At 32.9% G+C, this 132886-nt stretch overlaps 2 protein-coding genes and 5 pseudogenes across 4 annotated transcripts; 6 read left to right on the forward strand and 1 right to left on the reverse strand.

The window, feature by feature from the left end:
* Positions 1-18123: 18123 nt before the first annotated feature.
* On the forward strand, positions 18124-97325 carry LOC143205848 (translation elongation factor 2-like; annotated as a pseudogene).
* LOC143205834 (translation elongation factor 2-like) lies at positions 27076-29299 on the forward strand (annotated as a pseudogene).
* On the forward strand, positions 37208-55956 carry LOC143205835 (eukaryotic translation elongation factor 2-like; annotated as a pseudogene).
* LOC143205783 (uncharacterized) lies at positions 69499-76463 on the forward strand. Of its 3 annotated transcripts, XM_076418816.1 has the most exons (4): positions 70971-71091; positions 71274-71874; positions 72018-72061; positions 72290-76463. In XM_076418816.1, exons 1-3 carry the CDS (start codon positions 71085-71087, stop codon positions 72034-72036), a joined length of 627 nt encoding a protein of 208 aa, XP_076274931.1. In that variant the 5' UTR covers positions 70971-71084; the 3' UTR covers positions 72037-72061; positions 72290-76463. The 3 variants fall into 3 exon arrangements, 1 of the variants encoding a protein (XP_076274931.1); XR_013007906.1 differs by lacking the exon at positions 72018-72061 and having other exon boundaries at positions 69499-71123; positions 71274-71960; positions 72262-76463; XR_013007905.1 differs by lacking the exon at positions 72018-72061 and having other exon boundaries at positions 70830-71214; positions 71274-71960; positions 72262-76463.
* LOC143205791 (uncharacterized) lies at positions 69510-71177 on the reverse strand. Its single transcript, XM_076418828.1, has 2 exons — positions 70811-71177; positions 69510-70719 (listed from the first exon to the last, which is right to left on the reverse strand). Exon 1 carries the CDS (start codon positions 71175-71177, stop codon positions 70842-70844), a length of 336 nt encoding a protein of 111 aa, XP_076274943.1. The 3' UTR covers positions 69510-70719; positions 70811-70841.
* LOC143205836 (eukaryotic translation elongation factor 2-like) lies at positions 76079-95285 on the forward strand (annotated as a pseudogene).
* Positions 97326-102962: 5637 nt separating the features above from the next.
* On the forward strand, positions 102963-107994 carry LOC143205849 (translation elongation factor 2-like; annotated as a pseudogene).
* Positions 107995-132886: the final 24892 nt, after the last annotated feature.

Genomic DNA, 132886 nt, shown 5'->3' on the forward strand with positions numbered 1-132886 from the left:
GAGATGCTACCCCAATAGCAAGAGACAAATCAGAATATGAAGTAATTTACCCCCTCGAAATTAGAATTGATAAAAGAAATGCGAAAAGTTAGAAGAATATGGCACAGAACCAGAAATGCTGCAGACAAAACTACTTTTAATAGAGTTAGTAATCAGACGAATCAAAAGATCAAAGAATATAAACAGAATTGCTTTCAAAAGTATGTAAGTTAATTAAGCCCACAAGCAGACAAAGATTATTCGTTATGGAAAGCAACTCGAAGATTTAAAAGAGCAATTATTGGAGTACCGCCAATTAAAAATGATGGAAAATGAATGGGCTCGACGCGACAATGAAAAAGCTGAATTGTTCTCATAGCTTGAATTATGCTCAAAAAACCTGAAAAACCTGCAAAAGAAGTCGAATCTTACAGGCCTATTTCGCTACTACATGCGATATTAAAGTTATTTGAGAGACTAATATTTAAACGTGCTTAAAAACATTTGGTAATAATAGCAGATTTCCAGATTGGTTTTCGAAATCACTATTCAACATTCGATCAAGTGCGCATTAGTAACTGAGGTTTGAGAAAAAGAAAAAACTGCCCTGCAATATTTCTGGATGTCTCACAAGCTTTTGATCGGGTTTGGCATTTGGGATTAATCTGTAAGATGAGAAAATTATTACCGCGTAACTATTGTTAATTGCTGGAGTCATATTTATTCGGAAGAAAATTTAGAGTATCACACGAAATGGCGTTCTCGGCCTTTACAGCTATTTCGGCTGGAGTTTCACAAATTAGCGTCTTAGGACTTCTCCTGTATCTGCTCTACACTGCTGACATTCCATCAACAAAAGAAACACTAATTGAAATCTTTGCTGACGACACAATTATTATGGCAAAAGGTATATCTCTGCCTAGAGCAATAGAAAAAGTGTAAGTGGCTGTCAACAAAATCTACATATTTACGAAAGATTGGAAAAATCAACTTAATAGCTCCAAAGCTGTCCACTTTAATTTTGTATTGCGGCGAAATAATAAAATCTTCATTATATCACTCAGTGGATATCCGACTCCTCAAGCACAATGAGCTAAATACCTTGGAATCCTCCTTGACGGTAGATTAAATTGGAAATATCACGTTAGACAAAAAGCAAAGCATATTTCAACCAAAATAAAACAGCTATACTGGTTAGTCGGAAGATGCTCCCAACTCGATCTAAAATCAAAGAGGTTGATTACAATACAATAATAAAGCCAATTTGGGCCTATGGGGTGCAAATATGGGGTTGCACTAAAAATTCAAATCAACTAGTCATACAACTCTGTCAAAACAAGTTTCTTTGATTGATTACCAATGTCTATCGCTATGTAACCAACGAAGAACTGCACAATGACCTGGAAATCAAATGGATTTGCGAAGTTATCCAAGATTTTGCCTTAAAACACGAAAGAATATTACTAAATTATACTATCGTGGAAGCAATATAACTTTTGGACAGAGCGCAGGATGTCAGGAGATTGAAGCGAATAAAACCATTCGAACTTATATAAAGTGTATACATTTAGTATAAACTATAGTTATAAGTTATAATTTTATAACTGTGGAATACATATTGATGTATTTTCTCGCACTCGTCTGGCTTGTTAATTAGTCCAAGTACATATGAAAAGTAGTAATAAATTAACTGTAAAATAAGATTGTACTAAGCCTATCTAATAAAGATGTTATAAAAAATTTGTTTTGCATTATATTGTTCATTTTTTTAAATAATTTCTATGATTTAAAACTCCCCGAACTCGTCAGTAAATTGTATAAGGTCACGATCTTATTGTCGGAAATATTATGTGATAAATTTGTGGTTTGTAGATTATATGAGGTTATTTATTTAAATTCAACTATTATCGTTTTTAATATAACTTAGATTGTTTTAACAATATTAAAAAAATAGATATAAGTATCATCTAGTTTTGATATCGAATCTTTTATTGTTTTAAAACATTCAGATAGCTAATCTGATAATTTTCTCTTTTACCATTTGATTTAAATAGTTTAAAATTTGAATGATAAATAGTATTCAGTATTTCCGAACATGCATCAGCTTGATCTATAAAAACAAAAGCTGTTTGTTAAAAACTAATAATATTCAAAATTCTATTTCAATCGCTCTGTATTCTCTTATTACGAATTTTATCACTGATAAGATTATCAAAGCGGTCAGCGACATCCATAAAGTATAATCCGATGCCTTCTTAGATTGTTTTTCTTACTACAAACAAAACATCGATTGAGTGGCGGCCAATTTGCCTCATCAGATGAAATCTCCATCTAAACGGTTTTCTTAGTATCTTCAAATCTTTTGTCAAATTTGTTGGATATATAAATAATTGGGTGAATGCGCCTACATCTGACGTCCTCTCACGATGTACATATGGTTGCATAGTCGATATTAATGCAGTTTCCTGTAAATTATAATAAAGGCTACGGCGCATGCTCAGCCAGCCGCCTATTTGAAGGGTCCCGTCCCGCCAGCCCGGGTGACCACAACAAGTCTGCCATCCACTTGCGGAATCCATGAAAGAGTCCAACCTATTTGGGGAGTTCGCTATATGCGTACCACCAATCTGAGGGTCCACGACATGCATGACGCCAACCAGACGAGCGTGCCGACTACCTGGGACTCTACAATCAGCGTGCAGCCTCTTAGAGGGTCCTACCTGACGGGCGTGCAACCAGCGCGCCGTCTACCTGGGGTCCGCAATTACCGCGCAGGCTATTCAAGGGCCCTGCAACCTGCTGGCCGCCGAATTGACAGGTGTGAAGTCAAACGGAAAAATCTACAACTAGCCGCCCACCAACCTGGGGGCCACAACGAGCGATTATTTTACCGAGAAGGTCCACAATGAGCGTTCCTTCAACCTAGAAGGTCTACAACGAGCTGTCCACCAACCTGGAGGCGACAACGAGCGTTCTTTCAACCTAAAAGATCCACAACGAGCTGCCCATAAACCTGGGGGGCCCACAACGAGCTGGCCATCAACTTGAGGGCGCCACAATGAACGATCCATCAACCAGGAAGGTCCACAATGAGCGTCCCACCAATCTGGGGGGAACAACGGGTAGTCCATTAAACAGGGGCCACGCAGCAGACCTGCAGCCAACCAAAGGGGCCACACGCACGAATCACCTACCTTGTGGAGCCATCGCAGACCAGCGGCCCATCCAAGAAACCACTACAGAATTACCTAGCGCGGTGACACAGCGAGAAAGCTTGCAGCAGGTACATACCTATGTGGGGTACGCCAACGAGATGAACAACAGCTAGGGTCACCAATGCGAGCGACAACAAAAGAGACGTTTCTACGAACGCCTTCAACAAGGCTGCCTGCAAGCGGGGGACAAGCAACTGGTGGCTATTGCGAATGACGTTTCTATGAATATCTACCACCAGGCTGCTAGCAAGAGGGGCTAACTAACCAGTGGCCGTCACGAGCGACGTTTCTATGAATGTCTACAACCAGACTACCAGCGCAAGAAGGGCCAAACAACTAGTGGCCATTGCAAGCGACGTTTTTATGAAGGTCTACAACCAGGCTGCTAGCAAAAGGGGACAAATCAACTGGTAGAAACCGCAAGCGACGTTTCTATGAACGTCTACAACCAGGCTGCTAGCAAAAGGGGGCCAACCAACCGGTGATCACCACGAGAGACGTTGAACGTCTACAGCCAGGTCTCCATTACGGACGACATTGCCAGTCACGACATTCACATGAATGTCGGCAGCAAGTACTCCATATACAGTCAGATTAACAAGTAGTTTGTTCACCATGAGGCCATCGATATGGTCGACAGCAGCAGTTAGAGCAATCAGGTAGACGTCTACAGTCAGGCCACCATCACAAAGGCATTAATACAGTTAGTATTAACATCTAGGTTGGATATCGCCATGGCCGACAGCAGCTGTTATAGCAATCTAATAGAGGTTTACAGTCAGGTCACCATCACAGAGACATCCGCAACCAACATAGTCGATCAGATCACAATTACAGTGAGTATTAACATCTAGGTTGACAAGACAAACACCTGCAGAACTGTCAAGCACACACTCCAGAGAACATACACACAGCCAAGCGAACCAATTGAATATCTGCAGCCAGGCCACCAACATTCATTAAAACCAGATGAATATCTGCAGTTAGGCTACCAGCACATGGCCAACAGCATGCACGGCAATCAGATAGACTTTTGAAATCAGGGCATTATTAGAGTGAGTATTAACTTCCAGGCCGACAAGATAGACGTCTCCAATTAGACTATTAACATTAAACAGCAGCAACAACCATGCCAAACCAATGGGCGTCTGCAGTCAGACTACCATCATTAGGGGGAAACCAGTAGCTGTCGCCAACTAGACAACTGGCCACAAACAGGCACAAACAGGTGCAGGACAAATAAGCTGTCTAAAAAGAGTACACCAAAAATGTATGCTAACAACGAGGTGGTAACAAGGTAAAGGTCAACAAACCAGCCATCAAGATTATGAAGAATAGTAGACAAGCCGCTAGCAAGGTGGATGTCAACAAATGAGCCATCAAGATGAAGAATTATTAACAAAATTTCATCAAATATACAGCCAATAAGGTTTATATCAAAGTAGTGATGAAAGTAGTAATTAAGCAGTATCAAAATTAGTAAATAAAACCTCAATAAATACACATGCTTCCAATATAGTGGATGTCATCAAACAGCCAAACATAATAAAAGTGGTAATCATAGGAAATCAAACAGTAACAAAAATAGTAATAGATGCCAATAGATAGATGCCAATATTTCGAATGTCAACACACAGGCTATAAATAAGAAAAACTTCAACAAACGAAATAATGAAAATGAAATAACAAAAATAATGATGTTGCTATAAATTATTATTGCAAGTTAAATATCAGAAATTTCCGAAAAATAGGCGAACGAGAATTGTCAAAGGTTGTTTTTTTGGTTAATATCAACGCATTTGGAATTAGTATGACACACTCTAAGAATTTTAAAATAAACCTTCAAAGAGCAGATTTTTAACCCTCAGACGAAAGAAATGTTATAACAAGCAAGATTACAAAATTCTCAGTAAACATTGTACCGCTGTAATAACATTCTTGACAAAATTTTGGAGTTCATAAATTTTAATTCTAAGTTAGGGCTGACAACACACCATGTCAGTGTGTGAATAGTTTGAATAAATGAATACAAATAAAGACTTCAAATGGATGGTTTAGTTCAGTAAATTTAAAATATTTTGGGAGTAAATCAAAATGGTATTCTAATTTAATAATAATCTTGACGATAGTATTATTGATATTGAAAATACAGTAATTGTATAGTTTATATTTTGTTACAAATATATAAAATAGCAAATGATTAAAATCAAACATTTTCTTTAAAAACATCATTTCTTTTATCAAATTATCTATGATTTAATTTATAAGTTCAATCATTTGAGCATTAAACTAAACAAAAATTTTTATATCTTAGGTTTCATCTAATGTCATATAATCCAAATTCTTTTAATTTTGGTGATTTCCTGGAATGGAATATTATATAATTATCATAAAAAAGATAGCAGAACAACCTTCTTAAAATATATTGAATGTGTCAACTGTAGGTGCACGACTTTTGTATTTAAATATGGCTTGAGAATATTATCAGTTTAAAGGTTGTATCTTTGAAAGAATTATAGAATTAAAGATAAACGCTTACACTAAGGAAATAAGTAAAAAATTTTGAGTTGTAAATTTAAAAATTATAGTATATATTGTAAAATTTATGATCAAAATGAAGGTAACCTAACAATAAATCACAAAACTTTTGTTAAAAGACAGCAACTAATCAGAAAATAAATTTACTTTTAAACGCAAATACAAGAACGTTGAACATATTTTAATGAATACATGGAATATAAAATAAATCTATTAAGGACATAGTGATGAAGACCAATAGTCATATAGGTAGATATATACAATCTAGTTAAAATGCAAAAATGATCAAAATAGAAACCAAGTAATGAGATGTATAATTGACTTCACATAAGTTATAAAGTATGGCAGTAAATGTAATTAAAATAATATTTACTTGGAGAATATAAAGATGCGATTAAACAGTGTGAACATTGGCATAGTAATTATTTCAAGTAAATAGTTTAGACTATTGTTGGATGTAAATTTCTAAATATAAAATGCAAAAGGATATAAATTATAATAATCGTTAGAAAAATAGCAGAAGCACATAACGCCCCAGGCCATTCAGAGAAGTTAAAATGGAGTATAGCAGTTGAACCTCACCGAAGGTATTGACTGCAGTTCAGCCAAAAAGTATAAAATTGACTTCATAGAAGTTATAAAACAAACTGCATGGAAGGTATAAAATGAAACGATGAAGGAAGAAATCATCAAGGTAAGACATTTTAAAAAATCATGTAGTAAAGACTATGTTTCCATTATGGAAAAGCCAAAACCACCAACTACAATGTTCCAAGAGCAGCTGGAGTGAAGTCTTGCGAGTCAGGATAGCCGAATGTTGGATATATAAATATTTGGGTGGATGCGCCTACATGCAACGTTACCATGTATATAGGGTTATATAGGTCGATATTAAATTAGTTTCCTCTAATTTATAATGAACGCTACGGCGCATGCTCGTGTTAAAGCCATCCCGACAGGATGAAGATCCCGCCATCTTGATTCATTCTGTGTTGCGGCTTTGACCGAGCTGTTTATAGAAATAAATAGAGAGCGACTCAATTGACTCCAGTGTTTCAATTGCCCAAACACCTTCACCAAATCGATTCTACAAAATCGGTTCTAACAATTAATTAAATCTAAACGAAAATGAAATTTATATATAATTTTAAATATAGCAACATCATTATTTAACCTAATTTATCATTGATACTTAATCTTGCTGAAATTATTTAGCGACTAATCAGATTTTCCTATTAATTATGTATTTTCATGAATTACGTTTGTTTTTAAATTAAATCATCATAATTGGTACGATTGTTGATTGCAAAGTATTAGGTAGTAGATCTTGTATAAAATTACTAAAGTCCATTCTTTCTAATTTTAACATGGAATTTAAAATAGTAATCTTGGATGTTAAATATATATTGATTCCTAATTTTTGTGATATTTTATACTAATTTTTTTAGACTGATTTCATAACAATGGTTACTTTACGCCTATCTGCATATTACAACGTTAACTGTGGATTAATTTGCTGTTTTTCCTGAGATTTTCAAAAATATTCCAATAGGTCTGTCTTCTTTTCTTGTGTCCATGTAAATTTTGCATAACAGACGATGTGTTTTTTCTTAACATCTATATGCTTTTCTATAATAATTTATTCGAAACAATATACTAATTAGTTTTAATCTCAACTCATGTGGATTCATTAATTATACTACCAAACCAATGTTTTCTCGGTTTCTCTCACCTTACAAATTTTTGTACATCAACATGGATGTCGATCTTACTTATGTCGATCATAGGTAATGATATTGTTGACGTCTTTTACCGACTACATGATTGACTTTGTAACTACTTGATATTGTTTATGAACAGCCTGTTCACCTTGTGTTGTTTCGTTTGTTGAAGTTTTGCTTAATGATAGCCTTTGTGTTGACATTCGCCATACTGACAACATGTGTAATTCTAGGAGTTTTTTTACTATTTTTGTTATTGCCTAATTACTTCTTTTATTGTGCTTGACTGTTCGATGACATCCACTATATTGGCGGCATTTGTATTTATTGAAGTTTTGTTTATAATTTCGATACTGTTTGATTAATAATTTTATCACTACTTTGATATATACCTTATTGGCTGTGTATTTGCTGAAATTTTGTTAATAGTTCTTCATCCTGACGGCTCGTTTGTTGATAACCACCTTGCTAGCGGCTTGTCCGCTACTCTTTATAATCTTGATAGCTTGTAATCTAAGTTTGTTGACCTTCACCTTATTACCACCAGGTTGTTAACATCCATTTTTGTGTACCCCTTTAAGACAGCTTACTTGTCAACTTGGCAACTGTTTGTGGCCAGTTGTCTAGTTGGCTACAGCTACTGGTTATCCCGTAGCGGTGGCAGTCTGATTGCAGACGTCTATTTGGTTGGCATGGCTGTTGCAGCTCTTCTCTATGTTAATTGTCTAATTGCAGACATCCATCTTGTCGGCCAGGAAGTTAATACTCACTCTAATAATGACTTGGTTTCAAAAGTCCATCTGGTTGCCGTGCGTGCTGTTGGCCCCGCGTTGCCTGACTGCAGACATTCAACTGGTTGGCTCAGCTGTGTGTGATCTCTGAGGTATCTGCTTGACGGTTCTGCAAATGATCGTCTTGTCAACCTAGATGTTAATACTCACTGTATTAATGCCTCTGTGATGGTGGCCTGACTGTAGACCTCTATCTGATTGGTCTAGCTGCTGCTGTCGACCATATCGATGGCCTCATGGCGAACAAACTACTTGTTAATTTGACTGCATATGGAGTACTGGCTGCCGACATTCATAGGAATGTCGTGACTGCTACTGTCATCCGTAGTGGAGATCTGGCTGTAGACGTTCAACGTCTCTCGTGGTTATCACCGGTTGGTTGGCTCCCTTTTGCTGACTGCCGAGTTTTAGGCATTTATAGAAACGTCGATCATGATTACCACCGATTGGTTGGCCCTTCTTACGCTTGTAGGCCGATTGTAGACGTTCACAGAAATGTGGCTCTTAATGGCCACTGGTTGGTTGGCCCCTCTTGATAGCAGCCTGGTTGTACACGTTCATTGAACGTCTCTCGTGGTGGCAACAGGTTAGTTGACCACCTTCTTGCAGGCAGAATTGTTGTGGACGTTCATAGAAACGTCTCTGATCATGGTGGCCGATTGGTTGACCCCTATTTGGTCTTACCCTTCATATTGGCGGCAAATTTGTTGTCGCTTGAACTGGTGACTCTAGTTGTTCATCTCGTTGGCGTACCCCACATAGCATACCTGATGCAAGCGTTCACGCTGGGTCACCGTCTCTGGGATTCTGTAGTGGTCTACTGAATGGGCAGCTTGTCTGCGATGGCTCCACAAGGTTGGCGGCTCGTATGTTTGGCCCCCTTGATTGGCTGCACGTCTGCTGCTTTCCCCCTATTTAGTGGAATGAATCTTGTGGCACCAGATTAGGAGGACGCTCATTGTGGATCTTCCCGGTGGATGGAACGCTCGTTGTGGCCCCCTTGGGTTGATGGCCAGCTTGTTGTGGACCTTCCAGATTGGTTGGCAGCTCGTTATAAACCTTCTAGGTTGGTGCGCAGCTATTAGTGGACCTTCTAGGTTAAAAGAACCCTTGCTGTCGCCGCCAGGTTGATGGATAGCTCGTTGTGGACCTTCTCGGTTGAATGAACTCTCGATGTGGCCCCCAGGTTGGTGGGCTGCTCATTGAGGAACTTCTAATTTAAAAATACGTTTGTAGCGGTCCCCAGAAATTGGCGGCAGGGTCGTTGCACACTCCTCGGATGGACGGCAGGCGTCTTGCGCTCCCCCAGGCACGCTGGTGTGCGCTGGTCAAATGGGCGGCATTCTTGATATGCACCTTTAGATTGGCGAGACTTATGTTGTGCATTTCTCGGGTTGACGTCACACCTGCTGGGCGACCGTCAGGTAGGCGTCAAGCATGATGCGGTCCCCTTGAAGAGGCTGCACGGTGATTGCAGACCCTCAGATAGGCGGCACGCTCGTCTTATATGCATCATACATGTCGTGGACCCTTGGATTTTTGCTACGCATATAGCGAACTCCCCAAGTTGCAGGGATTCTTGTATGAATTCCCCAAGTACGCGGCAGACTTTTTGTGTTTCCCCAGGTTGGCGGGGCGGGACCTTTCAAATAGGCGGCTCGGGTGTTGCGAACGCTAATTTAGCGAGGCTCGTGTCGTAGAACACCCAGGTTGGTGGATCGTTTGTCATGGCTCTCCATATTGACGTCGATCTTATTTACATACCTGACACTGAATCTACGAACTCGTGGTGAACAGCCAGTGGCACACTCTCGTTGATGTACCTGCTGGCCTAATTGGCGCCGGTCCTGTTGACGTACCCCTTGCTGTCTCTCATCATGGATCATCAGGATAGCACCATGTCTGTGGCCTGCTCGTTGCGAGCTGTTGTATCACAGGTTATTGCTCTCTATGTAGACAGCTAATTCGCTGTTCTACATCATGTCGACTTGCTGGTGTACCTCATTGTCATGTCTATCAATTCGAATAAGAACATTTGTGGAAAAACTGTTGAATCAGAAAAAATATAATTTTCAAATGTATCCACTCCCTATAATAAATGGAAAGTACGTCTGTTGAACTAAAGAACGCACTGTTGTTGCTTGTAAAAAGAAATAACAAAATTAAATTACCAGATCCAGTCCTGTGCTATTGTCCTCAGGGGTGTACAATGAATTTGCGTCGACTGTTACATAGAACTAATTCACTACGCCGAATATTTATTACCATTTCTTTTTCAGAATTTATGAAAATCTCCCTTTTCATGCTGCAGTTTAATTGAAATGTTTTAAATTCATACCTGCATCCTTTGTTTACCTTTCATCTATTTCGGCGCCATTTTGTGGCTTAGGTATGTGCCGACGTTTGTTTGTTTACATTATTTATTTTCAAATTTATGGCTAATTACTAATTAATAATCAAAACTGCCTTTGTGGCGATTGATTTAAAACGATAGTGTTTTCTGTGACGACGAGACATTGGCAATTCTGGTACCTCGGCGAACACATGACGAGTCCACAGTGAGTGCAATCGGTACCTAGCTTCTGGAGCTGCTCTGTGACTAATCCGTGATCATATACGTTAAGGTAATTGAGAAAAATTATTGTGAAAAATAAAATTTAGACTAAAAATTAAAAAAATATGAAATGGAAATAATGAAATGAAATTTAATGTTCATTGTTTCAGCACTAAAATAAAATTGAATGAGGAACAAATGTTTAAAATAATGTGATTCTGACCGAACAAAAGTAAAATCGAAGAGGAATCGTATTAAAAATATTGAAAATGTTGAAATAAAAAATAAAACAGTCACATAAAATACATCATGTTGCACGTACCCTTCATTCACGACTCCAAACCCAATTTTGTGAAAGATTTCGTCGGGATCACCACTTTAGGTTAAATTAAGATGGCTCGGTGAATGGAGGTAAAACGAGATGAAACAGTGGTGTTTACATTATGTGACCGCTATTTATTGAAGTAATATAAAAATGCGGAAAATACAAAATAGGTAAAACGGATGGCAGTGGTGTTACCTGGTGACGAGGCTTGAGCAGTCAATGGTGGCACGTCTAAACCGAACAGGGCCAGATACTGAATGATTGGAAATACCCTTCAATAACATACCAGATAACCTCTCGGTGTTGCCAGCTATTCATTATTGAGTTCTAGTTGGCGCTGCTGGCTCCCCGCCCGTGTTCAACATCTGGTATTATATTTCTGGGTATTTTGTAGACCGTTATTCCACTACGTAAATCAAATTAAAGAACTCCGTGGCGATATTCTACGATTCCTTAATTAAATAACTTTTCATTTTGATATTTAACTTCTTGTTTTTGAGCATAACAATACCCATAGATTTAGTAATTATGGGATATTCTGAATTTGTTTACATGTGAAATTTTATTTTACAACAGAAAGACAAAGGTTCATCTTTATCCAAATCAATGTCAAAACATACATACTTACATATTTAATTTTATTTTGTAAATCAAAATTTACATATTTTGTTAAAAATTTGTTTCACATAATTTGCTTCTTTGCCTCTTTTAAATTGGATGAATATTTGGATAAGGATTATCTTTGATTGAAAATAGTTGATAGCTTTCTCCGTTCATAAGCCATAAGAATTCAAAACCTGAAAAACATTCATTCAATTCTAAGAAAAACTAAATCCAAAATACCATAGGAAGAAGATTTTTGAAAACATAATAAGAGATTTATTCTGTGAGAGAGTGTAATAGAGGTTGCGTTTATTCAAAATATATTAAAATTTTATTTAGTCAGTTTACAATAAAAAAATAATAATTTAAAATAAAGAAGATCCCTAATTTATTAAATAATATTTCATATTATTTTACTAATTTGATGTATTATTCACTTTTATTTAATAATAGATTTTGATAAAACTTACAATTGAGCTATTGTCCAGGACTTGCAGACGTTTCTTCGTCATAACAACGATTTAATCAAAACAATCAATATATCAGATCTGACAAAAGGCCTGCCGGTGATAACGCCAAGTTGTCGTTATTCCGGAATATTTGTAATTATTATTCTATATGTAGGAAACGACACCTGATCCATCTGTCTGATGGAGACGCATCTAAGTTTCAAGATTACGCTCTGAATGGTTCCTTGTTTGTGAACCAGTTTAAGGGAAGTTAACATCGTCAGCACCTAGATACAAGTTTAATTTATAATCTTCTTTTGATGCTTTGATCATCGCCGCGACCTAAAGATCGCCGCCGTACGTTCGGGTGGCATAAAATATTGATTAGTTTGCAATTTATTTTTATATTTATTTTGGTTACAACTTCAATTAACAGAGGCAACCATGCAATTATTGTTATTGACTTACCGTACATACATACATTAATATAGACTGATACACACATGCTAAACAAGTTCCTGCGGTTTGGTTCGCTTCGTTCTACTGATTTCCTGCGTGTTGTCCAATAGCAGTATAGCTTCCACGTTAGTGTGATTTAGCAGCCGTATTTCAAGGCGAAATCTTGGATCACTTCATGTATCCATGTGATTTCGAGGTCATTGGTAATTATTTGAAAAACTGTTTGCCAAAGATGCGTATTGTGAATATATGGCGTTTGTCAACCCCATATTTGCGCACCATGGATCCAAATTGGCTATATAATACTGATAAACCAATCTCTTTGATTTTAGGTCAAGTGGAGAGTATATTCCAACTAACCAATACAACAATTGTTTGACTTTGAGTCTAATCTCTTTTTGTCTAACATAAAGTTTTTAGTTTAACCTACCATCGAGAATTGGGCTGTGTGAATCAAGGAAGTGATATAATTATGTTTTTGTCATTTTGCCTCAATGCAAAATTAACATGGACGTATTTGGAGCTATTAAGCCGTATTTCTCAGTCTCTAGTCCATTTATAGAATTTTTTGACTGCTACTTGTACGTTATCTACAGTCTTAGACAACTTAGACATTTCTTAATATGAAAACAGTGTCGTCGGTAAATGTTCCAAGTATTGTTTCTTCTGTTGTAGCGATACGTGGACTTCCAGCTGAAACAAGGTTGAGTGTAGAGATTGCTCGTTCATCTAAAACCCTAAATTTTTTTCGAAATGTTATGATTTCAGGAGTTAATAGTAATTTTCCGGCATCAATCTGCTCATTTTGTAAATTAATCAGCAAAATACGCCTATAAGATCTAACGAGGTCTGCCGGTTTATCAGGTTTTTTAAAGCAAATTAATTCGCGCAACATTAAATAATTCCGAAACATGCTTCAGTCTCAAGCAGGCATTGAATATTTATGTCAACACGATTATTGCTTTTCGTGGAAATTCCTTTGATAACCAGGTGAAATATTATCAATTCTTGAGCCTTTTTAGGATTGATGTTAGTATTAATTTATGTAGCATATTTCATTGGAGAAATCTGATTTATAGTTAAATATAGAAATAGATTTACAGTATTGTAGATTTTAAAACTCTCTGTTGGAAAACATTATACGTTCTTTCATTATAAGACTAAACGGGTCCCTGTTAGTAAATGTGTTAGTAAGATTGGGTTTCTTTGTTTTTTTTCGATTTGTTGCACCTAGAACAATACTGGAACGAGTTCAAATAATGATTCGCACAAGCCCTCGATCTGTATTTGATTTGAAGATATGCCTTTCGAAATATAAAAGTCCAGTAGGTCTGATACTTTTTTACTGCCGGTGGGCCAGTAAGTGGGTTTGCGGCCAGAATAATAATTACCTTTAGTAATATTCATTGCTGCGAATAATTCGTTTCCTTTTCCAGTTGTTACTAATCGTGGACCAGAGGCTCTATATTTAACATTAAAACCCCTCCAATAATATATCTTGGGCCTAATTTCAAAAATTAATCTCTATAACATAAACATAATAAATGAGGATTTAATAAATAATAAAGGGATATTAGAAAGAGAATACTGGAACACTCTATGCAGAATATATCCTTTGATGAAAGCCTACTAGGGTGGCACAATAGACATTAGAATAAACTGCTTAGAATATAACTGACCCAAAATGAGACGATTTCTTGAATGGTATATGTCTTCCTCTGTGTTTTGGAAAATAATATTCGCAATTAAACTCGCTTGTATACTATTATGTAATATATAGAGGTATAATACCAAAATTATGGATTTTTAAATACATTAGGATTGATAACCAATTTATCATAAACATATAAGTTGCATTTAATATATCTTAAATATTAAACTTGAAAATTCGTTCCATATCCTTCAGGTCACTCCTAAAACCTACATCAATAACAACAATCAAAATTCCCAAATTTAAATAAAAGCTACCTACCTAAATATATATTTATTTATCTTAAATAATTTTAAGGCTTATTGGTATTTATGTTTTTTGTAAATGCTCTAATATGCATCAGTGATTCTGATGTTATAACAAAATGATATTTAAGCTCAAAATAACTATCCATTTTAAAAGTATACGAAATATCTAATACCTGCATAACTAGACGTTCAAAACACTTTTGATTTATGTGTAATATAAATATTAAAAGATCAATATCGTATTAAAATGGTACTGATAAAATTATTTGATTATGGCTAAAAGCATACCCTTAATCTAGTACTATTTTAACAACCACCATACAATACGCTAATATTAACTACAAAAATATTACAATAAACATAATTTATTTAAATATAAAGGACAGTAGTTGAATGTTATGTTATTATGATTGTATAATTATATTTAAATGGACTCTTTAGCAAATCACCTATGAGGAATAGCTCTAGGCGCATTTCTTAACGTGGTATCCCCTTTGTAGGTCTAATCCACCAGTATGTGCAAATGTATATGTATAATGTGTAATGTATAACTGCAAATATATCAGATAACACACTGTTAGTATCATAGTCATGATTATATTCAATTTTTGTACTTACTCTGTTTTATGTTATATCCTCTTCATCGATTTTCTCTGAGCTATTCCTTAAAAGTCTAGTTATATGGACTCATTAAGATTCAGATTAACATTGGAAAATTACTGCTATCTTCTTTAAAATTGATGTAGATGTCCAATTATTCACATTGTGGGTTATATAACAGTATGCATACTCTATGTTTCATCTCATTTGCCCATACTTCTACACGTATAGCATCATTTACATCTCTAACAGCTCTGAATTTAAAATTATAGATGCCTTTATGTTTTGTAAATTTTTATGAGTATCTAAATCTATTTTTACGTTAGTAATATTCACATCATCTCTCATATCATCCATTATCACAATAAATGGTATTTTAGCTGCTAATTTAGTTGAAATTTATCTCTATTTGTTTTCGGGAGATGTAGGTGTAAAGTATTTTCATGTCCAAAATATGTTTAGGTGAATTCAACTTCATATTCTTCACCTCGTTGTTCTAATTTAGTAGCAGCTAGACAATATATATTTATCTTGTTACTTCCTTGAACCTTCATATCCCTTTAAGCTGTTGATTTGCAGACATAAAACCAGATCGATTACACTGAAATATTATGCTAGCCGAATATAAAGATTTAGAGCTTCTTTTCTTGACACATGAAGATGTGGGAGTTGTTCCATGTAATTTTTCCATATTTCAAATTCTTTAAAGGTATTAAATCTCAATAACTCCTCAACATTTATGTTATGAGATGACTGTAAATGATTTATTAGAAGATTTGCTTTCATGTTTACATAACTTACACGTGTACAGTGTTTTTGTAACTTTGGTATCTTCATTAATAGCAGGATAATTTGTTTTGGATTCATGCTGTTTCAATATTTGTTTGCTGCTATATTCATTTTCACAAGTAACACATTTAAAAATGAATACACAATTCAGATTTGATGCAGATATTTTTGCTAAATGTAAGATTGTTGCAAGATTCAGCAGGAAAGTCAAAAATTAAAAATTTTTGCAAAAATCTGGAAATTCTCTTGTTATGGACATTCAAATTAGAGCAGGTATATGACTTCGTGCAGTTTTCAAAATAGAAAAGCTTTTTTTGTCCCATATTTTGTCCTTCCATAGCAATTTGATTTGCCTATATAATTATTTAATTCTACTATTATAATTTAAACAAAACAATATATATAGAAATAAATTAGTGTATACAATAATGTAAACTAAATATTTCAATCAAAAACTAATTAAACTATATATCAATACAATTAAAAATTAAAGAATCAAAAATTATTTAAAAATATAAAGACTAATTAAGTAATAATTTGGTTATCAAAATTTTGCCCTCGAAGAAGCGTACCATTTCCTACTAAGACCTTAAAGCAAAATCCACAGTATATTCGCAAAATATTACCAAAACCCCCACCTACGAAAGTTCCTACCCTACTCATATTTATCATAATAGTTTGGAGAGCATATTGGAGACGCCGCACGGCCTGGATAGTTATAATTTGGTGATATTAGTTAATTCAGAACGTGACACTAGAGTTTTGAAATACCATTGAACTTCTTCCATTCAAGATCAAAATTATATTTTAGATTTTATTATATATTAGGCCGACTGCACGTTGTCGATATGTTCCCATGCCACACAACCGAATGGTTCCAGATTACCTCGCCTCGGAGGAGGATTATGTTATAATTCAGGTTACTTAATCCGATCTAGTAGTGCCCTTCGTAGAACTGCTGGTGATCTTGTTGTAGTAGATTGTATTACGGGTAAGTAAATTCCTAAATAATTATTTGTATAATAAATTAAATAATTATGTATGTATTATTGGTGTTACTTCACTTTGTATTAATTTTACTAAAGATAAATAAAAATTGTAAATAATGCATATATAAATACATTTCTGTGGTAAAGACAAGTTATTAAAAACTTCCGAATTAAAGTAGGAAACATTGAAGAAAGAATCTTGTAGTGTCCTTACAATATTTTAATTAATCTTGATGTCATCTCCAACCGCCCCAGGTCGACATTGGTTAACGATTGGTGCCACTGATGCTGTTAATACGCTGTAAATTATGAATAAAATTAGAAACAATTTTGTAAGAATGAATTGTTTGCAGGTGTGTGTGTAGAAACGGAAACTGTCTTACGTCAGGCCGTCGAGGAACCTATACCATTCTTGTTCATGAAGAAGATGGACCGTACCCTTTAGGGAATTGGAGTTCTAGTTAGATGCTGAAGAACTTGACCAAATATTCTGACATTGAATAGTCTATGGATTTAGGAATATTTCAACCAAAACCTGCATGTACATCTTGAATCCAATCTACAAAATTTTTGACTTCATTATGCACTGCAAGTAAGCATAGTATTTTTTTGTTTAAAAATTTTTTAATTATTCCAGCACAAGCCTAGGCACTTAAAGACCTCTATCTTTATGTCCTATGGTGAAATGCTATGATATCGAAGATGCATTATATATTTATAGTTCTTGGGTGTAACTGAAATTTCTATTTTAGGAAAGAAGAATGTGAAGCCCTTCTCTACACACCGCGCATTAACTCGAAATATGAAGAAAGGATAAGGACGGAAAAACATTTAGGCGTACATGGTTATCTGCTGGTGAAACTTTGCTTAAGATGATTGCCGCTCAGTTACTATCAATTTTTATTCGAACTTCCACATGATGATGAAGCCGCTCTTGGTATATATTACCTTTATGGATTTTCAAAACGCGTTAAATTTTGGTATTTATTTGTACATCATGATATAGAGTTTACAACTCTAGACTGATTCACTGTGAACGATTGGTATAAATTGAACAGGAATTACCAATTTTTTTTTAGTATATACAAATTACTATACTTCGGTTTTTTATTTTTATGCATTAAGAACAGTGATACTAACGGTCTTCTGACGATGTGTGTGTCTAAAATGGTACCCACTTCACATAAAAGTAGTTTCTACGCTTTTGGTCCTGTCTTTTCCGGTAAAGTAGCCATCGGCGTGAAGGCTTCTATCCTGTGACCTAACTATATGGCCTCAAGAAAGAGAATTTACACAAGAAGCCATCCTCATGATGTACCTCATTTGCCATCCTCATTTGCAGTTTGTTCGGTCTGGATCAATTTTTGGTTAAACCCAATACCATCACCATATTCTCAAACATGCAGAACTTGAATGTCATGAAGTTCAGCGTATCTGCCATAGTACGTGTAGCTGTGGAACCCACGAAATTCGGCCGATTCACCAAAACCTGTAGAATGTACGCAAATGAAGAACTTTACAAAAAATGGCAACAACACAAATTTATTTTCTCAAGTCATATCTAATGGAGTGAGATTTATTCTTAATTCTATTTACAGGATTCCAATGGGCAACAAAGGAATCCATCGTGGTGGCGATTAGATCATTCCAACCACCCGTCGTTGTGTGTATGCTTGCTTATTAGTCATTATATTATCAATAGGTCAATAGTCTGGGCAGACCTACAGCCCAGACTCATCGAATATGTTTATCAGTGTGAAATTCAGGTAATTTTTTGTACAATTAAACCTTGACACCATCTTTATTTGGTATTGAATGTTAGAAATGTGTTCAATATAACAGAAAACGTCACCAGATGATATAGCTTTATATAAATAGGAATTTTAAATTGCAGTTTTATGTGTTTTGGCAATTAAAGTGCTGGATACAACTAAACCCATCTGTATTTATTCTTTACAAACAACTCGGTTAAAGCCACAACACGGAAATGAATCAAGATGGCGGGATCTGCATCTTGTGTGGGTGGCTTTATCACGGGCACGCCGTAGCGTTTTTACAATTTTATATTCCGGGCAACTACTCTAACACTTAGTTATTCAACAATATATATAAGCCCATTTAGTATATAGGCACATCCAGCCAATTATTTATATGTCCAACAATATGTATTGTAACAAAAAAACTTCGAACAATCATAGAAATAGTCGCCAAAACACTATCCAATTTAACATCAATTATATAGTTTGTTTTTGGGCTGCCAAACATACACATGTATTTCTCTTCGAATGAATTTCTTCCATGCCTCTGGGTTGTTTTCATCAAATGGTATGGAATCCATTAAAACTTGCTAATTGGTTACCATACCAGTCTTCATAACTTGCTCCATCAAGTCCACTTCCGCCTTACATTAGTCCATGGTCTTCTGGTATCACTGAGGTATCATAATTAATTGGTCATTACTATCCCCATGTTCTGATTCTAATATTGTACTTAATTTTGTTGATTTTGTTTTCCCATTTTCTTCTTAAGTTTTCTAACTTTGTCACCTTTACCTATTACCTTCAACTCATTCATATATCTCTTTCAAACCAATATTCTGCTTTATGAGCTTGCTTCTATTATCCATCTCTATATAATCTAAATGACTTATTAATTTTTGTTCAGTTTTGTTTTTTTTTTCTTTTAACATTCTTCACAGCTGATATTCTTCTATTCTTATTTTCGTAGACCAGATTCATCAGAATCAAATCGCAATATGTTTGTAATCTCCATTACCATCAGATTCATTATCACTCGATTTCCGATTCGAAAACAAAATCTTCTTAATATAATCCAGAACTGTCTAAGTGCTGTTTGTCTTTATCATATCTTAAATATTTTTGCTTAGGGCTCTCTTCTTCGTCTTCGGATAACGCTAAATAATCAGGTTCTTGATCCACTACTTAATTTAACTTTCTCTTATCATTGACTTGTTTTAATGAAAATCACCTTCAACTTATTTTCACTAATCTTAATCATCATCAGACAGTCTTTCTTCTAGAATTGATTTCCAATTTAGACAAGATAGGTTCATTTTCATCAGGTTCGTCATCACTGTCTGCTATCTGCTCTTGAATATTTTCTTCATCTTCACACACATTCTTGTTTTCTTCTTCCTTTTGTAAAACTGTCTGCATGGAGTTACTCACAGATTCTTCTTTAAAATTTTCTATGGATGCCTTATATTGGTTTATCCTTTAAATTATAACTAAATTATTTTCTACTTTTGCTGGTATTGATTTTAATTTCAATTTGTGTAACAATCTTCTACGTAGAATTCCTCAAGCATTCGTTAGATTATATGTTTTTGAGTAAACTTAATCTCTTTTACCTCCGCTTTTTCTATTCCAATAAATTGTTTAACTTCATAAAGGCTTTCCATTAAATCCACTATTTATTCTTCGTGTCCATTTAAAAATAAGCCATCAATGAACATAACGAGATGAACATTATCTCATTTCATGTACCAACCTTTGGTGAATTTTTCAATCCATACAATGCTCAATTTAATTTATAGTATCTTGATTCAGAATTAAATCCCCCGATTTCCTGATATAGATATCTAGATCGATCTTTCCATTTGTAATATGATCGAGCGTCAATTTGATTTTTCTTTCACTTTGGATCCAGTTGTGTTGAATTGATATTTATATCAAATTATAATGATTTGTAACTGAACTCTTCTTCATTGGATTCAATAGCTTTTCATTCTACATGTAATTGTGTTAGACCCCTTGTTTTTAGTTTTCAATACTTCCCTGGTCCTTGCAACTTACACATGGTTCATTGTCTGAACTCTTCTCCATTTCTAATTACCACATTGATTACAAAGTTTCTTTATCCTACCGATAATAATATTGGACTCCATGTTACTCGTTTACTAGTGTTTTAGTGATCGTTGTAAATTATACACATGGTTGATTTTCTAAACTGCTGATTATTTCATTACTAATTACTACATTGATTACAATGTTTCCTTCTATCCTACTGATATTTCTGTTGGATCGCATCTTACTAGTTTATTCGTGCTGTACTGATCCTTGTATATTACACACGTGATTAATTTTCTAAACTCTTAATTATTCTATTACCATTTGTTACATTGATTATAACGTTTCCTTCCATCTTACTGATAACTCAAGATCAGATGTATCTAGTTTTCTGGTGTTCATTGATTTGGTGATGGTCATTAATCTTGAAGTGCTCTAGTTCTCCGAAATTAATTTCCGCCTGTTGCATACAGCCACTTTTCTTCTTTTCGTGTATATATAATTATATATATATATATATATATATATATATATATATATATATTATAGGGAACTAAAAATGTACCTAATCTCCATTGCCCTGCTCTCTCCGTCGTCAGCCTACTATTTCTTTTCATTTACATCGAGAATTCTGAGCCCATTACATTTTACGAATCAGTTATGATTCGGGACGGGATGGAATTGCTACACCACTTATGGCCTTGAAAAAAAGATATAAAGATTTATCTTAACCCAGGTATCGAGCTGGCTCTTGTATCGAGACAAGTCATATATTTAACAGGTTTGTCTAAAAAGAATCCAATCAAAGCAAGTAAATTTTGAAGAAAAACTCAAAAATTTATTTTATATTTTTACGATCCTATCAACTGGATTTAGCTCAATTTGGATTTATTGGATAGGGCAGTGTCCGTAAGTTGTCCAATCCTCTGTCTTTCAGAATTCCGAAAATTCCGTCTCTTTAAAGCAGACTCTGTGTCTAAACGTCTCAATACTTGATGTTCGAGACAATATTGCTCTGCAATATAAGTTGGGCCCTCACACTAAAAATACAAAAAAATTATAATATTTATAGATTATTAGGATATTCTAAAATCATAAATTACATTATCCCAACTATCATCAACTGGTACAAGTTTAATAGGTTCTAGAGGTTTTACCACCTTTTCAACTTCACTGCCTTCTTTTATTAGCTGCAATTACATATACATTTTTATATACACTTTTTATCCAGGCAGATACTATGGTGTAACTAGTATAAAAAAAGTACTGTATTGGTTTTCTTTAATAAATAATACACCTTACATTTAATTCTTCTGGTGGTACACGGTGACATGTATTATAATCACAAGGGACTAGTACAATATTCCCGCTGTTAGCAGCTTTGCATTTCTTCAAATGTAATTCCATCCTTGATACTCTTATGTGATGTGAGTTATTGTAAGGACAAATAACTTTTTCATTGGGACTGTAAAATATCGGTTAAGTATTATCTTTAAATTCTTTGGTCATACTTTACTTCCTTAATATCTCCATTGTATAAATTTCTGTATTATATGTTTTTAAGGATACATATATCTTAAAAAATACACCAATATATATTTTTAGTAGTTAAATTATAAATATTTATATGTGAATAAACGCACTTAAACTTTCAAATATTTCAACGTAGCAAATATTTTTTATCAGATTCTTTTGCCAAAATATTGTAGGTTTTCTTATTGACTACATATATGGAAGATCAAAGAAAAAACTAGAGATGACGAGAGAAAATCGATTGTAATCTCCGATATATCAATAATTACGTCAACCGATTTTTTCTTAATTTTTAATAGTATTCCATAAATATTATAAAACCTTTAAATTATTTTTAATAAATTATTGAAATTGTTACTTAATTTTAAAAGATTACGTTCACTTCAATACTTAATATAAAAGCTAATATAAACTTAATACTTAATACATTTTACAATATTTAAATAATATCGATATTTTTTTGGTCCGTGCGCTGTGTGTATGTTAAATCGCAATTTAAAATACTGACTTTATTTCTAACAAGATCTGAAAAAAAATTTACATTCCTAGGTGGTATAAAACATAATTGAACAATACTTACAACAATAAAATATGCAGCATTTTTAAGAGAGTTTAGAAGATATTAGAGTTAAATCATAAGCTATTCACACAAAAATAAACGCAATAAAACTTTAAAATATTTCAAGGGAGCAATTTTGATTCGAATGAAAATCGATATCCTCGACTGATAAACCGATTTCCTTCAAAAATATTTAAAGATATTCATTCTCTAAACATAATAAAACCCCTTAAATTATTTTTAATATACTTTAAAAATTAGATGCACCTCGCTACTTATATTATTTTAATATACTTTTTACAGTATTTACAGAACATCGATATTTTTTTGTGCCTCTATGTCAATATTTTTATATCTTCTTAAAAATATCTAAATATTTTTTGTGTAATATCGAAGTTCTTTCCAGTAGCAGTTGCTGTTAAAAAATATCAATATTTTACTCATCCCTTATATCCATATACTTTTTTTTTAAGTTGACCTTGAAAGTGAAAAGGAATACCTAAAATTAACCAAATTAACTCTGCGGGAACGAGATACCGGGGGTGTGCAACTCCAATGGTAAGTAGTGGGGTAATGTTACGCTTAGTTCAATCATTGGCGGCGCTAACAACGTGAATTTGATTGGTTAGTTTAAAATAGTTATGCAGAATCCTGTAAGAAAAATATTTTGCTTTGATTGGTCTGCTATTTCGCCTGATTACTTTGTGCCTCCTATTTACTGGTCAATAGTATTAAAATGAAAATCAAATTTAATGTTTAAAATTGATTTATTAAAATAAATATATATATATATATATATATATATATATATATATATATATATATATATATATATATATATATATATATATATATATATAAACAAAAAGCAAAAAAAAACTATATGAGTGTAAATAAAAAACAATTATGAACTCTATTCTAGGCAAAATATCTATAATTCTTCTATAACGCCTTATCATATTTGTTTAGTGGCAGCAGTTTTATGGGATCTATTATATTAGAGTTCTAACTAAACTTGATATATTGTATGTAAACTTTAAATACTTCCGTGTTAATATTGTATTAACTTCATTAAATCAAAAGTACAATCACACCTCATAATAACTTTTAAAATTTGGTCTCAAAAATCATTATGGATTAAAAAACACTAAAAATGTTTGTGTTTTTTAAAGATATTTAGATTTTAGATAGACAAATATTGCATGTTGTCTCTTTTTCAGAAGTTTTGTTAAATTTCCTGAAATAATTCTAAAATACAATATTAGACTCCGTTTTTCTCCGAGCAAAATTCTCTGGAACTGAAAATATAGACTCAATTTGTGATTGAACCTCAAATAGTACTAGATCTCCCGTTAAAAAAGAATATAAATTATCTAACAAGTTCATCTTCTTCACAATTTTCTCCGGGAGAATGATGTGAAAAAATTGAAGTGATGATCGAGCATATTAGATGAAGGATGCTGTTTCTACCTCGATGACCTCTAATAGATCCAACAAAATCTTTAAACAATCTTGGTTAAGGTTTGTTAAACAAATGTAGTTATTTGTAAATTAGGACAAAATAGATTTCTTTAATGTAATAAATCCCCTAAAAGTAGCAATTAAATTTGTAAATGATAGCACCGTAACAAATATTTTCTTAACAAGGCAATCAATTTTAAATATACAATAGCTCAACTATAAATATGTGCTTTTAATTAACATTTGTAACGTAATAGAGTTTCCGTTTGTACACACACCTGCAAATAATTTATTATTATAAAATTGTTTCTAACTTTATTCATAATTTATAACGAATTAACAGCATCAGTAGCACCAATCGTTAACCAATGTAGGCCTATGGCGGCTGGGGATGACATCACGATTAAAGATGCTACAATGTTTCCTACTTTAATTCGGAAGTTCTTAATAAATTGTCTTTACCACAGAAATATATTTAGATATGCGTTATTGCATTTGCGTTGAATTGCTTTATGGATGTTTCTTTAGTAAAATTAATACAAGGTAAAGTAACACTAAAAATACATACATAATTATTTAATTTATTAAACAAATAATTATTTAGGAATTTACTTACCCGAAACACAATCTACTACAAGAGCACCATCAGTTACACGAAGGGCAGCAGTTACTTCAGAACGGAACTCTATGTGTCCAGAGGAGTCAATCAAATTAACCAAGAAAACTTTTTATTCTTTTTCGCGTTAATCAAGGATATTTATGAAAACATCCCTATCTTCGAGTTCAAAATACATACATATGACCCTAAAAATAGATTAGTTAATATTTTTGTTAAAACAAATATCCAGCTTTATTTTTAAGAGATAAAGCTTCAGAACGACTAATCAAAATTATCACATATGTTCAGTAGTTTGTAAATTTCATCGTTCAATATTTCAAAAGACTACATATTCTTAATATGCTTATCTACGTGAGCTATGACGGATATATTACGAATGTTTCGTTTCTTGACTATCATGGCACAAATTTCATCTTCTGTAAAATTCACCTATATCAAAAATAAATGTTAAGAAATCGTAATGATTCGAAACATAAAAGTGTGTGCATATGTATAATATATGCACAACATAAAACCTTCAAACAAAAATACAAACCAAAACCTTCAAACAACAAACTTAAAAATGGACCATGTTAGTGGCGGCACCAGGAATTTAAACTAGCCAATCACAATTTGCGATCGCAGCGCTGTCGTTGATTGAACTAAACAAAACATTTCTATTTTTTCTATGCGTGACACTAGCGATTGGAAATATCATTTAACTTCTTTCATTCGAGATCAAAATGATGTTAGGCCGACTGCACGTTGTCGATATGTTCCCATGCCACACAACCGAATGGTTCCAGAATAGTCTCCGTCAGTTCGTTGATCGAACACATTGCCTTATCTTACCTGTTGGACTAATCAACTAGCATTTTTGTCGAATAAAGACCTTTTATTTAAACAAATATGGTTTTTACTTTAATTACTAACATCAAAAGTGGGATTCTTATCCAGCCAAGTGTGTGGTTAGAATATAATGAACATTTGAAAAACTAGAACATTTATGCTGAGGTTGTAATAGTGAGTTAAATAATTAATAATTAATTAATAAAGAATTACTCTATTAATATAAGTGGTGACAGTGATAAAATAGCCGATGGCAAAAATGGTAAAATCAGACTTTGTAGAAGCTTTGCTTGTCGTCTTATCGAAACCGAAGCTAGAAATAACTGAATTAGCGTAAAAATGCTGTATGGCGTGGTAAACTTCCTCATCTGATGCTTCTAGTGCACAAGCTGTGCCGTCAATCATGCTGTCAAAAATTGATCCCTATAATAGCAGCTATTTTATGGGGAATGTTTGGATATGCAATTAATCTAAACTACAAATTAGGGGTAGGTGATAGCATTATAAAAGTTAAGGCAAGTCAATCTATTAAAGTCCGGTATATTTAAATGTCAAGCTACATATAATAGTACAGGGAAAGAATGTAATATACCTTATTCTTGGGTTTGCTAACAAATAATCTCCGAGTTAACTTGCCTATAATGCAACAACTCTCTGAAATGGTGTCAATATCCTATAAGAAATTATAATGGCCACTATTTCGATAATATACTAGGTGTCGCAACAGATGATAACAATCGTATATCAACTACGTCAGCAAGATACTCTTCGAGAGACTCTAAGAAACTATATAATTTCTGATCAAAGCGTTGGCCTTTGTATCCTAAAAGTGTACATCGCCATATTCCCATTGCTCGGTCTCCATTCCACGTCCGCCTCGAATAGCGAATGAGTTATCAAGTGCTCTCTATGTAATTGGTCAGCAATGCCGATATATATTTTCTTACGGTATCCCTTAGTGATTATGGAAAATTTCACTTGATTCATTTACCACAATGACCTACTTTGACGCACTGTATTAAGTATAATTGAATACGAACTATGTCTTTTTAGTCTGAAGCGGCGTGAACTGAATCTGAACGAAAGTTAATTTAAATTAAGAAAGAAAAAGATTTTAAGCAAGTTCAAAGCACCGTCCCGCCTTTTTCCCGTTCTGTCATCATTGTAGACTCATCTGTTGTACTCAATCATTGCAAAAGGCCCATGCTGAAATTAATTGTCGGTTAATATATTTAAAACCAAATAATTCTAATTGTTCTACTATACAACAAAAGACATAACAATTCATTATAATGATGACTGTGGTGCAGAAACATCCTACAAACAACAAATTTCCGAAAAATCGACAGACATATAAAGCCGATGATACAGATCTCTTCAAGTCGGAGAACACATACGGTATTCAACGTCGCCACCTGTGAAATTACAAGAGTTTTACGGGCGGCATAATTGATATGTTTATATATTAGTTCTAAATGATAAGGCTTTGCTTCAGGAATTAGATGTCGTCATAGACTGGAACGTAATCAATAAAACCAATTTAAAAATATATAAATCTACTGATGGATTGGAAATAAAGTATGGCCTATTTATATTCCAAAAAATATGATAGGTCCAAAGTATATTAATATAGACAGTTTGTTATATGATGGCGAAAAAACACAAAAAATGTTTTTAAAAAGTCAAAATGTTCCTTTATTTCGTTTTCCTAAAATGTATTCATAGCAGCAGTTGTGTATTTGTTGCGTATAGGGAATATTCAGTGAAGAATGAAAAATATGTTGATAGGCTTGAGATATCGATTATGAGAGTGCTTCGATCAAAAGACAAGGTTTATACTCAAATTCTGACCATGACGGATGCATTTTTAAAAATTCTTTTGGCGTTATCTTATTATAAACAAAAATACAGACGTACTACTACACATACATGACTACAGATAGACAATTTTCTACAAAATACTAGGAGGAATACAATGCACCAAGAAGACAGAGCAGCAGATAGAGCAGCACAATTTACATCTCCAACTTCTCGATTTTGATCTGCACTGTTTCCAGTTTACTGCACACCTGCATAAGAAATTAAGAAAGAAAGATAAAAATTTGAATTCAAATATCTACCGGGTGTTGTCTTGTTTTGTTTTGATTTGGATTAAATTGGATTGTTAGTTAGACTGTTTCGATTTTCAACATTACACGACAGTATGAAATGCAGACTATGTAGAGCAAAATGTTTACATATTTCTGAATTAGTTAACAATAAGGTATTTTGAATTAATTTATGTTATAAAATTGCGAATTATATTATTTTATTACCCCAGTTATTTCAAATATGTACCAGATGCTTAAACTTTATTTTAGTATACAAACAATATTTGTAGTTACTTTTATTTATTATGAGATTTCCTCTGTTATTAAAGAAATTTGATTTATGCTTCCAAATATAACGAATTTTTAACATTTATTTTTGATTTAGGTGAATTTTATAGCAGGTCAAAAATTACATGATAGTCAAAAAACGAAACATCCGTAATATATCTGTCATAGCTCACGTAGATAACGGAAAATCATCTTTATATAACAGACTCTTTAGTACCAAAAGCTGGTATTATCGCTGGTGCCAAATTTACAGAAACACGTTTTACAGATAATAGAAAAAATTAACTAGACAGATCTATCACCATTAAATCAACGTAAGCTTATTAAGAATATATAGTCCTTTGAAATACTTAACGATGAAATTTACAAACCACTGAACCTATGTGATCATTTTAATTAGTCATCCTGAAGCTTTCTGTCTATAAAATAAAGCTGGGTATTTGTTTTAACAAAAATACTTAATAATCTATTTTTAGCGCCATATCTATGTATGTTCAGCTCGAAGATTTTTTCATAAATATTCTTGATTAACGCGAAAAAAAATCGAATGTTGTCTTGATTAATTTAATTGACTCCTCTGGGCAAGTAGATTTCTGTTCTGAAATAACTGCTGCCCTTCGTGTAACTGATGGTGCTCTTGTTGTAGTAGATTGTGTTACAGGTAACTAAATTCCTAAATAATTATTTGTATAATATATTAAATAATTATGTATGTATTTTTGGTGTTACTTCACTTTCTATAAATTTTACTAAAAAAAATAAAAATTATAAATAATACATATATAAATATATGTCTGTGGTAAAGACAACTTATTAAGAACTTCCGAATTAAAGTAGGAAACATCAAAGAAAGAATCTTATAGTGTCCTTATAATATTTTAATTAATCGTGATGTCATCTCCAACCGTCCCAGGTCAACATTGGTTAACGATTGGTGCCATTGATGCGGTTAATACGCTATAAATTATAAATAAAGTTAGAAACAATTTTGTAATAATGAATTATTCGCAGGTGTGTGTGTACAAACGGAAACTGTTTTACGTCAGGCTATCGACGAACGTATTAAGCCAATCTTGTTCATGAACAACCAACCCTTTTTCAATTGCAGTTGGTGGCTGAACAACTTTACCAAACTTTCTGACGTTGAACAGTCTATGGAGTATTTAGGAATATTTCAACCCAAAAACAGGATAATGACAACAATAGATCGTTCTGCATATACATCTTGAATCCAATCTACAGAATTTTTGATATGATTATGAACTGCAAGTAAGCATTGTATTATGCACGCACTATATAATTTACAAAATAACTTTTATGAAGTTATTAGGAAATAAAGATATTGTTGGTAGTGCATTGGAAAATTATAAGCCTGGATCGAGAATGTATTATATATTTGTAGTTCTTGGGTGTAACTAAAATATTTATTTTAGAAAAGAAGAATATGAATCCCTTCTCTCCACACTGCGCACTAACTTGAAATATAAAGGCAAGGATAAGGATGGAAAACAATTTAGGCGGACCTAAAAATTACCTGCTGGTGAGACTTTGCTTCAGATGATTACCGTTCACTTACCATCCCCAGTAACTGCTCAGAAATACAGAATGGAAATGTTACACGAAGGTCCACATGTATGGATTTTTAAAACGCGTGAAATTTTGGTATTTATTTGTACTTGATAATTTACAACTCTAGGCTGATTCAATGTGAATGATTGATATGTAGCGACCTTGATGCATGTGGAATTTTATATCGTGGAATAAGGGTCTACAAAATACCGAGAAATATAATCCCAGATGTTGAACACGAGCGGGGTGCCCACAGCGCCAACAAGAACCCGACAACGAATAGTTGGCGGCAACCCAGAGACGTTTATCTGGGATGTTATTGAAGGGTATTTCGGTCATTCAGTGCTCAACCCTCGTTTGGTTTAGACGTGCCACCATCGACTGCCCAAGCCTCGTCTTCAGGTAACTCCGCTGCCATCCGTTTTATTATTTGTATTTTTCACATTTTTTTTATATTGGCAATAAATAACGGTCACATAATGTAAACACCACTGTTTCATTTCGTTTTACCTCCATTCACCGAGCCACATCATTTACCCTAAAGATATAAACTAAATAACAATTAACAATTTTTTTTAGTATTTATATATTACTATACTTCGATTCTTTGTTTTGTTTTTGTTTGGTTTATTTAACGGTCCTCTGACTTAATTTATACCTGATCGATTAGACGAAGATATTGATGACGGCAAAATCAATCCCAATGACCAATTCAAAGCTCGTTCTAGGCATGTAGGATAAAAATACGATTACTGCGTTACCGATGCCCCTACCACACAATGCCATACCATAGAGTCTGTTATTTCATTCCTGACGGCACTGGTCCCAACATTTTGGTCGACTTTATTAATGGTGTACAGTACTGGAATGAAATCAAAGACTCTGTTGTGGCTGTTGAGTATGGTTTAATTTCTGTGGTAGGTATACACAAGGAAGCCGAGTATTAAAATTGGCTTAAGATATATTTGTTAACTTTTTACATAATTCCTTTAGACATATAAATCACATCTCGCTGCCTAATCATTGATCACTATTCTTCACACCTCATATACTGTTGAGCTACTATTTTTTAAACCATTTTCTATGGTCTTGACGAATAACTTTTGGATTACTCACTGAAGGGTCATTTAATATACATGCTCAATCTGCGTCATCGTTCGTGCATGGGTAAAATAGTGGACCTTGATCACTATTGCAATATTTAGTCCGAACAAATACGGAGATTCCGCAGCGAATTCGCTTTTTTAAAGCGCTTTTTACATCAGACCACATTGATAGAATAAATTCTAAATATGATCTTTTAGGAAATTGGCTTGTATTTCCATCGTGGGTGTCATATTCTTTCTTTATTCTTGGCCCAAGTACTTTATTTTCGGGCTTTTAAATATATGCCGTTTAGATTTCTATTAACATGTAGTCTATAAGTTGTACTTTATAAGGCCTTGCAAAAAAGATCGACGTCTCATCAGTGAATATAACATTGATTAAAAAGGATAGGAACGACATGCTAGTCAGCTAGTGGAATCCTCATAAAGTATTTAAGTAAATATATAATTAGAGAATGATATATATTAGGAGAGTTAGTGTACAGTTCTTTTGGTTTCAATTTTAAATATTTCTTCCGTACACTAGAAAAAATAAAACACGACACTATATAGAGTATTGAACGAAAAGTTGCACGTGTCATAAAATGTCGAAACAAATGTGCTGTCTGGTACCTGGAACACTAAAAACGACGTTACGAATTATGTCTCTGCTTTTGTCTAAATTAATCTTCCACTGGCTTTTGTTTTATAGATCATACCCACTATTAAGCCAAAAAATAGCAACGCCCTCTTAATTTTTTTTTTCAAATCATATTTAATGGAGTGAGTTTTATTCTTAATTCTATTTACAGGATTCCAATGGGCAACAAAGGAATCCATCGTGGTGGCGGTTAAATATTCCTACCACCCGTCGTTGTGTGTAAGCTTGCTTATTAGTCATTATATTATCAATAGGTCAATAGTCTGGGCAGACTTCCAGCCCAGACTCATTGAACCTATTTATCAGTGTGAAATTCAGGTAATTTTTTGTACAATTAAATTTTGATACCATCTTTATTTGGTATTGAATATCAAAAATGCGTTCGATATCACAGAAAGCAGCACCAGATGATAAAGCGTTGTATAGGTAGGAATTTTGAATTGTTTAAATCATTATATCATGGTTGATTTAGGGATTCTATCCATATTTATACTTTACAAACAACTCGGTTAAAGCCACAACACCGAAATGAATCAAGAGGGCGGGATTTTTATATTGTTCGGGTGGCTTTATTACGAGCATGCGCCGTAACATTTTACGATTTTATTCAAAGCAACAACTTTAACATTTAATTATTCAACAATATATAAGCCCATTCAGTATATAGGTGCATTCACCCAATTATTATATTTCCAACTATATGTCTTGTAACATTCGCAAGATATGTTAGATTAATGGTATATTACTTTCGGTTCTTAAGAATTCTTACTTTTTGTACATTTGAAATAGGGGCACTAATAAAACATTAACAATCGTTAACAAATTATTATATTAAGAAATGTTTCATTAAAATTTATCCAAAAATACCTGATTTCTTCTACAGATTTAATTGGCTGGTTTTCACAATGTGCAAACATGTTTGTTAAAAAAATATGCCTTATAATATTTCGTATTTATAATTTAATTTTTACAGATATATATTCAAGTTTAATATGTCTAAAAATATATCAAAAACCATACCATAAGTCATGTATATAATATTTGACAGAACTGCTTTATTATTGAATTTTCCGTTTTAATATTATTATTTTTATGGAATCATAATTATTTATCAGATTATTATTTATTATAAAAGCTAATCTATACTAATATATGACATTATTTTTTAACATATCTAATATTTTATTTTGTTGTTCAACATAAATGAAAGGATCGTAAAAAAGTTTCCCAGATCTTAGTCAATACTTGGACAAAATGTATACGCTTTGTCAATGACAATCCATTTTTTCTACAGTACAAATAAAAAGGACGTGATCCATGTTATCGTCAGAGAGTAGACGGCAGACTGCATTTTCATTTGGCATCTGCTTTTTAATTCACAAATATAACAACTTTAGGGGTCCACACTTGCTGGGGAAAGCGAATTATAGGAGAATTGGGAAATTGGACAGTAGGGATTGACAGTACTTTGGTTGAAGGCAGCAATCCGACGAACTGTAGCAGTTAAAAAGTATGAGCAATTTAATGTATATTTGGGTATACACATATTCTAGAGCTTACTTAAGAGTTCATGTTATCAATGTTTTTAGTATTTAAATTTCAAACGTTAATTCATCAATAAACTATTATATTTCCTCTTATAGATTTTAGAATTAATTAATAAACTTTTTGGAAAAATGACTTGTTTTAATGGTTGACCATAAAAAAAGAAACAAAGTAGAAAATCACTTTCCAGGCGATGTGCATCCATTATTATATTTTTTGAACCGATTTGATGAAGGTAATTGGGCAATTAAAATACTGAATTGAGCTGAGTTGCTCTGTATTTATACTTTATAAACAAGTCAGTTAAGGCCACATCACAAAATTAATCAAGATGCCGGAATCTTCGTCCTGTTTGTGTGGCTTTAACACGAGCATGCGCCGTAGCCTTTATACATATTTATGTTTCAAGGCAGCAAAACATTTATTATGCAATCGTGTATAAAAACACATTTACCATATAGGCGTCTCCAACAATTATTTATGTGTCCAAAGTTCGGCCACACTGACCTCGCAAGACTTCACTCCGGCCTGCTCCTGGAATATGTTAGTTATTGTTCTGGTTTTTCTATAATGGAAACATACACTTAACTACTTGATCTTTTAAAATGTCTTACCTTGATAATATTTTCTTTAGAGTAAAATTTTATACTTTACATGCTGTGTATTTTATAACTTCTGTGAAGTTAATTTTTTACTTTTTGTTGGGGACCTGCAGTTTATTCCTTCGGTGAGATCCAACTGCTAAACACCATTTTAAATTCTCTTAATTGCCTGGTATATTCAATGCTTCTTTTTCTGTTTTCTTTTTTATTTTTCTTATTATCCTTATAATATACATCTAGTTCGGACAGGAGTTCGGTGGTACTATGAACTTAACTTAAACATTCTCTATATATTTTGATCAAACGATGATGTCTCGATTCCTAATTTTTTAATTATTCTATACTGATGGCGGAAAAACTTCCTGATCGTATGACTGCATATATCCCATGTGATGGAGGGCTGGCTGCCGACATTTATATGCATGTCGTGTTCATTCACCTTTCCACGTCTGTCGTGGTGATCACCGGTTGGTTGGCTACGCCTATGCTGACAGCCTGGCTTTAGACGTTAATAACAACGTCGCTCGTGATGGCCCCTGGTTGTTAGTAACCTTCATATCAGTAGATAATTTGTTATCGCTTGCATTGGTAACTCTAGTGGTTGTTCTTATCGTTGGGGTACCCCACATAAGTATACCCCTTGGCAAGCCCTCTTTACTTTCTTTAAAATAACTATATATCTGTATTAGATATCGATGTTATTTCCAGTAGCTCTGTATATTTGTGTTCTGAATCGCATCTTAAATTAATGTCTTTATGTCTAATACGATCTGAGAATAGAATTGTCACACTCGAACACTTGTTCCCTCCTATTGACCAACCACTTTGATAAGATTACTTTGAGTGAAAAAAAATAAATTGAATAAATTTAGTGTTTAATATATTACTATTTATTTAATAGCTTATCACTTTTGGCGCATAACACTAATATAAAATGGATTTCTGGAGAATTTATCCCACTTGAATATTCTTTTGTATATAATTTTATTTTTATTTCGTTTATTGGAGGAATGTTCTTTTGTATATAGATTTCTTATTATTTTGGTTATATTTAGTCATTTAATTTTCAATCCTAAGCTAGCAAACCTTGATACTCAGCAATGCTTGTACTTATTGTCATATCAAGACACTAAATGATAGAAAACCGAAGTAATAATATACAAAAAAATAATGAATATGTTAATAATTATAAAAAAATAAAATATGGAATAAATTTTACAAGAAATAAAAAAATATTTATCTCTAAAAATATTTGTCAACTACATAAGTTAAATCATATATAGTTAACAAACATAAATTAAGCACATTTTTATAACATAAAACAAACAATCACACACTTATAGTAAATATTTATAGTAGAACATAATTTATTTGGTTTGGATAATATAGCTTTTGTACTTTTCTCATTTTTCATTATTACATCATTTATTGCATCAGGTGTTTTGTCCTTGTTTGTGATGTAACCACTGGTGTTCGTGGTTGGTTTGTCTAAAAAGAAACCAATTAAAGCAAGTCAAATTTTGAAGAAAAACTCAAAAATTTATATTACATTTTCAAAATCCTGACAACTATTCAATTTGGATTAATTGGATAAGGCAGTGTCTGTAAGTTGTTCAATTCTTTATCTTTCATAATTCCGAAAAGTCTGTCTCTTTAAAGCAGACTCTGTGTCTAAACGTCTCAATACTTGATGTTCAAGACAATATTGCTCTGTATTATAAGCTACTCTCACTAAAAATACAAAAAATTATAATATTTACACATTAAGATTTTCTAAAATCATAAATTACATTATCCCAACTCTCATAGACTGGTACAGGTTTAATAGGTTCTAGAGGTGTTACCACCTTTTCAACTTCGCTGCCTTCTTTTATTACCTGCAATTTTATACACTTTTTATCCGGGCAGGTACTATGGTAACTAGTATAAAAAATGTACTGTATTGGTTATCTTTAATAAATAATACACCTTATATTTAATTCTTCCGGTGGTATACGGTGACATGTATTATAATCACAATTGACTAATACAAGATTCCCGCTGTTAGCAGCTTTGCACTTCTTCAAATGTACTTCCATTCTTGATACTCTTATGTGATGTGAGTTATTGTATGGAGAATTAACTTTTTCATTGGGACTGTAAAATATCAGATAAGTATTTTATGTTTAAATTCTTTTTGTCATACTTTACTCTCCTAATACCTCCATTGTTTAAATTTCTATATTATTGGTCTTTAAGATTGTTATAGAAGATCAAAGATTAAACTAAAGATAACGAAAGAAAACCGATTGTAACCTCCGATAAATCGATAGTAACGTCAACCGATATTTTTTTTTCTTAAAAGTATCCCATAAATATTATAAAACCTTTTAATTGGTACTTGATTTTAAAAGATTAGGTTCACTTCACTACTTAATAAAAAAGATTTATTAAAAAATCGATACTTTAATGTACATTTTACAATATTTAAATAATATCGATATTTTTGTCGGCCGTGCGCTGTGTGTACTTTATTTCTAACACGATCTGAAAAAAAAAATGTACATTTCCAAGATGTATAACATAATAGAACAACACTTACAACAATAACATTTGCAGCGTTTTTAAGAGAGTTTAGGAGATATTAGAGTTATATCATAAGGTATAATCATAAGATATAATATCAGATATTAGAGTTATATCATAAGTGATTCACACATAAAAAAAGCACTTATACTTTAAAATATTTCAAGGCAACAAATTTTTTTTTCAGATTTTTTGGCAATTTGTGATAGATGTGGTAGATCACAGAGTAAACTATAATATAATATATAATATTTAAAGATACTCATTCTAGAAACATAATAAAACCCTTTAAGTTATTTTTAATATACTTTGAAATCGAATATTTAGTTTTAAAAATTAGATGCACTTCGCTACTTAATTTTAAAGGTTTATAAAAATTTCCATATTTTAATATATTTTTTACAGTATTTACAGAGCATTTTTTTCTTAAAAATATCTACATATTTCTTGTGTCGAAATATCAAAGTCTTTTAAATGTTAAATGTTAAAAAATATCAATATTTTATTCATCCCTTATATCCATATACGTTTTTCAAAAGTTGACCTTTAAAGTGAAAAGGAATACTTAAAATTAACCAAATTAACTGGAGAAGTAGCTACTATTACCAATTTACTGCGGTCGGAGAGGCGTTACCAATAATGCTCTCCAAACTATTATATCAAATACGAGTAGGGTAGGAAGATTTTTAGGTTAGTTTAATTTTGGTAACATTTGGGAATATGCTGTGCATTTCGCTTTTTTTTTTTTCTTAATGGGATCAGTTGTGCTTATAATAATTCGAGTGCAAACGCTAAATTTTGGTAATGAAATTATTACTTAATTAGTCATTCTCTTTTATATAATTTTAGATAGTTTAATTTACAATTGTATAAAATATTGTTTAATTAGTTTTTGATATAAATATTTAGTTTATTTTCATTATATACACTAATTTTTTTCTATGTAGCTTGGTATTATATTACAATATTAATAGAATTGAGAAATTAAATAGGTAAATCAAATTGCTATGGAAGGACAAAACATGGAACAGAAGAAGTTTTCCTATTGTGAAAACTGTTCAAAGTCATATACAACCCACTCTAGTTTGAATGTTTATATGAAGAGAATTCACCCAGGTAAATGTTTGCAAAAATTTTAATTTTTGACTTTCCTGCTGGATCTTACGATAATTTTATGTTTTAGAAAAAATATCTGCAATAAATCTGAAGGGTGCATTTGTTTTTAAAAGTGTTGCTTGTGAAAAGGAATATAGCAGCAAAGAAATACTGAAGCAGCATGGATCCAAAACAGATCATCCTGCTATTAGTGAAGATACCGATGTAAGAAAACACTGTACACATGTGAGTTATGCCAATATATTACAACGAAAGCAAATCTGATGAATCATATACAGTTATCTCATAACTTAAATGTTGGGAAGGAGTTATTGAAATATAACGTCTTTAAAGAATTTTAAATAATGTAATTTGGAAAAATGATGTGGAGCAAGCCACAACAAATTCATTTGTCAAGAGATGCTATATTTCCTCAAATTGTGCGACAATATTTCAGTATAATCGATCTGGTTTTTGTCTGTAAATCAACAGGTATATGAAGATTCAAGAAAGTAACAAGATATATACAAATTGCCTAGCTACTATTAAATTAAAATAAAAAGGTGGCCTAAAAAATAATACCGTAATAAAAAACATACAAGCAGTTTATAATCTTAAATCCACCGCTATTAGATATGAAAATGGTGCCATAGGTATTGAAGAATGGGTAAATGACGTAAAAGATACGGGATGTGTACTATTATATGCCACGAGATGAAAATTTGAACATCTCCCCAATTTAAATAAGATGGTACATTTACAGTTATTGACCAATGTTACCACAATCTTAATGATGTCCATATAACTTAGACCCTTAATGAATAGCCTAGAGAAAATGGATAAACAGGATGTAACCATAAAACAGAGTAAGTAGAAAAACTGAATATAATCATGTCAATGAAACTAACAATGTGTGGTTATCTGATTCATTTGCAGTTATTGACCGTTGTTACCCAAGTAAATACCCATACTGATGGATTAGACCTACAAAGGGGATAGCACGTTAAAAAAATGCGCCTAGAACTCTACTTCATAGGTGGTGTGGAAGAGAGATTTAGATATTATAATTTACTACGAATTATACATTCATAATAACATAACATTCTACTATTGTCCTTTATGTTGAAATAAATTATGTTTATTCTAATATTGTTGTTTTGTATTTTCCCTAATTTCATAAGCGAAAAGTAGAATTTTTGAAACATTCATCATAATATTTGGTCATCACAGAAATGTTAATTTCATTTATGAAATCCAATTAATAAAAATCCCAAATGTATTTTAAGGTGGTTGTTGAAATTGTACTAGGGATACGCTTTTGGCCATATTCAATTTATTTTATCAGTATCAATTTAATGCGAAATTGACCTTACAATATTTATATTACAAATAAATCAAGAGTTTTGAAGATATAGTTATGCAGATATTAATTATTTCTTATACTTTTGAAATTGATAGACAGTTTGAACTAAGAGGTAAAGATCATTTTATAAAATCAGCATTACTGATTGTATGCCACCCGAAAGTATTTCCGTGGCGGTAAAGATCAAAGCATCAAAGGAAGGTTATAAGTTAAACGTATATATAGGTGCTAACGGTGCAGACTTCCCTTAAACTGGTCTACAAACAAGGAACTATTCAGAGCGTAATCTTGAAAGGGACATGCGGCTCCGTCAGACAGACGGATCAGGTGTCGTTCCCTACATATATAGGAATAATTACCTACATATATCACCGGCAGACCTTCTGTCGGATGTGATATATTGATTGTTTTGACTAAATCGTTGTTCTGACGAAGAAACGTCTGCAGGTCTTGGGCAAAATGTGGATTGTGAGTTGAAAACAAATGTGTATTTAAATAAACTATTAAAATAAAAATATTTAAGTAAAATTAGGCAACTATCTAACAAACTGTCGTCATACCGAAGAACTATCCGTCAAACTGTCGATACAACTAACTAAAATTTACGCGGCCTAGCATCCTGACCCGTACCAGAGCCTCTTGAAAAATATTCACAATTGGCTAATAAAAAGAGATCTCACATATAGGATGAAATATAACTGCCCGCCGCAGGAAACGCGACATATCCCTACTATGAATTTAATTTTAAGTTAACAAGACACTTTTTTTGTATGGAACCTTAAAATTGGCTACGAAATTTCTCTGCACAATATGAGTACACCAAGCAACGTTATTTCTAAACAACTATTATGATTTTCAGTATTAGCCAAGAAATGGTTGTGTTATTTCGGACCCCATAGAGTAATAAGAGTAATAGACTTTGAAACGTTTTGAAATGTTTGATGGTGAAAACAATCAGGTCGTCTCTTCTTTACAATAACTAAAAACAAAAGTCAAGAAAGCTCTTGTACCCTAAATTTGTGGCTAAATAGTAACAAATGTGAAATTTAAGTTTAAAAAGGGTGTATTATAAAAAAAAAGTCACAACATATTTAATGTTTATTCTTGGTAAATCTTACTCGATCTTAATTAGAATACGATTCGATATTATCGTTAACACATACTTACATCATATTTTAAAAATATATAAAATAAGACATTTATAATAGAACAGTAAGGTTTTATTCTAATAGAATTGTGACGAAAAAGGTAGTATCGTTCACACCACTGTCAATCCTAGTCAAAACCGTTGAAATCGGTAGAATTCCGAAGATATCACGAGGCTATTTTCCTTTGAATTTAGTTAATTTACCAGAACCAGAAAATTATTGGGAACATGATGGATCAAAATTGGTTTGTCAGCTCTTCTGAAATTGCTTAAAGTGCCGCTAACTTACTCATAAATAAAATTTTTAAAATATGTTACGACAATTACCCGTTCATAATCTGTTAATATTTGAATAGAACTAATATAATTTGGAAGAAACTATTATTACCCGAAGTTGCTGAAATCAACCTTAGCCTACAGATATACGAAATTTGAAACCAGCGAAACTCTGGAAAACATCTCTAGATTAAATAACAGTGGAATTTGGGCAAATGCATAGCAGTTCAAAAGCTCTACATATAGTAGAGTCGGACTGACAAATGAAGCTGTGATCAATCCCCACACATTTTTTTGGTGAGTTAAATTCCATATGAAACTCAACTTTTGTTCTTGGCATTAATTAAATTTTGTTATTAAATGACAGTGAATAATAAATTAAATTAGTAAAATAATATGAAATATTATTTAATTAAATCAATACAAACTGGCCATACTTTATATTTTTATAAATCAGTTAGTGTATTTAACATCTTATAAAACAATTAGACCTAAATCCGAAAATTGTTATTAAACATTTAAATTTCAAGATGGTCTCAACGATTCTTTAAATGAACAAAATGAGGAAATAAAATCGAGCAAATTGCAAGAGAGCTAGATCAAATGTTTACCCCCAAAACTTTATGGTAAATGAATATTCCCTGACGGCATTACAATCTTCTATATTTTGATTTTTTCTTTTTGTTATTGCAAACTAACTAAGGAAAATATTTGGAATAAACGCAACCTATATTACACTCTCTCATAGCATACATCTTAATATGTTTTCACAAATCCTCTTTTGATGGTATTGTGGGTTCAGATTTTCTTAGAGTAATGAATGTATTTTAGATTCCGAATTCTCATCGCTTATAAACGGAGAAAGCTATCAACTATTTTCAATCAAAGACAATCCTTATCCAAATATTCATCCATTCATTATTAAAAACGCAAAGAAACAAATTATCTGAAACAAATTTTTAACAAAATATGTAAATTTTGATTTACAAAATAAAATTAAAAATGTACGTATAGAATGTTTTGGCATTGTTTTAGATAAATATGAACCTTTAACTTTCAGTTGTAAAGTAAAATTTCACAAATGTTTTGGCATTGTTTTAGATAAAGATGAAACTTTAACTTTCGGTTGTAAAGTAAAATATCACAAATTCAGAAAATCCCATAATTAAAAAAAACTGTGGGTACTATTATAAACAAAAACAAGAAGATAAAAATTAATTTCAAATGATATTTGATTAGATAATCATAGAATATCATCATGGAATTATCCAATTTGGGTAGTGCCGAAAATGCTTGACCAACTAACAAAATGAAAATGTAGATTTCGTATGCCAAGAAATGAAAATGAATTAAAATAAAATTATTTATAGGTCTTTTTGAATATTATAGATTTTATTAAAAATTGTGGAAACCTCTTATAGTAAAATACTAACATTGTATTCTAACTTTGATAAATAATTTTTATTAACAACAGATCAAATTTTGTAACTTGTGTAGTTCTTTCCGACTTGAGGGATAGTGATAAAATGGAATGACCGAAAGCTTCTCGAATATTAACAGACACGGAAATAAAATACTCAATAACCGAAATAGAATCATTATCAATTATTTGGAACACTAAATCATTTTAGACCTTATCTTACTGGAGTAAAAATTTAATTAGCCACCCATCATAGACCACAAATAATCAAAATTTTGAAATACAAAGACATATTAATAAGCTATTCTTAAAATTATTGTTTTAGCTCACAATATATGACACAATAGTCGTTATCGGTAAATCTATTGTAGACAAATTTAAATTATTTGCCTTGATTCTTTTTAGTTCAATTTATTCATTTATGTTCTTTTTTGTGGCTGGTTGCACAAAACCGTTTTTTTTTACTGTCAACTATAATAAATAATCCAAATAAAACCGAAGCGCCCTAAAATTTTAAATGTTGGAATACGGAAAAATGGAGAAAAAGGGCCTCAAACATTTCATACAAATCTTACTACTATGCAAAATTATATTTAATTTAATATTGGCATACTTTAGTATTTGCGAAATCTAATTAACAAACAAAATATTTTATATGATTATGAATTAGGTTAACGGATTGCAAACTTCAGATGAACGGCAAAATCTCAATATGCAGCTGGCGGCAAATGTATAAATCCCTCACTATACCAACGCTTATATATAATTTCCCTATATGTAAATACTAATTTAACATATCGGCAACGTTGAGTTCGTCTGACGCCACTTTGCTCTCGAATGACAGATGTTCAATGGTGTTTCCATCCGCTAGTTGGTAGATCGCACTAGAAGTTGGAAATTCCATTCGACTTCTTCCATTCGAGATCAAAATAATATTAGGCCGACTGCACGTTGTCGATATGTTCCCATGCCGCACAACCAGACGATATTAAAAGTCGACATTAATTTCGTCAGAACGCGAATATTTGACAGAACTCCACCTGATTAGAATAGCGGTGTTTACGATTAAGTTACTGATGGATAGTTTTGATTATTATATATTATATATATATATATATATATATATATATATATATATATATATATATATATATATATATATATTATTATTATTATTATATATTTATATATATATATATATATATTATTATTATTATTATATATTTATATATATATATATATATATATATATATATATTATTATTATATATTTATATATATATATATATATATATATATATATATAAAAGATTGTGGGATTCTTATCCAGTATATTGTGTGGGGTTAGAACATAATGAACATTTAAAAGACTACAACATCTGTGCTGAGGTCGTTATAGTGATTTAAATAAGAATTACTCTATTAAAATAAGTGGTGACAGTGATAAAATAGCCGATGGGCCATTCCTTTCAAAAATGGTAAAATCAGACCGTGTAGAAACTTGGCTTGTCGTCTTATCAGAATAGAAGCTAGAAATAACTAAATTAACGTAAAAATGCTCTATGGCGTGGTAACCTCCTCATCTTATGCTTCTAGTGCATAAGCTGAGCTCTCAATCGTACTGTAAAAATTTGATTTGATTTGATTAAATAGTAGCTATTATATTGGGAATGGTTTGGATATGCAATTAATCTAAATTACAAATTAGGGGTAAGTAATAGCATTATAATTGTTAAGGCAAGTAAGGCAAGTCAATCTATGAAAGTCCGGTAGATTGTTACTATTTGAATGTCAAGCTATATATAATAGTTCAGGGAAAGAATGTAATAGGCCTTATTCTTGGGTTAGCTAACAAATATACTCCGAGTTAACTTGCCTATAATGCAACCACTCTCTGAAATGGCGTTAATATCCTGTAAGAAATATTTTTATTTCTTGGCAAATAAAATATGTTAGTAAGATATTCAACAAACATTATAATGGTCACTATATTGATAATATACTAGGTGTTGCAATGGTGATTACAATAACAATCGTATATCAATTATGTCAGCAACATACTCTTCGAGTGATTCTAGGAAACTATATGATTTCCAGTCAAGGCGTCGTCCTTTGTATCCAAAAAGTGTACATCTCAGCATTATTCCCATCGCTCGGATCCGTTACCACGTCCGCCTCGATTAGCGAATGAGTCATTAGGTGCCCTCTAATTGGTCAACAATGCCGATCTATATTTTCTTACAGTCCATCTCTTGGTGATTATGAAAAATTTCACTTGATTCATTTACCACAGCGACCTATTTTCATGCACTGCATTAAATGTCATTGAATACGGACTATGCCTTGTTAATATGAAGCTGCAATAGAAATAAAAAATTCTGGGAATGTACGAAAAGTTAATTTAAATCAAGAAAGAATAGAATTCTAAGCATGTTCGAAGCACCGTCCTGCCTTCTTCCCGCTCTGTCATCATTGTAAAGTTATCCGTTGTACTTAATCATTGCAAAAAGTCCCATGCTCAAATTAGTTGTCGGTTAAAAATTTTTAAACCAAATAATACTAATTTTTCTTCTATACAACAAAAGAAATCTCCATAAAATCCCTATTCCTACATTGTTGTGTGATAACAAGACATAGCATTTCATTATAATGATGACTGCGGTGTAGAAACAACCACTAGCGGATAGAAACACCACTTAAAATCTATCATTTGAGGGTAAAATGACGTCAAATCGACTGCTACTTTGTCGATATGTTAAATTATTATTTACATATAGGGAAAATAGTATAGAGGGGGATTTACACATTTGCGGCTAGACATTTTGCCGTTTATCTGAAGTCTGCAATCTATTAACATAATTCACAAACATACTACATATATTTTTCTGTTAATTAGATTTTGCAAATACTAAAAAATCGCAATGTAATATAGTTTTACGAAATATAAATAAGGTTTTACATAGTAGTAGGATTTGTATAAAATGTTTGAGTCTCGTTTTCTTCATTTTTCCGCTTTCTATCATTTAAACTTTTAGGGCGCGTCGATTTCATTTGGATTATTTATCATATTTCGCAATACAAAAATAGGTTTTGTGCATCCAGCAGCAAAAAAAAACATAAATGAACAAAATGAACGAAAATGTATCAAGGCAAATAATCTAAATTTGCCTACAATATAATGACTACTGCGTGATTATAACTAAAATAATATTAAAAATAGTTTATTAATATGTTTCTTTGTATTTCGATATTTTGATTGTTCCTAATCTGTGATCGGAGGCTAATTGAAATATTACTTCAAAAATATAAGGTCTAATAGGATTAGTGTTCCAAAAAATTGACCATGATCCTATTTCAATTGTTGAGTATATTATATCATTGTTTGTTAAAATTCGAGAAGCTACCCGGTCGTTCCGTTTTAACATTATCCGTAAAGTCGGAAAGAACTAAACAAGTTACAAAATTTTAAGCATCTGTTGTTAATATGAATTATTTACCAAAGTTAGAATACATTTATCAGAACTTATAATTTTTTTACATTTTTTAAAATATGTTCTTGTTTTTTTAATATAGAATTAAGAGGTTTCACAATTTCATCGATATTTTAAACAAATGTATAATATTCAAAAAGACCTATAGATTTTATTTTAATTCATTTTCATTTCTTGATATAAGAAATCTACCATGGATTTCATTTTGTTAGTTGGTCAAGTATTTTCGGCACTATCCAAATTGGGGAATTCCATGGCAATATTCTAATATTCCCTAATCAAATGGCATTTGAATTTGATTTTTAATTTGTTGTTTTTGGGTATTACGGTACCCATAGATTTAGTAATTATGGGATTTTCTGAATTTGTTTTTATGTGATATTTTATTTTACAACTGAAAGTCAAAGGTTCATTCTTATCCAAAACAATGTCTAAACATATATACTTATATATTTACTTTTATTTTGTAAATAAAAATGTACATATTTTCTTAAAAAAATTTTTCTTTCGCGAATTGTATGAACATTTGGATGGGGATTGTCTTTGATTGAAAATAGTTGAGAGAATGAGAATTAGAATTCAAAATCTGAAAAACATTCATTACTCTAAGAAAATCTAAATCCAGAATAACATTGAATGGAGATTTTTGAAAATATATTGAGAGTGTATGTTGTGAGAGGGTGTAATAGATGTTGCATTTAGTCCAAATATATTTAAATTTTCTATTTCATTTTTACGATAAAAAAAGAATAATTCAAAATAAAGAAGCTCCCGAATACACAAGTTATTTTAAAAGCGATTTATTATTTATCGTTTACCATAAAGCCTTGGGGGAAAAATTTAATCCAGCTCTATTGCAATTTCGTCGTTTTTATAAATATGTTCTTCATTAAAAGAAGCGTTGGGACAAATTTTAATTTTAAAAGTTTAATAACGAATTTCGGAATTATGTCTAATTGTATTGTATGTAGGTTCTGCATTTAGAATATTTAAGTTTCAAGCGACAAACATGTTAATTACACTAACAGCATTATCAAAATATAAAGTATGGCCAGTTTGAGTTGTATTCATTAAATAATATTTCATATTATTTTACTAACTCGATGTATTATTATTTTTATTTAATAATAGAATTTGATAAAACTTACAATTCACCTATTGTCCAAAACTTGCAGACGTTTCTTCGTCAGAATAACGATTTAGTCAAAACAATCAATATATCAGATCTGACAAAAGGCTTGCCGCCAAGTTGTCGTTATTGTGGAATATTTGTAATTTTTCCTATATATGTAAGGAACGACACCAGATCCAACTGTCTGACGGAGCCGTATCTACGTTTCAAGAATACACTCTGAATGGTTCCTATTTTGTGGACCAGTTTAAGGGAAGTTAATACCGTCAGCACCTAGATATAAGTTTAATTTATAATCTTCTTTTGATGCTTTGATCATCGCCGCCACCGAAAGAATACGTTCGGGTGGCATACAATATTGATTAGTTTGTAATATATTGTTATATTTATTTTGCTTATAATATATATTAACAGAAGCAACCATACAATTATTATTATTGACTTACCATAAATTATGAATTATGGGTAATATAACACCTATATACTGATACACTTAGACACACTAAACATTTTTTTTGATATTTTTTCTAAAACATAAAATTATTATAAGATTCAGCAGGAAAGTCAATAATTAAAAATTTTTGCAAAAAAATACCTGTATGAAATCTCTTGATATGGACATTAAAATTAGAGCAGGTATATAACTTCGTACAGTTTTCAAAATAGAAAAGCTTCTTTTGTCCCATATTTTGTCCTTCCATTGCAATTTGATTTGCCTATATAATTACTTAATTCTACTATGATGATATAAAACAAAGCAATATATATATAGTAAAAAATTAGTGTATACAATAATATAAACTAAATATTTCAATCAAGAAATTATAATAAACTATATTTCAATACAATTGTAAATTAAGCTATCTATGGTTATAAAAAAAAGACTAATTAAGTAATAAATTGATTATCAAAATTTTGCGTTTGCACTCGAAGAAGCGCACCCCCACTAAGAACACAAAGCGAAATGCACGTAACGGCCTTGACCTGAAATTTAAATAAAAAACAATTTTTTTCTGAAATAAATTTATTAAATTAAATTCAATTAAGTGTACATATAAATATAATCTATAAAAATAAATATAAATTTATAATGTAAATTTATCTACAAAATATAAATACAATACAAATATATATATATATATATATATATATATATATATATATATATATATATATATATATATTATATATATATCTATATTATATATATCTATATTATATATATCTATATTATATATATCTATATTATATATATCTATATTATATATATATATCTATACAAAAATATATATAATTTTTTTTACCTTAAGCAAAAAACTTTGGTGCATTGCAAATTAAAATTATATCTTCCATCTCTCCGTCAGTACTTTTAATATTTTATCCAAAAGATCATTATGGAATGTGCAATTGAAGGGTTTTTAATTTACTTTTTTTTTAATATTTGACAAAAATTTTGTTATTTTATGTTGATAAACTCAAACTCAACGTCAAAATCGCTGAATAAATTAAAATATAGCTCAAAGACCAACTGACAGTATATTGAAACAATTTTGTTAGAGTCTGGGGCAAGAGATATTGTCTTGCCTCTATAAAAATCAGTCTCAATTTGTGGGTCTACCGATTTATTCATAATTGGATGTAACAAAATTGGAGCAGCAAATGATGTGTGAACAAAATCACACTTCATTTCTTTTTTTAAAAAGGTTTACTAAATAACCTGAGATGTACACTACGGTACAACGTAAAACTTTATTTGCTCTTATAAGAACATCTGGACTGAATGTATAGTCAAGTAATTAACAGTAGGAATGAGCAGAAAAGGGGATACTGGCTGAATGAATACAAACTTCCGAAGTGGGATTCTCATCCAGTAAAGTGTGTGTGGTTAGAATATAATGAACATTTGAAAGGTTACAACATTTGTGATGAGGTTGTAATAGTGAGTTAAATAAAAATTACTCTAATAAAATAAGCGGTGACAGTGATAAAATAGCTGATGGACCATCCCCTTCAAAAATGGTAAAATCAAACTGTGTAGAAAATTCGCTTGTCGTCTTTTCAGAACAGAAGCTAGAAATAACTGAATTAGCTGAAACTTCCTCATCTGATGCTTCTAGTATACAAGCTGTGACGTCAATCATGATGTCAAAATTTGATCCCTATAATTGCAATTATTTTATGTTGAAGGGTTTATTAATTAATCTAAACTACAAATTAGGGGTAAGTGATAACATTATAATTATTAAGGCGAGTCAATCTATCAAATTCCGGTACATTGTTACTATTTGAATGTCAAGCTATATATAATAGTACAGGAAGAGAATGTAATAGACCTTATTCTTGGGTTTGCTAATACATAATTTCCTAGTTAATTTGCCTTTAATGCAACAACTCTCTGAAATGGCGTCAATGTCCTGTAAGAAATACTTTTATTTCTTGGTAAATAAAATACAAATATTCAACAAACATTATAATGGTCACTATCTTGATAATATACTTATTGTTAATACCGTACTAAGCAACGGTGATTACAATAACAATCGTATATCAACTACGTCAACAAGATACTCTTCGAGAGACTAATAAACTATATGATTCCCGGTCAAAGCGTCGGCCTTTGTATCCAAAAAGTATACATCTCAGCATTCCCATCGCACGGTCCCGATACCACGTCCGCTTCGATTAGCGAATGAGTCATCAGGTGCCTTCGAGGTAATTGGTCAACTATGTCGATCTATATTTTCTTACAGTCCCTCTCTTAGTGATTATGAAAAATTTACTTGATTCATTTACCACAACGACCTGCTTTGACGCACTATATTAAGTATCATTGAATACGGACTATGTCTTTTTAACGGCAATATTTTTTAAGCGGCAATAGGAATACAAAATTCTGGGAATATACTAAAAGTTAATTTAAATCATGAAAGAAAAGAATTTTAAGCAAGTTTAAATTACCGTCCCGCCATCTCTCCGTTCTCTCATCATTGTAAAGTTATCCGTTTGTACTCAGTCATTGGAAAAAGCGCCATGCCGAAATTATTTGTCGGGTTGAAAAATGTTAAACCTAATAATACTAATTCTTCTATTATAGAACAAAAGAAATCTCCGTAAATTCCCTATTCCTACTCTGCTGTGTGGTAACAAGATGTAGCATTTCATTATAATTACAACTGTGGTAGAGAAACATCCTACAAACAACAAATTTGTGAGGAATCGACAGACATAAGGCTCATGATGCAGATCTTTTCAAGTCGTGGAACAAAGAGGGTATTCAATGTCGGCACCTGTGAACTTAGAGCCATTTTACAGGCGGCCCAATTAATATTTTTATATATTAGTTGTACATGATAAGGCTCCAAGAATTAGATGTCGTCATAAACTGGAACGTGATCGTTAAACCAATTTTAAAATTTATAAATCTACCGATGGATTGGAAATAAGGTATGACGTATTTATATTCCGAAAACTGTGATAGGTCTGAAGTATATTAATATAGACGGTTAGTTCTATGATGACGAAAAAATACAAAAAATGTTTTAAAAACGTCAAAATGTTCCTTTATTTCGTTTTCCTAAAATGTATTCGCAGCAGCTGGTGTATATGTGATGCGTATTGGAAAAATTCCATGAAGAGTGAAAAATATGTTGATATGCTTGAGATATTGGTTATGAGGGTCCTTCGATCAAAAGACAAGGGTTATACTCAAGTTTTGATCATAACGGATACAATTTTAAAAATGTTTTTGGGGTTATCTCATAATAAACAAACAACTACAGACGCACTACTACATAGACATGACTACAGATAGACAGTTTTCTATAAAATACTAAAAGGAATACAATGCACCACGATGAGATATAACAAATAGAGCAGCACAATTTACATCTGTAACTTTTAGCAATTTCCTGGAACATGAAATGTGAAATTACGTATTATCGCTATCAGAATGCCACAAAATACATTATCACTTGGAAATTGTTCAGTTCAAACATTCGTGGGGTGAAGACGTATTTTCAATACGCGCCGAGCTCTAGAAAGATATCTTTCTTAAAAAAAACCCAGTATTTTATTACGGTTATTTAATTGAGTGTTAAAATCGCATAACACATGCGGCTATCCGTCTCTCAGCGGACCTATAAGTGTAGTGAATACGTGTTTATGTGACCAGACAAAAAGACTGCATCTCATTTTTATTAGTGTTTTAAAATTATTTCCCCTTACTTTACGGTCCCACGAGGTCGTAAATGTTCACAATATACGAAACCTTACAACAAAAAAAACCTCTGCCTATGTTCTATATTGATATTAAACCTAATGGAAATAATAAGGCGGTGTATGAAATCACCAAAATAGAAAACAACATTATTAAATTCGAACCACCACACACAAAAAGAATTACATCACAATGCACGAGTTGTCAAGCACACGGGCACACAAAAACTTACTGTCTCAAATCATTTAGATGCATAAAATATGCAGAACACCAAACAGGAGACCACACTTGTAAAGTTCGCGATTAAAAAGTGAAATGTGCTAACTGTAACGGAAATCATCCAGCGAACTACAAGGGCTACGCAGTTCACAAACAACTGCAGCAGGAACTATACCCAGCTTTAAGAGAAAAAAGGCATCAACTGTCTACCCAAAGACCAAGTCAACCAATATAACTTATGCGCAAATGGTTGAAAATGATTCAAAACAAAAGCGAGAAACCACATCACAACCTACGGAAACTAGCAACAACATCTCTAGATTAGAAAATATGATGGCCAAACTAATGGATCAAATGAGTACGATGCTTGGTTTACCCACAACTTCGTCAGCAAACTTGCCTAATGCCTGACACCAATGGGCTCCAACAACAGGCCAGGGAACTAAAAATGTTCGTAACTGAACAAAATATTGATATTATGATGGTTTCCGAAACACATTTTATGGACAAACATTATTTGAAAATTGCCAAATATAAGCTTTATCATACAAATCACCCTGATGATAAAGCACATGGTCTAATATTTATACAAAAAAGTGTAGAATCATATTTTGACCTGTTCTCTGATCATTCACCAGTAATAGTAGCACTTTCTTCAAAAATTACCATCAAAGATAAACTCCCCTCTATGTGCAATAATAGAATTAACTGGTCCTCATTTAGAAAAAATTTAGACCGATACATCTCTCTAAACTTACCGTTACAACCTGAAATGGATATAGAAATAGCAGCAATAAACCTTACCAAAAATTTACAGGAGGAAGCATACTCCGCGACTCCTAACAATGAAACATTTCTAAGAAAAAATACACATATATCATGTACAATACAGAAAAAAGTAGCAGAAAAAAGAAAGTTACGACGGAATTGGCAACAGCATAGGGCTGAAGAGAATAAGAGAAAATTTAATAGGGCAATAAAAGAGCTGAAAGAACTAATTCAAAATTAACAAAACCAAGACATTCAAGAATACCTAGAGAATTTGACACCAACTGAGGCTATAGACTATTCGTTGTAGAAAGCAACAAGAAAGCTTAAGAGACCCCAGCAGCATAACTCACCTATTAAAACAAGCGAAAATAATTGGGCTAGAAGCAATAAAGAGAAGGCCGACATTTTCTCAAAACACTTAAAAAATGTTTTTAAACCTTTCCAGACTCAGTAACATAAAGATGAGAGAAATAAAATTATTAGCTTTATAGATTCGCCATTTCAAATAGACTTACTGCACGAGGAATTATCGGTCAAAAAAGATAAACAAACAATAATGAGACAAATTAATATTAAAAAGCTCCTGGTTATAACTTAATTACTAGTAAAATTTTAAAGGAGCTATCAGAAAAGAGTATGAAACTACTAACATTTATATTTAATACTATGCTACGAATTAATTACTTCCCTAGCATCTGGAAATTAGCTAAAATAATAATGATTCTTAAACCAGGAAAAATACCAGAAGATGCCTCCTACAGGCCTATAAGTTTATTACCAATAATCTCGAAAGATTTCGAGAAACTGTACATCAAGAAGCTAAACTATATAATAGAAAAAGAAAAATTATTCCAGAACATCCGTTTGGGTTTCGCAATTAGCATGGGACTATAGAACAAGTGTACAGACTTCTCTGAGATATCTCTGATGCTTTTAATAAAGTATGGCATACGGGCTTGAAGGTTAAACTAAAGAAACTTCTCCCTCATCCGGACTATCAGTTACTAAAATCGTATCTCACTGATATACATTTTATTGTAAATCAAGGCGATGAACATACCGAATTAAATATCATATATTCAGGAGTTCCGCAAGGTACTGTACTGGGTCCAGTACTGTATCTTCTGTATACGGCCGATCTTCCCACCACAAAAATAACTACTGTGGCAACACACGCAAACGACACAGCAATATTGGCATCCCATGAATTCACTCACAGCATCAATACACCTACAAACCCACCTGGATCAAATACAATTATGGTCGAAGACATGGCGCATTATAAAAAAATATCAGAAGGCAGAAATAAAATCCAACCATGCAACGTTTACTACCCTGCGTAGAAGACCATCTCCACCAGTGAATATCAATCATCGTCAACTCCCCCAAGAAGAGCAAGTTAAATATCTTGGTTTGTACTTAGATCGACGCCTAATATGGAAGAAGCACATACTCTCTAAATGGAAACAACTGGGACTAAAATTATATCAAATGTATTGGCTCATCGGGCGCAAATCTAAGTTATCATTAGATAACAAGATTCTGCTGTATGAGTCTACACTCAAGCCTATTTGGTCATATGGAATTCAACTATGGGGTACCGCTAGCAAATCTAATATATCCATCATTCAACGGTTCCAAAATAAAGTGTTGCGTGCCATTGTTAATGCTCCGTACTATATTTCAAATAAAGTGATACAACGCGATATTCCTCTAGAACCTAAAACGAGTGTAATTCAACGTAATTGTATGAAGTACTTCAAAAGAGTGTCGGTGCATCCTGCATGTACTCGCTAATCAGTTAAATATGGGACGTGATAGTGAAGTGCGTAGACTAAAATATTTAACACCACGTGATCTGATTACTGGACATATATAAACATTAGAATAAGCTTTAGAATAAGACTAATTAATTAAGATAATATTTTATACAGAAGATCGCTTAATGAAGTGATTTTCTGCATGCCATGTAAATATAATATAGACATAAGAAATACTTATTGCCTATATGGCAGATTGTGAAATCACAAAGAGTAAAAAAAAAGTTGGAACTTTTGATCCGCACTGTTTTCAGTTTACTGCTGATCTATTTAAGAAATTAAGAAGGAAAGATAATAATTTGAATTAAAAGATCTACCGGGTGTTGTCTTGATTTCTTTTAATTTGGATTAAAATGGATTGTTAGTTGGACTGTTTCGATTTTCAACATTACACAACAGTATGAAATGCAGACTATATATATAATATATACAGTAATTATGTAGTAACTATATATAATAACTATGTAGTGTAAAATGTTTACATATTTGTGAATTAGTGAATATGTATGAAACAATAAGCTATTTTGAATAGATTTCTAATATATAATTGCGATTTATATTATTTTTATTACTCCAGTTATTTCAAATATGGTAAGAATATACATGTGATTGACACTTAGTTTAATAACTACAAGAAAAGTTCATCTTAAATCAATAGCATAAAATACACCAGATGGTTGAACTTTATTTTAATATACAAACAATATTATGAACTTCCTTCTGTTATTAAGGAAATATGTTTTATGTTTCGAAACATTACGAATTCTTAACATTTATTTTTGATATAGGTGAATTTTACAGCAGATGAAATTTGTGCCATAATAGTCTAAAAACGAAACATCAGTAGTATATCCGTCATAGCTCACGTAGATAACGGAAAATCATCTTTAACAGACAACTTAGTATCAAAAACTGGTATTATTGCTGGTGCCAAAGTTAGAGAAATACATTTTACAGATATCAGAAAAAAATAACAAGACAGATTTACATTCAATCAACGTAAGCATATTAAGAATATGTAGTCTTTTGAAATAATGAACAATGAAATTTACAAACCACTGAACATATTTGATAATTTTGATTAGTCATTCTGATGCTTTATCTCTTTAAAATAAAGCTGGGTATTTGCTTTAACAAAATTACTAACTAATCTATTTTTAGCGCCATATGTATGTATTTTGAGCTCGAAGATAGGGATTTTTTCATAAAAAATCTTGATTAACGCGAAAAAGAATGGAAAGTTTTCTTGATTAATTTGATTGGCTCCTCTGGGCACATAAATTTCCGTTCTGAAGTAACCGCTGCCTTTCGTGTAACTGATGGTGCTCTTGTTGTAGTAGATTGTGGTTCGGGTAAGTACATTCCTAACTAATTCTTTATATAATAAATTAAAGAAAAATGCATAATGCAATGCATAAATATTTTTCTGTAGTAAAGACAATTTATTAAGAACTTCCGAATTAAAGTAGGAAACATTGTAGTGTCTTTACAATATGTTAATTAATCGTGATGTCATCATCTACAACCGCCCCAGGACGATTGGTTAATGATTGGTGCTACTGATGCCGCTAATTCGCTATAAGTTATAGATAAAGTTAGAAATAATTTTGTAATAATGAATTATTTCAGGTGTGTGTGTGTACAAACGGAAACTATGTTACGTCAGGCTATCGACGAACATATTAAGCCAAACATGTTCATGAACAAGATGGACCATACCCATATGAAATTGCAGTTGGATGCTGAATAACTTTACCAAATTTTCTGACGTTTAACAATCTATGGGGTTAGGAATATTTCAACCAAAAAACAGGATAATGATAACAAAAGATCGTTTTGCATGTACATCTTGAATCCAATCTACAAAATGTTTGACTTGATTATGAATTACAAGTAAGCATTGTGTTATATTATTTAAAAAAATGTTAATTCTTCCAGCACAATTAGGCCACTATATAGTTTACAAAATTACTTTTATGAAGTTATTAGGAAATAAAGATATTGTTGGCAGTGAGTTGCAAGAAAATTACAAGCCTAGGTATTAAACGCTTTCATGTTACCTCTATCTTTATCTCCTATTGTGACATGCTATTATATCGATAATGCATTATATATTTGTAGTTCTTGGGTGTAACTAAAATATTTATTTTAGGAAAGAAGAATATGAAGCCCTTCTCTCAGCGCTGCACACTAACTTGAAATATGAAGACAAGGATAAGGATGGAAAACAATTTAGACAGACATGGTTACCTGTTGGTGAGACTTTGCTTCAGATAATTGCCGTTCACTTACCATCCCCAGTAACTGCTCAAAAATACAGGATGGATATGTTGTATGAAGGTCCACATGTATGGATTTTTAAAACGCGTGAAATTTTAGTATTTATTTGTACATGACGATATGTAGGTTACAACTCTATGCTGATTCACTGTGAATGATTGGTATAATCTGAACAACAAATACCAATTTTTTATTATTTTTTTAGTATATGCAAATTACTATACTTGGCTTTTTTGTTTTAATGTATCAAGAACTATGATCCTAACGGTTCTCTGACGATGTATGGATCTATAATGGTACCCACTTCCCATAAAGGTCGTTTCCACGCTTTTTTTCCTGTCTTTTCCGGTAAAGTAGCTACCGGCATGAAGGCCCCTCTCCTGGGACCTAACTATGTGTCATCAAGAAAAAAGATTTACGCGAGAAGACAATTCAAGGAACCATCCTCATGATGGGTCGTTATGTAGAAGCCATGGAAGCGAAGAATCTAACCAGATGTGTCTGGCAAAATCGCCAAACAAATATCACAGATTGTTCATGACGACCCAACAACATATTCCTGGTCGATTTAACGAAGACATTGATGACGGCAAAGTCAATCCCAGTGACGAATCCAAAGCTCGTTCTAGGTATCTAGGCTAAAAATACGATTACGACGTTACCGATGCCCCTACCACACGGTGCCATACCCTAAGGTCTGGTATTTCATTCCTGACGTCACACCTCATATACTGTTGAGCTACTATTTTTTAAACCATTCTCTATGGTATTGACGAATAACTTTTGTGTTACTCACTGAAGGGTTATTTAACATACATGCTCAATCTGCGTCATCGTTCGTGCATGGGTAAAATAGGATCACTATTGCAATATTTAATCCGAACAAACACAGAAATTGCACAGCGAAGTCGCTTATTTTAAGCGCTTTTTACTTCAGATTATATTGATAGAATAAGTCCTAAATATGATCTTTTAAGATATTGGCTTGTATTTCTATCATGGGTGTCAAATTCATATGTATTCCTGACCTCAAGTATTTTAGCTTCAAGGCTTTTAAATATATGCCGCTTAGATTTATATTAACATGTAGTGTATAAGTTGTAGTTATAAAGCTCTGCAATAAAAAAGCTCGAAGTCTCATCAGTGAATATAACATTGATTAAAAAGGATTGAAACGACATGCTAGTCAGCTAGTGGTATCCTCATAAAGTATTTAGATGGATATATAATTAGAGAATGATATATATTAGGAGAGTTAGTGTACAGTTCTTTTGGCTTCATTTTTAAATATTTCTTCCATACTCTCGAACAAATAAAACACGCACTATATAGAGTATTGAACGAAAAGTTAAAGCGCTTAGTATCTTCACCACTAAGAAAAACGTTTCGAATTATGTCTCTGTTTTTGTCTAGATTAATCTTCCACTGGCTTTTGGTTTATAGATCATACCCATTATTAAGCCAAAAAATTTCAACGCTCTCTTAATTTATTTTTTCAAATCATATTTAATTAAAGAGTTTTATTCTTAATTCTATTTACAGGATTCCAATGGGCAAAAAATCAATCCATCGTGGTAGCGGTTATATCATTCCTACCACCCGTCGTTATCTCTATGCTTGCCTATTAGTCAATATATTATTAAAAGGTCAATAGTCTAGGCAGACGTCCAGCCCAAACTCATTGAACGTTTTTGTCAGTGTGAAATTCGGGTAAAACTTATATACCAAATTTTCCCTCCATCTTTATTTAGTATCGACAGCAGATAATACAGCGTTGTATAAGTAGGAAATTTGAATTGTTTAAATTATTATATCCCTGTTGATTTAGGACTTCTATCCATTCTCAGACGATTCTCTATAATCGACTTGGTGTAGGTATTTGGGCAATTAAAGTACTGAATACAACTGAGTCCATCTATATTTATAACTTACAAACAACTCGGTTAAAGCCACAACACAGAAATGTATCAAGAAGGAGGGATATTCATTTTGTGCGAGTGGCTTTATAACGATCATGCGCCGTAGCCTTTTTACGATTTTATATTCAAAGCAACTACTCTTAACATTTAATTATTTAAAATATATAAGCCGATTCAATATATAGGCGCATCCACCCAATTATTATATGTCCAACTATATGTATTGTAACATTCGCAAGATATGTTAGATTAATGGTATATTACTTTCGGTTCTAAAGAATTCTTACTTTTTGGCCATTTGGAATAGGGGAACTAATAAAACATTAACAATCGTTAACAAATTATTATATTAACAAATGTTTCATTAAAAGTTATCCAAAAATACTTGATTTCTTATAGAGATTTAATTGGCTGGTTTCCACAATGTGTAAACATGCTTGTTGAAAAAATATGCCTTATAATGTTTGGCATTTATAATTTAATTTTTGTAGATATTTCTTCAAATTTAATATGTTGTTACGTCCGATTTTGTAGAATCGATTTGGTGAAGGTGTTTTAGCAATTAAAGCACTGGATTCAACTGAGTCGCTCTCTATTTATTTCGATAAACATCTCGGTCAAAGCCCCAACACAGAATGAATCAAGATGGCAGGATCTTCATCCTATCCGGATGGCATTAGTACGAGCATGCGCCGTAGTGCTCATTACAATTTACAGGAAACTGCTTTAATATCGACTATGCAACCATATATACATGAGAACGTTGCATGTAGGCGCATCCACCCTATTACTTTTATATCCAATATTCGGCCATCCTGACTTTGCAGCATCCACTCAAGGCTTCACTCCGGCTGCTCTTGGAACATTATAGTTGGTGGGTTTGGTCTTTCTATGATGGAAACATAGTCTTTACTACATGATCTATTAAAATGTCTTACCGTGATGATTCCCTACTTCATTGTTTCATCTTATACCTTCCATGCAGTTTGTTTTATAACTTCTGTGAAGTCAATTTTATACTTTTTGGCTGAACTGCAGTCAATGCCTTCGGTGAGGTTCAACTGCTAGACTCCATTTTAACATCTCTGAATCGCCTGGTGCATTATGTGCTTCTTCTTATGCTATTTTTCTAACGAACCTTATAATTTATATACTTTTACATTTGATATTTAGAATTTTACATCCAACAATAGTCTTAACTATTTACTTGAAATAATTACTTTGCCAGTTTCCACATTGTTTAATAGCTTTGCAACATTAGATTCTCAAGTTCTACTTCGATCTCCAAAACTATATTTCTTGTTTAGTTTTTTGATTCCCAACTAAATATTATATTAATTAAATTTACTGCCATACTTTAGAACTTCTGTGAAGTCAATTATCTATTTCCTTACTTGATTTCTATTTTGATCATTTTTGCCTTTTTAGTTAATTTATTATCTCATTAGTTGCTGCCTTTTAACAAAAGTTTTGTAAGTTATTATTATGCTGCCTTCATTTCGATCAGAATTATATTGAATGTATGTATATACAACAATTTTTAAATTTATAATTCCAATTTTACCTATGATTATATCCAGGTCTAGAGAATTATTGACGAAAGTAGGTTATTTCTTGAACAAAAAGTTGTTAATTCAGGTTAAAATCATGCATCAGATCTTTCAAAGATACAACTTCTAAATTGAGAATAATCTCAAGCCATATCTAAATACAAAATTCACGCAACTGCAATTGGCAGATTCATTAGATTTAAGAAGGTTGTTCTGGTATATTCTTTATGTTAATTATATAATATTCCATTTCAGGATACCACCAAAATTAGATGAATATGGATTAGCATACATTATATGATTTCATGTTATAAAACTTGTTGTTTTGTTTAATTCTCAATTATTTAACTTATTTAATGAATTTATAGATAATTCGACAAATGAAATGTGAGTATATTCCTTTAAAGAAAATATTTTATTTTAATCTTTTGCTATTTTATATATTTGTAACAAAATATAAACTATACAATTGCTGAAGTTTTAAATTTCAATAGTCCTATTCAAGATTATTATTAAATTAGACTACCATTTTGATTTTATTTCCAAAATGTTTTAAATTTTCTGAATTAAACTATCCATTTGAAGCCTTTCATTTGTATTCATTAATTCAAACTATTCACACACTAATATGATCTGTTGTCAACCTTAACTTTGAATTAAAATTAATCAACTTCAAAATTTGTCAAGAATGTTAATACAGCAGTTCAATGTTGTCTGAAAATTTTATAATCTTGGACATTATAACATTTTTTTCTCTGAAGATTAAAAATCTGTTCTTTGAACGTTTATTTTAAAACTATCCTAATGTATTATACTAATTAAAATGTATTGATATTACCCAAAAATACATAGTGTTTATAAGAAATATTATAAGTATGCTACAATTGAGCTTCTATTAATTAAATTTAAACAAAAATTAATTTTTCATTAAACTTGAAATATAACAACATTATTATTTAACATAATTTTTCCTATAGCTTTATTATCTAATTTTGCTGAAATTATTTAGCGACTAATCAGATTATCCTGTTAAATATGTATTTTAATGAATTATGTTTGTTTTAAAATTGAATCGTCATAATTGGTATGTTTGTTGATTGCAAATTATTTAAATCTTGTTTGAAATTAATAAACTCTATTCATTCTAATTTTGACATGGAATTTAAAATAGTAATATTGGATGTTAAAGATATCTCGATTCCTAATTTTTGCGTTATTGTATACTAATTTTGGCTAATTTAATAACAATGGTTACTTTACTCCTATGTGCATCTTACAAAGTTTACTGTGGAATAATTTGCTGTTTTCCGTGAGAAGATATTCAAAAATATTCTTCCAATATGTCTGCTGCTGCGTGAATGTTTTTGGTTCCTTCTTTTCTTGTGTCCATGTAAATTTTGCATAACAGCCGATGTGTTATTTCCCAACCTCTACCTGCTTTTCTATAATAATGTACTCGAAACTTCGATTTTCTATGATTACTACTTTTATTGTGCTTGGCTGTTTGATGACATCCACCATATTGGCGGCAGGTGTATTTATTGAGGTTTTGTTTACTAATTTTGACACTCTTTAATTACTGCTTTCATCACTACTTTGATATAAACCTTATTGGCTGTATATACAGCATATATGCTTATTGCTGAAATTTTGTTAAAAGTTCTTTCTCTTGATGTCTCGTTTGTTGACAACCACCTTGCTAGCGGCTTGTCTACTATTCTTCATAATCTTGATAGCTGGTTTGTTGACCTTTAGCTTATTACCACCTGGCTGTTAACATACATTTTAGTGTACCCCTTTTAGACGCTTATTTGTCAACATGGCAACCTGTTTATGGCCAGTTGTCTAGTTGGTTACAGCTACTGGTTTCCCCCTAATGATGACAGTCTGATTGCAAACGCCCATTAAGTTGGCATGGCTGTTGCTGCTATTCTCGATGTTAGTGGTCTAATTGCAGACAACTATCTTGTCGGCCTCGAAGCTAATACTCACTCTAATAATGCCCCGATTTCAAATATCTGATTACCGTGCGTGATGTTAGCCCCGTGCTGGTAGCCTGACTGCAGACATTCATCTGGTTGTAATGAATGATGCTGCCCCCATGTCGGTGGCCTGACTGTAGATATTCAATTGGTTCGCTTGGCTGTGTGTGTTCTCTGGAGTGTCTGCTTGATGGTTGTGCAGGCGTTTATCTTGTCAATCTAGATATTAATACTCATTGTAATCGTGGCCTGATAGTATGTATTGGTTGCGGATGCCTCTGTGATGGTGGTCTGACTGTGGACCACAATCTGATTACTCTAACTGCTGCTGTCGGCCATGGTGAAGGCCTGATGGCAGACAAACTTCTTGTTCGTCTGACTGCATGCATCCCCTGTAATGGAGGACTGGCTGCCGACATTCAAGTGAATATCGTGACTGCTATTGTCGTCCGTAGTGGGGACCTGGCTGTAGACGTTCAACGTCTCTCGTGGTGATCACCGGTTGGTTGGCCCCCTTTTGATGACCCGGGTTGTAGAAACGTAGAAACGTCGCTTGCGATGGCCACCGGTTGGTTGGCCCCATTTTGCTTACAGCCTGGTTGTAGACGTTCATAGCAACGTCGCTTGTGATGGCCACCGGTTAGTTGGTCCCCTGTTGCTAGCAGCCTGATTGTAGACGTTCATAAAAACGTCGCTTGCAATGGCCACCGGTTGGTTGGCTCTTCTTGCGCTGGCAGTCTGATTGTAGACGTTCATAGTAACGTCTCTGATGATGGTGGCCGATTTACTGATCCCTGTTTGGTTAGTACCCTTCATATTTTCGGCTAACTTTCCGAAACATTGGTGACTCTAGTTGTTGTTCATCTCATTGGCGTACCCCATATAGGTATGTACCTGTTGCAAGCTTATTCGCAGTCTCGCTTTGTCACCGTCTTGGTGATTCTGTAGTGGTCTCTTGGATGGTCAGTTGGCCTGCGATGGTTCCAAAAGGGTGGTGGTTTATACGTGTAACCCCTTGGTTGGCTGCACGTCTGCTGCGAGGCCCCTGTTTAATATACTGCCCGTTGTTACCTCAGGTTGGCGAGACGCTCATTTTGGACCTTCCTGGTTGATGGAACGCTCGTTGTGGCCCCCTCAAGTTGACGGCCAGCTTGTTGTGGACACCCAGGTTGGAGGGCAGCTCGTTGTGGACACCCCAGATTGGTGGGCAGCCCGTTGTGAACATTCTAGGTTGAAGGAACGATTGTTGTGGACCTTCTCCATAAGATAAACGCTCGTTGTGGGCCTCCCAGGTTGGTGGGCAGCTCGTTGTGGACCTTTCAGGTTAGTGTGCTGCTCATTGTGAACTTTCCAAGTTGAAGAAACGGTCGTTGTGGCCCCAAGGTTGGCGGGCGACTCGTTGTGGATTTCTCCTGTTGACGTCACACCTGCTGTGCGACTGTCAGGTAGGCGGCAAGCAGGTTACAGGGCCCTTGAATAGCCTGCACGGTGATTGCGGAGCCCAGGTCAGGTAGGAGACATGCATGTTGTGGACCCTTGGATTGGTGGTACACATGTTGCGAACTCCCTAAATTGGTTGGACTCTTGTATGGATTCCCCAAGTGGGCGGTGGACTTGCTGTGGTACCCCAGGTTGGCGGGGCGGGACCCTACAAATAGGCGACTTGATCTTGTTTACATACCTGATATTAAGTCTGCGAACTCGTGGTGAACTGCCAGTGGCACTCCTCTCGTTGGTGTACCTCGTACTGTCTCTAATAATGCAGGCCTAGTTGGCGCCCGTCCTGTTAATGTACCCCTTACTGTTTCTCATCGTGCGGGACTGCTAGGTGGCTTGTTGATATACCTGGTGTTGTCTTTCACTATAGCGAACTAGTGTAGTTCAACATGTCTGTGGCCTGCTAGTTGCAAGTTGTTGTATCACAGGTTATTGCTCTTTATGTAGACAGCTAGTTCCATGTTCCACATCATGCCGACTTGCTGATGTACCTCGTTGTCATATCTATCGATATGCATAAGAACCCTTTGTAAGAAAACAGATGAATCAGAAAAAATATAATTTTCAAATTTATCTACTCACTGTAATAAATAGAAAGTACGACTGTTGCACTTGAAAACGTTGTCGCTTGTAAAAAAATATACAAAAAAATTATTTTACCAGATTCGGTCCTATGTTATTGTGCTCAGGGGTGGACAATCAATTTGCGTCGCCTATTACCTAAAACTGCATGCTTTGTTTACGTTTCATCTATTTCGGAGCCATTTTGTGGCTTGGGTATGCGCCGATGTTTATATTATGTTATTTTCGTGTTTATGGCTAATTACAAATTATTAATCAAACTGCCCTTGTGGCGATTGATCTAAAACAATAGTGTTTTAATAATACTCCTTTGTATCACCCTGTTCGCCTCATTTATTCTAGTTTGCGTCGTTTACACACTAAACACTACTTTAAACAATGACTATAAATCACTGTCAACGCGTTGTTCTTTATTCCACTTCAGATTTTTTAGAACCGATTTTGTAGAATCGATTTGGTTAAGGTGTTTGGGCAATTAAAACACTGGATTCAACTGAGTCACTCTATATTTCTTTCGACAAACATCTTGGTCAAAGCCCCAACACAGAATGAATCGAGATGGTGGGATCTTCATCCTATCCGGATGGCATCAGTACGAGTTTGCGCCGTAGCGCTTATTACAATTTACAGGAAACTGCTTTAATATCGACTATGCAACCATATATACATGAGGACGTTGCATGTAGGCACATCCACCCAATTATTTATATATCCAATAACGTTTAAAAAATATACCAAATACCATACCATAAGTCATGTATCTAATATTTAACAGAACTGCTTTATTATTGAATTTTCCGTTTTAATATTATTATTTTTCTCGAATCATAATGATTTATCAGATTATTATTTATTATAAAAGCTAGTACTATACTAATATATGACATTCTTTTTTAACATATCTAATATTTTATTTTGTTGTTTTTCAGTATACACGTAAAAGAAAGGGACTTAAAGAAAATTTTCCAGATCTTAGTCAATATTTGGACAAAATGTAAATGCGTCGTCAATGACAATCCATTTTTTTTCTACAGTATAAATAAAAAGGACGTGAACCATGTTCTCGTCAGAGAGGGTCCACACTTGCTGCAGAATGTGAATTATAAGAGAATTGGGAGATTGGACAATAGGGGTTGACAGTACTTTGGTTGAAGGCAGCAATCCCACGAACTGTAGAAGTAAAAAGGATGAGCAATTTAATGTATATTTTATTATGCAGCTATAAGAATCATTCCCTGTTCGTTGTGCTTGAAAGGACAGTTTTGTCCATATTTAAGGTCCACCCGATAGAGGTGCGATGGGCGTGAGTAGAAGAATGAATCCATAAAGATACCCGATAACTGAAGTAAGATAGTACATTCCATCTTACCAACAATCAATTAGTGCATATAAGTTGTCTTTTTGTAGCATTCATATGAATCGCAAAAATTCAATAGCTAAATATATATTTTTAATAGGAATTCATGTTATCAACGTTTTTAGTATTTAAATTTCATACGTTAATTCATCAATAAACTATTATATTTCTTGTCATACATTTTATAATTAATTAATAATTTTTTTGGAAAAATGACTTTTTCTAATGCTTGACCATAAAAAATGACACAAAATGCTTCTATTATAATATTTGTTAGAACCGATTTGGTGAAGGTAATTGGGCAATTCAAATACTGAATTCGGCTGAGCCGCTCTGTATTTATAGTTTATGAATAAATCGGTTAAAGCCACATCACAGAATTCATCAAGATGCGGGAATCTTCATCCTGCCCGTCTGGCGTTAATTCGAGCATGCTTCGTACCGTTTACACATATTTATATTTCAAGGCAGCAAGACATTTATTGATGCAATCGTACCTAAAAGCGCTTTTACCATATAGGCGTCTCTAATCAATTATTTGTGTCCAACATTCGGCCCCCCTGACCTCACAAGACTTCACTCCGGCCTGCTCTTGGAATATGGTGGTTGATTTTCTGGTTTTTCTATAATGAAAACATACTCTTTACTACTTTATCTTTTAAAATGTCTTACCTTGTTGATGATTTTTTCTTTTTAGTTCCGTTTTATACTTGCCATGCCGTGTATTTTATAACTTCTGTGAAATCAATTTTTTTACTATTTAGGGGCGACCTGCAGTTTATTACTTCGGTGAGGTCCGACTGCCAGACACCATTTTAAATTAATCTTAATAACCTGGTGTATTCAAAGATTCTTTTCTGTTTTCTTTTTTTTATGATCCTTATAATATACGTCTTGCTCGGACAGGAGTTCGGTGGTACTATGAACTTAACTTAAACATTCTGTATATATTTTGGTCAAACGATGATGACTCTATTCCTAATTTTTGAATTATTCTATACTGCTGGCGGCAAAACTTCCTATTCGTCTGACTGCATGTATCCCATGTGATGGAGAGCTGGCTGCTATAAAATCAATTTATATGCATGTCGTGTCTGCTACTGTCGTCCGTAATGTAGACCTTTCCGTGTTTTTTGTGGTGACCACCGGTTGGTTGGCTACTCCTGTACTAGCAGCCTGGGTGTAAACGTTCATATCAACGTCGCTCGTGATGGCCCCCGGGTTTTGATACTCTTCATATCAGCAGCTAATTTGTTGTCACTTGCATTGGTAACTTTAGTGGTTGTTCTTATCGCTGGAGTAACCAATATAGGTATGTCCCTTTTGCAAGCCCTCTTTACTTTCTTATATATAAATATACTTGTATTAAATATAGATGTTCTTTCCAGTTGCTCTGTATATTTGTGTTCTCAATCGCATCTTAAATTAATGACTTTATGTCTAATATAATCTGAGAATAGAATGTATATTTTCATTGTGTAAAACAATCGAACAATTGTTACCTCCTACTGTCCAACCGCTTTGATAAGATTACTTTGAGTGGAAAGACAAACAATAATTTAAATAAATTTAGTGTTTAATATCTTACCATGTATTTAATAGCTTATCACTTTTGGCGCATAACACTAATATAATACGAATTTCCGGAGAATGTATCCCCCTTGAAAATATAACACACATTTATCTAATGCTGCCTTTTAATTGATCCAATATTCAATTGGAATTAAATTGAGTTCTATGGTGGCATTTTCTATAGAGGAATGTTCTTTTGTATATAGATTTCTGATTATTTTAATTATTTTTAGTCTTTTAATTTTCAATCCTAAGCAAGCAGACCTTGGTACCCAGCAAGGCCTCTACTTGTTGGCATATCAAGACACCAAATGATGGATAACCGAAGTAATAAAATAAAAAAGTCAATGAATATGTTAACAATAAAAAAATTAAATATGGAATAAGTTTTACAAGGAATAAACTATTTATCCCTAAATATATTTTTCAACTACATAAGTAAATCGTATATAGTTAACATACATAAATTAAGCACATTTTTATAACACAAAACAAACAATATTCAATAAATCACAGAAACACTTCATATCGCACACTTATAGTAAAATTTTAAAACAGAACATAATTTATTTGGTTTGAATAATGTAACTTTTGGACTTTTCCAATTTTTCTTTATTACATCTCTTATTGCGTCAGGTGTTTTGTCTTTGTTTGTGATGAAACCTCTGGTATTTGTGGTAGGTTTGTCTAACAAGAAACCAATCAAAACAAACAAATTTTGAAGAAAATCTATAATATATCCCATTGTTTAAATTTCTGTATTATATGTTTTTAAGATATTATAAAAAATACACTAATAGAAATTCTTAATAGTTAAATTATAAACGTTTATACGTGAATAAATGCATTTAAACTTTGAAATATTTCAAGGTAGCAAATATTTTTATGAAATTATTTTTTCAAAATATTTCATTTTCTTATTGACTACATATCTGGAAGATCAAAGAATAAAATAGAGATGACGAAAAAAAATCGATTATAACCTCCGATGTATCGATAGTTACGTCAACCGATATTTTTTTAATATTTTTAAAAGTATTCCATAAATATTATAAAGTATTTTAATTATTAATTATCTTATTTAATTATCTTAGGTTCACTTTATTACTTATTATAAAAGATTTATTAAAAAATTTAATAATTTAATATACATTATACAATATTTAAATAATATAGATATTTTTTTGGGCCGTGCGCTATGTGTATGTTAAATCGCAATTTAAAATACTGACTTTATTTCTAATCTGAAAAAAATATACATTTCTAAAATGTAAAACATAATCGAAAAACACTTACAACAATAACATTTGCAGCATTTTTAAGAGAGTTTAGAAATTTTAGTTATATCATAAACGATTCACATATAAATAACTTGAACTTTAAAATATTTCAAGGGAATTTGTTTTTCAGATTTTTTGGAAATTTGTAGTGGATATGGTAGATCACAGAGTAAACTAGAGATGGCGAATGAAAATCTATGCTTTCGACTAATAAACCGATATTTATATTTTTCGAGATTTGCTTCAAAAATATTTAAAGATATTCATTCTATAAACATAATAGAACCCTTTAAATTATTTTTAATATACTTTGAAAACGAATATTTAATTTTAAAAATTAACTGCACCTCGCTACTTAATCTTAAAGGTTTCTAAATATTACCACATTTTAATATACTTTTTACAGTATTACAAAACATAGACCTATATATCAATATTTTTATTTTTTCTTAAAAATATCTACATATTTTTTGTGAAATATCGATGTAATTTCCAGTAGCAATAGCTGTTAAAATATATCAATATTTTATTCATCCCTTATATCCATATACTTTTTATAAAGTTGCCCTTGAAAGTGAAAGGAATACATAAAATTAAACAAATTAACTCGGCACAACATTAACCAAATTAACTTGTCAATATGTTCCATGCCGCACCACCGAATGGTTCCAGAACAGTCCCCTCCTCAGTAATATAGGCCTCTTATTTAAACAAATACGGCCTTTTTATTTTAATTACTAACATGAGAAGTGGGATTCTTATCCAGTCAAGCGTGTGTGTTTAGAATATAATGAACATTTTAAAGACTAGAATATTTGTGCTGAGATTATAACGGTGAGTTAAATAAGAATTACAGTATTAAAATAAGTGGTGACAGTGACAAAATAGCCGATGGACTATCCCCATTCAAAAATGGTAAAATCAGACTGTGTAGAAACTTTGCTTATCGTTTTATCAGAACAGAAGCTAAAAATAACTGTACTAGCGTAAAAATGCTATATGACGTGGTAAAATTCCTCATCTGATGCTCTAGTGCAAAATTTGATCCCTATAATAGCAGCTATTTTAATGGGAATGGTTTGGATATGCAATTAATCTAAACTACAAATTATAAACATTATAGTTGTTAAGGCAAGATAATCTATCAAAGTCCAGTACATTGTTACTATTTGAATGTCAAGCTATATATAATACTACAGGAAAAATATGTGATAGACCTTATTAAATACTTTTATTTCTTGGTAAATAAAATACAAATATTCAACAAACATTATAATAGTCACTATCTTGATAATATACTAGGTATTGCAACGGTGATTACAATAACAATCGTATATCAACTACGTCAGCAAGATACTTCTTTGTTTCCAAAAAGTGCATCTTAGCATTCCCATCGCTCGGTCCCGATACCACGTCCGCCTCGATAAGCGAATGAGTCATCAGGTGCCCTCTATGTAATTGCTCAACAATGCCGATCTATATTTTCTTACGGTCCATCTCTTAGTGATTATGGAAAATTTCACTTGATTCATGACCTTGACCATGACCTACTTTGACGCACTGTATTAAGTATCATTGAGTAAGGACTATGTCTCTTTAATTTGAAGCGGCAATAGGAATAAAAAATTGTGGGAATATACGAATAGTTAATTTAAATCAAGAAATAAAAAAATTTTAAGCAAGTTCAGAGCACCGTCCCGCCTTCTTCCTGTTCAGTCATCCATCATCCGTTTGTACTTAACCATTGCAAAAAAAATTGCATTGAAAAATTTTAAACCAAATAATAGTAATTGTTCTACTATACAACAAAAGAAATCTACATAAAATCCCTATTCCTACTCTGTTGTGTGATAACAAGACATAGCATTTCATTATGATTGTGGTCCAGAAACATATACTAGAGGATACAAACATCACTTAAAATCTGTCATTCGAGGGCAAAATGACGGCAAATCGACTGCTACGTTGTCGATATTTTATATTATTATTTACATATAGGGAAAATAGTTTAGTGGAGGATTTACAGATTTGCGGCTAGCTGCATATTGAAATTTTGCAGTTTATCTTAAGTCTGCAATACGTTAACCTAATTCACAAACATACTAAATAATTTTTTCTGTTAATTAGATTTTGCAAATACTAAAATATCGCAATATAATATAGTTTTAAGCAATTGTTGGATATATAAATAATTGGGTGGATGCGCCTACATCTAACGCCCTCTGTCGGTGTATATATGGCATAGTTGATATTAAAGTAGTTTCCTGTAAATTATAACAAATGCTACGGCGCATGCTCGCACTAATGCCATCCGGGTAGGATGAAGATCCCGCCATCTTGATTCATTCTGTGTTGGGGCTTTGACCGATATGTTTGTCGAAATAAATAGAGAGTAACTCAGTTCAATCCAGTCTTTTAATGGCCCAAACACCTTCACCAAATCGATTCTACACAATCGGTTCTAACAAATCAGAAGTGGGATAAAGAACAACGCGTGCACAGTGATTTATAGTGATTGTTTAAAGTAGTGTTTAGTGTGTAAACGACGCAAACTAGAATCCATGAGGCGAACAAGGTAATACAAAGGAATATTATTAAAACTATTGTTTTAGATCAATCGCCACAAGGGCAGTTTGATTATTAATTAGTATTTAGCCATTAACACGAAAATAGCATAATGTAAACAAACATCGGCGCGTACCCAAGCCACAAAATGGCGCCGAAATGGATGAAACGTAAACAAAGGATGCAGGTATGAATTTAAAACATTTTAATTACACTGTAGCAAGAAAAGGGAACTTTCTTTAAATTCTGAAAAAGAAATGTTGAAAAAAATTCGGCGCGGCGAATTAGTTCTAGGTAATAGGCGACGCAAATTGATTGTCCGCCTCCGGGCACAATGGCACAGGACCGGATCTGGTAAAATATATTTTATTTATTTTTTTTTACAAGCGACAACGTTTTCAAGTGCAACAGACGTACTTTCTATTTATTATAGGGAGTAGATAAATTTGAAAAATATATTTTTCTGATTCATCTGTTTTTTTTCCACAAGGGTTCTGTTGCAAATCGATAGACATGACAATGAGGTACACCAGCAAGTCGCCATGATGTGGAACAGCGAATTAGCTGTCTACATAGAGAGCAATAACCTGTGATACAACAATTCGCAACTGGCAGGCCACAGACATGGTGAACTACACAAGTTCGCTATAGTGAAAGACAACACCAGGTATACCAACAAGATTGACGCCACCTAGCAGTCCTGCACGATGAGAGACAGGAAGGGGTACATCAACAGGATGGGCGCCAACTAGGCCTGCATCATGAGAGACAGTACGAGGTGCACCAACAAGAGGGGTGCCACTGGGACTTCACCACGAGTTCGCAGACTTTGTATCAGGTATGTAAACAAGGTCGACGTCAATCTGGGGAGTCATGACAAGCTGCCCACCAAACTGGGTGTTCCACGACATGACACCTACCAGACGAGCGTGCCGCCTACCTGGTGTCCGCAGTCAGCGTGCAGCTTCTTCGAAGGGCCCGCAACATGCATGTCGCCTACCTGACGGGCGTGCAACCGTCGTGCCGCCTACCTGGGGTCCGCAATCAACGCGAAGCCTCTTCGAGGGGCCCGCAACATGCATGCCTCCTACCTGACGGGCGTGCAACCAGCGTGCCGTCTACCTAGGGTCTGCAATCACCGTACAGGCTCTTCAAGGGCCCTGCAACCTGCTTGCCGCCTACCTGACGGTCGCACAACAGGTGTGACGTCCACTCGAGAAATCCACAACGAGCCGCCCACCAACCTGGGGGCCACAACGAGCGTTCCTTCAACATGGAAGGTCCACAATGAGCTGCCCACCAACCTGAGGGGGTCCACAACGAGCCGCCCACCAATCTGGGGGCCACAACGAGCGTTCCTTCAACATGGAAGGTCCACAACGAGCTGCCCACCAACCTGAGGGGGTCCACACGAGCCGCCCACCAATCTGGGGGCCACAACGAGCGTTCCTTCAACATGGAAGGTCCACAATGAGCTGCCCACCAACCTGAGGGGGTCCACACGAGCCGCCCACCAATCTGGGGGCCACAACGAGCGTTCCTTCAACATGGAAGGTCCACAACGAGCCGCCCACCAATCTGGGGGCCACAACGAGCGTTCCTTCAACATGGAAGGTCCACAACGAGCTGCCCACCAACCTGAGGGGGTCCACACGAGCCGCCCACCAATCTGTCGGCCACAACGAGCGTTCCTTCAACCTAGAAGGTCCACAACGAGCTGCCCACTAACCTGGGGGGGGGTCCACAACGAGCCGCCCACCAGCCTGGGGTCCACAACGAGCGTTTCTCTTACAGAGAAGGTCCACAACGAGCTGCCCACCAACCTGGGGGGTCCACAACGAGCCGCCCACCAGCCTGGGGTCCACAACGAGCGTTTCTCTTACAGAGAAGGTCCACAACGAGCTGCCCACCAACATGGGGGGCCCACAATGAGCGTCCCACAAACCTGGGGGCCACAACGGGCAGTCCATAAACAGGGACCACACAGCAGACGTGCAGCCAACCAAGGGGGCCACACGTACGAACCACCAACCTTGTGGAGCCATCGCAAACCAGACTGCCAGCGCAAGGGGGGCCAACCAACCGGTGGCCATCGCCAGCGACGTTTCTATGAACGTCTACAACAAAGCTGCCTGCAAGAGGGGGGTCAACCAGCCTGTTGCCACCACGGGTGACGTTCCGTGAACGTCTACAACCAGACTGCCAGCGCAAGGGGGGCCAACCAACCGGTGGCCATCGCCAGCGACGTTTCTATGAATGTCTACAACAAAGCTGCCTGCAAGAGGGGGGTCAACTAGCCTGTTGCCACCACGAGTGACGTTTCTATGAACGTCTACAACCAGGTGGCCATCGCCAGCGACGTTTCCATGAACGTCTACAACCAGACTGCCAGCGCAAGGGGGGCCAACCAAACGGTGGCCATCGCCAGCGACGTTTCTGTGAACGTCTACAACAAAGCTGCCTGCAAGAGGGGGGGTCAACCAGCCTGTTGCCACCACGAGTGACGTTTCTATGAACGTCTACAACCGGTGGCCATCGCCAGCGACGTTTCTTTGAACGTCTACAACCAGACTGCCAGCGCAAGTTGGCCAACCAACCGGTGGCCATCGCAAGCGACGTTTCTATGAACGTCTACAGCCAGGTCTCCACTACGGACGACAATAGCAGTCACGACATTCACGTGAATGTCGGCGGCCAGTCCTCCATCACAGGGGATGCATGCAGTCAGATGAACAAGAAGTTTGTCCGCCATCAGGCCTTCACTATGGCCGACAACAGCAATTACAGCAATCAGATCGAGGTTTACAGTCAGACCACCATCACAGAAGCATCCGCAATCAATACAGATAGTATATCAGGCCACAATTACAGTGAGTATTAACATATAGGTTGACAAGACGAACATCTACAGAACCGCCAAGCAGACACTTCAGCGCGAACACGCACAGCCAAGCGAACCAGTTGAATATCTGCAGTCAGGCCAGCATCATTCATTACAACCAGATGAATGTCCGCAGTCAGCCTACCAACACGGGGCCAACAACACGCACGGCAATCAGATAGACATTTGAAATCAGGGCATTATTAGAGTGAGTATTAACTTCCAGGCCGACAAGATAGTTGTCTGTAATTAGACCACTAACATCGAGAACAGCAGCAACAGCCATGCCAACCTAATGGGCGTCTGCAATCAGACTGCCATCATTAGGGGGAACCTAGTAGCTGTCGCCAACTAGACAACTGGCCACAAACAGGTTGCCATGTTGACAAATAAGCGTCTAAAAGGGGTACACCAAAATGTATGTTAACCACCAGGTGGTAATAAGGTAAAAGTCAACAAACCAGCTATCAAGATTTTGAAGAATAATAGACAAACCGCTAGCAAAGTGGATGTCAACAAACGAGCCATCAAGACGAACTAGCAGTAAATATACAGCCAATAAGGTTTATATCAAAGTAGTGATGAAAGTAGTAATTAAGCAGTATCAAAATTAGTAAACAAAACCTCAGTAAACATACATGCTGCCAATATGGTACACAAACAGCCAAGCAGAACAAAAGTCGCAATCATAGAAAGTCAATTACTAATCAAACAGTAACAAAAATAGTAAAGAAAACCTCTAGAATTACACATGATGCCAATATGGCGAATGTCACACAGGCTATCAATAAGCAAAAATTCAACAAACGCACCACCACAATGTGGACATAAACAAACAGGCTGTTCAGAAACAAAATCAAGTAGTTATAAGTTACAAAATCATGTAGTCAGTAAAAGACGTCAACAATGGCCAGGTTTTAGAAGCAAGTCAGTAGCAAGCACAAGCATTCAGCATTACCAGTACTTTGTGTACAATTGATGCAAGTAAGATAGACATCCTATTAATGTGCACAAAATTAATAAGGTGAGAGAATACTAGAAATCATTGGTTTGGTAGTATAAGTAGTAAATCCACATGAGTTTGGATTAAAACTAATTAGTATTTTGTTTCGAGTACATTATTATAGAAAAGCAGATAGAGATTAGGAAATAACACATCGGCTGTTATGCAAAAGTTACATGGACGCAAGAAAAGAAGGAACCAGTAGCATTCACAGAAGCAGACCATTGGAAGAATATTCTTGAAGATCACTCACGGTAAACAGCAAATTAATCCACAGTAAACTTTGTAAGATGCAGATAGGGGTAAGGTAACCATTATTATTAAATCAGCCCAAAATTAGTATATAATAACAAAAAAATTGGGAATCGAGATATTTTTAACATCCAAGATTACTATTTTAAATTCCATGTTAAAATTAGAAACAATAGACTTTATTAATTTCAAACAAGATTTAAATAATTTGCAATCAAGAAATATACCAATTATGACAATTCAATTTTAATACAAACATAATTCATTAAAATACATATTTAATACGATAATCTGATTGGTCGCTAAATAATTTCAGCAAAATTAGCTAATAAAGTTATAGGATAAATTATGTTAAATAATAATGTTGCTGTATTTCAAGTTAAGTGTAAGTTTCATTTTTGTTTAAATTTAATTAATAGAAGCTCAATTGTAGCATAATGATAATATTTCCTATAAACACTATGTATTTTTGGGTAATATCAATACATTTTAATTAGTATAATACATTCAGAATTTTAAAATAAGAGTTCAAAAAAACAGATTCTTGAACAACTTAAATGTTATAAATTGCAAGATTATAAAATGTTCAAACAACATTGTATTGCTGTAATAGCATTATTAACAAAATTTTGAAGTTGAAAAATTTTAATTCAAAGTCAGGGCTGACAACAGATCATATCAATGTGTGAATAGTTCGAATAAATGAATACAAATAAAGGCTTCAAATGGATAGTTTAGTCCAGAAAATTTAAAATACTTTGGGAATAAAATCAAAAGGGTAGTCTAATTTAGTAATAATCTTGAATAGGACTATTGATATTGAAAATACAGCAATAGTATAGTTTATAATTTGTTACAAATATATAAAATAGCAAATGATTAAAATAAAATATTTTCTTTAAAGAAAAATACTCACATTTCGTTTGCCAAGTTATCTATAAATTAGTTAAATAATTGAGAAGTCAACGAAACAAAAACTTTTTAAAAATTTGGGTTTCATCTAATGCACGCTAATCCAAATTCTTTTAATGTTGGTGATTTCCTGGAATGGAACATTATAATTAATATAAAAAAAAAGATAGCAGAACAACCTTCTTAAATCTAATGAATGTGCCAATTGTAGTTGCATGAATTTTGATATGGCTTGAGATTATTATCAATTTAGAGGTTGTAACTTTGAAAGATCTGATGCATGATTTTAACCTGAATTAACAACTTTTCTGTTCAAGAAATCACCTACTTTCGTCAATAATTCTCTAGACATGGATATAAATATAGGTAAACGCTTACACTAGGGAAATACGTTAAAATTTTGGAATTGTAAATTTAAAACTTGTAGTGGATACATACATTCAATATGATTCTGTAACATTTATGATTAAAATAAAGGCAACATAACAATAACTTACAAAACTTTTGTTAAAAGGCAGCAACTAATCAGAGAATAAATTAACTTTTAAACGCAAATACAAGAATGTATGTGTTTTAATGAATACATGGAATATAAAATAAATCTATTAAGAACATAGTGATGAAGAACAATAGTCATACGAAATCAGACCAGTAAATATGCAGATATATACAATTTAGTTAAAAGGCAATAAATGATCAAAATAGAAATCAAGTAATGAAATACATGGATAAGAATAGTGTGGAAGAAAATACAACAAAGGTTTGCAGAACAACAATAAGTATAAACAGTTTATAGTTGGGAAAAGTAAATAATAAGTATACAGCAAACATGAGTTTGATTGTTCAGTTGAGGTGAACATTGAAAAAGATAATATTGTAGTTGTTGGATAGTTTCATTGGTTATAAAGTTTCAAAATGTTATAAAATATTGCAGTAAATCCAATTAAAATAAATTTATTTGGAAAACAAAAAAAACGAAGCAAGAAATTTTGGGAATCAACGTAGAACTTGAGAATATAAAGGTGCAAAGTTATTACACAGTGTGTAAATTGGCAAAGTAATTATTTCAAGTAAATAGTTTAGACTATTATTGGATGTAAAATTCTAAATATCAAACGCAAAAGGATATAAATTATAAGGCTCGTTAGAAAGTAGCAGAAGAAAAAGCACATAATGCACCAGGCCATTCAGAGAAGTTAAAATGGAGTCTAGCAGTTGAACCTCACCGGCATCTGCAGTTCAGCCAAAAAGTATAAAATTGACTTCACAGAAGTTATAAAACAAACTGCATGAAAGCTATAAAATGAAGCAATGAAGGAAAAAATCATCCAGGTAAGACATTTTAATAGATCATGTAGTAAAGACGATGTTTCCATTATAGAAAGACCAAAGCCACCAACTACAATGTTCAAGAGCAGCTGAAGTGAAGCCTTGCGAGGACGCTGCGAAGTCAGGATGGCCGAGTGTTGGATATATAAATAATTGGGTGGATGCGCCTACATCTAACGCCCTCTGTCGGTGTATATATGGCATAGTTGATATTAAAGTAGTTTCCTGTAAATTATAACAAATGCTACGGCGCATGCTCGCACTAATGCCATCCGGGTAGGATGAAGATCCCGCCATCTTGATTCATTCTGTGTTGGGGCTTTGACCGATATGTTTGTCGAAATAAATAGAGAGTAACTCAGTTCAATCCAGTCTTTTAATGGCCCAAACACCTTCACCAAATCGATTCTACACAATCGGTTCTAACAAATATAAATATAGTTTTGCATAGTACTAGGATTTGTATTAAAAGTGTGAGTCTCGTTATCTTCCGCTTTCTAACATTTAAACTTTTAGGGCGCTTCGATTTCATTTGAATTATTTATCATATTTCACAGAAAAAAAATAGGTCTTTTGCAACCAGCAGCAAAAAGTACATAAATTAATAAATAGAACTAAAATGTATTAAGGCAAATAATATAAATTTGCCTACAATATAACGACTACTTTGTGACTATAACTAAAATAATTTTAAAAATAATTTATTAATATCTTCTTTCTTTGTATTTCGAGATTTTGATTGTTTCTGATCTCTGATCGGTAGCTAATTGAAATATTACTCCAGAAATATAAGAACTAAAAGGATTAGTTTTCCAAACAATTGACAATGATCCTATTTCAATTGTTGAGTGTTTTATTACCGTGTTTGTTAATATTCGATAAGCTACCCGGTCGTTCCGTTTTATCATTATACCTCAAATTGGAAAGGATTAAACAAGTTACAGAATTATTATCAAATAACTTTTATATTTGATTTTTAATTTCTTGCTTTGTTGTCCAATGGCTGTCTAGCTTCCACGTTATTGTGATTCAGCAACCGTATTTCAAGGCGAAATCTTGGATCACTTCGTGTATCCATTTGATTTCGAGGTCATTGATAATTATTCGTAAAACTGTTTGATTTTGGCGTGTTGTCAATATATGGCGTTTGTCAACTATATATTTGCAAACCATGGATCCAAATTGACTTTATGATTGACTGATAAACCAATCTCTTTAATTTTAGGTCAGGTGGAGAGCATATTCCAACTAACCAATACAATTGCTTGACTTAGCCAGTAGATTTTCCTATTTTTTTTGGTGCTTGTCCGGTCTGTTTATAGGTGAACTGCACATGTACAGATTTACTTTCATTAATTCTTATTTTCCAAGCTTGTGTCCAATTATTTATATTATCACTTGCTGTTGTAATTTTCGTGAGGCTTCTTCAGTAATGTCTCCGACAGCTATAATCGCAATATCATCAGCAAATATAGCCATCGTAATATTATCCATTTGTAGTATATCACATGTGTAGAGTAGATAAAGCATTGATCCCAGTACACTTCCTTGTGGTAGATCTACTTTAGCTTCTTTTATTGTAGAGTAAGCTTTTTCTTGTTTGACTCTGAATATTCTGGTTGTAATGTATGATTTTAATAGTTCGGTGTGTTGTTTTGGTAGTAATTTCTGTAGTTTGTGCACAAGGCCTTTATTCCAAACCTTATCGAAAGCTTATGCCACATCTAAAAATATAGCTGAGCATATTTTTTTACTTTCGTAGGCTTTTTCAATAACATCTGTTATTTTGTGAACCTGGTCAATTGTTGAGTGCTTGTTAAAAATCCAAACTGGTGTGTTGGTATTAAGTTTTTTCTCTATATGATCGGTTTTATTCTTTTCAACGGGAGTTTTCCAAAAATCTTAGATATTACTGTCAGTAGTAATATAGGTCTATAGGCTCTTATTTGGTTTGGTAACCCCCCAGGTTTTGGGATCATTTTAATTTCCGCCATCTTCCAAATATCTGGGACATGTTTTAATCTAAATGCTGTATTAATCAAGTTGGTGAGTTTTATATTTCCCATTCTTTGTAGTTTTTGCAGTAATTCTCCTGTTATTAAATCGTAGCCTGGTGATTTCCTGGGGTTAATGTCAGTTTGAATAACTTTGTTTAACTCTTTCGGCGTAACTAATTCAATCATCGAATTTTCAGCTTCTATATCCGGCAATTTATATTAAATATTAGTTTCGATTGTTTTGAAAGTATTTTCTAGATATTCAGCAAATTCTTCTGCTTTTTGGTGATTGTCATGTGCCTAATTTCCACTTAGGTCTCTTATAGGCGAACTGTGTAGACATGAGCGCTTTAAATATGTTGGAGCTTTCTAGAGTGAGTAATCAGTTTCTTTATCATCTGTTAATTTTCTCAGATAGTCATTTATGGTTTTGTTTTTAATTTCCACTATTTCCCTTTTCAGTCTTTGGTTTATATTGTTTAAACTATTTTTATTTTCAGGTGTTCTGTTTTGTTGCCACTTTTTTCGTAATTTACGCTTTTCAGCTACCATTTCCTTCGCTTCTTTTGGATAATTAGTTCCTTTAGTTGTACTCTTAATTTCTGGAGTATTATTCAAAGCAATTTGTTGATTATCGACTACGAAATTCTCTGCTTCAAAATTTAAGTGTTCAGTTGTCTTGAGGGGTACATTTAGTACATTATATTTAGTACATTAAGTCGTTTGTTTATTTCTTCAGTAAATCGTTCCCAGTCTGTTTTCTTGATTGTTAATGTTGTGTTTCTTTCTTGTCTTATTATATTTTCGATCAGCGTCACAATCACTGGCGTATGATCTGAACTTAGCTCAAAATTTTCTTCGATCTTTATATAGTTGGATGTTATGTTTCTTTCTATGAAGAAAGCTAACAGGTTGCTTAGGATGTGTTACAACAAAATGTCAAAAACCTGTCGACAAAATGAGGACAAATTGTACAATTAAAAAGAAGTGGCAATCCCGTCTAGTTCCTTTACACATTCCTTCAAATTTAAGAAAAAATCATAACTGACCCTAAATAAGACGATCTAAAATATGGCACTACTAGATCGAATTCCATGTACCATAGATACTCGGAACCTTTCATGATTTTCTTGAATGGTACAAGTCTTCGTTTTTGTGTGTTTTTGTGTTTTTGGCCAAAATATTGAGAAAATATTAACAATAGAACTCGCTTTTATTCTATTATGTAAAATATAGAGGAATAATATTAAAATTATGGATTTTTAAATACATTATGATTGATAATCAATTTGTCATAAACAAATAAGTTGCATTTAATATATCTTAATATTAAACTTGAAGATCCATTGCAGATCCTTCAGGTAACTCCTAAAACTTTATCTGAATAACAACAATCAAAATTCCCAAATTTAAATAAAGGTATTTTAGGGTAAATGATGTGGCTCGGTGAATGGATGTAGAACGAAATTAAACAGTGGTGTTTACATTATGTGACAGTTATTTATTGGCTATATAGAAAAATGTGCAAAATACAATTAGATAAAATGGATGGCAGCGGTGTTACCTGGAGACGAGGCTTGGACAGTCGATGATGGCACGTCTAAACCAAATGATGGTTGAGCACCATAGAAAAAAATAGACATTTCACGGTATAGGCGACCTTGGGGAAATGTTTTGTTTAGTTCTATTAACGGTTGCGCTGCGATCGCAAATTGTGATTGGCTAGTTTAAATTCCTGGTGCCGCCACTAACATGAAATGTGATTGGTCGATCAAATTATGTGAAATCAGCATTTTCTATGGGCGTCCATTTTTATGCTTGTTGTTTGTAGGTTTTGGTTTTTGTTTAGATAACGAAATTTTCGAAAATCGTTTTACGTTGTGCATATTTTCTGTTTTACATTAATTATTATGGAGTAATAATACAAAAATTGATGACAATGCGCCAGTGTTGTAAAAGATGTAGTGTACCGGGATAAAAATCTACTACGGAAATTAGAGATCGTTTCTCAAATAATGATCTCGCTCCTTTCCAAAAATGGGTTGATCAAGTACATAGTAGTACGTTACCTGGATAAACCAAAATTTAAATATATCAACGTCATGGTGTCTGTCACGGACATTTTAGTGAAAAATTTAGAATTACCCTTTCTTCACAAACAGGTGTTAGGGTAAATGCATATCCAACATTGTTTTTATCAGGTACATATAAAATTGTTTATCTACTACGTGTCTGTTTATATATTGTTTGTTTACAGAAAATCAAAACCTACTTATGAAGATCTTAGTAGTAATAAAATATAATTAATCTACTAAGTTGTTCATGTGCTGTCTGCGTGATGTCTCTACATAAAGAAGTCTTACAAGAAGGTAATAATTAAGATACTGGATAATTAGTAGTAATAAATATTACTTTTAATTGTAAAATATTTGTAATACTTTAACTTTTTAGAACAATAATGTGTTCAATAATTTTTAGTAGAGCTATTTTTTATTTAAATTTGATTGCCTCGTTAAGAAAATATTTATTACGGTGCCATCAATTTAAAATTTAATTGCAACTTTTAGGGAATTTATTAGCTTAAAGAAATCTATTTTGTCTAAATTTACAAATAACTACATTTGTTTAACAAATCTTAGCCAAGATTACTTAAAGGATTTTGTTGGATCTATCAGAGGTCATGGAGGTAGAAACAGCATCCTTCACCTAATATGTTTGAGAAATCTTTAAAAAGGCATATAATCACTTCAATTTTTTCACATCATTCCCCTGGAGAAAATTGTGAAGAAGATGAACATGTTAGATAACTTTTTTATTAATTCTATATTATTCTATATTATATTTTATCTATATTATTATATTATATTTATATTATATTATGAGATACTATATTATGATTCTGATTCTGAGAAAAATAAGAGTTCAATATTATATTTTAGTCTTATTTCAGACTATTGAACAAAACTTCTTAAATATAGACAACATGCAACATTTGTCTACATTCTATATTAAGTAGTTCCATAGATTAAATACTCTAAAATTTAAATATCTTTAAAAAACACATACATTTTTAGTGTTTAAACTGTCGAATCCATAATATTTTCAAGACCAAATAATAAAAGTTATTATGAGGTGTGATTGTATTTTTGCTTTAATGAAGTTAATGAAATATCAACAGGTACCTTCAATATATCAGGATAAGTTAGAACTCTAATAGATCACATAAAATTGATGGCAATAAACAAATATGGGAAGGCGTTATAGAAGAATTCAAAAGATATTTTAATTTTGCCTAGAATAGAGTTTATAATTGTTTTTTTTTTGCTTTTTGTTTATATGTATATATATATATATATATATATATATATATATATATATATATATATATATATATATATATAGATATATATATATATATATATATATATATATATATATATATATATATATTGATATTATTTACACTTATGTATATTTGTATAGGATTTTATTTTAATAAATTAATTTTAAAAATTATACACACACACAATTACACACAATAAATGTGACGTCACAAAGTAAGCAGGCGAAATGGCAGACTAATCAAAGCAAAGTATTTTCCTTAAAGGCTTCTACATAACTATTTTAAAGTAACCAATCAAATTCACGTTGTCAGCGCCGCCAATAATTGAACTAAGCAAAACTTTGTCAAATCACTACTTACCATTGGAGTTGCACACCCCTGCTGAGCACTGAATGAATGGAAATACCCTTCGAAAACATCCCAGATAAACGTCTCGGGGTTGCCAGCTATTCGTTATCGGGTTCCAGTTGGCGCTGCTGGCACCCCGCCCGTGTTCAACATCTGGGATTATATTTCTGGGTATTTTGTAGACCGTTATTCCACGACGTAAAATTCGACATGCCTCAAGGTCGCTACAATACTCCCCTGCCAGAATTTTACATAAAATTATTTTATAATTACAATAAAAATACAAAAATGTATGAAAAAAAATCAAGTACAAAAAATTATATACCAAACAAAATGTGATGCATGAAAATGGCTTTGAAAAATATGATAAATCGAAACGGTTGTGGTCGGTATGGTTGCGATCTGGTACGGCTGTTGATATCTTCCGGTCCTACAGATACCGTTGCTTCATCGTCGCTTTGGCATTTGAATTTGGTCCATCGTCGACGTTGAGAACAAGCTATTTTTCGGACAGGGCTCCCGTAATTGACGCTGTGGGGGGATCGATTGTTCGACGACGTGGTAGCTTATTTTCTTCGACGACGAGACGTTGGCAATTCTGGTACCTCGGCGAAGATATGATGAGTCTACGGTGACTGCAATCGGTACCTAGCTTCTGGAGCTGCTCTGTGACTAATACGTAGTCACATAGGTTACGGTAATTCAGAAAAAACAAATAATGACAGTATCCCACCGAAGCTGCCCAAAACTTTTCAAATCAAAATGTCTGCCATTATGACGGAGACGGCGAGTGAAGGAAGACAATATGATTTAAACATAGCGCGGAAAGAAATGTTTAGCAGAGACGCTGATGATTAAGCAGTGATGTAAAAATATCTATGAGTCCAAAAGATTGTGAAAGAAAAGTTTTACAAAAATTTTTTAAAAAAATGAATTGGAAATAATGAAAGGAAATTTAGGCTTCATTGTTCCAGCACTGAAATAAAATGTAATGACGAACAGATGTTTGAACGAATGTAATATTGAAGAAATTTGACAAGGAATAGGAATAGAATGAAAAGGAATATTGAAGCTAAAATCGAAAAAGAATCGAATTAAAAATATTGAAAATTTTGAAATAAAAATATAACGGCTACGTAAAATACACCACCTGCAATAGTACCCTCCATTCACGAGTACAAACCCAATTTTGCGAAAGATCACGTCGGGGTTATCACTTAAGGGTAAATGATGTGGCTCGGTGAATGGAGGTAAAAAGAAGTGAAACAGTGGTGTGTGTTCAACACCTGCGATTATATTTTTGGGTATTTTGTAGACCGTTATTCCACGTAAAATTCGACATGCCTCAAGGTCGCTACAGTATGCTACCTACTTAAATATACATGTATTTATCTTAATCAATTTTGAGGCATATTGGTATTTATTTTTCTTGTGAATACTCTAATATGCCTCAATGATGCTGATGTTATAACAAAACGATATTTAAGTTGAAAATAACTATCCATTTCAAAAATATACGAAATATCTAATACCTACCAAACAATACCTTCAAAACACTTTTGATTTGATTGTAATATAAATAATGTAAGATCAATATCGTATTAAAATGGTACTGATAAAATAATTTGATTATGGCCAAAAACATTCCCTTAATCTAGTATTATTTTACCAACCACCTTAAAATACACTAATATTAATGATTTACTGAAATCCGTATTAGGGATTTTTATTAATTAGACCTCATAAATGAAATTGACATTAATGCGATGATTGAAATTACAATTACTAACATGTTTGAATGCACTAGATAAACTAATACATATTTTTCTCAAAATATCTACTTTTCATTTATGAAATTAAGAAAAATACAATATTAAAATAAACATTATTTATTTAAATATAAAGGACAATAGGAGAATGTTTTGTTATTATGATTGTGTTACATCCCCTTTATCGATATTGTCTTGGTTATTCCTTAAGGGTCTATGCTATATGGACATCACTCAGATTGTGGTAATATTAGTCAATAACTGCAAATGTATCAGACAACGTTACTGTTAGTTTCATAGTATTGATTATATTCAGTTTTTATACTTGCTCTGTTTTATGTTATATCCTCTTCATCGATTTTCTCTCTGCTATTCCTTAAGGGTCTGTATAGCTGTATAGACTCATTAAGATTGTGGTAACATTGGCCAATAACTGCAAATTTATCATCTTCTTTCTAATTGGGGTAAATGTCCATATATTCACCTTGTGGCTTATATAACATTATACATCCTGTATCTTTCAACTAATTTGCCCATGCTTCTACACTTATGGTGTTATTTTTATCTTTAATAGCTGTGGATTAAAAATCATAAGCTGCTCTTATGTTTTGTAAATCTTCATGAGTCACTAAATCTATTCTTCTTACATTAGTAATATCCACATCGTCTCTTATATCACTTATTATCACATTAAATGGTATTTTAGGTGCTAATTTGGTTGCAAATTATTCTCTATTTGTTTTGAGAGATGCAGGTGTTTAAGGTATTTTCATGTCCTAAATGTGTTTTGGTCAGTTCTACTCCATATTCTTCACGTCTTTGTTCTAATTTAATAGTAACTAGGCAATGTGTATTTATATTGTTACTTCCTTGAACTGAAACATTATGAACTGAACACTGAAATATTATCCTAGCACAATATAAACATACAGACACATAAAGATGTTGCGGCTTGCTCCATATCTCTTTTCCATATTTGAAATTCTTTAAAGGTACTAAATTTCATTTAAAGATTCATTAAAAGATTTGCTTCATTGTAGTATGCTCGCATTACTTACATGTGTACTAAGTTTTTGTCACTTTGGTATCTTCATTAATAGCATAATGCTTTGTTTTGGGTCCACGTTGTTGCAATATTTGTTTGCTGCTATATTCATTTTCACAAGTAACACATTTGAAAATGAATACACCCTTCAGATTTAATGCAGAGATGTATATAAATTCATACAGTTTTCAAAATAGAATAGCTTCTTTTGTTCCATGGTCTGTCCTTCCATAAAAATTTCATTTGCCTATATAATTACTTAATTCTACTATTATAATATAAAACAAACCAATATATTTATAGAAAAAATTAGTGTATACAATAATATAAACTAAATATTTCAATCAAAAACTAAATAAACTATATTTCAATACAATTGCATACTAAACTATCTAAAATTATAAAAAAAAAGACTAATTAAGTAATAATTTGATTACCAAAATTTTGCGTCTGCACTCGAAAAAGCGCATCTTTCTCCGCTAAGAACACAAAGCGAAATGCACGTAAGAGCCTTGACATCATGTTTAATTGACCAACAAAATTTCAATAAACAACAAATATTTTCTGAAATAAATTTATTAAATTAAATTCAATTAACACACTTTTTAAAAAGTTTTACTAAATAACCTGAGATCTACGGTACAACGTAAAACATTGTTTGCTGTTATAGGAACTTCTGGACTGAAGTTATAGAGTCAAGTAATTAACAGTAAGAATGAGCAGAAAGAGGGATACTGGCTGAATTAATACAAACTTTACCATTACCTTCTGGAATTTGTTCAAGTGTCGATGATACTTGCTTCGAACACCCTGGTTGTGGGCCTAGAATGATGGAAATAGGCACTACAAATATAGTAAAATAGTTTAGAAATTAATTGTAACAATTATGAACACAAATGTGACTGACTCCTTCAATTTACCTTCTATATAATTTTGATTTTGATCCACTTCCATTATTACATGTTCTGGGCTCGTGGTATTATTTTCACCATCACTAAATTGTTCATAAGTACTTAAAGGAAAGTTTAAATGTATCGCAAAAATGTCTCAAATGGTAACGATAGTAAATCTGTTTCATGTTTAACCCAACTAGTTTAAGAATTTTTAAAGTTTTCTACTCATATCTTAAACATCGCTTTTTTAACGGAAAACGATTATGCATTTCCTCACTATCAGTGCATCCACCACCTACGAATCTTCCTGCCCTACTCGTATTTAACATAATAGTTTGGAGAGCATAATTGGTAACGCCGCACGCCTCCGACCGTTTTAATTTGGTAATATTAGGTAGGTCTGTGTTTTTATCCGGTAGTTTCCAGAACAGTTTCCGTTAATATTATATCAAAACACATTGCCTTGTCTTACCTGTTGGACCAATATACTAGTATTTTGGACGAATAAAGGCCTTTTATTTAAACAAATACGGCCTTTTATCTTAAGTACTAACATCAGAAGTGGGATTCTTATCCTGTCAACTATGTGTGGTTAGAATATAACGAGCATTTAAAAGACGACATTTGTGCTGAGGTTGTAATAGTGAGTTAAATAAGAATTACTGTATTGACATAAGCGGTGACAGTGATAAAATAACCGATGGACCATCCCCTTCAAAAATGGTAATAATCGTCCTTTGTATCCAAAAAGTGTACATCTCAGCATTATTCCCATCGCTCGGATCCGTTACCACGTCCGCCTCGATTAGCAAATGAGTCATTAGGTGCCCTCTATGTAATTGGTCAACAATGCCGATCCATATTTCTTACGGTCCATGTCTTAACCTGAAGTGGCAATAGAAATTTAAAAAAAATGGGAATATAGGAATAGTTAATTTAAATCAAGAAAGAAAATAATTTTAAGCAAGTTCAAAGCACCGTCCCGCCTTTTTCCTGTTCTGTCATCATTGTAAAGTCATACGTCTGTACTCAATCATAACAAAAAGCCCCAAGCTGAAATTAGTTGTCGGTTAAAAAATTTTAAACCAAATAATACTAATTGTTTTACTATACAATTAAAGAAATATCCATAAAATCCCTATTCCTACTCTGTTGTGTGATAACAAGACTTTGAATTTCATTGTAATGATGACTACGGTGTAGAAACATCCACTAGCGGATAGAAACACCACTTAAAATTTATCATTTGAGGGTAAAATGACGTCAGATCGACTGCTGAGTTGTCGATATGTTAAATTATTATTTATATATAAGGAAAATAGTATAGTAGGGGATTTATACATTTGCGGCTAGCTGAATATTGAAATTTTGCCGTTTATCTTAAGTCTGCAATACGTTAACCTAATTCACAAACATACTAAATAATTTTTTCTGTTAATTAGATTTTGCAAATACTAAAATATCGCAATATAATATAGTTTTAAGCAATATAAATATAGTTTTGCATAGTACTAGGATTTGTATTAAAATTTTGCGTCTCGTTTTCTTAATTTTTCCGATTTTTAACATTTAAACTTTTAGGGCGCTTCGATTTCTTTGGATTATTTATCATATTTCAGAGAAAAAAAAATGGATTTTGTGCAACCAGAAGCAAAAAGAACATAAATGAATAAATGGAACTAAAATGTATTAAGGCAAATAATATAAATTTGCCTACAATATAACGACTACTGTGTGACTATAACTAAAATAATTTTAAAAATTGATTATTAATATCTTTCTTTGTATTTCGAGATTTTGTTTGTTTCTGTTTTAATTGTTCCTGTGATCGGTGGCTAATTGAAATATTACTCCAAAAATATAAAGACTAAAATGGTTAGTTTTCCAACCAATTGACAATGATCCTATTTCAATTGTTGAGTATTTTATTTCCGTGTTTGTTAATATTTGAGAAGCTACACGGTCGTCCCGTTTTACCATTATCCCTCAAGTCGGAAATAATTAAACAAGTTACAAAATTTTAAGCATCTGTTGTTAATATGAATTATTTATCAAAGTTAGGACACATTAACAATAAAAAAAGAATAATTCAAAATAAAGAAGCTCCTGAATCCAAAAATTATTTTAATAGCGACCGATTACTTATATGAAAAATTGTAATGCCGTCTAGGGATATTCGTTTACCATAAAACTTTGGGGGTAAAAATTTGATCTAGCTCTATTGCAATTTCGTCGTTTTTATCAATATGTTCTTCATTAAAAGAAGCGTTTGGACCAATTTTAATTTTAAAAGTTTAATAACCCATTTCGGAATTATGTCTAATTGTATTGTAGGTTCTACATTTAGAATATTTAAGTTCCAAGCGACAAACATGTTAAATACATTAACTGCCTTATCAAAATATAACGTATAGCCAGATTGAGTTGGATTTATTAAATAATATTTCATATTATTTTACTAATTTGATTCACCTATTGTCCAAGACTTGCAGATGTTTCTTCGTCAGAACAACGATTTAGTTAAAACAATCAATATATCAGATCTGACAAAAGGCTTGCCACTGATAACGCAAAGTTGTCGTTATTGTGGAATATTTGTAATTTTCGCTTTATATGTAGGGAACGACACCTGATCCAATTGTTTAACAGAGGCGTATCTAGGTTTCAAGAATACGCTCTGAATGATTCCTTGTTTGTGGAATAGTTTAAGGGAAGTTAACACCGTCAACACCTAGATATAAGTTTAATTTATAATCTTCTTTTGATGCTTTGATCATCGCCGCCACCGAAAGAATAAGTTCGAATGGCATACAATAATGATTAGTGTTTAATTTATTCTTATATTTATTTTGGTTATAATTTATATTAACAGAAGCAACCATACAATTATTATTATTGACTTACTATAAATTATGAATTATGGGTAATATAACACCTATACACTGAGACACTTATACACACTAAACAAGTTCCTGCGGTTTGGTTCGCTTCGATCTTCTGATCTCCTGCGTGTTGTCCAATAGCTGTATAGCTTCCACGTTACTATGATTTAGCAATCGTTTTTCAAGGCGAAATCTTGGATCACTTCGTGTATCCATTTGATTTCGAGGTTATTGATGATGATTCGCAAAACTGTTTGAATTTTTGCGTGTTGTCAATATATGGCGTTTGTCAACTATATATTTGCACACCATGGATCCAAATTGGCTTTATGATTGACTGATAAACCAATCTCTTTGATTTTCGGTCAAGTGGAGACTATATTCCAATTAACCAATACAATTATTTGACTTTGAGACTAATCTACTCTGCTTTTTGTCTAACCTGAAGTTTTTAGTTTAATCTACCATCGAGACGTATTTCGGCGTATTTAGCTGATTCTGCTTGAGGAATCAAGCATCTGTCAAGTGATATAATTGTGTTTTTGTTATTTTTCTTCAATGCTAAAACTAACATGTATTTGGACGGATTTGGAGCGATTAAGCCATATTTTTCAGTCTCTAGTCCATTTATAGATTTTTTACCGCTACGTGTATGTTATCTACAGCCTTAGACAACTTAGACATTTTTTAATACGAAAGCTGTGTCGTCGGAAAATGTTCCAAGTATTGTTTCTTCTGTTGTAGGGATACGTGGACATTCAGCTGAAGTAAGTTTGAGTGAGTTGATTGCTGGTTCATCTATAACTCTATAATTTTTTTTTCAAAATGTTATGATTCCAGGATTCGACAGTAGTTTAGAGTAATCTGTTCATTTGGATATTAATCCCAAACGCCCTACACGGTAAAAGATTGTGACACAACACAACTGGATCCAAAGTGAAAGATAAATCAAATTGACGTTTGATCATATTATAAATAATTTAAGATTTTTTTAAATTATAAATTCCATTATCCCAGCTATCATCAAATGCTACAGGTTTAATAGGTTCTAGAGGTGTTACCACTTTTTCAACTTCACTGCCTTATTTTATTAGCTGCAATTCTATACACTTTTTATCCCTAAATATAAATGTCCCTTTAATAGTACATTAATATAAATTGTTAATAGTTAAATTATAAAAGTTTAGACGTGAATAAACGCACTTAAACTTTGAAATATTGACTAAATATATGAAAGATCAAAGAAAAAACTAGAAATGACGAAAGAAAATTGATTCTAACCTCCGATATGTCGATAGTTACGTCAACCGATATTTTTTAAAATTTATGATTTTTAATTTATTATTTATTAATTTAAAAGTATTCCATAAATATTATAAAATATTTTCATTATTTTTAATAAACTATTAAAATTTATAGTTAATTTTAAAAGATTAGGTTCACTTCACTACTAAATATAAAAGATTTATTAAAAAATTCGATACTTTAATATAAATTTTACAATATTTAAATAATATAGATATTTTTTGGGCCATGCGCTGCGTGTATATTAAATCGCAATTTAAAATACTGACTTTATTTCTAACACGATCTGAAAAAAAAAATACATTTCTAAGATGTAAAACATAATGGAACAACACTTACAACAATATCATTTGCAGCATTTTTAAAAGAGAGTTATATCATAAATGATTCACACATATATAAACTCACTTAAACTTTAAATATTTCAAGAGAGCAATTTTTTTTTTCAGATTTTTTGGCAATTTGTGATAGATATGGTAGATCACAGAGTAAATTGGAGATGACGAAAGAAAATCAATATTTTCGACTGATAAACCGATATTTATATTTTTCGATATTTCCTTTAAAATATTTAAAGATATTCATTTTATAAACATAATAAAACCCTTTAAATTTTTAGTATACTTTGAAAACGGATATTTAATCTTAAAAATTAGATGCACCTCGCTACTCTTTTAAAGGTTTATAAATATTTCCATATTTTAAAATACTTTTTACAGTAATTAAAGAACATCGGCCTATATATAAATATTTTTATTTTTTCTTAAGAATATCTACATATTTTTTGTGAAATATCAAAGTATTTTCCAGTAGCAGTAGCTGTTAAAATATATCAATATTTTAGTCATCCCTTATATCCATATACTTTTTTTAAAAGTTGACCTTCAACGTGAAAGGAATACCTAAAATTAAACAAATTAACTCATCGGGAACGTGACACTAGAAGTTGGAAAGATTATTCAATTTCTTCCATCCAAGATGAAAACGATTTTAGGCCGACTGCACGTTGTCGATATGTTCCCATGCCGCACCACCGAATGGTTCCAGAACAGTCTCCGTTATTTCGCTGATCGAAACGCATTGCGTTGTCTTACCCGTCGGACCAATAAACTAGTATTTTTTATCGAATAAAGGCCTTTTATTTAAACAAATACGACCTTTTATTTTAATTACTAACATCAGAAGTGGGATTCTTATCCAGTCAAGTGTGTGTGGTTAGAATGTACTGAACATTTTAAAAAAAGTAAAATCAGACTGTATAGAAACTTTACTTGTCGTCTTATCAGAACAGAAGCTATAAATAACCGAATTAGCGTAAAAATGCTGTATGGCGTGGTAAACTTCCTCATCTGATGCTTCTAGTACACAATCTGTGCCGCCAATCATGCTGTCAAAATTTGATCCCTATAATAGCAGCTATTTTATGGGGAATAGTTCGGATATGCAATTAATATAAACTACAAATTAGGGGAAAGTGATAACATTATAATTGTTAAGGCAAGTCAATCTATCAAAGTTCGGTACATTGTTACTATTTGAATGTCAAGCTATAGGTAATACTACAGTAAAAATATTTAATAGACCTTATTTTTGGGTTTACTAATAAATAATTTCCGAGTTAACTAGCCTATAATGCAATAACTCTCTGAAATGGCGTCAAAGTCCTGTAAGAAATACTTTTATTTCTTAGAAAATAAAATACAAATATTCAACAAACATTATAATGCAACGGTGATTACAATAACAATCAACTACGTCAGTAAGATACTCTTCCAGAGACTCTAAGAAACTATATGATTTCCGGTCAAGGCGTCAGCCTTTGTATCCAAAAAGTGTACATCTCAGCCTATCAGATACCACGTCCGGCTCGATTAGCGAATGAGTCATCAGTTGCCCTCTATGTAATTGCTCAACAATGCCGATCTATATTTTCTTACGGTCCATCTCTTAGTGATTATGGAAAATTTCACTTGATTCATTTAATACAACGACCCTCTTTGACGCACTGTATAAGTATCATTGGCTACGGAATATGTCTTTTAATCTGAAGCTGCAATAGAAATAAAAATTCTGGGAATATACGAAAACTTAACTCAAATCAAGAAAGAAAAGATTTTTAAACAAGTTCAAGGCACCGTCCCGCCTTCTTCCCGTTCTGTCATCATTGTAAAGTTATCCGTTTGTACACGATTATTGCAAAAAGCCGCTATGCTGAAATTAGTTATCGGTTAAAAAATTTTAAACCAAATAATACCAATTGTTCTACTATACAACAAAATAAATCTCCATAAATTCACTATTCCTGCTCTGTTGTGTGATAAAAGGATATTAGCATTTCATTATAAAGATGACTGTGCAGAAACATCCAACAAATAACAAATTTCCGAAAAATCGACAGACATATAAAGCCGATGATGCAGACCTTTTCAAGTCGAGAAGCAGAGACGGTATTCAATGTCGGCACCTATGGACTTACAGCAGTTTTACCGGCGGCCCAATTGATATTTTTATATATTAGTTGTAAACGATAAGCCTTTGCCCCAGGAATTAGATATCGTCATAGACTGGAACGCAGTCAATAAAACCCATTTTAAAATATGTAAATCTACTTATAGATTGGTAGAAGATATATAGAAGGTATGACCTATTTATATTCCTAAAATTATGATAAGTCTTAAGTATATTAATATAGACAGTTTGTTGTATGATTGCGAAAAAATACAAAAAATGTTTTAAAAAAGTCAAAATATTCCTTTATTTCGTTTTCCTAAAGTGTATTCACAGTAGCTGTTGTGTATGTGATTCGTATTGGAAAAATTCTATGAAGGGTGAAGAATATGGCGATATGCTTGAGATATTGATTATGAGGGTCCTTCGATCAAAAGACAAGGATTATACTCAAGTTATGATCATAGCGGATGCATTTTTAGAAATGCTTTTGGCGTTATCTCATTATAAACAAGACTACAAACGCTCTATTACACAGACATGACAACAGATAGACAATTTTATACAAAATACTAAAAGAAATACAATTCACCACGAAGAGATATAGCAACACAATTTACATCTGAAACTATTTGTAATATCCTGGAACATGAAACGTGAAATTACGTCTCATCGCTACTGGAATGCCACAAAATAATTTATCAGTTGGAAGACTTGATCCGCACTGTTTTCAGTTTACTGCAGATCTGCTTAAGAAATTAAAAAGGAAAGAATATAATTTGAATTCAAATATCTACCTTGTGTCTTGCTGGTGTTGTCTTGCATTGTTTTGATTTAGATTAAATTGGATTGTTAGTTGGACTCTTTCGATTTTCAACATTAAAAAACAGTATGAAATGGCGACTATATACTGTAAAATGTTTACATATTTATGAATTAGTTAACAATAAGCTATTTTGAATATATTTTTGTTATAAAATTGTAAACTATATTATTTTTATTACTCCAGTTATTTCAAATATTATATGAATATATATTAGTTTCAAATATTATAAGAATATACAGATAGTTGAACCTTATTTTAATATACAAACAATATTTGGAGTTACTTTTATTTATTATAAGCTTTCTTCTTTTATTAAAGAAATTTATTTCATGTTTCGTAATGTTACGAATTCTAAACATTTAATTTTGATTTAGGTGAATTTTACAGCAGATGATATTTGTGCCATGCTGGTCAATAAACGAAATATCCGTAATATATCCGTCATAGCTCATGTAGATAACGGAAAATCATCTTTAACAGACTTTAGTCTTTTAGTAACAAAAGCTTCATTATTGCTGGTGTCAAAGTTAGAGAAACACGTTTTACAGATACCAGAAAAAAATATCAAAACAGATTTATCATCATTAAATCCACGTAAGGATATTAGGAGTATGTAGTCCTTTGAAATAAAGCTGGGTATTTGTTTTAACAAAACTTCTAACTAATTTATTTTTAACGCCATATCCATGTATGTTGAGCTCGAAGATAGGGTTTTTTTCATAACCAAACCTGATTAACGCGAAAAAGAATACAAATGTTTCTTGATTGATTTGATTGACTCCTCTGGGCATGTAGATTTCCGTTCTGAAGTAACTGCTGCCCTTCGTGTAACTAATGGTGCTCTTGTTGTAGTACACTGTGTTTCGGGTAAGTAAATTCCTTAGTAATTATTTGTATAATAAATTAAATAATTATATAGGTTTTTTGGTGTTACTTCACATTGTATTAATTTTACTAAAGACAAATTAAAATTATAAATAATCCATATCTAAATATATTTCCTTGGTAAAGACAACTTATTAAGAATTTTCGAATTAAAGTAGAAAACATCGAAAAAAGAATCTTGTAATTTCATTAAAATATTTTAATTAATCGTGATGTCATCTCCAACAGCCCCAGGCTGACATTGGTTAATGATTGGTGCTGCTGATGCTGCAAAATCGCTATAAATTATGAATAAAATTAGAAACAATTTTGTAATAATGAATTATTTTCAGGTATGTGTTTAAAAACTGTCTTATTTCAGGCTATCGACGATCGTATTAAGCCAAACTTGTTCATGAACAAGATGGACCGCACCCTTTTGGAATTGCAGTTGGATGCTGAAAAAAATTCTGACGTTGAACAGTTTATGGGGTTAGGAATATTTCAACCTAAAAACAAAAGGATAATGATAGCAAAATATCGTTCTGCATGTATATCTTGAATCCAATCTACAAAATGTTTGACTTTATTATGAACTGCAAGTAAGCATTGTGTTTTTTTTTATTTAAAATAATGTTAATTCTTCCAGCACAATTAGCCCACTATATAGTTTTCAAAATAACCATTATGAAGTTATTATGAAATAAAGATATTGTTGGCTGTGCATTGGAAGAAAATTATAAGCCTAGGTATTTAAAGGCTCTTATGTTATCTCTATCTTTATATCCTATGGTGACCTGCTATGATATCGAGAATGCATTATATATTTGTAGTTCTTGGGTGTAACTAAAATATTTATTTTAGGAAAGAATAATATGAAGCCCTTCTCTCCACACTGCACATTTAGTTGAAATATGAAGACAAAGATAAAGATGGAAAACAATTTATGCTGACATGGTTACCTTCTGGTGAGACTTTGCTTCAGATAATTGCCGTTAACTTTCCATCCACAATAACTGCTCATAAATACATTATGGAAATGTTATACGAAGATCCACATGATGATGAAGCCACTCTTGTTATGTATTACCTGTATGGATTTTTAAAAAGCGTTAAATTTTGGTATTTATTTGTACAGGATAATATATAGTTTACAACTCTAGGCCGATTCGCTGTGAATGATTTGTATAAACTGAACAACAAATACCAATTTCTTTTTATTCAAATTACTATTCTTCTGTTTTTCGTGTTCAGGTATAAAGACCTGTGTTCCTAATGGTCCTCTGACGATGTATGTCTCTAAAATAGTACCCACTTCTCATAAAGGTCGTTTCTAAGCTTTTGGTCCTGTCTTTTCTGGCAAAGTAGCCACCGGCTTGAAGGCCCCTATCCTGGGACCTAACTATGTGGCTTCAAGAAAGAGGATTTACAATTCATTCGAGAAGACAATTCATGGAACCATCCTCAAAACTTCAGGTTTGAAACGTTTGGCCATGTCTGATCCTATGGTATAATATTTCATTGAAAAATCTGGCGAATAAATCATAACCGGTGCCGGAGAGCTCCACTTAAAAATCTGTCTGAAGGCATTGGAGGATGATCATTCAGGTTAATTAATCCGACCCAATAGTATTTTATCGTGAAAGCATCAGCGAATCATCTGACCAAATTTTCCCGTCAAAATCGCCAACCAAACACAACAGATTGTTCATGAAGACCCAACTTATTCCGGGTCGATTATACGAAGACATTAATGACGGACGAAGTAAATCCTAGTGAGAAATTCAAAGGTCGTGCTAGGTATCTAGGATAAAAATACGACTACGACGTTACCGATGCCCCTACCACACGATGCCATACCATTAGAACTGATATTTCATTCCTGACAGCACTAGTCTCAACATCTTAGTCGACTGTACTAATGGTGTACAGTAATTGAATGAAATCAAAGACTCTGTTGTGGCTGGTGAGTTTGGTATAGTTATTGTGGTAGTTATGCACAAAGAAGCTCGGTATTTAAATTGGTTTAAGATGTATTTGTTAACTTTTTACATAATTCCTTTAGACATATAAACCACATCTCACTGCTTAATCATTGATCACTACCCTTCACACCTCATAAACTGTTGGGCTAATATTTTTTCAACCATTCTCTATGGTCTTGACGAATACCTTTTGGGTTATTCATTGAAAAGTCATTTAATATATATGCTCAATCTGCGTTATCGTTCGTGCATGGACGTAATAGTGGGCCTTGATCACTATTGTTGCAATATTTAATCCGAACAAAACATGGAGATTGCGCAGCGAATTCGCTTATTTTAAGCGTTTTTTACGTCAAACCGTATTCATAGAATAAATCTTAAATATGAACTTTTAAGAAATTGGCTTGTATTTCTATCGTGGGTGTAACATTCTTCTCTATTCTTGGCCTCAAGTATTTTAGCTTCCAGGATTTTTGCTTTTGTAAACATGCTTGTGGAAAAATAAGTTCCTAATAATGTTTTGTATTTATAATATAATTTCTACAGATATTTCTTCAAGTTTAATATGTGAAAAAAATATACCATAAACCATGTCAAGTATTATTGAATTTTCCATTCTAATATTCTTATTTTTCTGGAAACATAATTATTTATCAAATTATTTAATTATTACAAAAGCTAGTACTATTCTAATATATGACTTTATTTTTTAACATATCTAATAATTTAGTTTGTTGTCTTTCAAGATACACGTAAAAGAAAGGGTCTTAAAGAAAGTTTTCCAGATCTCTTAATACTTGGAGAAAATGTAAACTCATCATCAATGACAAACCATTTTTTTCTATAGTACAAATAAAAAGGACGTGAGCCAGATTCTCGCTAGAGAGTTGAGGGTAGACGGCAGACTGCATTTTGCATCTGCTTTTTAATTCCCAAATATCACAACATGAGGGGGTCCACACGAAATAAATTATTATTTATTATTATAGGAAAATTATAGGAGAATTAGGAAATTGGACACTAGGGGTTGACAGTACTTTGGTTGAAGGCAGCAATTTTGTAGCACTGTAGCACTTAAAAAGAATGAGCAATTTAATATATATTTGGGTATACACGTATGCTAGAGCCTGGTCTGGTATAAGGCGTATAATTCAGCTATTATAATCATTCCCTTTTAGGTGAGCATGAAAGGACAGTTTTGCCCATTTTTACGGTCCTCCCGATAGTGGTATGGGGGTGTGGTAATCTGAAGTAAGGTAGTACATTCAATCTTACCGTGAACTTGTTAGGTTTATTTAGGATTAGTGAAAAGTAAGTGAAAATAGAACAGGATGTATTATCGAAATAAAAATTTTAAATGTAGATAAGTTCCTTAATTTATTTTAACCTAAGAATGCTGCAGTTATGTCCCATTCTTGTTCGAGAGGTAAAGTTAGATTTTATTTATAAATTCCGCGTAAACAATCAATTAGTGCATAAAAATTGTTTATTTGTAGCATTGATATAAATCGTAAAATCCAATAGCTAAATATTTATTTTTATTAAGAATTCATGTTATCAACGTTTCTAATATTTAAGTTTCAAACGTTAATTCATGAGTAAACTATTACATTTCTTGTTATATATTGTAAAATTAATTAGTTATTTTTTAAATGACTGTTGTAATGCTTGACCATTAAAAATGACACAAAGTTGAAGAATTACTTTCCAGGCGATGTGCATCCATTATAGTATTTTTTAGAACCGATTTGGTGAAGGTAATTAGGCAATTAAAATACTGAATGCAGCTGAGCCGATATGTATTTATACTTTATAAACAAGACGGTTAAGGCCACATCACAGAATTAATCAAGATGCCAGAATCTTCATCCTGCCCGTGTGGCTTTAACTCGAGCATGCCTCGTAGCGTTTATACATATTTATATTTCAACGCAGCAAAACATTTATTTATGCAATCATGTATAAAGACACATTTACCATATAGGTGTCTTCAATCAATTATTTGTGTCCAACATTCGGCCACTCTGACCTCGCAAGACTTCACTCCGGCCTGCTCTTGGAATATGGTGGTTGTTGTTCTGGTTTTTCTATAATGGAAACATACTATTAACTAGTTGATCTTTTAAAATGTCTTACCTTGATGATTTTTTCTTTATAGTTCCATTTTATATTTTCCATTCTGTGCATTATATAACTTCTCTAAAGTCAATTTTTATACTTTTTGGGGGTGACCTGCAATTTATTACTTCGGTGAAGTCCGACTCCTAGACACCATTTTAAATTCTCTTAATGGCCTGGTGCATTAAGTGCTTCTTTATTTTCTGTTTTCTTTTTTTTTTCTTTCGATCCTTATAATATACGTCTTGCTCGGACAGAAGTTCGGTGGTATTACGTACTTGACTTAAACATTCTCTATATATTTTGATCAAACGATAATGTCTCAATCCTTAATTTTTGAATTATTCTATACTGCTGACGGAAAAACTTTCTGTTCGTCTGACTGCATGTATCCCCTGTGATGGCTGCCTACAATAATATACATGTCGTGACTGCTACTCTCGTCGTAATGGAGACTTGGCTGTAGACGTTCCATGTCTTTCGTGGTGACCACCGGTTGGTTGGCTACACTTGTGCTGACAGCCTGGCTGTAACGTCATTCATGATGGCGGCCCCTTTGATGTTAGCACCCTTCATATCGGCAACTAATTTGTTGTCGCTTGCATTGGTAACTTTAGTGGTTGTTCATATCGTTGGGGTATCCCACATACTTATGACCCCTCTTTACTTTCCTAAAAATATCTATATATTTTTATTTTATATCTATGTGTTATCCCGTAGCTCTGTGTATTTGTGTACTGAATCCCATTTTATATTAATGACTTTATGTCTAATACAAAAATTAATACGAAAAGGAATACCAAAAATTAATCAAATTAACTCGGTGGTGTCGTGACTCTAGCGGATGAAAATGCTATTAAAATTTTTTCATTCGAAAGCAAAATGATGTTAGGCCGACCGCACGTTGTCGATATGTTCCCATACCGCACCACCAAATGGTTCCAGAACAGTCTCCGTTAGTTCGTTGATCGAAACAAATTGCCTTGTCTTACCTGTCGGACGAATAAACTAGTATTTTTTATCGAATAAAGGTTTTTTATTTAAACAAATACATCCTCTTTATTTTAATTGCTAACATCAGAAGTGAGATTCTTATCCAGTCAAATGTGTGTGGTTATAATATAATGAACATTTGAAATACTAGAACATTTGTGCTGAAATTGTAATGAATAGTGAGTTAAATAAGAATTACTTTATTGACATAACTAGTGACAGTGATAAAATAGTCGATGGACGATCCCCTCCAAAAATGCAAATTTAGAATGTATAGAAACTTTGAAATAACTGAATTAGCGTAAAAATGCTGTAGTGCGTGGTAAACTTCCTCATCTGATGCTTCTAGTGCCCAAGCTGTGCCGTGAATCATGCTGTCAAAATTTAATCCATATAATAGCAGCTATTTTATGGGGAATGTTTTGGATATGCAATTAATCTAAACTACAAATTAGAGGTAAGTGATAGCATTATAATTGTTAAGGCAAGTCAATCTATCAAAAGCCGGTACATTGTTTTTACTTGAATGGCAAGCTATATATAATAGTATAGGAAAAGAATGTAATAGACCTTATTGTTGGGTTTGCTAACAATTAGACTAAAGATTAATCTCCGAGTAATCTTGCCTTTAATGCAAAAACTCTCTGAAATGGAGATAATGTCCATCTCTTAGTGATTATGGAAAATTAGGCTTGATTGATTTACCACAATGACCTACTTGGACGCACTATATTAAGTATTACTGAATACGGATTATGTCTTTTTATTTTGAAGCGGCAATACAAATAAAGAAGTCTGGGAACATACGATAGGTTAATATTAATCAAGAAAGGAAAGAAATTTAAACAAATTCGACGCACGCAAACGTAAAAAAGCGACAAACCCATCTTTTTTCCGTTTTGTCATCATTGTAAAGTTACCCCTTTGTACTCAATCGTTGCAAAAAGCCTCATGCTGAAAATAGTTGTCGCCGAAAAAACCGAATCATAAAAACTAAATACTAATTGTTCTACTATAAAACAAAAAAAATCTCCCTAAATTCCCTATTCCTACTCTGTTGTGTGATAACAAGACTGAGCATTTCATTATAATGATGACAGTGGTGCGGGAACATCCTACAAACCACAAACGTCCGAAAAATCGTCTTTCTTTGACCTGAAACGAGGAAGGGTAGTCCTTTTACGGATACCTGATCGGGGAGACCCGCCGAATAAGCGAGTTGAACTGGTTATGTGGAGACTGTCTCTGTGTTACCTACCCTATCAGCTGATCCAATAACCCTAACTTATACTTGCTTGCAGCTTGCGGTACATGAGTTAATCGCTCGCCGGAGAAGTTTGAGACAATTTGGAGTTAGAGCATGACGGGGAAGTGACGGTTGTGAAAGATTAAGGCGACGAAGAGCCGAATGAGTTATTGGCCTAAAATATCGGCCAGATACATATATTGTCCGAGAGACGAAGAGTGGAGAAATATCTCGGATATAAAATCGTGAACTTGGGGAACGTCTGTTTCTCTATGTATTCGATTGTTCCCGGCCAACCATGGGGAATTGATTATTCTCCTGAGAATTTTATTTTGATAGACTTGAAGACGTTCCGCGTGGCTAGATGAGACGTATTTTGGATGGACACTGGAGCCGTATGGAACGGCTGATCGAACTAGAATCTTGTACAGGAGAGATTTTATTGAGAGAAGAAGTCTGCTGACCAGGTTGATAAGTGGGAACAGCAAATTAACAATACCTTGACCTTTATAGAGGGACCTTTGAATGTAGGAATTCCACCTAAACTTGCGATCGAAGACAAGATCGAGATAAGTGGCTTCTTTTGACCAAGCCATTTCGGCGTTCTCGATTTTAAGACACGAAATGTTCGGTGCAAAACGCTTCTTGTGGAAAAGGTATTGGCCTGAAAATGATAGGTTTGAAGTATATTAGTATAGACAGTTAGTTGTATGATGACGAAGAAATACAAAACAGGTTTTGAAAATGTGAAAATGTTCCTTTATTTCGTTTTCCTAAAATGTATTCGCAGCAGCTGATGTGTATGTGGTGTATAGTGAGAAAATTCCATGAAGAGTGAAAAACATGTTAATATGGTTGAGATATTAATTATGAGGGTCCTTTGATCAACTGGCAACGGTATACTGAAGTTCTGATCATAACGGATTAATTTTTATAAATGCTTTTGGCATTGTCTCATTATAAACAAGACTGCAGTTAGACAATTTTCTACAAAATACTAATAGGAATACAATACACCAGGAAGAGATATAGCAGATAGAGCAGCACAATTTACATCTGTAACTTTTCGCAATTTCATAGAACATGTAATGTGAAATTACGTCTCATCGCTACTGGAATGCCACAAAATACATTAGCAGTTGGAAAGTTTGACCTGGACTGTTTTCAGTTTACTGCTGATATGCTTAAGAAATTAAGAAGGAAAGATAATAATTTAAATTCAAATATCTACCGAGTCTTGTCATGCTTTGCTTTGATTTTGGTTAAATTGGTTACGCTATGGTTATTGGATGACGGCTCGATCTTTGGCAGCATTGTGTATTTTGCAAAGGCGGTCAAGGACGCTTGCATTCGAACGTAGGAGTTGGCTGAGGTCGCAAACAGATTTAACTTAATACATGATAATATATGATATGATATGATAAAAAACATTTTATTAAATGAACTTTATGTGCTTTGTAAAAATTATAATTATTTGTAATAAAATAATTCGGCATATAAACAACATCAACGTAGGAACGAATAAATCTTATAAAAACTTTATCTGTATTTCCTATTAGTTTTGACTTCATAATTAAAATCTATTATGATGTTTTAATTGTTTTAATTTTGATTTATTATATACTTCAATAATCTTATAACCTACATTTGTATATATTAACAGAATGGCCTGACTTACATAGAATACAGATACGTGCCAAAAAATATCTTCTGCACCGTCGTGTTAAGTAAAGATAAGTTAAATTTTACGTTAAAATTTTATTATCGTTAGTTATTTAACGCATTGTGTAATTTAAAAATTAATATCTTTTAATAATTTTATCATCAAAACATACGCTAAATGTAATCGTTACAGTAGTACAGAACAGACTTATTACACGTATGATTTTTTTAATTGAGAAAAACAGTAAGCACACACAGTAAGTTCACCGAGTGCTTTTAAAAGTGGCACTGATGGTTGTTTCATTAAAATAATATTACTCAATCGTCTCAGAAATGTTAGTTTTATTTCCTAAGCAATAAAAATCTCAAGTAAAGATTTCAGTTAATCTTAAATATCAATGTGATCTCAATTTTCGATATAATTAAATATATTTCCTACACATTATAAAACTTTTAATTATTTTAATTAATATATAATTAAATTGGTTCTTAATTGTGAGGGTTTACTATTGCAAAATAATATCGACACTTTTCTGCAATATATTGAGATTTCTCTCAGTGGCCGATACCCTTACTCTGAACAAAGCAAAATGCAACGATTTTAATTCTATCCTACCACTTCCCATCCCCCACCCACCAAAGTTTCTTTCCTACTCATATTTCATATGACAGTTTGGAGAGGCGAAATGACGTTCTGAGCGAGGTAATCGGGCAATTTCAGGAACGTTTTATCCCGTAAAAGAACATACGAGAGTGCGCCATAGTTAGCATACCTTTATTTGTAATTCTTTAGTAATAAATCTTCAAATATTCAAAATATTAAGTACTACTTTAAATAATTAAATATATAATTACATTCTTTGTATAAACTTGAATCAAAAAATATTTGGCAAAATTTTAATATTATAGTGGAAAACTGTTTAGAATTTCAACTTTACACAACAGTATGAAATGCAGACTATGTGGTGTAAAATTTTTACATATTTCTGAATTACTTAGCTATAAGATATTTTGAATAGATTTCTGTTACAAAATTGCTAATTATATTATTTTTATTACTCCATTTATTTAAAATATCGTTAGAATGTACATGAGATTGACACGTTTAATAGTTACAAGAAAAGTACATTTTAAATCGTAACATGCACCTGATGGTTGAACTTTATTTTAATAAACAAACAATATTTGGAGTTACTTTCATTTATCATGAGCTTTCTTCTGTTGTTAAATTATTTTGTTTTATATTTCTAAATGTTGAGAATTCTTAATATTTATTTTTGTTTTAGGTGAACATAACAGTAGATAAAATTGGTGCCATGATGGACAAAAAACGGAACATCCGTAACATATCCGTCATAGCTTATGTAGACCACGAAAAATCATCTTTAACAGACTCCTTAGTCCTAAGCAACCTCAGGGAAAAATTTATAATTGGAGGTGATTTCAATGGAAAAAATACAAGATGGGGATCCACAATGACAATAACTAAAGGCAATGAACTGCATAAAGCATCTGCTGAACTAATATGTGGTTACAAGTCAACTGGAAAACCAACTTATTGGCCGACTGATCAAGAGAAAACCCCAAACCTGTTAGATTTCTTCATAGTAAGAAACATAACATCCAACTATATAAAAGTCGAAGAAAATTTTAAATTAAATTCAGATCATACGGCAGTGATTCTGACGTTGAGCGGAAATATAATAAAAAACGAAAGAAACCAAACGTTAACAAACAAGAGAACAGACTGGGATTTGCTGAAGAATTGAACAAAAGAATACAACTAAATGTACCCCTCAAGACAACTGAATAATTAAATTTTGAATTCGTAGTAGATATTCAACAGGCTGCTTGAAATAATATTCAGGAAAATAAGAGTATAACTAAAAGAATTAATTATCCAAAAGAAGGGAAGGAAATGGTAGCTAAAGAACGTAAATTACGAAAAAAGTGGCAACAGAATAGTACACCTGAAAATAAAAATAGTTTAAACAATATAACCCAGAGACTGAAAAGGGAAATACTGGGAATTAAAAACAAAACTATAAATAATGAAGAAACAACACGATGAAGCGAAACTAATATTGAACATAAATTGCCGAACATAGAAGCTGAAAATTCGATGATTGAATTAGTCAAGACGAAAGAGTTAACCAAAGTTATTAAAACTGACATTTACTCTAGGAAATCACCAGGCTACGATTTAATAACCGGAGAATTACTGCAAAAGCTACCAAGAAATGGAATTATAAAACTCACCAATTTGATCAATTCAGCATTTAGATTAAAACATGTCCCAGACATTTGGAAGATGGCGGAAGTTATAATAATTCCAAAACATGGGAAGTCACCAAACGAAATAAACGCCTATATACCTATTTCACTGCTGCTAGTAATATCTAAAATTTAAAAAAAAACTCCTGTTATAAAACCGATCATAGAGAGAACAAACTCATCTATATTCTTAGATGCAACACATGCCTTCTATAAGGTTTGTCATGAAGACCTTGTTCATAAACTACAAAAAATGCTGCCAAAATAACACACCGAACTATTAAAATCATACATTACAACCAGAACGTTTATACTCAAACAAGAAGAAGCTTAATTTACAATAAAAGAAGCTAAAGAAGGCGTACCACAAGGAAGTGTACTGGGACCAATGCTTTATCTATTTTACACTTGTGATATACTACAAATGGAAAATATTACGATGCCTATATTTGCTGATGATACTGTGATTATAGATGTCGAAGTATTGGAAGAAAATCACAATTATCAGTATATAATAAATTGCTATAATATATGCAAATATTGAAACCTAAATGGACATACGGAGTTCAATTATGGAGATGTTCTGCAAAGAGTAACATAAATAAAATAAAAAAATTTCAGAACAAATTCCTGAAAGGTATTGTGGGTGCACCTAGATACAATAATACCTACAATAATTGCCTACATCGAGACCTTCAGATATCCACAGTCAGTCAAGAAATCAAGAGAATTGCAAAGGTGCATGAAGAAAGACTCCATTCTCATGAGAATATTGAAATATTACAGCTTTTGGATACCACCAGAACATGACACAGACTCAAAAGAATCAAACCATCACATCTTGTGTAGTGTTGTGTAGTGAGGTGCATATATTAAAAAATACAACAGTGACATGTGTAGACATTTTTTCACCAGAGACTGAGATATGACCCATGGATTCTCCTAGTTATATACCTAAATTTAAGTTATCATAAAGACAAATTGTAGGTTAGACGGAAGCGATTAGTAACAATGTATTAATTAAATGATAAAAAAACTGTTTCGAAATGTTGAGAACTCTTAACAAAATCCGTTATATATCCGTTATAGCCTCCGTAGATCACGGAAAATCATCTTTAATATACTCTTTAGTATCAAAAGCTGGTATTATTGCTGGTGGCAAAGTAGGACAAGCACGTTTTACAGATACCAGAAAAGATGAACAAGAAAGATATATCACCATTAAGTCAATGTAGGCATATTAAGAATATGCAGTCGTTTGGAATATTGAATGATGAAATTTATTAACTATTGAACATATGTGATAATTTCGATGTCATTCTGAAGCTTTTTCTCTTTATAATATAGCTGGGTATTTGTTTTAACAAAAATTCTAACTAATCTGTTTTTACCGCCTTATCTACATATGCTGAGCTCAAAGATGAGGATCTTTTCATTACCAATCCTGATTATCGTGAAAGAGAAGAGAAAGCTTTCTTGATTAACTTGATTAACTTCTCCGGGCACATAGATTTCTCTTCTGAAGTAACTGATGCCCTTCGTCTAACTAATGGTGCTCTTGTTGTAGTAGATTGTGTTTTGGGTATGTAAATTCCTAATGAATTGTTTGTTTAATAAATTAAATATTTATGTTTGTATTTTTGGCGTTACTTCACTTTGTTTCAATTTTACTAAAGAAAAATAAAATTATAAATATAGCATATCTAACTATATTTCTTTGGTAAAAAATACTTATTATGAACTTCCGAATTATAGTAGAAAATATTGTAGAAAGAATCTTGATTTTTTTTAATATTTAAATTAATCGTGATGTCATCTGTAACCGCCCTAGGCTGATTTTGGTGAACGACTGGTGCTACTGATGCTGCTTATTCGCTATAAATTATGAATAAAGTTCGGAACAATTTTGTAATAATGAATTATTTGCAGTTGTGTGTTTACAAACGGAAACGGTCTTACATCAGGTTATAGCCGAACGTACTAAGGCAATCTTATTCATGAATAAAATGGATCATACCCTTTTGGAATTGCAATTGGATGCAGAAAAATTTTAACAAACTTTCCAATATTGGACAGTCTATGGGGTTAGAATTATTTCAACCCAAAAACAATGAAATGGTCGAAACAAAAGGATAATAATAACAAAACACCGTTCGGCATGTACATTTTGGATCCAGTCTACAAAATTTTTATCTGCATTATGAAATGCAAGCAATGATTGTGTTTTTTATTTAAAAACATGTTAATCCTTCCAGCACAATTAGGCCACTATATAGTTTCCAAAATAAATTTTATGAAGGTATTAGGAGATGAAGGTATTTTTGGCAGTTCATCAGAAGAAAATTATGAGTATAGGTATTTAAATGCTTTCATGTTACCTCTATCTTTATGTCTTATGGTGACATGCTATGATATCGAGAATGCATTATATATTTGTAGTTCTTGGGTGTAACTAAAATTTCATTTTAGGAAAGAAGAATATAAAGCACGTCTCTTCAAACTGCGCAATAACTTGAAATATGAAGACAAGGATAAGGCTGGAAAACAATTTTGAAGGTTATTTATGCGGATATGGTTACCTGCTAGTAAAACCTTGCTTCAGATGATTTCCGTTCACTTAGCATCCCCAGTAACTGCTCAGAAATTCAGAATGGAATTGTTATACGAAGATCCACATAATGATGAAGCTGCTATTGGTATGTATTACCTGTATGGATTTTTAAAACGCGTTACATTTTGGTATTTATTTGTATTATTTGTACATTATGATATGTAGTTTACAACCCTAGGCTTATTCACTGTCAATGATTGGTATAAACTGAACAACAATCACCAATTTTTTTATATATATGCAAATTACTATATTTCGTTTTTTTTTATTTTTAGGTATTAAGGAATGTGATCTTAACAGTCCTCAGTCCTTCATGGTCGTGTCTTCACCGTTAAAATAGCCACCGACGTGAAGGCCCATATCATGGGACCAAACTATGTACACGGAGTTCCGTGCTAGCTTCCGAAAAAGGCCGGCAACAAGGCGAAACAGGCAACTGCTTCCACATCAGAACCCAAGCCGGTATCCAAGCCGGCCATTCAATCCACCCAATCGAAATCCAAGGCTAACGTACATCCTTCGATTACTTAAATTTTCCACCATACCGGTGCAGAACAAGCCACTACCGAAACAAATCACCACCAGACCAACCCATCCTGCGCAGGGAAGTAGCCAGGTCACTAACCAAACCCTGACCTCCACAGAAAAAATAGGCGAGACATTTCGGACACTGTTTATCAAACTCCTTCAAAAATGGAAAAAATCTCACGTAAGGTGCTCCGTGACAACAAGAGCTTCATGGAGCTCATTAGAATCTCCAAGTCACAATTAATTTATATTATCACCCGAAACAGAATGGAGGGCATTTTCTAATTCGTCGCCATAAGCGACGATTACGGTAATCTCACTACCCTGCACGAGGAAATTAATTATCCTTACCATTCCTTCTGTCATCCGGGATTGTCCTCTTCGATCAAGGTTTCCAATCCAAATTTGGGTAAAGACGGAAATTAAAATCTGGGATAGAACTACCAATTGTTCAGGTAGTTGTCTCTCGCGAAGAGCGACAGATCATCTATATAACCAAACTCGGCGTCATTAGAGTGAAGGTCGAGATCCAGAGGGGAAACGACCAGCCAGTACAGTGCTTCAACTGTCAGCTTTTCGTGCATTCCTGCTCGCATTGCCCCCCCGCATCAAATGTGCCGGGCATCCCCAAAATTATTTCAAAAAAACTGACAGGATCAGTACCAAAATCTCAGAAGCATACCCAAAGTGCAGCAACTGCGATGAAATTCATACCGCAAACTTTACCGGTCGCAGCTGACGCCCTGCTCCGAGAAAACTAAAAATTCCGACCCAAACTATTCCTACACAAAGTTCTGCACGGAGTAACGAAGGTGGCAGGAAACTGGTGTATATTCGCATAATTCATAATTTATGGAAAGTCAATAAAATTATAACCCAAATAAATTTAACAATAAATTACAAACTAATCAATATTGTATGCTACCCGAACTTATTGTTTCCGTTGTGGCGATTATCAAAGCATCAAAAGAAGATTATAAATTAAACTTATATCTAGGTGCTGACGGTGTTAACTTCCCTTACACTGGTCCACAAACAAGGAACCATTCAGAGCGTAATCTTGAAACATAGATGCGGCTCCGTCAGACAGATAGATCAGGCGTCGTTCGCTATATATATAGAAATAATTACAAATATCCCACAATAACAACAATTTGGCGTTATCAACCTCTGGACTTTTGCCAGATCTGATATATTGATTGTTTTGACTAAATCATTGTTCTGACCAAGAGACTTCTGCAATGTTGGACAATAGGTGGATTGTAAATTTGATCAAATTCTATTATTAAATAAAAGTGAATAATACATCAAATTATTAAAATAATATCAAATATTATTTAATAAGTCGAACTCAAATTGGCTATACTTTATAGTTTGATAATGCAGTTAGTATAATTAACATGTTTGTCGCTTAAAACTTAAATATTCTAAATGTAGAACTTACAATACAATTCTAAATTCCGAAAATTGTTACTAAGCTTTTAAAATTAAAATTGGTCCCAACGCTTCTTTTAATGAAGAAAATATTGATAAAAATGACGAAATTGCAATAGAGTTATATCAAATTTCTACCCCCAAAGCTTTGTGGTAAACGAATATCCCCAGACGACATTACAATCTTTCATATAAGTAATCAGTCGCTATTAAAATTACTTGTGGATTTGGGAGCTTCTTCATTTTGAATTATTTTTTTTTATTGTGAACTGACTAAAGAAAATTTTAATATATTTGAAATAAACACAATCTCTTTTACACTCTCTCGCAGCATAAATTTTTTAATATGTTTTCAAAAATCTTCTTTGGATGGTTTTTTGCATTTAGATTTTCTTAAAGGAATGAATGTTTTTCAGGTTCTGAATTCTCATCACTTATAAACGGAGAAAGGAGAGAAATTTATAACAAAATATGTAAAATTTGATTTACAAAATAAAATTGAATATGTACGTATATATGTTTCGACATTGTTTTGGATAAAGATGAAACTGACTTTAAGTTTTAAAATAAAATATCACATAAAAACAAATTCAGAAAATCCTATAATTACGAAATCTATGGGTACTGTCATGCCTAAAACCAAGAAGTTAAAAATCAAATTCAAAAGTTATTTGATTAGGGAATCATAGAATATCGCCAAGGAATTCTCCAATTTGGGTAGCGCCGAAAATACTTGACCAACTAACAAAATGAAATGCATGGTAGATTTCGTATACCAAAAAATGAAAATGAATTAAAATAATACCTATAGGTCTTTTTTAATATTATAGATTTGTTTAAAATTTCGATGAAATTGTGAAACCTCTTAATTCTATATTAAAAAAATAAAAAATTATTTTGCAATATGTAAAAAATTATAACGTCTGATAGTATTTTAATGTATCCTAACTTTGATAAATAATCCATATTGACAACAGATGCTTAAAATTTTGTTTGTTTTTTTTCGACTTGAGGGATAATGGTAAAACGGAACGACTGGCTTGCTTCTCCAATATTAACAAACACGGAAGTAAAATACTCAAAAACTGAAATAGGAAAAACACTAGTCCTTTTAGATCTTATATTTTTGTAGTAATATTTCAATTACCCACCGATCACTGATCAGAAACAATCAAAATCTCGAATTACAAAGAAACATATAAATAAACTATTTTTTAAATTATTTTAGTTAGAATCACACAATAGTCGTTATATTCTAATCAAATTTAAAGTATTTACCTTGATACATTTTAGTTCAATTTATTCATTTATGTTCATTTTGCTGCTGGTTGCACGAAACCTATTTTTTTACCGTGAAATATCATAATATGATCTCAGTATTCCCATCGCCTGGTCTCGATAGCACGCCCGCCTCGATTAGCGAATGAATAATCAGGTGCCCTTTAGGTAATTCCTCAATAATTCCGTTCTATATTTTCTTACACATTATAACGCTTTGTTGAATATTTGTATTTTATTTACTAAAAAATAAAAGTATTTCTTACATAATAATTAAAATTTTAAATAAATGAACCTGCTGATGAAAAATAGCTATAGGAAATAGGTTAATATAGACAGTTGTATGATGACGAAGAAATGCAAAAAAGTTGTAGAACGTATATATTGTATAGTGATTATAAGTTATAATAATTAAATAAATAGCGGAGAATGTTCAGAATAAATTGATAACTGAATAGATAATTGAATAGATAAATAGTTAAATTAATAGATAATTGAATAGTAAAATAAATACATAAATTAATAGATAAATGATTGGATAAACGAATAGGTAAATAAATAAGTAAATTAATAGAATTAAAATAAAAATAAAACTGGAATACCCTGTGAAAAACTCACCATTTTGAAGAACTCGGGTTGTGCAGCATGTAACATTATATAAATGGAGCAATTGAAAAACTTAGTTACTCTGATGGTCGCGTCTGCATAAATGAACCTTCATAGAGCTCGAAAAGCCCTTGGGCATTTTAAGTTATCACATCTGGCAAATGCAGTTTGAGGAGGGAGGCCAACCATGTGGCCAATTATGGCAATTGTTTTTGGTGCTGAGTATCTGCAAGGGTTGTAGATCCGAAACGAGCAGAGGTAACAAACTTAAAATATTTTCGATGTTTTAGCGTTAACGTAACCTTTCTAACGATCGATTCTGGAATTCTCAATTCCTCGAACCACAAGTGTTTCTTTTTTATAGATGAATTTTAAAAAATTTATTAAAAAATAACTCGCTTCTACAAAGTCTTAAATAAAATAGTCAAAATATTCCTGTAATTCGTTTTCCTAAAATGTATTCGCAGCGGATGATGTATAACTATTGGGAAAGTTTTACACTTTTATGACACCAACAGTATCAGATATATTTTTTTTTAAACAACAGAGCGTTCTTAAAGGTACGTCTGCACTCCGCGGTGGTTTGAACAGAACTTCCTTAAGAAATAAAGAAGGAAATATAATAATTTTAATTCACATATCTACCGAGTCTTGCTTTGCTTAAATTTGGATTAAAATGAATCTATGCTGCAGTGGTTTGATGATGTCTCGATCACTGACAGCAATGTGAATTTCTCAAGAGCGACCAAGGACGCTTGCATTCGAACGTAGGAGTCGGCTGAGGCCGCAAAAAAATTTAACTTGATACGTTTTCAACGTATATTAATTAGTTTTGACTATACTCGATAAAAATTATTTTATCAAATGAACGTTATGTGCTTAGTAAAAATTACGTAATCGTTGCAGCTCTGAAACAACATCACCGTTGGCTTAAATGCTTACATTAGAAATAAATTAAGCTTATTAAAACTTGCTTTATCTCTCTTTCTTATTCGTTTTAATTTAATAATTAACATTTATTATAGTATTTTTATTAATTTTATTTTGATTTATTAGATGTCTCAATAGTCCTATAACAATAAAATGTAATTTAATATATTAGCAGAATGGCCGAACGGATTTTAAGCAAATTAGCTAATTAATTTCATAAAAATGATTTTAATGCAAAGTTAAAAATTGATAACTTAAATATAGATCTTACATAGAATACAATGACGCTCCGAGTATCTTCTGCAGCGTCGTGCTAAACACTGATAAGTTAAATTTTCCGTTATGATTTTATTCTTGTTAGTTCTTTGACGGATCACTTGATTTGAGAACTATTATTTTTCAATAATTTTATCGTCAAGGTTTAACGTAGGTAATCATTAAAGGAGTACAGAATAATTCACAGTCATTGCTCATATGATTTTTTTCGTAATTGAGAAATCCAGTAAGCTTACAAGAAAAAGTATTATTAATATTTGTATTATACAGTAGCACAAGGACATTGTCAAAGTTATAAAACATGTACTTCAACATATTTACACTACCAGATTTCCAAATAAACATTTTTGATAAAAAATACCGAAATATCTTATAAAAATGGGACTGACCTTGGAAAATTTGCTAATAAGATTTTCAATATCTAGCTGCTCTAAAAACAAAAACTCAGATAATATAGAACAGACATTATACAACAGTAACCTTTGGGTATGAATAAGTTAATCATTCGTTATAATACAATTTAAGAGTTTCTACTGTAGACGATATCACATTTTTATATAAATTTTGCAAAAATTGCATTTCATGTAAACGTTCTGTTCCGTCTACACTGTTTTGATTTTGATTTCGGATAGTCAGTATAATTAGAAAATGTCACCACTGGTATTGTTAAATTATCTTTGGTTTTATGTAAAATTTAAAAAAAATGTAAATTTAACTTGAACGTACCTACCACTTTACTGTAAAATAACTAAATTGTTTATGAAATTTAATTCTAAATAAATTATCATTAATATCATTAAATATTTTTTTATTAACTGCATCTTGCATTGGATATTCTTGATATAGTCTTAATTTGCATATTGGTTTATTGCTACAAATCTGTTGCAATGATCTGTCAAAGATTCGTATACTTTCAGAACTATTCGTATATTCGTATCTACTCGCCGCAAGACGAAACATCAAAAGTCCATGTTGCCAAATTTACAGCTAGGCTATTTGTTTTATGGGTGTATTTTATTTTAGAAAAATAATATATTTAATAAGACTTTCTGACATTAACTTTTATATTTTGCTTTGAAACAAAAAATAATAATAGAATAGATACGATTTTTAGTATTTAGTACAATATATAGTTCTTGCCTTTAGATTTGGCAACACTGCATGGTATTGTAAGTCAAGTATTGCTCCGATTAAACGTTTTGCATTTATTTGTTTAACTATTAAATTAATTAACTAATTCATTTTTTGCTTAAAAAGAAGGCCTTTTACTTTAACATTTTAGCATTTTAAAAGCATTACAAAAATGGAGATTCAAATATAAGTTTAATAATATATGAATATATATATATATATATATATATATATATATATATATATATATATATATATGTATATATATATATATATATATATATATATATATATGTATATATATATATATATATATACATATATATATATATATATATATATATATGTATATATATATATATATATATATATATATATATATATATATATATATATATATATATATATATATATATATACAAATCGATGCTGGCTTGGAACTTTGAGGTACAGGTTCCCGCTGGCTCCAGCCTTATTTAACCTCTTTATTTCGGATCTGCCGAGAAAAGAGCACATTGACGTCGCGTTTTACGCTGATAAAACTGTTTTCTTCAAGATAGCAGGTTTGCTATCCCCGAACATTTCTGGATTTGGGAATGACAACCGAACCGTCGGTCGAAATGGAGATCTAGACACGTGACGTTGTCCAGCTATGGAAATATTGCGGTGTCTTAAGTTGCGTGACTCGCAGTGCGTAACGCTTCTTATGGAAAATAATGGCCTGGGTTTTCAAGGGGTTGATTTGCAACCTCCAGAATTTGAATCACTTGGCCGCATAATCGAGCTGCTTCTGTAAACGTTCATGTATTGTAACTTCGAACCTGGCGGCCGTCTTTAGCTTTAGTGTTCCCTGCGGGTGGGAGGCATTTCATCTGCGCCTCGTAGGTAAATGTTGCCGCTTAAGCGAACGTTTTTGGGAAAAAACGAGCAAGTTGGTGAGCAAGGGCGATCACTTGCTGGAAAGCCTGCGGCTCAGTAAATGTCTGTTGGGAAGTTAAGGTCCGCTGTAGTGGCTGGTGGCTAATTATCATCACTAACATCTTAAAGGATTTTGTAGACTTTTGACAACAGTATGGACTAATAACAAGACAAATCTAATTTTGTAAATTGATTCGGTTGCTTATTTTGACGGGTCAAACAGCATCTTTTTACCATGGTAATATAAGAAGGAAAAATAATTCGCTCTGATTTTACACCTTTACAAAACGCACTTTGCGGTGTATGGGCAGGGTCACCATCTATAAATAACGAGCGTTGAAAGTTTTGTCGGAAGGATTATATGTGGATGGGCCATCAAAAGCAATTTAAAGCTTAGATATGGACGGATTAATTACAATACGAAGAAAATATCACTAGATTGTCGCAGTATTGTATTAATTGAATTTTAAGTATAGTACAGTTGTACGGATTAAAAACGTGAATAACAAAAGATGTGATTTCCCTCACTTAACCTCATATGAGCGATATATAGTTAATTCAAAATAGAAGTGACACGGGAAACGTCGCAATGTTGCTGTGTTTTAGTACATTTAGGCTCTGACATATTACAAAATTTTAATAGAAATAAATTATTGAACAAATATTCCATTAAATATAATTTATTTTAACATTTTAGTTTTAGGTATCACTCATGATACGGGATAGAATGGAATTAATACACCATTTATTGCCTTGGATCAAAAGAGAAACTTTATTTTAATCCCTGGAAATTTATACCGACTAAATACAAGTAAAAGCGCCCTCTATTAACTTTCCTTCCTCTTTTCTATACCGGCTGTTGTATCGAGACAAGTCATATATTTAACAATCCCCTTCAATTTAAATGTACTAAATAACTTAACATAATTAAAATTGTAAACAAAAATTACAAAAGTCATTTAAATTATCAGAACAAAATTATTACATTGTTCATATAAATTTTTTTAAACTTAGGACTTATTATAATTTGCTAGGACTTATTAATTTAGGACTTATATTAATAATTTAATCAAATAAATCTACACAATTATGTGATAAACAAAGATAACAGTAAATTTTATACTTAAAAAACAATTATCTCTTGGAACAAAAACAACTTTGAACAATCATAACATCGAACATATCGAATTTGAACAATTTAATATTGATTATATAGTTAGTTCTAAGGTATCATAACCAATTGGTCATCATTATCCCCATTTTCTGCTTCTTCATCTATTACTTTCAACTCATTCATATATCTCTTTCAAATCATTATTCTGCTTATTTTTATATAATCTAAATGAGTTATTAATGGTGAACATTTTAGTTTTCTTTAACATTCTTCACAGTTCACATTCTTCTATTCTTATTTTTGTCTAGACCAGATTCATCAAAATCAAATCCTAATATGTTTGTTATTTCCATTACCATCAGTTTCACTATCACACCATTTCCAACTCGAAATCCGAATCTAAAATCCTATATTAACCAACAAATAGCTGTGGATACTTTCCAGACTAACAATTTTCTCTAAAATAATTGTAATAAATTATGTTTCGATTGAAAAAACTACTTACTGTTTTATACATTTCGAATTTTTGATCTCCGAAACACCAAGATTGATCTTGATTCGTCTCACCTGTTTCTTTTTGGCGAATTTAGAGTTATATTGTTTTTTATTTTTTGAGATATTTTAGTGACCGTATCCGTACTAATGTACAGTACAGCTAATATACAGCGCAAAAAATATTATCAATAAAAACCGCGGCGATTCCAAATTTATTAATACAAAGCGTTAAAACGTTTGCCGGTTTATAACCCGTAATTATAACATTTTGAACACAAAACACAGAAGAATTAGAAGTGTATCTCCCATATATAACATATAGACATAATTAGGGAAATTTAAAATATTTTATTATTATAAAGCTTAAAAATACATTTTATTTAAATTTATGTAAAATTTACATTACAATTATATCAAAGGAAAATTCTTAGAATGTTTTATGTTTAATGACAATATATTGTACTAATAATATATTGAAACGTATTATAACAGATTTAACACAAAACTTATACTTTTAAATGTACAAAATTTAATAAACTATAGAATATGGTACATTTTATATCATGTTAAATATAACTCTGCTAAATACAGAGTACAGTACAATATATATGTTGACGACATATGTTTTTTGCCAAATATTTATTGTATGTATATGATTGTACATCTTCCATATAAGCTATGTTATATTTAGATATTACAATAAAAAGTGTTAAATATATATATATATATATATATATATAAATATTTAGGTTAGACGGAAACGAATAGTAACAATATATTAATTAAATAATAAAAATATATATATATATATATATATATATAAATATATATATATATATATATATATATATAAATATATATATATATATATATATATATATATATATATATATATATATATATATATATATATTGAATTGACTAACGAGAAACCATTAAGCATTTTATAAATCAATTTGTATTGTGATAATATTAATTTTTTATTATTTAATTAATATATTGTTACTATTCGTTTCCGTCTAACCTACAATTTGTCTTTATGATAACTTAAATCTAGATATATATAACTAGGAGGACCCATCGGCCCTATCTCAGTCTCTGGTGAAATAATATTTATACATGTTAATTTTTAAATATATACACCTCACTACATAAGACTATACAAGATCAGATGGTTTCATTCCTTTGAGTGTCTGTCATGTTCTAGTGGTATCCAATAGTTGCAATATTTCAATATTCGTATGAGAAGTCGTATGGAGTCTTTCCTCATGCCCCCTTGAAATTCTCTTGACTTCTTGACTGACTGACTCTTTGCAGAACATCCCCATAATTGAACTCCGTATGTCCATATAGGTTTTAGTATTTGCTTATATAATAGTAATATATTATATACTGATAATTGTGTTTTTCTTCCAATTAACCAGTACATTTTCCTATATTTCTATTCCAGTTCTTTTCTTTCCTCCTTTATATATTCCTTCCAGCGAAGTTTTTCGAGATTCATTCCGAGATATTTAGCGTTGTTGCTATATGGAATGATAGTATTATTTATTGTTATTGGTGCTTGTACGGTCTGTTTATAAATAAAATGGACATGTACAGATTTACTTTTGTTAATTCTTATTTTCCAAGCTTGTGTTCAATTATTTATATATGTCACTTGCCTGTTGTAATTGTATCATCCGCAAATGTAGCAATCGTAATATTTTCCGTTTATGGTATATCAGAAGTGTAGAGTAAATAAAGCATTGGTCCCAGTACACTTCCTTGTGGTACACCTGCTTTAGCTTTTTTTATTGTAGAGGAAGATTCTTCTTGTTTTACACTAAACATTCTGGTTGTAATGTATGATTTTAATTGTTCGGTGTGTTGTTTTAGTAGCGTTTTCTACAGTTTATGAACAAGACCTTCATGCCAAACCTTATCGAGGACTTGATATACATCTAAAAATATATCTGAGCATACTTTTTTACTTTCGTAGGCTATTTCAATAACTCCTGTTATTCTGTGAAGCTGGTCAATTGTTGAGCGCTTGTTAATAAACCCAAACTGGTGTGTTGGTATTAGGTTTTTTCTCTCTATGGCAGCAGTGATATAGGTCTATAGACTTTTATTTCATTTGCTGACTTCCTAGGTTTTGGGATTACTATAATTTCCGCCATCTTCCAAACGTGTGGGACATATTTTAATATAAATGCTGTATTGATTATGTTGGTGAGTTTTGTAATTCCCTTTCTTGTTAGTTTTCGCAGTAATTCTCCTGTTATTAAATCGTAGTCTGGTGATTTCCTGGAGTTAATGTCAGTTTTAATAACTTTGGTTAATGCTTTCGACGTGACTAATTATCATCTATTAAATTTCTTAGATAGTCATTTATGGTTTTGTTTCTAAATTCCAGTATTTCTCTTTTCAGTCTTTGGGTTATATTGTTTAAACTATTTTTATTTTCAGGTATTTGTTGCCATTTTTTTCGCAATTTACGTTTTTCATCTACCATTTCTTTCACTTCTTTGGGTAATTAATTTCTTTAGTTGTACTCTTAATCTCTGGAGTATTATAACAAGCAGCTTTTTGAATATCTACCACGAATTTTTCTGCTTCAAAATTTAATTGTTGAGTTGTCTTGGGAGGTACATATAGTTGAATTCGTTTGTTCAATTCTTCAGAAAGGCCTTCCTAGTCTGTTCTCTTGTTTGTTAACGTTGGATTTCTTTATTTTCTTATTATATTTGCGCTCAACGTCAGAATCACTGGCGTATGATCTGAACTTAGCTCAAAATTTTCTTCGACTTTTATATAATTGGATGTTATGTTTCTTACTATGAAGAAATCTAACAGGTCTGGGGTTTTCTCTTCTTAGTCGGCCAATAAGTTGGTTTTCCAGTTGACATGTAATTACATCTTAGTTCAGCAGCTGCTTTATACAGTTCATTGCCTTTAGTTGTTGTCATTCTGGATCCCCATCTTGTATTTTTTACATTGAAATAATCTCCAATTATAAATTTTTCTCCCAGGTTGCTCAAAACATTTAAATAATTCTCCTATTTTTGATTGTATCTTGGAAGGATTCTTTTGTTAAATGGGTTTCTGATATTAGGCAAATATCTATTTTCTGCATATCTAGGAATACTTGTATGGTAGCGTGATGTTGATGGATTCCATTAGCATTCCAAATTGTTATTCTGATATCTTTATTTGCCATTTCGGTTTTTTGGGGCAACAGGCCTAATGTTTTTTATTTCTAGTTTTTCAATCCCTTCGCAAACATATTCGATCATTTTTTTCTTGTCTGTCGAGCGTCCTATTAGTTTAAGTAGCAATTCCTTGTTAGTCGCATCATCTTCCTTTGTGTCTCTTTGGTTATTTTGACTTATACTCTGGGCATAAGTCATTTCACCATTAACGTTTTTATATTTTTCAGATTGTTTCTTTTCCACTCACTGTTTCTTGAGTTTTAACTTGAGCTACTCTATTTCTCCTCCCTTGTAGTGCTTTAGCAACTACACATCCTCTATAACTTGCCGGATGAGCTTCATTGCAGTTTATACATTTCGGCTTTGCTTCTTTGGGTTTTCTAAACTCTGTGGTGATATGTTTACCTGAAGATTTTACACGTTTAGATTCTCTTCTGCAGAATTTCTGAGTGTCCATAAAATTGGCATCTTTTATATTGCCGTATTAAGTTCGATTTTTTTAGAGGTTTGATTTTCATTTGGACCCCTAGAATATAAATAGAGGTAATGGATCCTTATGGAATAAAATGTCTCCTTTGTTATTTTTGGTATTTTCTTTTTCTTAAATATTTGTCGCATTTAAACATTTAAGCCCATTTTGGTTTAGTCCTGCGATAATTTTTTCACTTTTAGCTGTTGATAGAAACCCTCTTGCTATAACTTTGATATCTCTGCTTTGTTTTTCTTCATAAAAGCGCCATTGTAGTTTCAGCAACTCTAAACAATGTATTATTTTCGTCAATATTGTACGACATTCGGCGTTCAGTCAAAGTCAAAGTCGGTAACATTACTTATGATAATTGGGGGTGGCCTCGGCATTCTAATTTCTTTATTTTGTTTAATTTTTATTTGCTGTGGTGAAGATCCTGTGGAATTATTTGGTTTTCTTTTTTTATTTTTAATCGTTATCCAGCCTACTTCTTTCTGCAATTCTTCTTCGTCTGTTTCGTATGTAAAAATTGGACTGTTTTTATTGGCTTGGTGGTTTTTCGTTGTTTTGTCCTTGCCCTCAAAGGTTTGTTTATTTAGTTGTAGCTGGAGGGCATTTAATTGCTTTTGCATATTGGTTAATGCAATTTCCAAGTCTCTCCCGCGCCGTCTTTTCGTTCATACAGGCATTGTAGGTTGTCTATTCGTTCTGGGTTTTATTTTTGTTCTCTAGATTTAAAACCGCAATATGTGATACGCCTATTTTACGCCTCATTTTCTGTTTTTTTTTTGTGCAGTGTTCTTCACCATATTTTTTACGTATTGTTGAAATAATACTTTTTTTATTTTTCAAATTATCCAACGCTGCCTTCAGTGGTTCTTGCTGTGGTTCAGATGTTAAATTTTCAACCCTTAATATTTTATACCATTTTACATTTATTTTCTACTGTACTGACCTATCACATTTTCACTTTTTTACCAGTCTTTTGATTGTTATTGTTACACTTTTTTTTAACGCCGCATTTGTGACGCAGATGTTGCACTATTGTTTCGTTTCACTTACCGTCTCTCCGAACGCGTCTTTAATCTGTAAAAGTCATACGTCGACTTCCATTAAAATCGATTTCCAAGAACATACCTTCGTGATTACATACCTGTATAGGAAATATTCTGCATTCAACTAAACCGAATACCGATCACACGTCGCAGGAAAATTTCTAAAAATAATTGCTGGCGACTTCAACGCCCACCACCCTACCTGGGGGTGTTCCAGAGCGAATCCCTTGGGTAACGCCATCGTAGCTCTAAGTCCAGATGTGAACTACGGTCTTGACCCGCCAGATGAACCCACCTATCACCACAGTTCAGTTTCTCAAGGTGCAAGCAAGAGTCCTTGATTTATTTATTCTTGTATTATTCTTATTATTTATTCAAGTCCTTGACGAACTAGATCATCCTCCGATCCTTTTCAAATTCGAAAACTGCGCCACCACACAAATTCCACTCCCAAGATTCAGGAAAAATGCCGAATGAAAGAACCAATCTTTTCTCTTGAATCCGATCCAATACCGAAAGTTAACACTCCACAATAGCTCGAGAAATCCGAACTCAAGCCAACTCATAATATTCTGTTACTAGTAGAACCTGCCACAGTTGAAATTTCATCAGAACTCCTACGGTGAAGAAACAACCTTCCCGCTCCGAACAGACCAAGCAAGCGAGTAAGAAAGGCCGCCTCGACCTGGCAAGCAATGAAATGGAACTCATTTCTCGCGGACCAAATACTGGATGAGTGTGGCCACTCATGTCTTTCTGGCGTGTCTCCAAATGCCTCGTGGGTAAGACACATAATATTATCCCCCCCCCTGATGTCTGCGGTTATAGGACATTTCGCAGTCACTGACCAAGAAAAGTCGAGCACCTCGCATAGACCTACGAGGCTTATATGAAATGCCTCCCACTGGTAGAGAACACTAACGTTAAAGACAACGACACTGTCATCAATGAATCCAACTCCATCAAAAGACCAGTAAACCCAGCTTTTCTTCTCAACTATTTTGCGTCTCCAAAGTCTCTACAGACTATGATCGTCAAACTTCAAACCAAAAAATCTCCAGGTTTCGATGATATATCGATTAACCCCGTTAAAGAAGTATAATTAGCATAAGTAGTAACCTCCAGCATAAGTAGCTCGCGGAACTAGCAAACATTATTAACTCCATCATGAGGCTGCAAAATTTCCCGGCGTATCGGAAACACGCACAAACAGCGGTTATTCCCAAGAAACGAGCAAAATCATCTCCATGTGACTAAAAACCCATCAGCCTTCTCAGTACCATTACCAAGCTTGCCGAAAGGGCAATACTCTACACTCTCAACTCTTTCGCAAAGGACAACAACCTAATTCCTTATGAAAAATTCGGCTTTCACGCTCACCACTCATCCGTCCATCAGGCTACCCGTCTGGCCGCACACATTCATCACACTCTTAACTAACGTAAAAAGCTTGGAGCTGTCCCTCTAGACCAAACCAACCAAAGCCTTCAACAAGGTCTGGCACGATGGTTTTATCTCAAAATGCGTGCGGTTAGACCTCCCAGAAGGCCTAACCACTCACATCAAGTCCTATTTATCGGACAGATCTTTCCAGGTCAAGATCAGGAAAACACTTTCCAGTCGAAAACAAATCGACGCTGGCGTACCCTAAGGTTCCCCGCTGGTCCTAATCTTTTTTAACCTCTTCATTTCAGAGCCTCTTTATTTCATCTACCGAGAAAAGAGCACATCGACGTCGCGTTTTACGCTAACGGCATTGCTTTCTTCAAGTCCGCCATAGCGATTAAAGTCATAGCTCGGCCGGAGTGGCTTTGACACGAGCATGCGCCGTAGCATTGATACAATTCTATAATTCAAGGCAACTAATTTAACATCTTTTTAGACGGCCATACCGACATGGTGCATGGTGACAAGTTAGCCGCCGCCATCGAATTGTCTCTAAATACCCCTGCATATAAACCAATAAATGGCCCTATTTTTAATCAAGATACGGTAAATAGTGTTAGCTGTCACCAAATAATATCAACATTCCAGTATATAGTAGGTAGGTCAGTAAATACAAAACTATCATGAATTATTCTGATGCTGATAATAATAATATGGGTACTTCTGCATACACATCAATTTTGAGCAAAATTTTGAAAAAAATAGCTAAAAATCAAATTAAAATTACCGGAACACATTTCGCAAAAGAGGAAAAAGAAAATGAGCCATTATGCCAATTAATGAAATTTCCATTATACATTACAATTACCTACAAAATACTTTGAATTCTGCCAACAGCATTTGTAATCCATCCCAGGGTGAAATTTCTAATCCATATCTGTTTACCATACACCAGACCGCAAACAGGTGTATTCTATATGCAGATAATCCGCTTTACATATTTATTAAAGCTAAAGAGTAAAGAAATATTAGCATTAGTCAAAGTTGGAATAAATTTTCTTCGTATACCGAAAAAAACTTTTACTACAGTCAAGTTTGTGGTTTTTTAAGTTATTTTTTTTATTCAATAGGATTTCAAATTATATTGTTAAATAATTTTATATTATTTATATAACAACTTACTACATTTTAGATTGTAAACAAATTAAATTGGTGTACTACGTTGAAAGGGAACCTGCCACCCTTGCAGACACCCAGCACTAAAAATATTTGCCATATTTGACTACATCTTTAGCCCCCTTCTCGAACTGTATTTGCCAAATGTGACAACTTAACATGCCCAAGGGCTTTTCGAGCTCCATGAAAGTTCATTTATGCAGCCGCGACCGTCAGAGTAACTACGTTTTTCAATCGTGTAGATTATACAGTGTTTTATGCTGCACAACCCTTGTTTTAAAAACGGTGAGTTTTTTACAGAGTATTCCTGTTTTATTTTTATTTTATTTCTATTTATTTACCTATTCAGTTATCTATTCATTTATCAATTCTAACGGTCAACTCTTGAACCTAAATCTGTATATAAATGTTAAACTCTTGACAAAGTGAGCTCCGGCAAAAACTTTGCTATTACGCGTTTTAGACCGCATATGTGACCCAATCGAATCACTAAAAAAATGGGAATTACAACCCGAGCTCCGATTTCGGATCCCGCCTTGTAAATCGGACCTCAGCTTGTACATAGTTTATCAAAAATGGATCTCACCTTGTATTACGCGGAAACTTGACCTGGAGTGACAAGTTGGACCGGGTTATGTGGGACTGCCTCTTGGCTTCCCAAAACACTAAACCGAAACTGCCTCACAGTTGACCCCTGTGGATCGCTACTGCTACTGCATTAAATTAGGGGATATGACACCCGCTGATAGGGCAGCCGTTATTGTGCACGAGGACCCGACGATTCTATTGATACGCGGGATTCGTTAACACACGACTGGATACTGTCGTATGTGGGTAAAAATTGTAACTGCAGCTACGGATGCGGATGTTTCAACCTGGATAATAGGAGGAGGTTGGTGGTGAATCGGTGTTAAGCTCCCAACATATCGACCAGCTTGCGATCAAGCACGTTTTCAGAAGAACTGGCGATGAGTTGTTGTTTGTGAAGTAATTGAGATATGATGTGCTTAATTTATGGAGTGTCAGTTTCCCTATGAAGATGATTATTTCTGACAAACCATGGAGCGTTTAAGGTTCTCCTGAGGAGCTTATTTTGGAAAACTTGAAGCTGTTTGAGCTGGTTGGATGTAACAAACTTGAGACAGACATTTGATCCGTAGAGGAGCACGTACTGAATTAACATCTTGTAAAATAAGCATTTGATGGAGATGAGAAATCTGCTAGAGGAACAGATCAGAGAAGATAACAGGTTTGCAATCCCCGAATCTTTCTGGATTGCTTTCTGGATGGGAATGCTAATCGAACCGTCGGTCGAAGTGGAGACTTAGGTACGTGTGTTCTTATGGAAAATGCTGGCCTGGATTTTCAGGGGATTGTTTTGCAACCTTCAGAATTTGAACCACTTGACCACATGATCGAGCTGCTTCTGTAAACGTTCATGAATTGTAACTTCAAACCTGACTTAAGAAATCAGTGTCGTTAGCGTAAATCGCGACGCCAATGTATTTTTTTTTGGACAAATCCGAAATATAGTGGTTAAATAAGGCTGGTACAAGCGGGGAACCTTGAGGTATCAAAGCATCGATTTGTTTTTGACTGGAAAGTATTTTCCTGATCTTGACCTGGAAAGATCTGTCCGATAGATAGGACTTAATGAGAAAGGTTAGATTTTATTTGCAGCATCAAGGGTGAATCGAGCTAATCTGCATAGACCGTTTTTGATGCGAATTTCACGAGTTATGTAGGTAGAAACGACCCATCTTTGTTTATGTTACTTTAGTCTGTGTTTATACGATGTCGGGTATATAAATCCCGCCTCATCAATAATATATATACTTAATTTTCGAACTTCACATACTTAAGTTGTCTCTGTAATAATTTAGAAAAAGTAATTGTTAAAAAAATTGTTTTAAAAACAGAATGTATCAATAAAATTATTTAACTGGCGCAGTCGGTAGGATACTTATAAATAATAATCTTATAAATAATATTAGCATTACAAACATGATTACAGTTTCAGCGGCAAAAAGAAATTGCTCACACATGCCCAAAATATTTTTCTGGTAGATCTGAGCAGATAGAATTTTTTATTAACTCTATAGATAAATTCAATGAACGATACTTTAACGGCACTCAAGATGAGTCTCTAAAGGAGTTCGTTATCGCTACCATACCGTTATCGATCGTTCAATCCAAAATTATAGATAAAGCAGGCGAATTTCTATTCTGCCATCCAGAATTAACTACATGGCCTTTAATAAAAGCGTAACTAAGACAAAAATTCGGCAACAAAATTAATAGGCATACTTTAGCTGAACAACTAAACTTCCTAACTAGAAACAGAAACGAATCTATATTAAACTTTCTAATCGAACAAACAGAATCAACTGAGGTAACCGTATTGTTAGCAAACGTTAATAGCAAGTTAAAAATGATTCTCTTGATAAATAACCCTAGAGATTTAGACGATACATATGATTTTATATTAAACCATTCCATCATCGAAGAACAGCACAATACTAGAACTCAAAGGTTTAGGAATAACTGCCATGCTTAAGTAACTCTACCTAATAAACAAATAAAATCAAAGCACAGCCACCCAAATTTCTCTAGCTATCATTTCAATTCCAACTATGCAAATAATTCGCACACCCCTCAACAACACAGTGCATTTCCAACTAACTCCTTCTGCACACCATTCCCATCTCAACTCATAAACGTACAACCCAGACCACCAGTCCAAAGAAGACTGCCAACAAATGCAGAAGTTTTGGCAAACCAAGAAACGCCTTTCTCAAAAATATTCCTCAAAGATCGTTAGATACACCGAAACCTATGTCTGGTGTAAGTATAATTCCAAGATGAAGCGTATAGAGGCCCATACAACAACATTTCAGCAAAAATAACCCCAAGTCCAATTATTGTCCATAATAACCAAACAGAATATCCTGAAAATCTCTATGATATTGTCGAAGAGCAAAACAGTTACCATAATTATTCACAGGAACATTATTTTAATGAAGACAACAGCCCATATATAGGATATCTACACGAACACTCTAACTTTTACTACGAGGCAGGAAATTTTCGAAAGAAAGCCTCCCAAGAGCACAATCCTTCTTAGACTACATTCAAAATCAATTCACTACCCTATATAGAGACCCATAATCCCCCTACTATAACTCCTTATAGACACCGCAGTCATACCTCATTATTAAGACCTACAATCGCAGAACAAAACTTCCCTGACAAAATATTTGATTCAAACCATACTTTAGTTAACTCTGTATGTAGAACAAATACTCATAATAAAGTTAAAGTATCACTACTTCAAGAGTTTAATATTCTGGCAAGCCTAGAACTTAACTTATTTAACTTTCACGATTACTTCGACGGTATTTTAGGCGTGAAAGATTTAAAAAAATTAAATCTCAATATTGATTTTTATTTTATTATTTTATTATTTTATTTAGTATTTTCAATGAGATGGTAAGCATAACTTTAAAATATAGACATGATTCCGACACCCATAAAGTAGATATTCCCGCAAAAACTAGCGTTCTGAAGAAGATACACACAAATTAATGTAACGGATCAGAACTCTATTTTCCGCACATAGTAAACCAACATTTCGAAATTATACCGTCCCTCTTAAAAGTTGAAAACGGTAATGTGGTTTAGGAAATTACAAATCTCCGAGACGAGAGTATCATCATTATCTTCAGTCCATACGATATCGAGCAAAAGTGCACACCATTCTTCGAGTCGGAAAACGAAATATTCAATATCGAGCAGATTACAGGAATCGCCCAATCATCGCATCATCAAAAAAAAAACTCCCCGATGACTTTCCTCTTATCCGATCTGATCATTTGAACACCGAAGAAAAAGTGCTCTACAAAAACTACTCTTATCATTTCCTAATATTTTCCATAAACCTGACATTCACTAATGTAGTAAAACGCGAAATAAAGACAACTGATGAATTCTCCGTCCATTTCAAATCTTATCGTTACCCCTATGTCCACAAGTAGGAGGTTCAACGATAAAATTTCTCAAATGCTGGATGATGGTATAATCAGACCCTCTTCTAGTCCCTGGTCCACACCAGTATGAATCGTTTAAAAAAATGGGCGCCTCCGGCAAGCAGAAATGGCGAACCGTTAATTGATTATAGGAAAGTTAACGAAAAGATCGTAGACGACAGGTACCCCCTTCCGAATATTACCGATATTCTCGACAAACTCGACAGATGCCAATATTTTACCACCCTAGACCTAGCGCCCGGTTTTCACCAAATCGAAATGCACCTTTCTTCTATCCCTAAAACTGCCTTTAATGTCGAAAACGGACAATACGAGTGCGTTCGCATACCGTTTAGGCTTAAAAATGACCCTGCCACCTTTCAAACTGTGATTGACAATGTTTTGAGAGATCTACAAGGAAAAATATATCTAATGTATATGGATATCATCATCTTCTCGACAACCCTTCAACAATATACTAACAATATAAAGTTAGTAGGACCACAACCTAAAGATCCAACTAGATAAATCAGAGTTCCTGCAAAAAACCGTGGAGTTCCTAGGTCACGTTATCACCCCTGAAGGCATAAAACCGAACCCAAGGAAAATAAAAGCAATCTTGGATTTTCCTACACCAAGAAACCCAAAGGATATAAAGTCTTTCCTAGGCCTTATCGGTTATTACCAATAATTCATTAAGAATTTTTCCAAATTATCCAAACCCCTTAGAAACTGTTTAAAAAAAGACCACAAAGTAAACCACATCCTAGTTTCTTTACAAGCCTTCGAAAAATGCACACTTTTACTTACTAATGACCCTATATTGCAACACGCAGATTTTTCGAAAGCGTTCATTTTAACCATAGACGTCTCGAATTTCGCAATCAGAGCCGTCCAATCTTAGGGATCTAGAGGTGCAGATCTTACCATAGCCTAGGCATCACGACTTTTAAACTCAGCCGAATGTAATTATTCGACAATAGAGAAGGAATTATTAGCCATTGCTTGGGCCAATAAATATTTCCGTCTCTATCTCTTAGGTAAAAAGTTTAAAATAGATTTAGACCATAAACCTCTCCAATGGTTATTTTTTTCGCAATCAGAGCCGTCCGATCTCAGAGATCTAGAGGTGCAGATCTTCCCATAGCCTAGGCATCACGAATTTTAAACCCAGCCGAATGTAATTATTCCATAATAGAGAACGAATTATTAGCCATTGCTTGGGCCAATAAATATTTCCATCCCTATCTCTTAGGTAAAAAGTTTAAAATAGATTTAGACCATAAATCTCCCCAATGGTTATTCGCCATTAAAAGACTCAATTCAAAACTGGTCAGATGGCGACTCAAATTTGCTGAATATAGCTACGAAATTATATACAAAAATGGAAAAACCAACACTAACGCTAACGCGCTATCTTGCATCCTTAAACAACCTCGAAGAAGACAATAAATTATCAGTCTTACCGAATATAGACTATAACGAAGGAATTCCCAAGCTTAGTTTACAAGATATCGACGAAATTTTAAAATCCCTAATACCTCCGAACGATAGCCTAAAAATATCATAACAACCGCGGAAATTCTCAAACCGCCGTAAATAAGACTAAGATAGACAAAGCAATTAACACTTTCAAGAACTAACTTATAGTTAGATATTCGTCAAATAACAAATAAAAAATAGAACGTAGCCCAATTTTCGATAAACAAAGAATTTCTGTTTTTCTCCCCAACGATCCCAGTGAAGAACTCTTATGCCAAATGTTGAAAGAAAATTTTCGTACTTGGGAAAACATATTGTCTGTTAAAAACTATAGTCTAGAACCTTCCAAAGATACTTTAAGAATAGTGCCTTTAAGCTTTACATCTCACGGGAATTACTCGAAGATATTACAGACCATGACGAACAACAACTTAAAATAAAATATTACCATTTAACTAAAATAACCCACAGAGGCATACAAGAAAACATCACGGTCCTCAAGAAATTCTTCTATTCACCAAACTTAGAAGATAACGTAAAGACATACATTAATCTTTGTGAAATATGTCAAAAGAGCAAATACGAAAGGCATTCTAATAAATTGATCTTTAAACCAACTCCTTTCGGTCACGAATACATACAAAATCCACAAAACAATTTTCATGACCATCCTCGACAGCTTTTCGAAGCTAGGACAAGCAAACCCTCTATTAACTTGCCTGGGTCCGAAAATTGTAAAAAATTTCCTAAAGTACTTCAACCACTACAAACTTCCCCGTAAAATCACAACCAACAACAGCACCACAGTACTTCAAAATATACCCCATTCCAAATCATCAAGGATAAGTTCGATTATAAGAACTCCCTGGAGCTCTCAGAAGGAGAAAAATTTAGACACTATCTACAAGAAAATTCCGAGAGATTAGAAGCAATAAATATGCAATTAAACAAAACACTGGCGGACAAACAAAACAAAGTATTAGAAAAACGAAATAAAACTCGCTAAACAAAAATAAAGCTAAACATTGATAGACCTATTTATGAGAAAGACTTCCCTATAACCAACTCTGAAACCAAACACTCAAATAAATATAAAAACTGACAGTCCCTATAAAGGCATATCCTTCTAAAATTATTGCACCAAAACGAGCAATACATTTTAAGCCTACATACTTAAGCCTACTCTAAAGCCACAACGTTTCATTTCATTTTTTTTTATTAATTCCTTGAAACGTCAACAATCTGCCCGTGGGCAATAAGCATTATTGTTTGATTTCGGTTATATAATATAACCATCATAAATTGTAGATCACTTCAGAAAGTGATCTGCTGTACAACTTATAATCTAAATATTATTCTAGATACTATTCTAACTTATTTTAAAGTCTATCCTAACTAATTCTAATGACTACTCTAACTTATTCTAGAAATTATTAAACTTCACTCTATGTGTCTATTAACCAGTTCGTATAGTAGTTTGCGTTTGAGCCTACGCACTTCACTGTTATCGCGCACATTTAACTGTTTGGCAAGTGAATTAGGATGCACTAATAGTCTTTCAGTGTACTTTGCACTAACACTTCAAACCACACTCGTTATGGGTTTTATGTGAAAATCGCGTTAAATCAGTTTGTTGGACACGTAATATGGAGCATCTACGATGACTCGCAACACTTTATTCTGGAACTTCTCGAGGATATCTATATTAGATTTGCTAGTAATACCCCACAGTTCAATACCACAGATCCAGATGGGCCTAAGTATTGACTTACGCAGCAAAACCTTGTTATCTAATGATAATTTAGATATACGCCCTATAACTCAATACATTTGCTTTAGTTTAAGCCCAAGCTGTTTGCTTTTTGTCAGACGTCGATCAATATTCATTCCTATATGCTGTCTGCTTGCGGAAGTTCATAATTATTCAATTTTACTGAGGGGCATGTTCTTCTGCAAAGGGTGAATGTTATATGGGTAGATTTTGTCTCATTTGCTTTGATACGCCACGATTTCAACCACACTTCGACTTTCTTAAGATGAAGTTGGAGATTCAGTTGTGGCTGATATTGGATTCTCGTGTGATGATAAAACCGCTGTATCGTCAGCTTATAACGCAACAGTAGTGTTTCCACTGGTTGGTAGGTCCGCTGTATACATAAGATATAACAATGGGTCTAGAACACTGCTCTGCGGAATACCCGAATATATGGACTGTAGGTCAGTGTATTCGTCACCCTGTTTCACAATAAAATGTCTGTCTGAGAGATACGATTTCAACAATTGAAAGTGCGTATGGGGCAATAGCTTTTTCACTTTAACGTGCAGTCCAGTGTGCCACACCTTGTCGAAAGTCAGAGAAATATCGAGAAATGCAACGGAGCAATATTTTTTATCGTTTAAATTTTTGTTAATTTGGTTAACTATTCTATGTATTTGTTCTGTTGTTCCGTGTTTATTACGGAAGGCAAATTGATGGTCTGGAATAATGTTTATCTAATATGCGATTAATTTTAATCTCTTAATGTATAGTTTTTCGAAAAGTTTTGAGATGACAGGTAAACACCCAGTTTCCAAGTCATAAAAAAATAATTAAATCTTAGCATGGCATTAAATATGAATGTTATTAATTTAATGCACTTTCTTGGGAGCTCTTTCAAGATCCTTCCAGTAATTAGGTCAAAACTGGGCGCTTTTTTATCATTGATTTCTTTCAGTATTGTTTATTTTACTTCCAGTACAGTAAATTTCTTATGTGGTAGATGCATTTGAAATGGAGTGTTAAAAAAACAATTATGCTATTTTTTTCTGTTGCGGGTATTTCAGATGGGTACGGATTAAATACGGTTAAGTTAAATACGGTTTAAGTGTTTAGAGAAAACTTCCGCTCTATTTTTATCATTCCTAACCCAGGTATTGTCAATTATAATAGGTAGATTATGTTATTGAGTTTTTTAATATTTTTTGTTACTTTCCACAGAGAATATTCCGTTGCATCAGTTGGCGTTAAGTTTTCTTAATAGTTTTAAATTCCTTGATTTTGTTCCTTATTTATTAGCTCATTTGTGGCCTTGTTGAATTTTCTCTTATTTTCTTCCGTTCTGATTTGTTGCTAGGTTTTTCGCAGTTTTCAGGTGCAGCAGTTATTAGATGTTGCGTACCATACGGCCTCTTGTATAGTTTCTGTTGTATATTTTGCTGCTATTTCTGCATCTATTTCTGTTTTAAGAGGTAAATTTAGTGATAACAAAATATCTAACTTTTCTCTAAAGAATGGCCAGTTGGTTTTAGTGTTATGCAAAGAAAGTGATTTTGTTTTGTTGAGAATATTTGAGTTCACTGTTATAATAACTGGTGAGTGATCATGTGATAGATCGAAGCATGATTCAGCTTCGCATGTTTTGGTATTAATAATTTTTGTAACACAAAAGTCTATGATATCGGGAATTTTATTTCTCTCTGACGGCCAATATGTCAGCTGATCCAATGACCCTAACTGATACTTCTTACTGTTAGTAAGGAGGGTGTCATAATAATAGGTGAGCGATCAGATGATAGGTCGAAGCATGATTCAGCTTTGCATGTTTTGGTATCAATATTTTTTGTAACACAAAGTCTATGTTATCGAGAATTTTATTTCTATCTGACGGCCAATATGTTGGGTCACCAGTAGAAATATGCTGTAAATTATGTGTCTTTATTGCTTTGACCAATCATCTGCCTTTTGGTGTTATTAGTCTAGAACCCTACATAACACGTTTTGCATTGTAGTCTCCTCCGGCAATGAATCTATTACCCAGCATGTTAAAGAAACCGTGGTATTGTACTCCCTTGTTGTTATGTTTAGGTGGAAAATAGGTTACACTTATCGTTAATGGCCCGTTTACTTTTTCAGTGGTTACGCTGGTGGCTTGTAAATATTCCTCGCTGAATTTCTCTCTTTCATAGTGTTTTATGTTTTTACAGATAATTATAGATAATCCTCCATATGCTTTAACATCCGGGTGTTTTGCGTGATACAGCTTGTATTTCAGAATCCGTAAATAATTTCTATATTTGAAATGTGTTTCGGATACCAGCATGGTATCAATATTTTGTTCATATAAAAACGTTTTGACCTCCCTGGCATGTTGCTGGAGTCCATTAGCATTTCAGACGGCTATTTTAGTCATTAGGCTAGCTTGGTAACGACAACCGTGAGTAAGTTCATTATTGTACTCATTTGTTCCGTAAGTTTTACATCACTTCCTCTAATTTAATAACAGTACTTATAGGTTCAATTATAATTAGGTTGTCTGCGTATTAGGTTGGGTCTGACTGTTGGTTACTGCATGTGCGTATGAGATATGATGATGTTGCATTGGTGCTTTAGGCGAGTTAGATGGTATAGGCTATTTTGGTGGCTGTAAGTTTCTATTTTCTCTCAGTGCTGGATACAGTTTTTGTTGCAACGCTTTATGGACTAAGCATCCCCTATAATTTGCGGGATGGTCACCGTCACAGTTGACACATTTTACTTTGTCGTCGCGTGTTTTGCGTGTGCAATTATTGGTCTCATGCTCTCCTGCACATTTCTAGCGTGTATGCAACTTGCGACAGTATGTTTTGGTATTGTGGGATGATTTTTTTTGTGTTTGGTGGCTCACATTTAATGACACTGTGGTCCAAATACTTAATCTCGTAAACA

Source organism: Rhynchophorus ferrugineus, unplaced genomic scaffold (assembly GCF_030347505.1).
Source record: "Rhynchophorus ferrugineus isolate W39M unplaced genomic scaffold, kcgeb_rfMv2 rfM17, whole genome shotgun sequence".
Lineage (NCBI taxonomy): Eukaryota > Metazoa > Arthropoda > Insecta > Coleoptera > Curculionidae > Rhynchophorus > Rhynchophorus ferrugineus.

Coding starts and splice junctions, on each gene's coding strand:
- LOC143205791 (XM_076418828.1), bottom strand. CDS start 71,177: ATGTTGAAGGAACGCTCGTTGTGGCCCCCAGATTGGTGGGCGGCTCGT.